General features: G+C 32.4%; 7 protein-coding genes and 1 pseudogene across 9 annotated transcripts; 4 read left to right on the top strand and 4 right to left on the bottom strand.

The window, feature by feature from the left end:
- Positions 1 to 10206: 10206 nt before the first annotated feature.
- LOC118042473 (alcohol dehydrogenase-like 3) lies at positions 10207 to 13215 on the top strand. The gene is made up of 10 exons (XM_035050158.2): positions 10207 to 10440; positions 10527 to 10663; positions 10751 to 10800; positions 10891 to 11219; positions 11434 to 11516; positions 11981 to 12056; positions 12188 to 12249; positions 12339 to 12434; positions 12720 to 12881; positions 12981 to 13215. The coding sequence occupies exons 1-10, from the start codon at positions 10269 to 10271 to the stop codon at positions 13089 to 13091; spliced, it is 1278 nt and encodes a 425-aa protein (XP_034906049.1). The 5' UTR covers positions 10207 to 10268; the 3' UTR covers positions 13092 to 13215.
- Positions 13216 to 13430: 215 nt separating this feature from the next.
- LOC118042474 (polyadenylate-binding protein-interacting protein 12) lies at positions 13431 to 20022 on the bottom strand. The gene is made up of 11 exons (XM_035050159.2): positions 19819 to 20022; positions 19126 to 19598; positions 18502 to 18609; positions 18347 to 18391; positions 18197 to 18269; positions 17973 to 18085; positions 17802 to 17861; positions 17650 to 17697; positions 17485 to 17553; positions 13986 to 14047; positions 13431 to 13886 (listed from the first exon to the last, which is right to left on the bottom strand). Exons 2-11 carry the CDS (start codon positions 19564 to 19566, stop codon positions 13829 to 13831), a joined length of 1077 nt encoding a protein of 358 aa, XP_034906050.1. The 5' UTR covers positions 19567 to 19598; positions 19819 to 20022; the 3' UTR covers positions 13431 to 13828.
- A 5032-nt stretch (positions 20023 to 25054) lies between these two features.
- Positions 25055 to 31661, top strand: LOC118042475 (uncharacterized). Its single transcript, XM_035050161.2, has 8 exons — positions 25055 to 26249; positions 26434 to 26786; positions 27880 to 28986; positions 29063 to 29221; positions 29326 to 29674; positions 29777 to 29847; positions 29965 to 30087; positions 30850 to 31661. Exons 1-8 carry the CDS (start codon positions 25307 to 25309, stop codon positions 31201 to 31203), a joined length of 3459 nt encoding a protein of 1152 aa, XP_034906052.1. The 5' UTR covers positions 25055 to 25306; the 3' UTR covers positions 31204 to 31661.
- A 2007-nt stretch (positions 31662 to 33668) lies between these two features.
- On the top strand, positions 33669 to 42765 carry LOC118042476 (ubiquitin carboxyl-terminal hydrolase 9). Of its 2 annotated transcripts, none has more exons than XM_035050162.2 (14): positions 33669 to 33905; positions 33990 to 34195; positions 35427 to 35663; positions 36450 to 36597; positions 37350 to 37409; positions 37524 to 37622; positions 38415 to 38807; positions 38919 to 39059; positions 39572 to 39742; positions 40138 to 40395; positions 40474 to 40616; positions 41002 to 41562; positions 41691 to 41961; positions 42146 to 42765. In XM_035050162.2, exons 2-14 carry the CDS (start codon positions 34020 to 34022, stop codon positions 42308 to 42310), a joined length of 2823 nt encoding a protein of 940 aa, XP_034906053.1. In that variant the 5' UTR covers positions 33669 to 33905; positions 33990 to 34019; the 3' UTR covers positions 42311 to 42765. The 2 variants fall into 2 exon arrangements, with proteins under 2 accessions (XP_034906053.1, XP_034906054.1); XM_035050163.2 differs by having other exon boundaries at positions 37527 to 37622.
- Positions 42766 to 45766: 3001 nt separating this feature from the next.
- On the bottom strand, positions 45767 to 48850 carry LOC118042477 (glucan endo-1,3-beta-glucosidase 11-like). Its single transcript, XM_035050165.2, is given in 5 exon segments — positions 45767 to 45962; positions 46344 to 46549; positions 47310 to 47867; positions 47869 to 48422; positions 48512 to 48850. Coding segments are annotated over 4 exon segments (1245 nt in total). The 5' UTR covers positions 48564 to 48850; the 3' UTR covers positions 45767 to 45962; positions 46344 to 46468.
- A 10966-nt stretch (positions 48851 to 59816) lies between these two features.
- Positions 59817 to 60611, top strand: LOC118042460 (cellulose synthase-like protein D2; annotated as a pseudogene).
- A 5500-nt stretch (positions 60612 to 66111) lies between these two features.
- Positions 66112 to 70354, bottom strand: LOC118042478 (granule-bound starch synthase 1, chloroplastic/amyloplastic). 2 transcript variants are annotated; one of them, XM_035050168.2, is made up of 14 exons: positions 70200 to 70354; positions 69463 to 69818; positions 69289 to 69369; positions 69061 to 69159; positions 68849 to 68938; positions 68317 to 68380; positions 68131 to 68231; positions 67928 to 68037; positions 67577 to 67820; positions 67316 to 67492; positions 67034 to 67225; positions 66822 to 66908; positions 66615 to 66743; positions 66112 to 66506 (listed from the first exon to the last, which is right to left on the bottom strand). In XM_035050168.2, exons 2-14 carry the CDS (start codon positions 69802 to 69804, stop codon positions 66390 to 66392), a joined length of 1833 nt encoding a protein of 610 aa, XP_034906059.1. In that variant the 5' UTR covers positions 69805 to 69818; positions 70200 to 70354; the 3' UTR covers positions 66112 to 66389. The 2 variants fall into 2 exon arrangements, with proteins under 2 accessions (XP_034906059.1, XP_073261793.1); XM_073405692.1 differs by having other exon boundaries at positions 70225 to 70330.
- A 10731-nt stretch (positions 70355 to 81085) lies between these two features.
- Positions 81086 to 81775, bottom strand: LOC118042479 (uncharacterized). The gene is made up of 2 exons (XM_035050170.2): positions 81520 to 81775; positions 81086 to 81397 (listed from the first exon to the last, which is right to left on the bottom strand). Exons 1-2 carry the CDS (start codon positions 81610 to 81612, stop codon positions 81311 to 81313), a joined length of 180 nt encoding a protein of 59 aa, XP_034906061.1. The 5' UTR covers positions 81613 to 81775; the 3' UTR covers positions 81086 to 81310.
- Between the last annotated feature and the right edge of the window lie 38361 nt (positions 81776 to 120136).

Consider the following 120136-nt stretch of genomic DNA (forward strand, 5'->3'; position numbering starts at 1 on the left):
CAAAAAACTTGCTCCTGTCACACAGTTCCAAAGCCAGCCCTTTTTCATGTTCCTTTATATAAAAAATTTACAAATTTCTTTAAATTTTTATTATCAAGGAAAAGTCTAATGGGCCTTCAACTAAAGATTGATTTATGTCATTTATCCAATATGTCATATATGGAATATTCTAAAGTTAAACTAAAGATTTATTTTATAAAATATAATTTTAGTTTATGGTTAAAAGAAAATTAAAAAGACAAGGACCAAAATTAACATCAATTAAAAACATAAATGTTTTTCATTTTAATTATTAACATGCATGAAAAACTTCAATTTACACCACCAGAAAATCAGAGAAAACCAATGGAATTACCGACGAAATATTTTCATCAATAATTTTTACAGACGAAAATAATTCCATCTCTAATTCTGTCGGTATATACCAACAGAAAATATTCATCGGCGATATGGTCGGTATATACCGACGGATTAAGTATGTCGGTATATACCGACCGTATCACCGATGGATTATTTAGTTTTTTTGGAAAATTATAACTGTGTGATGATGTGGATTTTTTTTCAGATGATTTTACCAATGGAATGACTGAGGGATTCAAACACGGGATCTCCATAAAGTGACGTGGCACAATCACTAGCGAACTCACCAGCTAGTATATCGACGAAACGTATCCGTCGATGATTTTATTGGTAAAAGTCAATATATACCCACTCTGTCGACACTCTATTTCTCCTTCTTCTTTCTCATCCCACCTCTCCCCTCCCAAACTGCAGCTAACCACTCATCCCAACTCTCCCCCTCTTCTCAACACAAGCACTCAAGTTTCTTATACTTTTGTACATGGTCACAACATATGTTCTTGTGGATTTTATCATTTTTTGTAAATAAATCTATCCTTTTTAGTTTTAACATTTAAATGTGAATTTTATTATTTTTTTAGTATATGTTTTTTATTATTTTTTTAGTATATGTTTTTTGTTAATGTATGTACTTGTTTGATTGTTATTTGTCAAAGAAACTTGTAGTATGAATGTATAATTTTGTAGTTGTTATAGTTTGTTTTAGATTTTGTCAAATTATATTTGTTTGTAAATTGTTGAAACTTTGTTTGAATTACACCAAATTAGATGTGTTGTGATGAAATAAATAATAGCTTGTTTAACGAGTCCGTTTTAATTTTTATTAATTTTATTGCCAAGTTGTGATTTCCGTAAATTTATATATGTATAAATTTGTATGGACGTTGATAGTTGATAATTGGAGGACCCGTCCAGTATAGATACATGTATCCATTCAAAATGTTAGATATTAAAGTTGTTGTGTAATTCATAATTAAACATTTTTTTTCATTTTTTTAATTGATAATTTTTTATTAATTCTATATATGCAGGTACTTGTTCAATCTTAAAAAAAAAAAAAAAAAAAAAAAAAAAAAAAAGGTAAGAACAAGGTGCATGTTAAGGCGTCAATATGTGAGGCCTATATTGTTGAGGAGATCTCAACATTTATCTCATACTATTTCTAACCTCATTTGAGAAAAATGATCAATCGTGTTCCACGGCATGATGATGGTGGTGAAGAGCCTTCAAATGAAAACTTGTTAATATTCTCCAATCCTGGATGACCCACACCTAAAAATGCCTTGAGGGGGAGATATCTGTTTGAAATAGAGTTCAGACAAGCACACAATTATGTTCTATTTCACTGTGATTAGCTGAGACATTATATTAAGTAAGTAGATGTTTGACTTAAACTTTGTCAAAAGTGTACTATTTATATATTGTGATACCATAAACTCATATAATTTGGAACAACTTTGCAGGCAACATCGACGATACTTACTGTCCAACAACTCACAGCTGACCGAATCCCAAATCTTTCAATTACAAGATGAACAATTTGCCACGTAGTTTAAAGCACATGTAAGTCCTATCACAAACTCATTATCTCTTGCAATGTAATTAACTGTACGTCAATATTACATAATATTTGTTTATTTATTATTGTTGTATTTGATATACAAGGTTTATAAAATGGGAGGTAGTGCTGCTATTTCACTGTTTTTACTAAGCCCGGGCCCTGAAATAAAAGTCAAATGTTATAACAGGTATTTTATCAATGGATATGTCTTTTATACTGAAGAATATGGGCATGGAAGAAAGATATACAACTTCTAGTGAATTTGAAGTTGACTACTACAGTAGATTGGAAAAGGTCATCGAACTACAATATCATAGCGAGCAGAATAGAGTGTTTTTATTCAAATACTATTGGTATGACACAACTAACAGAGGAATCTGAGTAAATCTTCACTATGGTCTCGCTGAAATCAACTCAAAAGCTAGACACCGCAATATAAACAATGTCTTTGTTTTCGCAAAGCAATGCCAACAAGTTTATTACATATACACCCCTTCCTTTAGAAAAGACCGATTAAGAGTTGATTGATTATCCATTTTAAAAACCAAACCCAGTGGTCGTGTCGAGGTTGTTCAGGATGAGAACAAAGACACAAGTGTTGTCATAACCTAATTTTTGACCCTTTTATTTTAATTATTTTATTTACTGAAAAAATGCTGAAAAAATGATGAAAAACAAGTAAAAATAAAATAAATGAAGAATTAATTAAAATTTGGGTTAAGAGCAACATAATTGGAAGTCTTTGGGGTTTAATTAAACTTTGTAATTAATCTAATTAATCCAATCAAGGGTTTAATTGGAGAATTGATAAGTTTGCAGACTTAATTAAGCTTGGAATTGATTTAATTCATCCAATCAAGGATTTAATTGGAGAATTAATAAGTTTTGAGACTTAATTAAGCTTGGAATTAATTCAATTAATCCAATTAAGGGTTTAATTGGAGAATTGATAAGTTTTGAGACTTAATTAAGCTTGGAATTGATTTAATTAATCCAATTAAGGGTTTAATTGGAGAATTGATAAGTTTTGAGACTTAATTGGACTTTGGATTTAATTAAATTAATGAAATCAGGGACTTAATTGAAGAATATCAAAGTTTAGAGGTTAATTGGGGGCATAATTACAACAGATTAAAGTCCAGGGATTAACTTGAAAATGGCGCAGAAATGTAAGGATCCAATTATATTTTAACCAGGGGTTTGATTGCAAAATTAGAAGTATCACAAGGACCAAATTCACAGCCAGCAAAATGGGGTCGTTTTGCAACAACTGTTCACCGTCTCTGCAACGGCTCTCTGCTATTAAAGGCAGAGGCGTTTCGTCCGTTGGCGCGGACGTTTTCTCCATTGAAAGTGTCATAACCCAATTTTTGACCATTTTTATTTTAATTATTATTATTATTTTATTTACTAAAAAATGATAAAAAAAAATAATAATGATGAAAAAAACAAGTAAAATGAAATAAATAAAGAATGAATTAAAATTCGGGTTAAGGGCAACATGATTGGAAGTTTTAGGGTTTAATTAAACTTTGAAATTAATCTAATTAATCCAATCAAGGATTTAATTGGAGAATTAATAAGTTTTGAGACTTAATTAAGCTTGGAATTAATTTAATTAATCCAATTAAGGGTTTAATTGGAGAATTAATAAGTTTTGAGACTTAATTAAGCTTGGAATTGATTTAATGAATCCAATTAAGGGTTTAGTTGGAGAATTGATAAGTTTTTTAGAATTAATTGGACTTTGGATTTAATTGAATTAATGAATTCAGGGACTTAATTGAAGAAATAGCAATGTTTGGGGTTAATTGAGGGCACGATTGCAACAAATTAAAATCCAATGACCAATGTGTAAATGGCGCTGAGATGCAGGGGTGCAATTACAATTTACCCAAGGACTGTACTACAAAAATTCAAATGTCGAGGATCAAAACGCAAATTGCCATCAACACTGTTCATCTTCTTCACCCGAAAACAAGAAGAAAACGCATGCCTTTATTGCATTAAAATCCATGCAACCGCATGGCATTCTCTGGTTATAAAAACCAGAGAAGGAGAACCGGCACAGGGGGGAGAAAAAAAGGCAGAGAGGGAGAACCGAAAAGCCACTGGTGATCACAGAACCGGGGAGATTAGAGAAAAGACTTTCGTTCCTCTATTTCTTCTCAAAGAAACAGAGGAGGCTAAAGAAGAAAGCCACGAGCAGAGAAAAAAAAAACTTGGGGGAAGACAGGGGAAACCACAGAACCGGAGAAGAAATTAGAAACCAAAGAAAAAGCTTGAGAAAAGGAGCAGAACCGAGGAGGGGAAGAAAGAACAGGGGAACTGGGAGGAGAGAGTGAACCGACGAGAGAGAGAGAGAAGCAAATGAAACAAAGAGGAAAGCAGAACAAACCAGAGAAAAACGCAGGAGACGGAACAAAAGGAGGAAAAACAGAAAGACAGGGAGGAGGAGAACCCCCATCTCTTTTGTTCAGACCTCCATCACCATCGACCATCGTCTCCATCTTCCAATAAATAGCACAAGCAACAGAACAGGAAGGGGGGACTAGAGAAGACGCAGAACAACAGAAACAGAGGGGGAAGCAGTAGCAATCGGGCAAGCCTCCGTCACCATCGACATCGTCTTCGCCTTCACCCTGCAGCTGCGCCACCCCAGCAGCTCTTCCTCACCGTGACATCCAGTAGTCTTCCATTGAAGCAGCCGTCTCCCTCAGCCTTGCCAGGTAAGTTCTTCAGCTTTCCTTCTTTTGGTAAATTAATTACCTGTTACTGTTGCATGCATGCGTGAGTGATTCACGCATGCATGTAACAGTGGCCAACCGGGTCACTGGTTTGGACCAGTGACCCAAACCCTTTTTTTTTTTGAGACCATGCAACATAAATAAATAAAAAATAAAAAAAAATAAAAAATAAAAAAATGTGTATGCATGAATAAAAATAATATAAATTTATTGGTTTATTCACTGACGCCAGAGTCAGGAATAAAAATATCGGTTTAAATTTATATTATTTTTATTCGTTGTATTTTTATTTTACTTAGCCTAAAAAATAAAAAAAATATGTGCATGCGTAAAAATAAATTTATTTTTATTTATTTATTCATTGGCGCTAGAGTAGGGAATAAAAAAATATTGATCTAATTTTTTTCGTAGCTACGAATTTTTACCAACGCCGGAGTTGGAATTATTCGAGCTCGAATATTCACTGACGCCAAAGTCAGGAATATTATAAACAAATCATCATAGCATAAACTAATAAACATTTAGCAATTAAAGACAAAACCAACAATGCAGTCTGCCTCAGGCAGAACGTTTAAGGGGTGATAATATCTTCCCTTTTACGTAACCAATCTCGAGCCATAGAATCTCAGTTGACCAGTTAGGGTTCCTAGTGACCATAATACTAGGTGGCGACTCCTCAAACGAGACATTTTCCCCTAAAAAAATTATGGAATTTTACCACACTTAGCAATGGCTATACCGACGAACTGGTACCCATCAATATTTTACCGAGAGTTGCAAAACAATTACAGCCCCTGCCACAATCATCGACGGATATACTGACGCATTCACCAATGTATGGCGTACATTTCGAAGTGCACAACTGTCAAACTGCCTAGTTGGGCGGCACAGTTACCGACGAACGTGAACATTCCAAAGTGCACGACTATCAGACTATCTGGTCGGTCAGCACTGTTACCGATGGATTTGCCGACGGACACAGCAAATCCAATGCATTTGTGCTTTGACAAACAATTATCCACAGATTTGCCGACGGACATCGAAAAATCTAGAGGGATTTTTAAAATTTTGGTGTTAAAATCAATTTAATCCAAACAAAAATTATCGACATAATTTAATGCCACCACCCAAAAAAATAGTATTCTACTTTATGTCGGTAATTATGTCGGAAAAATTATGGTATAAAACCCTCACCCCCCTCCCTGGTTCATTTTTTCTCCACTCCTCATTTCATCTTCTCTTCTCCTCCCCGTTTGTATTATGTTTTTGCAAGAGTTTTTATTGTAGTTTTCAACTTATTAAATGTATGTATTCTCCTTTCTTTATCTTTGTATTTTTTTACTTTTTTATTTTAATTATGATTATTTTTATGGTGTTCTTTGTTTTGTATATTGTTTGTAGATAAAATCTTGAAATCAACATACTATTAAGGTAAAAAAATTTCATTCCTAAATTTATTTTGAATTGATGTAGTGTTCTTTAGTTTTGTGTATTGTTTGTTTTGTGTAGTGTTCTTTAGTTTTTTCTTTTTATTTGTTAAATTTATTTTATTTTTTGTATTGCCATAATACCATGAAAATTTTGTTAAATTTGAATTATTATTGTTGAATTTACCTTTAAAATGTTAATTGAAATATAGAATTAAATTTAATTAGTTTATCTTAATTTTATGATATTATTTTTTGTTATTTTTTTATTATTTTATTTTATTTTAATTGTTATTTATGAATTTGTATTGATGTTAGTTGAAAATATATAGATATTAGGTTGTATAGAGTTGATTTTGCAATATTTGTGTAATTATCAATATTTGTAGGTATGAAAAATTTGGATAGTCTCTAATATAAGGGAGGTGCTAATGAATTTTTTTTTAATAATTAAATTTAATTATTTAATTATTCGTATAAATTTGTGTAGATGTGTTGAATGAAAATTTAATTATTTTATTGTTTGTATTGTAATAATTATTTGATAATTTAGTCTCTTTTAATTGTTATTGTTGAATTTTCCATTGAAATGGTAATTGGAAATGAAGAATTAAATTTCATTGTTTTATCTCAATTTTATTCTATTATTGATTGTTATGTTTTTTTTATTATTTCCATTAATTTTAATTGTCATTTATGCGTTTCTATAGATGTTAGTTGAAAATATATAGATGTTAGGTTGTATATAAGATATTTCAATGAAGTCACTTGGGTTGTGGTTATTGTAAAGATTTGCAAGTTTGAAAAATATGTGTAGTCTCCAGTATAGGGGAGGTGCTGCCAATTTGTTTTTGAATAATCAAAGTTAATTATGTAATTATTCATATAAATTTGTGTAGATGCGTAGAATGAAATCTATAGTACGTCATTAGCAGACAGTTGCAGCTAGTTCTTCTAGCAGCGAGGAGGATCTATCCTTAGGTACTGATCACGACGAGGCATCTGCGTCAACTTGTGATACTGCCTCTTCTAGCGCAGTTTCACAATGCGGAGGCAATGTGCCTTCACAACGCGGTCAATTCACCTGCAAGTACCAAGCACAATAGAAGGATGGCCTCTCAATGTAAGTTTGTTTAGGTTTTAGTTTTTTTATATATTTATAACATAATTTATGAACAACTAATTAATATTTTATTAATTTTATTTAATTTCAGGTTCACAAACATTGAGGCTGTCAGGACAATAACATCGAAGTTTAAATCATCGATAGAGATTCCATTGTTACAATGGAGTCAGGTTTCCAGATATCTTGAGTGAAGACCTAATATCGATGCATGGTTTTGGCCATTTTAGGTAGGTGTTAACTTTTCATTTCCAGTTTATTTTTAATAAATTATTTTTATAATTTTATATATTGTACTATTTTTATTTTAAATGAATTATTTATATACACAGAATAGATTTGAGTGGGATAGCGCAGACAACAATGTTGTGAGGAGGGTATGGGAGAATCACGTGGCAACTAGGTAACATCAAAAATAATATTTATTTTTATTTTATAATTTTATGTTCTAAATTCTAATTTGTTACTATGGAAGTAGGTTGCGTGATTTTTGGTATGACACCAAAAAAAAAAAAGCAAAAAGATATGCAAGGGATAACGGTCTTGAAGGATGGAATGAGGTGGCGGTTTGGCGGGAATTCAAACCGTCATTCATCTCGGGAGATATATGCATGGCATATATTGAGCACGTGATGTCTGAGCGATTCTCACGGCACTCACAGTCCGGCGCCAACAACCAGAACCGGTAAATTCATGGTTCGATGACCACGCACACTAGCAGCTCCGTCCCGTTCAACGCACATGTGAAGCGGATGGTAAGAATAATTTAAATGAAATATATCATTAATTAATTTGTTGTTGCATATAAATATATTTAACTTGTAACCTTTTTTTCCTTACAGGCTACGTCTCTTGAACGTGAGCCGAGTCCAGTGGAACTGTTTGTGGAGACCCACGTGCGGAGTTAAAACCGCCAAAAAGGGGTGCAGCAGTTCGTAGATAACCGTGCTCAGCACTTCATGGTATGTTTGTTCAATCATTATATTTCATAAGTTATTATTTTCTTGAATTGAATATGATGATTTAAAAAAAAAATTCAGAAAACCTATAATAGCCGGTTGAGGGAGATATATAGGGACGATTCTTCAACCCGTCCAGATTTCGATCCGGATTTATGGATGGAGGTAGGATCGTCTGGTGAACATGATAAAAATCGGGTCTACGAGCTCTCCAACACTACAACCGAAAACTTACGGTCAACCCGTAGTGTCTCAACCATTGAGAGCTCTCCATCAGTATCGAGCACCCAGTCTAAGGAGTTCATGGCCTTAAAACAACAATATGAACGACTCTCAACGGATTATGATCAACTCCGTCAAATGATCATGAAGAGTAGATCAAGGATGGGTGATGATACATGTGCAACCCCTTTTTGGCCGTACGATCCTGAGAACAACTAGCCTTCTCCTCCTCCTTTAGCTCCGCCGCTATTATAGTTTAATTTAAAAAAAAAAACACATTAAATTTGTAATGAATATTTGGATGAATATCATTAAACATTATTTTTATATTTTTAATGTTTAATACAATTTTATTTGGTTATTAAGTTTGTTTACTATTAATAAATAATTTTAAAAAATATATTTTAAATAAATACTGAAGGCTTTCCAGACAGAAACCAACCATTGGTATTTTACCGAGAGTTGCAAAAAATATTACCACCCATACCACAATTACCGAAAAATATATTATGTCGATGTTTACCATTATTATTACCGACAGAATATATCTGTCGATATTTGACAGAGAGTTCTAAAATATTTACCGCCCATGCCACAATCACCAATGGATATATTATGTCCGTGATTACCATTGAAAATACATATGGAATTATTCTGTTGGTAATACCGTCAGTGTTTGGTTTTTTTTAATTCCCAACAAAATTAGCTACGGAATGGGAAATTACCGACAATCAATATTCGACGAAGGGATTCCGTCGGTAAAAATGTTATCGACGATTTGTGTGCCTCACACTGACGGAATGAATCCATCAGTAAAATTGTTTAATGGTGTAGTGCCAGTCCCTATAGTTTAGAATTATGCATATTAGGTCCTTATTGTCCAAGTCTTTTTTTGCTTTGATCTAAAACTTTATTCTTATCATGTTTCAGTCCTTGTATATTGAGAGAGGAGAGAGAGTTGCCAGGAAAGGGAAAGGAGAGAAAAAGGTATTTGATCAATCACATTCCAGCAATTAAAAGTTCGATTTTTGTAATATATCCTTAAATTACTTTCTTTTTAAATTTTAGACAGATATGATGCATGGTGTGTTAACCTCAAAGTTAAATAATAAAAAATGTATAAAATAAAAATATTAACCGAAATAAAATAATTGCATTTATATTTATCATTAATTACTTTTTACAAGGAAGATTAGCTTTCCACTTCAGTCTTTAATTAGCATTAAAAACGTTTTTTTGATTTAGCACTTGATATGTTTTTCGATTTATTTTATTAAACAAAAAGTATCTTTCCATTCTTTAATTAAAAAAAATTATTATAATAGAAAATACATCCATAACATAAAAGTATTATTTTTTTCTTATATTATAAATTAACTTGAACTACTATTTAGAAGCTATATTGGATAGTTTTCCTTATCCAAGGTGTCTCTTCTATCTTCTTTTGTGAAGAGATGCTACATAAATAAAAGTCAGATATTAAATAGTCAACCCAAATGCTAGTATTCTGTCATTAAAAGTATTATTTTTTTCTTATATTATAAATTAACTTGAACTACTATTTAGAAGCTATATTGGATAGTTTTCCTTATCCAATGTGTCTCTTCTATCTTCTTTTGTGAAGAGATGCTACATAAATAAAAGTCAGATATTAAATAGTCAACCCAAATGCTAGTATTCTGTCATTCTCAAAATAAATATATTTTCCTGTATTCTGCAAGTTGAACTCTTGTCCTCGTCCATGGAAAGGACTTTTGACTGTATTAATCTTGATTATGCAAAAAACAGTAAAATTATAATTATATAGCACGTAAACACATCCATGTTATAGATAGTTTCGAACATTTCAAGATTCATCAAAACTTGGCAATGCTACTGCAAGCAAGAAGAGTACTGACACAAACTCTGCCTAGATATAACTCAAAATCACCTCAAACCTTTGTTGAGTTACTAGGATCGACGCATGGCTTGCACGATAATGTGACGAAAAGTAAGTTGTTCAATCCAAATGAGACGTCAGGAAAGGTCATCACTTGCAATGGTAAGTATTGCAACCTTGTGTGTGATCTCATGGTTCGAATTTGCTTCATTGATTCATTTTTGTCATCGGTTGTTATGGTGATCAAGCTGCCATTATCCGTGGCCCGAAACAACCTTTTCTTATGGAAACGATTCGAGTCGATCCCCCAAAGAAGATGGAGGTCAGAATCAAGATCCTCTACACTTCAATCTGTCAAACCGATCTAAGCGCTTGGAAAGGCGAGGTAACATGACACTAAACAACCTTAATCTTAATCCACTTTGGTTGAATTTATTTTCCTGTAGAACTAATCACAACAAAATTTCTGAAGAATGAAGCTCAGCAAGCGTTTCCACGAATTCTAGGACATGAAGCTGTTGGGTAAGACATGTCCTAGTGTTGTTTGATCATTAAATGTTGTGTTTTCTATATTTGATATCCATTTTAATGGGATGTGGATAAATCTTGCAGCCTCGTTGAGAGTGTAGGTGAAGGTGTCACAGACGTGAAAGCAGGTGACCATGTGATTCCAATCTTCAATGGAGAATGTGGCCATTGCTCCTACTGCAAAACTAAGACTAGTAATCTCTGCCAAACTTATCGCGTGAACCCATTCAAGAGTGTGATGGAACATGATGGAAAGTGTAGGTTCTCAACCAAGGATGGAGAACCCATATTCCATTTTCTCAACACATCAACTTTCACTGAGTATACTGTGCTTGATTCTGCCTGTGTTGTCAAGATTGATCCTAATGCTCCCCTCAAGAAGATGACCTTGTTAAGCTGTGGCATCTCTACTGGTAAGATACCTCAAGAAGATGACCTCCCTCCATTTCCGTTCAGTCCCGTCCAATCTTGTCCAGTCTCATCTACTCTTTGAATGCAACCTAAGTAGCATTCATTTGCATTTTAGTTTTTATTTTCTTTTTTGTAAGACATCAAAATTCTTGAGGCTCGCTTTGGATGTGTATTTTCGGATCTTGGACATCTGAAAATGATGGTGAACCTGATCAGGAATGGGAGCTGCATGGAACACTGCCAATGTACAACCTGGATCAAGTGTAGCAATTTTCGGTTTGGGGACGGTGGGACTTGCTGTAAGTTCATTTACTTTCATCTTCTTCTTTTTCTATTTTAGCCTCACATGAAATATTGCTGGGGCATGCAAGTCTGGCAAATTTTTGGCCATGTTTACTTCAGATGCTGGTGTCATTTCAAAATAATTCGCCTTTTTAATTTCTTTGAGAATTAAATTTACTTTCAAAGAGTTATATTTATTATTAAACCTTACTGAGGAAAAAATGGTCATGCATCAAGTTAATTAATCCGAGTTAATTTAATTTTTTAAAAAAATAATCAAAATAAAAAAGAAAATGGATTTCGACCAAACTATACTTGTTTTTATTTGAGTTTTTTACCATGTTATATTGAATCTATTCTTTTTTTATTTTTAATAGAATCTAAACCGATCTAGGATTCGGGTTGAGTTTAATAACTACTCTCGTTAGTTCTTTTTATTAAGTAACGAAACTTAAAACATGTTTTCATTCAATTCTCACAGGCTTCAGAAGGAGCACGAGCCAGAGGAGCATCTAAAATAATAGGTGTTGATACCAACCCAGAAAAGTTCAATAAAGGTATCCTTTCCTCTCTTTTTTAGGCTCTTCTCCAATAATTCCAACAAGAAAAAAAATGCTTCTCAAAGAGAATGTGCTGGGGAAAAGCTAACAAGCCTAGTTTATGGCAATCTCTTTTGTTCTGGTGGCAGCCAAAGCAATGGGAATGGCTGGCTTCGTAAACCCAAAAGACGGTTCAAAGCCAGTGCACCAGGTTAGCAACTAATATGCATGGAATTTTCTCCAAGTTTGATTGCTGATTTTGTGATTTTAAGAACTAACCATTCTAGCAAATGGTTCCAGAGAATCAGGGAAATGACTGGTGGCGGTGTAGATTACAGCATTGAGTGTGTAGGGGATCTTAAGCTTCTCCGAGAGGCTTTCTTGTCCACTCATGATGTAAGTCCTAAATGGCATTTCATTGCTTTATTTTCGATTCTTTTCTTCTTCTTTTTTGTGTGTGGCGGTGTCTGTGTGCTACTGTTAAAACCAAATGTATTCTCGAATCGATTTGCGCGCATCACCCGACCACCAATGCTTGTCTCTGGTGATGCATCTTAACGCTTTATCGAGAGGTTTCAGATTCAAGTCCTTGTATAGGGAAAAAAGACAGATTTCAACCCAAAAATGGAAAGCAGAATTAGGAGGCAATAATGCGGACATGTATGATTTTGCACATGGCAGGGCTGGGGAAAGACAGTGATGGTAGGAATTTATCCAACCCCAGAAATGTTGCCTCTCCATCCAATGGAGTTGTTTGATGGTCGGAGCATCATCGGTACAATCTTTGGCGACTTCAAGGGGAAGAGCCAACTGCCTGAGCTTGCCGAAGCCTGCATGAATGGGGTCAGTTCAATACATCATATTTATGTTCATTAGCAAGCAAGTAGTTTGTACGTAGAAGATACCAAAATCATGGAATTTCATCCTTGAATTTGCTTCCAGGTTGTGAATCTAGATGGGTTCATCACGCATGAGCTTCTGTTCGAGAAGATAAACGACGCATTCAAGCTGCTCAGTGATGGGAAGGCATTGAGATGTCTTCTGCACGTTTGAGGTCTCACAAGGAAGCGCTTGGGAGCAAGTTGAAGTTCTTGCTGATTTCTTCTGCTCAGACAGAACTAAATTGTAATTCATTTAGTAGTTTCGGACAATAATATCACCGTTTGCGTTGTGATTCTATGTTAGGGCAGCAAAACTACAATTTCCATAATCATCAGGTCTTGCCACCCTCTACAATGACTATTGGATTGACATGGCAATGTCTAGAGAAATCGAGGTTCGATATGAACAAATACAGCCAGTATCCTGAGGTTCCATCGACTGCTATAGAGAACTCAAGGCGGAGGATTAATTTGAAAAAAAGAACGAAAACATTAAAGCACAAATGCCACATAAACCCAATCAACTGAAAACAGTCATTTCAAAGATCAACAAGGTGAAGTTGGAACTGAGTTAACATCCCAACCTTTTACAGGAACCATTCGATTTTTCATAATAACAAGTCTTTTAAGTTTCAGAAACTGCCCAACGAAGTTCAACCTTCAAGGCGAGTCCAATCCACATTTGAGAGGAATAATACATTAAATCTTCCTAGAGCCTTAGTTCCATCCAACTCTATATATTGCTAGAATAACCAAAAGATAACTCATATGATAATAACGTTTATGGGCAAAGGAGGCAAGGATGGAGCCATGAAGGTATATAAACAAGGGTTCATCTTTACATTGGTCAGGTGTACGTTTCTAAATATAAAAAAGCTGGCTTCAAAGTCGACTGGACCACCAAGCACTTCAAACCACAGAAACACGAGGACCACGGGGCCGCACAGGTGTTTTTGATGGGCTCACCCTGAAAATAGAAACACCAGAGGTCAACCAAAGCATTTATCAGTTTTCTGTCATAGAGATTCAGAATTCTCGAGGGAAGAGGAACAGCTTGCTATCTGACCTTATTGGCAATGAACCTATAACGGCACCACTACAGTTGAGAGCAGCTATTGCACTTTCAGCCTGCAGAGGAGTAAAGAATGATTAAATTACAGATTCATTCATGCAGATAGCCAATTTACAGAAGCACAAAATGAGTCCGCATATCACTAAACTAATAATGAAACCATTCTGATACAGGATAGTATCTTAGCTAGCAAGCATAAGGAGGCAGACAAATAACAAAAATAGTGCAAAAAATAACTCTGGGGCAAAGGAGTGGCCATGTGGGAGGGACAAATTTCAGTAGGAATATCAAAAAAAAAAAATTATAAAAATAATATAAGTAATTTGGGGGAAACATTTTTTTTCAGGGTTTGGGAAGAAACAATATTTGTTTTATTTGTTTTTCAACAGTATATATTAATATAATAATTCATATTAAAATATTTAAAATACTTTGAATTGGAAATTCAGTGCATTTATTTCTATTTTTTAACAAGTCTCTAGTAATCACCACCACCCACATGTAGCGAATACACACCATCCATTTTTACTTAACTTATAAATCAAGTTAGAGGTACCACGCATGACCAATTAATAAAAGTTGAAGTCTATCACACCTAGTTTCATCCTAGTTTCATGGTAGAGGGGGGAGATTTGACCAAAAGCCCGACTAAAGGGACCACTCTTGATTTTTACCTCAAGTACAAAAAAACAAGGGCAGAAGAGAGAGAAGGCCTGAAAGAGAGATAGGAGATAGAATGGGCTGACAAAGATATTAGTACTTCGGCCACCATTAGATCTTGCTTAAATTCGGATATGTTGTGCTCCATACCCTACTTTATAAGCTCACTGAACGGATTTGGTTTATTTGGTGTCACTTGAGAGTTATAGTCGTTGCAAGTATTTTTGGGAAACTGGATTCCACACAGCCATATTCACCGGCTTGGTTCGCCTACTCTCATTGTTGGATCAGATCCATTTTTCACACAGAGGTTCGCCCAGAGGTCCTCTCAAGTCTAAAAGGTGGAGATCAGATTCCAACATTCCTATAAAGTTTTTTACTCCTCAGAGTACCTCCAGTCAATTTTCGGATCTAATCGGATATAATCATCTCTTTGTAGATTGCGTTTAATCTAGCTGTTGGATCACTCTGGTTCTTTGATATGTTATACTATACCTGCTTATCTTGAGCTAAAACCATTGGATTTTAGCTACTTGTATCTCTATTGTATGTGGTGCTGTTTAGAAGTTACTGCCCAGACATGGATACAAATCATCTAGATCGACCGGCTCACCAGAAAACAATCAACCATCAACCGGTTCACCAAACAGCCTACTGTCAACCCAGCCATAGCCACCAAAAACCCTTTAACACCTCCACAAACACTACAAACACTGTAACCACAAGAAAAACCACTCACCAACCACATCAAAACACCAAGACCAGCCTTAAACAACCCCACAAAAAGAAAAACCAAACTATCCCTACACAAAATACCACCACGGCCCACAAAAACACAACCACCCCTAACTTAGCCCAAAGTACTACTTCATGGGCGTATAAAGTAAAGGTCTCAAATACTATAACCCGTGTCAAGCTAGCCCTTTTTCCACGCCAAGAGATAGGTACCATTTTGGACTTTCCGAATAATGCCATTGATGAGAGTACATCCATATGGAATCGATGCTTGGTGGGATTCTTTCCAGGTTATAAGATGCCCTATCATGCAGCCAATTTTATTGCATTTTGAGTATGGAAGAATTATGGTCTTAAAAGTGTCATAACGACACAACAAGGTTTCTTGATATTTGGTTTTAAAAGTGAGGATGATGTTAACTCAGTTATGGAAAAGGGGTCGTGGATGTTTAGGGGGGGATCTATTATTCTCCAACTATGGCACCCACACTTTGTTCTTAACAAGAACAAAATCATGAAAGTGTCAATATAGGTTCACCTTGAGGGATTACCTTTCCCCTTTTAGCTTGTGATGAACAGTCTTAGTGGCACCCGATTTGATTATGCAAGAGTTTGAGTGGAATTGGATGTTTCACTCTATGATTCATGTTTTTCAGCTTCGGTGTAGGTTATCTATAGAGCCCATCACAATTATGGTTGATTATGAATGGAAACCAATAGCTTTTGAAATTTGTAAGTCATTCGCCACTTATGCATGGCATTGGTTAAGGTCCCAACCGTGTTGGTGGAAGACATGCTCAAGATTAAAAAAAAAATGGAGGGGATGCTCTCCATGCTTATAGCTCCCTAATTATTATGACTGAAAGGGCTACATCTTATTCGATTGCTAATGTTGTGGCATAATCAATAATCCAGACAGAATAGGTGGAACTAGTTGATCAGTTCAGCCGCCCCATGAACTAGACGACCGGTTAAGCACAACAGAGGTCTCGAGAGCTATTGTCCTTGAAAAAGGTCGACTAGTTCAAACTCCAGAGGAATTGGTTGACCAGTTAAAACTGCAAGTTACTGTAGAAACAATCGAACCTTCTAATGCTAAGCGGGCAAGGATTAATGATGATGGGGATTAGAAGCTAACTAAATCATGACATGTTGTCTCTTGAGAGGGACCCACTTCACCAACAAAGGGTATTGTAGTCTCTACATCAGTACCTCCTCAGCCAAGTGAATCGTGAAACTAGACAAAGTAAGAAAAAAAGGGAGGGTTGAATTGAAAGACAGGGGACTGAAGTGAAAAAGATAGATTGACTAGGATACGGATTTGAAATTTGTTTTAAAAGTTCTTTTTCATCCTCTATCTTTTTGAGCTATTAGGTTAATCAGTCCCTGTAATTTTTAAAAATTCAATTTTGGTACCAAACCTCATTTTTCTCATTTTTCAATCCCTTTTTGGAGGGAGAAGAGAGAGTCATCAGATTCCAGTATAGAGAGAGAAAGTTGTTGGTTACAGTTTCAGCCACCAAAACAGTCGTTCTTTGTGTCAATTGGTTCCTTGACTCGGATCTGAGCTTGGGAAGAATTTGGTTTTCAGGTTGATTTTAGGTTGAGTTGGTTTTCTATGTTTTTAAAAGCCATGGATTGATTTAGCAAGGTTCCTGGAGTGCTTTAGAGGTATTTTGGGTCAAAATGGGTTGAAAATAGGTTTATTTACCACAAACTTTGGGACCTTGTTTTTTCAGCCACCACAATGACCGGCTTCTAGGGATTCACAAACAACACATAGTCTATCGATGCAGGCGACACCTTTTTTTTTTTAATGATTGGGGTGAATGAAACATTTAGATTTTTTAGTTTTGTTTTTGTTTATTGTTAATGATTGTTTTTTTATTATTATTTCTTTACACGATGGTTATTGATTTGTTTAATTAGATCCATGCAAAAGCTTTTAAATTTACATCTAGGACTTTTTATATGTAAAAAAAGACATTGAAATATTTTGCATGTTCAATTTTTTATTATGTTTGATGTTTTAGATTTGATCTTTATTATTGAAAGAGAGTGAAAGTTCAGCATTAGAAATAAAGAATGAAGCAATTACCATCACAAACTCCACAAAAGCAATACGAGTTGGATGATGATGATCTCCTAGCAGCCTTAGGCGATAAACCTGCATCAAATAAGCCAAACCAAAAAAATCACACTAACAGTGTTGTAACATCCAAAAGAAAAGGAGCTTTCAAGTTCACCAGGTGTAATAACAAACCTCTCCACATAGTGATTCGAAAAAGAGTTTTATATCTGATTGAGTAAACTGCAGAATATTAAATCGAATTAGCCGCAGAAATTAACATCAATTACAATACTTGTCACGGGAAAAAAAGGGATTATTTTTGTGATGGTAATCCAGATACTCACATTCCTATCAATATTGGTACAGTAGATAGTTCTTGCACACATTTCACGCTCATCATCATTCTAAACTTGGAGAAACAATTGATCAGCAGGGTATATAGAATCAAACTAACACAAATGTCTATTGTCAGAAATTTGGAATGATTCAATGGCCATATAGCAAAGCATTCTCACCCTGGGCAAAAAGGTGTGATTAACTGGTGCAATGGCTGTTTTGGAGGGCAGCACTTTAACAGGGTAGTATCCAAGCATCGTCCCAGACAGGCTCAAGGCAGCCCGTGCACCTTCTGTATAGCCAACCACCAAAGCATACATAAGTACATAACCATCACACACACACACACGATGGAATCCTAAGGTAGGCATTGAGTCATTGCAGCACACATGATTAGCATTACCCTCATCAGTGAACTCAATAAAGGCAAAGTGAAGTACAGAATTGGGATCACCACAGATACGACAGTCCACAACCTGCACAAGAGAAAGGAACTTGTTCAAAAGTACAGTTCTATGAAAGCTGTCTAGATAAGCAGCTAGATTACCATTACCTGTCCACAATTAATAAATAGAGCTGCTAGTTGCTCTTCAGTAACCTAATTCCATGTAAGAAGCCAATAAATCAGTAGTTTATACAAATAGATGATGCATGCAGAAACCAACATTGAAATCAAAAGACGAGTAACAATCGCAAAGAAGCAAATACCTGTTGATCGATGTCAGAGACATACACAGTCCTGCGAACTGTATCCTCCCGTTGAGCCATACTTGTCCTGCTACTGATTCTACGTTTCACTTGACCATAATTTTTCTTCTGAAACGAGCAAAAATACCCATCAACAAATTCTAGAATTCATAGGCATTAAATTAAGCCCTTTAAAGTTCATTAACCTGAAGGGATAATAAAAGCTCTTTAAAATCAAATAAAACTTCTCACTAAAGTTCTTATTTTTAATTTGACCATTTTAGACACACTTGAACAATAACCTTCACTCAGCTAAACCAAATAGATAATAAAGCTACTTGAATAATCCAAAACCACAAAACACAAGATTCCAATTCCATATTTCATGTTCAAAATATCTAATTCAGGCAACCAGAAAAACTATCTAAACAAATAAAAACCAACATAAAACATGCGTTTGAACCACATAGTTTCATCTTTTTCAAAACTAGGTCTGTCCTAGTTCAACTAAACCTTGTCAGTTCAATTAACCCAAAAAAACACAACACCAAAAAAGCATTCAAAATTCCTTTTATTTTTTTCTTTCTTGAAATTTATGATAAAAATACTTATTTAATTAGCTAAAAAGGCAGAGTCATTTTTTACTCTTCTAGCAGCATTTCCGTTAACTTGTCCATTTCTGTCGAAGCCATTTCCATTCACAACCAAGTTGTTGTTACTGCTGCTGCTGCTGTTGCCATAAAACCCCCCATTAACTCCATTGAGCCCATTAACTGTACCGAAATTATTGTTGTTGGAAAGTGAAGGAGGCACAAACTCAGCAGCCATGGGGTTTAACTTAGAGAATAACTCCTGCAACTCTCTAATCTCCCTCTTATAACTCTCCCCACCATTTGATCTCTGTTGTTGATGATGATTATAAGGAGGAGCCTGATGATGGCCCACCTGGGAAACCTTCATGTACAGAGGCTGAATCAGAACATTGTTGTTGTGGATGTGATGATCCTGATCATTTGATGATGATGATACACTTGACTCCGCCCTAAAATTCCCCAAATCAACACTAACATTCTCTCCAACAGCCATGATGTTTTCTCTCTAACAAACCTCAAAATCAACTACAGAACACGAGAAAAACACAATAAATAAACCATTTTTAGTGCTATAAAAATACAAAGACTCAAGACTAAGCTAAAAGAAACAAAACCCACCTCAAAATCACTACGGGGAAAACTAAAAACAACCCAAAAAAAATCATAGAGACAACAACAAAGTGTAATAAAAATTAAAACTTTACAAAAAATAAAAATAAAGAACCGAACTTTATAATTTCCTTACAGTGGTGTTTGATGCTGTCGGTGTTTTCTTGTTGTGTTGTATTTGGATTTATCGGTTTCTTAGATCTGGTTTTCTTCACATTTTGATCTTGAATGGTGAGTGAAAGAGAGAATTTGATTGTTGAAGACTGGTCTTTCCTTCCTTCCTTCTTTGTTTTGTTTTGCACACCTTTAGACCGTCAGCCTATACTAGCAACACTGCATCATACAAAGTAGCCTATCTTACCCGTCCATTGGATTTTTATTTTTTTAACAAAAATAATATACACACACACATAAACAAATTCAACACGTTTTTAATATAAAAAAATTCAACTATAACCCCAAAAACTTATACATGAATCTTAAAAAAATGTTAATGATAATTAGAGATAAAATTAAAATAATTAATGTCATAATATAGATTATATAGTTGGTTGTGTTTAATAATTTTATTTGTTTAGAATCTCACGATAATAAAAACAAACACATTAAAAAAAATCAAATAAAAAAATTATATTATGTAAAGCTACATATATTATAAAAACAAATATTATAATTTTATATGAAAACCAAATAAAAATTAAACTATATTTAACAAAAAATTGAAATTAGAAAATTAATTTCAAAAAACCAGTTAAAGACTCTTATAGTTAATAACATTGTTTCTTTAAATTATTATTTTTTATTTAATGAAATAATAAAAAATACAAATACAAATGATTGAATAAAATTAAAAAAAAATATTTAAGTAAGGTTGCATTGAAAGAATGCCTCCTAGCATAAGAAAAAAAATGATAATATTTTATTATAAACTAACTAAAAATTAAATCATATTCTATTAAAAAGTAGTGTTATTAAATCTAAAACATCCTGACCTCGCCCTTTGCCAAGTTCAAGTTTTCAATTAAACTATGAGGGAGTTAACCCAGTATAAATTGATTAATTTAATGGGTCGAAAAACAATCTAGATGGTGATAAAAATGGATTAACTTTTAAAATACAAATATTGAGACGACGCTGGATTGGATCATTTGATCACTCCCACGATCTAAGTCATGAACCACACTAGATTTAATAACTTATTTTTTCTAATGTAAACTAATTTTATTTAATTACGTGATAAAAAATAGATGTTTGCAAAATTAAATATCAAATCCAAAATAGATATTTATTTGAGATTATGATAACCCTATAGAAAATAGACAAAAATAAACTATGAAGTTAATTTCTCAACCAATCCAATACTAAAATATGAAATATAAAAAATCAATAAAAAAATTAATGGACAAAAAACTAAAAAAAAATACAAAACGCATCAAGTTTGGGGCGTGAATTGACCAAACCTATAAATTAAGTAGCCTAAGTCAACACGCCCAACTTGTTAATTAGGTCACGGACTTTACTTGGATTAATAATTTTTTTAAATTATTTTTTATTTAATTATATGATGAAAAAAAAATAAACGGTCAAAAAATCAAACATCAACCCAATACCATAATATGTTTTTGAAAATGCAATAATCTTATAGAAAGAAAAATGAAAAAATAATATGAAACTTGAATTCTTGATTAATATAATACTAAATGAAGAAATAAAAAAAACAAAAATCCATAACAAAATCAAGTTGAATTAAAAAAAAAAAAAAACAAAATCTAGCTAAACTCACATGTTGCATGTAATGACTGAGTAGGATGGATGAATGGTAAATATGGTACTATTTGCATTCACTTTTTACCATAGTTTTAAGACCCGGCCCGGGTTCCAGATTTTAACCAAGTTGGCCAAATCAATTTTTTTTTTAAATCAAAATAACATCGTTTTAGTAAAAAAAAAAAAAATCAACAGGTTTGCAGCCGGATCTTGCCGTGTCAACTGGGTCGCCAGGTCACACCGAGTTTTTCCTTCCCCTGTTTTTTCTTCAACCCGGCCCAGTTTCAGCCCCAGGTCGACCCGTAGAACCGGGTTTCAAAACTATGCTTTTTACTATCTTCTTAACTTCTTACCGTAGTAGAGTAGAGTTAGTGCTTTCTATAGTGTAGCCTTGTACGTAAGGTTGTTAACACCATACTAGTTCAGTGCCTAATGCTAAAGTGACCATTGGCTATGAAATATGAACTAGCAAAAGGACATCATGTCTTTTCTTAGAAGGTGTTTGGTTTGGAGGTGGCCTTAGCTATTTTTGGTGAGATCCACACAAAAAACATGAAATTTTAACTTTTAGAAGTGTGGTTTGTGTTTTAAAAGGGTTATACCTCTAAAAAGAACTCACCACATCTCCCACCCAAACACACTTTTACATCCCTAGGATAGTTTCTTGAGTTTTTTTGCTCTTAACATTCTAAAAGAAAAAAATATAATAAAATAACATAGTTTAATAAAATATTTAGAAAAATAATATTGTTTATAAAGCCATAAATGATATCTTCTATTCATAAGTTGCAAAGTGTCATTTGCAACTTTTTCAAATTACAAAATTTAAAAGACACATTGTTTATTCAGGAGAAATGAGAGAGAGAAAAAGAAATAAATAAATAAAAAATCTCAAAGACATATCAAAACTTTAATGATGACACCAGCAGTATCATTAAAAAGATCTTAACAAATCGACTTCAGTGACAACAAGGAAGGCTATCAATGGTGACTAGAATGACCAACAAGAGTGCCTGAAAGGTAAGTGAGCTTCGACACCTTTGGACTATTTGTATGGCCCAATCCGTTCACCGTTTACGATATTCTTTGATGTAATTGGACTAGTCGAGATCTTTCCAACATCAATGGTATCGTTATCAGAACTTTGGTGTGCCTGTGAGGATATTTTCTTTTTTTTTCTTTGTTTCTTTGTCTCCCCTCCTTGTAATTTGTGAAGAGATAGGAGAGAGAGAAAAAAAAAAAAAAAAAAGAGATCCTCAAGGCAAACTGAAGTTCCGATGATGACAACACCAATACTATTGAAAAGATCTCGATGAGATGAGTCCAATGACATCAAATAAGGTCACAAATAGTGAACAAAGTTAGCCACTTGAGCTATCCAAAGATATCAAGGCTTACTTGTCTTTGGGTCGCTCATGTGACCCACTCCAGTTACCATTAGTGGCTTTTTTTGGTGTTGTTAGAGATGTTTTATTAATATTTTTCTAACACTACTAATAATGTCACTATCAAAGTTTCGGTGTACCTTCAAGGTATTTTTCTTTCTTTCTTTATTTCTCTTTCTCTTCTTATTGAATCACGTGTCTTTTAAATTTTGCAATTTGAAAAAATTGTAACTCGTAGATGTTATTTGTGATTTTCTAAACTGTTAATTTTTTAAATATTTTTTTTATACTATGTTATTTTATCAAAAAAATAATTTTGCATGCTAGAGTACAAAAGTTAATTATATATATATATATATATATATATATATATATATATATGGATTTTTTCTAGGCTGCAGAAGAATATACCGAGGAAACAAAATGCTTGGTTAATGGTGAAGATAGTAATTTTTTTGGGGAAATTCATGCAGTTGAAACATCTAGGCATGGGCTCGTGGGAAAAGCTTTCTTGATGATTTGATGTGTTTTGAATTATGGCAGTAGGTCCCAAAAATTAAGGAATGATTTAAAGTTTTGATAAAAGTGATAGTAAAAAATTAATTCATGTGGTTATTTTTTAAAATATTTTTTTATTTATAAATATATTAAAATAATATATTTTATTATTTTTTAAAATTTATTTTTGAAATTAGTGTATTAAAATAATCTAAAAACATTAAAAAATATATATTAATTTAAAGCAAAGAAAAAAATAAAAAAATTTTAAATTTTTTTAAAAACATTTTTAAAATACAAAAACAAATAGGATTGTAATTTAATTGAGAGCATGACGGGATGAAATTAAAATTGTATTTTAATTTAATAATAATTTTGAAAGTGTTTATATCTTATGTTTATAGCTTTTTATAAATCTATATTTTAAAACCACAATAATAAAAATTACAACAATATCAAATATGCACTAATTTGTTTTTATATAATTATAATATAGTTATATAAGATGGGAAAGTAGAATACATTTCCCACCTCAAACTCATACCATTAAAAATAAATTTGAAAATAATTGAAGTATTTTTATAAAAAATATTTATCTTCAAAAATTTAAGAGATTTTTAGATTTTTAAAAAGGTGGAAGACCATCATACATAAGAAACTATTTTCAATAAACATTACAAAGATCACCCTTTTAGCACACATGTAAGTAAATTATACAATGCATGGATTTATAAGAGGTATTTTTTTCCAAGAGTTTTCAATATATAATAGAAGTGAGCAAACAAATTGAAAAACTGATTAAACTGAGAAAATAAAAAAAAATCAAAAAAATTGAACTGTAAAAAAAACCCGATTAAATCGATTAGAATTTTGAAAAAACCGACCGTTTTGGTTTCGGTTTTTTAAGCCTGAAATCGAATTGAACCAAATCCAAACCGAAAAAAATAAGAAAACAACCTAGCCATATCGGAAAAAAACCGAGCAAAACAAAAAAAACTAAGTCAAACCAGTTTGAACCAGTTTTTTTAAAAAACCAGACCGAACCAAAACCAGTCGGTTTGAACCGGTTTCAGTTGGGTTTTATTTTTTTTTAATTTCAATTTGATTGCTTTTTTTTTTTTAAATAAAAACCAAATCAAACAAAAAATAATCACCTTAATATATAGTGTTTAGGCTAAGTAATATTATAGCATCACATCATTAATCAAATCCAAACAAAACTAGGTAGTTCAACTACAAAATATTACAGCCATTCAACTTATTAAATAAAATTAAATTATTAATAAAACATTAAATAGGTATACAAAACTAGTTTCTAAAGAATGTCTAAAAAACATGTAATAAATTTATATAAAAAAATCTTAAAATTCTATAAAAATCATTTAGCTTATTTATAAATTTTATATATTTCAACCATTTCATCGCCTTCAATTTATCACAATCTTTTAAAATCATAATAACATAATTTTTATATTTTTACACTAATAAAAACAGAAAAAAACTCCACATTAACTTTAATTTTTCCAAAACTCTTTTGAATTTCCAAATAAATCAATTAAAAAGATTAAAACCCTTTAGACAATAATCCATTCTTAATAGCCCAACTCGAACCCATACCATCCTCAGTCAAGCCCAAGTCTTGTCTGAAAAAAAAAAAACAAAAAAACCGGACGCCAAAAAAAAAAACAAAACACGAATCCTTAAATTCAACTTTCTTCTCTTTCACAGTTCCGCCCATAAAATAAAATCATTCATTTCTTCTTGCTCACCCAGACAGATCCCTCCTTACATAAACAAATCCTTAAATTTTCCAATTTCTTTCAAAAACATCCTAAAAAAAAAACCAGCTTCATCGGAGAAATTCAACGTCAGGCGAGCTCCCCAGGAAAGTTCTTAAACTTACCATGTGACTAGGTTTTTTAAGGGCAGGGTTAGGTTTTTGTTTTCTCTTGGGGTGGTTAGGGCATAAAAAAAATGAAGGGGAGCCGATCGCACCGGCTCCAGACCCACCACCAGAATGACCCGCATGATGACTGGGTGGATGGGTCGTGGACAGTAGATTGTGTGTGTGGTGTGAACTTTGATGATGGAGAGGAAATGGTGAATTGTGATGATTGTGGCGTGTGGGTACACACGCGATGTTCAAAGTATGTTAAGGGGGAAGAATTGTTTACTTGTGATAAATGTAAGAGGAGGAAGAAGGGGGCTAATAGTAGTAATAATGATGATAGTGATGAGACTGAGGTTGCGCAGTTATTAGTCGAATTGACGACGAAAACTGTTAGTTTAGAGAATGGTGGTGATGGTGGTGGGGGTAATGTGTGTCACCCGAGGAAAGGGTTGAGGTTGTGGACTGAGATTCCGATGGAGGAAAGAGTTCACGTGCAGGGGATTCCGGGTGGGGATCCTGCTTTGTTTAGTGGGTTTTCGAAGGTTTTCACGCCAGAGTTGTGGAAGTGTGCTGGATATGTTCCGAAGAAATTTAGTTTTCAGTACAGGGAGTTCCCGTGTTGGGATGAGAAGGAGAGGAAGGTGGAGAACAGGAGGAGTGAGGAGGAGAATGAGAATATGGTTGATAAGGGTGCAGGGGTTTTGTTTTCTTTGTCGAAGGAGAGCGTGTTTGGGATGCCGGTGGCAGAGTTAGGTGGCATGAGAGAGAGGGATGAGTGTGGTGGTTGTGAAAGGAAGGTGTATTCGAGAGAGATGAAGAAGTGGGATGGTGAGGATGGAGAAGTTGGGGGTGCTAATTTTGCAGTGAGAAGGGAGAGAAGTGCACTCAAGCCGGTTGTTGCAAATCCAGGTAAGCGGGGGAAAGAAGATCTTGGGATGTCCAAAGATTGGAGTGTGAAGAAGAAGGCTCGAACTGCAGAGAAGGAGATGGAGGAAAAGAAGAGGATTTTTCATGCTTTTAAATCAGGTGATTGGATATGACCTGCTTTGCTTTATTTCCTAATTGTATTGTCTGTCTCTCCTTTTTCGAGCTGTCCAAGTGCACTTATTTCACATTAATGGCATGAAGTTTAGGCATTAGGTCACATCTTGTAGTAGTAGACACACACTTGTTGACTCCAATTCTTTCTTGTTTTTATTCTTATTACTAGCTTTTACATCCACCAGTGATGCAAAACCGTTGGAGTTTTATGAAGACAGAGCTCTGAAGTCCTTCAAGAGTGAACTTCAAAGTAATAAGAACAAGAATTTAAAGGACTCTGATATTCAAGAACAGAAGTCAGATAGTTATATAGCAGTAGAAAATGGTGTTGAGAAGCTCAAGAATAACTTGGCAGTGGTTGAGCTGCCCTTGGAAGCACTTTCACCTGACATATCTAGACCTGATTCTTCAACTGGATCGGGATTGAAGGAAGAGAAGTCTAGCCATGAAGTTCTGGTTGCAGTTGAGAGTTCTCCCAAAGAGTTAAATGTATCTTGTGGGAGAATGCCTGTAAAACAAGAGGTATGTCTTGCTCTCTCTCCTTTTTGGTTTTGCCTGGGATAGTACTGTGCTTTGTCTCTCGATGATTGTTCTTGGGAGTAGTTTACTGATCCAGAAAACAAACAAGACTACTAGAATAAAGCCAAGAATGACATTTGTAAGTGATGGTAATAGTTTAGAATCCCTTGACAGGGAATGAGAAATGACAATTTGTGGAATCTAGCAAAAGCTGAGTTCTGACCAGAGCATACATAACTAGTGATTTGAAATACTGTTTAAATTTGTGTTGTCTTTCAAGATATGCAGCGCATCAATCATTATGCTAGAAGGAAGTAAGAATGTCTCTTTTGAATAACCTTTTGGGCTCTTTGCTTTTTTATGCTTTTGTATGAAAATTGGTTCAGAGGACAGAAACACTAAAACTAAACAAGGGGAACAGCCCTCCTTGTTTGAATCATCAAACAACAGAGGCCCTGTTCCTGTTGGCAAATCCTCAAACCAAAAAGGAATTACATCTGCCTCAACCCCAATGTTACTAAAAGAGCAGCACTCCTATTCCCCTAACCATAACATACATAAGTTTCCAAACCCTTCTCTTAACAGCATATCCATTAATTGGTCATTATGAGCCTTAATTGTGACTGAGTTGCACCATCGAGTTTGAAGACACCAAACTCTTATCATTGAATCCAAGCCCATCACAATGCAATGATAGTCTCAATAACAAGCCTCCTGCAAATCCACATGAAATGCTGACATTTCAGCTCTGATAGCTGTGCACTAGCCAAGCGTCAGTGGAAGCCCCCCCATCCCCAGTCCCATCAGCATCATGCAACTGGCCCCTACCCCAGCAAACCCGGGTTTAAACCATACATTTTGACACCTTGCCTGTTTTTTTGAGCTCTTAAATTTGGCAGGTTACTTCTTCTGTTAGATATGCACATTAGTAGTTTCTCTTGTTCTACAATATGGTGGTTCCTCCTTGTGCCTTATTGATTGACTTTTACATCTTACCTACAACAAAGCTCTTTTCTTGGGTGTAATTGTACGTTCACTTCTATGCTTTTAGATTTCACTTGCTGTGTTTGAATGACTTCGTCTGTGCTTGCTATAGGGCAATAACATTCTAAGTGGAAATTTAGATGATAAAGTGGAGGGTTCCACTGGAAGAGATGTGCCTGCAGTTGGAGACCCAGCTAGGGCTTCACCAGAAGTTAAAGGCAATCAGATTAATGGTAACAGTGATGCAATTCCAAGTTTTGCACAACCTAGTGTTCAAGTAGAAGTGGATGATGACAACTCTAAGGGGGGCTTGAATTGTCAGTCTCCTCATGGTGATGCAAAAGATGCAAGGATATCTTATGAAAACATATCTGAAAATTCAAAAATGAATGATGCAACATTAGGTGGTTCATCAAATGACCATAAGGTTCAAGAGGTTGACAGAAATATGGAAGCAGTCCCTCTTTATCACATGGATAAAGCTAATGAGTTATCTGATGATCCTTGTCAGCATAAACGAGAATTGGAAAGATCTGAAGGCTCAATGGAAATGCAACAATGTCCTCCAGAACCCAAAAATGGTACAGAGGCTGCTGAAGAACTGTCAAAATCAGGTGAAACTATCGCAAGCACTCCAGCACTACCCAATCACCGTAAAATGGTTGTCTGTGTTGGAAAGTCATCTTCTACTTCATCCACTGTGATGAACTCCAAAATGCCTGCCTCTGGCAATTTTAGATCTCCAGATTCTATGAATGTTATTTCTAACACTAAGCAAAAAGTTATACCTGACAGCAGTACTAGCATTGAGAAAGATCGAGCTACAAGTGAGATAGTGAAAGACAGAGAAAGGCTTGACTTGTCAACAAAAACAGTAAAAGAGTGTCCAAAATCCTCTATGAACTCTGCTTCAAAATTGTTGCAATCAAGCAAGATTTCACATACATCTGTTCCTAAGAGAACCAATTCAGATTCCAAAGATTCCATGCATTACTTGTCCCCCGAAGCATCTTTGACACAGAATTCTGGTGATACTGTTGGATCACTGCAAATTGAGACCGCTTCACTTGCACAAAATAAGGCAACAGCATCAGGATTTCCCCTAAGAGCTGAAAAGCTTAATCAGTCTAATGGCCAGTCATCTTCTAAGACAAGTCATGCATTGTCAACGAATCCTTCCGCACCTATCAATTCTCCTGCAGCTTTAAGTGATGAAGAGGTGAAAACAAACTGCAAGCTCTTCTAAATATGGTTGGTTTTGTTCTCATTTTCATTTTCTTTTCTTTTTGTGACAGCTTGCTTTGCTTTTACATCAAGAACTCAATAGCTCTCCTAGAGTACCTCGTGTTCCACGTGTTCGCCATGCTGGTGGTTTACCACATTCAGCTTCTCCAACTGCAACAAGTGCGCTGATGAAGCGCACATCTAGTTCTGGAGCAAAAGATCATAGCTCGGTAAGATGTATTTCCACAACAAGATGATTTTCTTTTAGTATTTCCTTATTAACATAGGTTATGCAGTGGTGCTTGAAAATGATATGTGATTCATCATTGTTCAGGCTTCTAGAAGAAAAGGTAAGGATACATCAAAAGATGGGTTTCGCCGTAATCAGGAGCCTGATGATGAGGCTAAAAAGACTGACAGACCATCTTCTTCTGATCAGAGGAGGCAAGATACAGGATATAAAGCTGACTCAGTGTCAAACAGAGGGGATAATGGATCCCTGACAGCAGTACATTCTGTCAAGAACAATATCCCTCCTGCCTCCTCCTCAATTGCTAACAGTGGCCCATCTTCCTCTACTGAGGTTAATGACCATCATTTATCATCTAGACGTAATTCACCCAGGAATATTTCTGATGAAGAGACAGGCACTGTTCGGGCTCCTGTTCATCGCACTCTACCAGGTCAGTTTAGGGCCAAAAGGATATAATAACAACAAATGAGGCTGTTTCTTTTTAATTGCTCGGTTAGTAACTTAATTTTCATTTTCCTTGCATCATCCATAGGGTTAATCAACGAGATCATGAGTAAAGGCCGGCGCATGACATATGAGGAGCTCTGTAATGCTGTTTTACCGGTATGGTTACTTTTATTTAGTTAATCACTTGTTATTTTCTGCATGTTTGTTTCATGACGCTTTGATCCTGAGTAAAACAAAGCAGATCTCCTTCATTCATTGTGATTCCATTTGCAGCACTGGCATAACTTGAGGAAGCATAATGGAGAACGCTATGCATATTCAAGTCCATCTCAGGCTGTTCTTGATTGCCTGAGGAATCGACATGAATGGGCTCGATTGGTGGATCGTGGTCCCAAGGTACACAAACTGTTGTTTTTTTTTTGTTTTTAAATCACATGAAACAGTGTTTTACTGCGCAAAGTCTCTGATGCTAGTTGCCATTAAAGTATGCCATCAACCCATACTTAAAGATGATTTTTGACCAAATTAGATAATATTCAATTGTATCACATGCTTTGATCAACTGTAAGTGGGGATATTTAGTGATGCATTCTCGTTTACAATCAATGCATGTTTTTCAGTCATTTCAATCCTTGGTGGTTTGATCTTTCTGATTGTCTATTACTGGTGCCTAAGGAGCATTGGGAAGGCTTTTATTTGACCTTGGTTTTGGCCAACTCTGGTCTTTAAGTAATCCACATGGATTTTAAAAAAGCCAGTTGGGGAAAGTAAGGTAACTGGATGGCTGTTGTGTTTGGGAGTGTGATTGTTGTTGTTTTTCAAAATGCTTTTCACTCAAAAAAGCATGCCAATAATATTTTTTTTATTTTTTAAAAATCATTTTTGAGATTAGCACATCAAAATGATTTGAAAACATAAAAAACATATTAATTCAAAGCAAAAAAAAAAAAAAATCAAAATTTTTCGGAAGTGCTTTTGAAAAGCACTCCCAAACAGGCACGTAATACTGATTCTGATACTTTCATTCGGTTGTCATTTACAAATTTCAAGTAGGATTTTATGGATGGTCATCACCTTGAATTTGCTTAATACTTAGTGCCCTTGGATCAGCTGTACTTCCTAATTATCAATCTCTGGCTTTTGATCATTCTGTACCAGACAAATTCAAGTAGAAAACGGCGCAAGTTTGATCCTGATGAATCAGAAGATAATGACTATGACGAGGTAAGAACTGCCAAAGGAGGAGAAAGCAAAAGGCTTGAGTCACAAAGAGAAGAGGTTCCCAAGGGCAAGCGAAAAGCAAGGAAACGAAGGCGACTGGCACTGCAAGGAAGAGGTATAAAGGATGTCAGGAAACGGCAGAAGGCAGACATGCTCACTGATGATGATAGTGGCCTATTTTCTAATTCAAGTAACGAGACATTGTTTAGTGAGGACGAGAGTCAAGACAACGGAGCAGGTGTGACTGGAAGTGAGGCCACCGCTAGCTCAGATGATACAGAAACCTCATAACAGTGACTCCTTACAGCAGCTGCTTCTTGGTTTCAGCCAAGTCCTGCGTCCACCACATGGGGTTAATATTGTGCAGCTACCGCATGTCATTTAGTCGCAATCCTTTTGTAATTTTGTGAATGGATATGTTTCCGCAACCTTACCGAGTTACATTTGGTCATTGATTGTCCTGGCCACCACTTTGCAGGAGCCAAACTTGTAATGCTAGTGTACATATGAATTGTTGTAGCTTTTGTAGCAATATGTTAAAAGAGGCCATCTTTTAGGCGTAGCAGCCATTGTATTAGAGTAGATTCTGCAAAATTTAGAAAAGAAGCAGCTCGTTTGTAAGCTTCTTTAGAATCAGCAGGTTTACTTAGGTGCAAAGAATCCCTTGGATTCCATGTATCAAAAACCACAAGTAACGTGGAGGTTTGCTTGATGTGCGAAGCTGCGAATCATTTTGTTCTTGATGTGAACTCTCAGGTCTCCGGATTCTTCTCTTGTCCAACATTCCTTGCCGGCCAATTTGCCTCTCTTCCCTTTCAGAGGTTTAATGAGAAAAACTACAATTTCAATGCTCAACCTTGATTTTCTGTCATTTTAATACAATTGTGATGGGATCTGTTTTATTATTTTTTGAGTTCTTTGTCTAATGTGGGATTTTAAATGTGTCAACTGGGATTTAGCCAAAATAAACAAATCCAAATATTTTTACTTGGATGAAATATATACTATGCAACATATAAAAACTAAAAATTTGGCATGAACTACTACTTTTCCCCACAAAGACCGACCATGGTGGAGGCTTTCCAAATTTGAATTTTGATAAATATTCTATGTTTACTAGGTTTATTGTTTCTTTAATTGGGTCCTAGCTGTTCACATTCAACCTCTGATTTGTATGAATATTTAAAGACAAGAAAATGACCCTTTCCATAATTTTTTAAAACCGCTTATTAAACCATTTAACATAAATAGTATTGAGTTAAATCAAATTGATTAAAGTTATTTTTAAAAGAGTTAAAATAATATTTTTAATTTAAATTTAAATTTGTTTTGAATTTTGACCCGTATGGGGGTTAATTCGGGTTTTTAAATAAGTCTTGTTGGATGATTTCTTCCTTGAATTAATTAAATCTCCAATTAACCCGTTTGGTCAATCTTAATTAAATAATAATGGAACGAAAAACAACAAAAGAATCTACTAGAAATCTCTCGGCCAAAAAGGGAGCTCAGCACTCACATGCGAGGTAGTTGAAACGTTATCAACTACCTTCAATAAATTAAAAAAAAATAAATCCATAATATAAAATTTAGAAATCAAAATCATCAATTCCATTTTATTACATCAAGCAAGGGTCATTTAGCATGTTTGAAATCTTAATAAAACTATTTAAGGAAAACACAGTCCGTGGTCAATAGTATGAATATTGATGACTAATGAATGGCCCACCCATCATTTTTAAAGGAAATCCTAAACAGAACAAATAAATAAATAAATAATACAACAAGAAATTTAGAGTTTTTTTTAATAAAAATTTAAAAATCACATGATAAACTATTCTAATCCCTGTAGACTTTGCAATATTCCACTTTGGTCTCTATAGTTTAAATTTCTTCAGTATCAACTTTAGAGTTTCCACATGGTTTCAATTTGAACTCTTGCTATTAAATAGCTAGCACCAACCAAAAGTTAACCTACCTTTAAAGGGTTTTTTTAATAAAAAAAATTAAGGTTCTTTTGATTAGATGCATCAAAACTTAATTAATATTTATAATAATTAGGGGTGATCATTTTTTGTTCGGTTCAGTTTTTATATAAAAAAAAAATCGAACCAAAACCGGTTTAAACCAACATGTTTCGGTTCGGTTTAGTTTTTTAGGACAAAAACCGATTTGGCTCGGTTTTTTTTTCTGGTTTGACTCGGTTTTTTTTTGTGTTTTTTGTTTGAGTTCGATTTGATTTTTTAATTTAAGGCTTATAAAACCGAAAATGAGTCAAATCGGTTGATTTTTTTAAAATTTTAATCAATTTTTTTTAATGATTCTATTCTTTCGGTTATTTTTTTTTTCTTCTGATTTTTCTGATTTAATTAGTTTTTCAGTTTTGTCTCACCCCTAATAATAATCGTGTATCTCATCCCAATATAGTCACGTTAGTTACTATTATTTTTTTTTGTAAAATATTATAATATAAATAATATATTTTCAAGAAAAATATGTCATAATAAAAAAAATGAAAAAAAAATATAAACTGAATTAAAAAAACTTTTAAAAACAAGCATTCATTAATAGCTTCAAGTAGCCATTCAACAAAAAATCTAGGGTTAACATTGAAGAACATTAATCTATGACAACTAGAGTGTAAAAACTATGAATCTATATAGACTAAAATATATTTTACTCGAAATTAGTTAACTAATTATTTCCCCCCCTCTATAAAACGGTTCGTGGCGGCCTCAAGTTATAAAAAGACAGCAAGATGGTTGAAAAGACACCCCCCCCTCTCTCTCTTCAATTTTATCTCTCTAAATTCTTGCTATTCATAAATTCCTCCGTAATCTCTTCATAATAACAAATCAAACCCATAAATCTAGGGTTTCCTTCTCTCTCGAATTTCAAATCCACCCCACCCCCCCAAAAAAAAAAAAAAACAAGAAGAAGAGAAAATTGCAGTCTCTCAAATCCGCTACTGGATCTCAACGAAATTGAATTTCAAAGTACGTAAATTCCAAATCCGAATCCATTTCCTTTTTCTTGAGATGTTAATGATTACTAATCACTGTTTGATTATTGGAATGTAGAGAGTGATTAAGAAGATTAAGAGAGAAATCATGACGATGATTGATTCAAGTTGTTTAATGGAGAATGGAGGAGGAGTAGGAGGAGGAGGAGGAGGAAGTTGTTTGCCGTGTACGCCTGAAGAAGAGAAACAGATCGTTGAGGAGTTGAATCGTGAAGCTGAACGTGATTTGAAAGAAGGGAATTTGTATTTTGTTGTTTCTTCTAGGTAATTTTGAACTTTCTTTTTTTGTATCTTTTGTTGATTTGTTATTAATTCTTATTGGATTTTGAGTTGCATGATTTAATCGTTGTATTTTTTAATTTTGAACTCCAATTTTGTAATCTTTTTCTAGATTTGATTGTAATTCTTAGTGGATTTTGAGCTGCATGATTTAATCTCTGTATTTTTTTAAAATCTGTGGATATCTTATTTTTGTTTGGGTTGGTAACGAATGTGTTCAAGAGATTCTTTGAATAACTGGGTTATCCAAAAAAAAAAAAAACCCTTTTGCAATGATTAATCAGTTCAAGCTACATTTTTGCTTTTTGTATCTGCATGTGTTTATTTTTTTCGAATCATCTTGGTGAGTTAATTATTTTTTTAACTTAATTTCAATGAGATTTGTGCACGTGTTGTGCTTGATAAGTTTCATGGAAATCATGCAGATAATGGTTGGTTAGGCTAATAATACATGTGTTTTTATAGATTCTTTGAATAGAGGGGTTATTCTTTATCCAATGGAGAAGAAACCTTTTTGCAATGATTGCAAAATTTTATGTAAAGATATTGCTTTTATGCTTGACTGGGCAAGCAAGGCATGTATTTTAAGTGAATTTTTGAAAGATTAGGTTAAAATAGAAGCTAAGTTTTTTAATTTTACAATGTCAATCCATTCAGTTATTTTAGGCTAGTTAGGCATGCTAGATATGGTGTGTGTGTTGTGTTGCTTCCTGAAAAGGCACGTTCAATGACTGCAAAATTTACGGAAAGGTACTGCAGTTATGCTTGATTGGGCATGTAAGGCATGTATTTTAAGGGATCTTTTGAATGATTAGGTTAAAATAGAAACTAACTTTATATTTTTACAATGTCAACCCGTTCAGCTATTATTAAGGCTAGTTAGGCATGCTAGATATGGTGTGTGTTGTCTTACTGCCTGAAAGGCATGTGCCGCTGTAATTTAAGTTGGCTGATGTTTTGTGCACGTGTTGAGGTTGATTAATTTTATTGATAATTTTCATTTTTTCATTGTTACTTTTTTACCAAACTTGACTGGTTTAGCTACAATTAGGCTGGTTAGGGAGCCTAAATATGATAAGGGTACATTGTTATTGCCTTAGGGATTTGAGGTATGCTTACCATGATAATGTGATTCTTTTTCACTTCTTAATAATTGAAGTTGTTTTTTCAATTAAGAACTTACATGGTTGTGATTGGGTTTTCTTTTTCTGTTTAGGTGGTTCTTGAAATGGGAGAGATATGTTGGTCAAGGCTTTATTGACAACTTGGATAATGGGAAATCTTTGGAGTCTCAAGATTTGGATGTTGAAAGACCTGGGCCAATTGATAACTCTGATATAATTGAGGGTGGGAGTGTTAATGAGGGTGATGAACTGGAGCTTGTTAGAGCACTGTTGGAAGGAAAGGACTATGTATTAGTTCCTAAGAAAGCTTGGGAGAAGCTTGTCCAGTGGTAAGGAATTTTTCTTATTTATTTTCCTTGTTGAATTGACTGTTTCACTTGCCAAAATAAAAACGGAAATTCATTAATTTGGATGTGATAAAATATGTAGAAAAAAGTGATACTTGGTACATTCCTGGAAGTTATAAACAGCTTGGTAGTAATTGTTGAGTGTTATACAAGTATGCTGACTTGGATTGACTGTTACTGTTGGTGGTTGAATTCCATGTTGGTAAGGTAGGGATCTTGATTCTTGTTATGATTTTATGTGTTATGGTCTTGCTGCCCAATGGCTTAGGCTTTTAGTGACTGAATCAAACATTTGTAGAGTAGGAATTTGATAAGGTCTATGTGTGTTATGATCTTACCACCTGAAGGCTTGGGGTTTGACATTTGGAAATTTGTGATGACTTTATTTTTTAATCCTTTGTTTGCAAAATGTTGTGCTATCTTAGCCTACTTTAATATTTGGTATTGATATTTTTAGCTGCAGGCTCACAGGTGATTTGGAAGTTTGTTCGAAATCATTAATTTTCTAAATCATTGTAGTGAATGTAGACATTGCTTCTTTTCTCTATCTAGTTTATATGGAAACACTCTGCATTAATCTCTTAAGTAACTTAGCGATTGAATTTTGAATGGATGCAGAATCTATGAATGAGCTTAATTGTTTAAAATTTTAACTTGAATCTCTCCCTCCCTCCCTCAATCACACACACACACATGCTCTTTTGGCTGTATTTTGAAACTACTATTTGTCTTTGTGGGCTGATCCTATTTTTTTATTCTTTCTTTTAGGTATAAAGGAGGACCAACATTGCCAAGAAAGATGATCTCTCAGGGTGTTTTTAACCGAAAGCAGTTCAATGTGGAGGTCTATCCACTTCGCCTCAAGTTAATTGACCCCAGAGATGATAGTGAATCAACTATACGGATAAGCAAAAAAGTAATGTCATTTTCTTTTTGCTTTTCCTTATGTTTTTCTTTACCCTGTCATCGCAATATTTAAGATGGTTCTGTTCAACACGTTGCTATTTGCATGAAATATCATTTTTCTCACATATAAAGTTCTTATGTGTTTAATTAATGTTCATTAGATCATGGCTTTGGCTGGGTGAGTCTTCGGCTCATTGGTTTACTAGATTGCCAAATTTCTTATTGTTTAACTTCTCAGATATTACATACTGCAACATCATTGTGATTACCTCATCAATTTTCCATGTATCTACTGTCGCTTTTTGACATCTTCCAATGACAATGAAGTTGGTGCATGTTAACTGTTTAATTGCATCAACTTTGATACAGGGCATATATAATAGGTGCACAAACATGCAGGTAGTGCAAGTTAACACTTGCATTGCATCATAGTGGGGATTCAATTTATTGTTTCTATGCATAGGAGATATTTGAGTGACTCTTGGTTATGTAAGGATCTGACAAGTCTATGGCTTTGAAGGTTATGATATGTTGTTGACTAGAAAAACTGGGTTTATCAAATTTGTATTTTATCTTCCTGAATTTCTGATTATAGATGATCTATTTGTTTGAGTTTTTGTAATATTTGCAGAAATGACTCTGAAAGTGTGGTTTTGCAGTTTTTGAATAATTGATTCAAGGTCCTCTTTATGTTGAACGAAGTCCTTTTATTCAAGTTATCTGTTGTAGACTATCCAGGTTCTAACTTGCTTTCTTTTTCAGGCTTCTCTGCAAGAGCTCTATGAGAGGGTTTGCTCAGATAGAAGAGTAGAGCGTGAAAAGGTTTGTTTTATGTTTTGGTTTTTGCTCTATTTACTTTTACTTCTTTTTGGATGCTGAAGGCCTGGTTCTTTTTTTACCTTTCCCCCTTGATTTTCTGATTCTAATGCATGTTAGCAGGCCTCTATATGGGACTACTTCAATAAGCAAAAGAGTTCACAGTTGAGCGATTCAAACCAAACCTTGGAGGAATTAAACTTGCAGATGGATCAAGAGGTGTGTAGTCTGGTATCATTGTATATATGGTGGATAACTGGTTCCAATTCTAGTGCTCGTTGTTTTTTTGGTTTTATATAACAATAATTTGCAATTTCCCACTATCTTTTTTTTCAAGAAAAAATAAACCTTTTATCATGGCCAGTACCTAATGAGTTTTTATGCTGTCTTATAATTGAAAGTTGAAACACAGACATGCACTTGAGCACACACATGCATCTTTTGAGGAATTATACATTGCACAAAATACTTTAGATCTTGGTAAATGCTTAAGACAGCATGTTAATAATGCTTCTGATTTTCATTCCATCTTTAAATTTTTGGCCACATTGGACTTTTAGTAATTTGATATGACTTTAGTTCTATTTCATAAGAGATTTTAACAGTTCTAGAACTTGACTCACATTCTAACCAGGCTCTAGAAAGTCCAACATAATTACTATGAGAGTCTTAATTCCAAGTTGCAGCTTTCTTAAAGAGACAAGCATTAACTTAAGGAGGGACTCCTTAAGTAAAATTATTTTTGTGTCTAATAACTTCAACTTCTTCTAGGCATTGCCTAAGTGATGTAAAACATCAATGAAGATTACTAATGCGCTATTGGAACAACTTTTCACTGATGATAACTCAACTTGCACAACTTTTGTTAATCTAAATAGACATTTGTAATGCCGTGCATGGATGTGTAATTATTTTGTGATTTAGTGCTTCTTTTTCCTGTGGGATTAGCTTCCCATTGGTCATGGGACTTGATTGATTACCATGGTTGATGCATCCTCTTCTTTTTCACAGATTCTTTTGGAGCTGAAAGAAGATAGTTCTCCTTCTCAATCTGGAAAGGATTCGACAGGGAATGAGTTAGCAGTGGTAACCTTGGAACCTCCAAGGTCCCCCGTGTCGATTGCAGGGGGCCCGGTCATGTCAAATGGTCACTCGAGTAGTTATAGCTTGAACTTACAGCCAGGAAGTGCCTTAAACTCATCATTCGCAGATGTGGACGATGGATTTGGTGCTAGCTCTGTTAGGAGAGTAGAGAAGGGAGGTTTGGCAGGACTGCAGAATATGGGAAATACTTGCTTTATGAATAGTTCTTTGCAATGCTTAGTCCACACACCTCAACTTGTTGAGTATTTCTTGCAAGATTACTCTGAGGAAATCAACACGCAGAATCCATTAGGAATGCATGTAGGTGGCATCGCTTATTTATTGTCATCCGCTGGCTATTCCATTTTGATTTTTTTGAAGGACACCAGATTTAGTCTTACACTATTGCTAACTTATGTTTTAGCTGTGTAGGGTGAACTTGCACTTGCATTTGGTGACTTGTTGAGGAAACTGTGGTCCTCAGGCCGGACTGCCGTTGCACCGCGTGTATTCAAGGGAAAACTAGCACTATTTGCTCCTCAATTCAGTGGTTATAATCAACATGATTCTCAAGTTAGTACTCTGATTTCTACTATCTTTTGTTACTGCAATAATATTAATAGCATAATTCAAATTTCAAATGCTCTGTTTGTTACCGATGAGCTTGTAGGCATAGCTCAGTAGTACTCTTGCAAAAGCAAGAGGAATGAGGTCTCGAGTCTTAATCCCACCTTTCACAAAACTCCAACAAAAGTTGGATCTCTCTCATAAAAAAAGTGCTTTAGTAGCTCCAAATATTTCTGGCCCAAGTGTTTGCATGTCCTTGTGTTTATCAAAACTACGAATGAGAAAAGATTGCATCCTCAATTTTTCTCTCATGCATTCAGAACTCTGGGTTCTTAATTATATGATGTGTTAGCGACCTGTACAATAATTTAGACACATGGACAGGTGATGACTTGACATGTGATGGGCTGTGCCTTGGCACTTGATTTTTTTGTTTTTTAATTGTTAATTCTCATTGTCTTGAATGATAGGTGATATTTCACAATTTCCATTGTCGATGGAATCCTTTCTTTTTTTAGGAACTTCTTGCTTTTTTGCTGGATGGGCTGCATGAAGATTTGAATCGTGTCAAGCAGAAGCCTTACATTGAAATGAAGGATTGGAGTGGTGAACCAGACGAGGAAATTGCAGACGAGTGCTGGAGAAATCACAAGGCTCGGAATGACTCAGTTATTGTGGATGTTTGCCAAGTAAGGAAGTGTTATATTTTCGTCTGTTTCTATGGTTGCATAATAAGTGTCAATAGAATTTTCATAAATGAACTCATTTTGTAATATCCCCAACTAGTTTGGGACTGAGTCTTGGTTGTTGTTGAGCTCTTTTTATAACATCTAATTATGAGGTCCTCATCACACAATGATCTTAGTTACTTAAACCTGTTTAAGAATGCAATTCATTTCTTATGAATATTTAATATCATTTAGTTTTCTACTTGTTTCCTTGAATTAGTGATGAGAAATTGGCCCATAATATTGTTTTTTAAATGTAACTCAGTTTTACATCTCAAAGTTTAGCTCTCAAAATCTAGTATGGATTATTGTTTTCAGTCGCTGACCTTTTGGCTATGTTGGAAAATAATTCTCAGGGTCAATATAAGTCAACGCTGGTTTGCCCAATTTGCAGCAAAATTTCAATTACTTTTGACCCCTTCATGTATTTGTCGTTGCCACTGCCTTCAACTGTCACTCGGTCAATGACTGTAACAGTGTTTTATGGTGATGGAAGTGGCCTTCCAATGCCGTACACCATTTCAGTGCTAAAACATGGTAATTGTAGAGATCTTAGCCAGGCACTGGGAACTGCATGCTGTTTGAAAGGTGGAGAAAGCCTTCTGCTGGCAGAAGTAAGAAGTTTTCTCTTTAACTTCATTCTTTCTAGTTACACTGTTAAGTGGCTAAAGTGTCAGACCTTTTCGTATCAGGTATTTGATCACAAGATTTATCGTCTGCTGGAAAATCCTTTTGAACCATTGGTCTCTATAAAGGATGAAGATCGAATTGTGGCCTATCGATTTTCTGGAAAGGGAACAGGAAGAAGGAAATTGGAAATTATTCATCGGGATAAGTGAGTTACATCCTCAGAGGCTGTTTGGTTTTTTTAATGGAGAACTGATAAATAATTGTTGTTACTTGTTAGTAGTTGTGCCACAGGATTAGTCATGAATATTTTTTGTTGCAATGATCGTGATCATTCATATTCCAAGTGGCTGTCCATAATGTGTTGCACATCATCACCGATAAATAATTGCAGGCAAATAATGTCTTAAATTATGGTTTTGGACTAGTAAGGATGTGTTCTTCCCAGTGGGGAATGGGTCCAACAGTGGGTAGACAGGGGTAGAAGCTGGATGCTTTTCTTGGCCGTTGTTTATTTATGTTTCTCTCTATTTCTTCTCATTATTCATTTCTTTCACTTCTTTGAAATGAAGTTTTATGCACTGGTTTCACAGGTCCACTCTGGAATTACTGAAGGGAAATGTTGGGAAATCTTTTGGCACACCGCTGATAACTTACATGGATGATGACTCACTAACTGGAGCTGATATCTATTTAGCTGCTTGTAAACTTCTCTCACCTTTGAAAAGAGCATGTTCCCCTACTATGGCTCATACTGGCAAGGAGAATGGTTCGCTTTCAGAGGCTAATGCTGAAACATCAAGTAGCTGCAATGGTCAATGTGAACCTAGAGACCAATCCATGGGTGACACAGAACTAGAGGACACATCTAGCCGGGAATTATCATTCCAGCTCTTTTTGACTGATGATCGGTATTCAAGCTGCAAGCCAATCTTTAAGGATTCTGTCATAAACTCTGGAAATCAAATAAAGGTTGTCTTTGAGTGGACTGAGAAAGAACAGAAATTATACGATTCCAGCTATCTGAAGGATCTCCCTGAGGTTTATCACAAGACTGGGTATACAGCAAAGAAAACCCGACAGGAAGCTGTCTCTTTATTTTCATGCCTGGAGGCATTCTTGACAGAAGAGCCTCTTGGGCCTGATGACATGTGGTATGATGGTTCTTTAAAAAAAAAAACGACTCTGTTCTTACATTTCCTGTGAGAATATTCTTTGGATACCCGGCGAATGCACTTCACATTTAACTATATTTGTGACAATGCACTTTATTTTGGTGCAGGTATTGTCCTAGCTGTAAAGAACACAGACAAGCTACCAAGAAACTTGACTTGTGGATGTTGCCAGATATTCTTGTTTTTCACTTGAAACGGTTCTCATACAGCAGATACCTGAAGAACAAACTGGATACTTTTGTGGATTTCCCTATTCACAATCTTGATTTGAGTAAATATGTTAAAAAGAAGGATGGGCATTCTTTCACGTACGAGCTATTTGCCATCAGCAACCATTATGGTGGTCTAGGTGGAGGGCACTATACTGCATTTGCCAAGGTAAATGAAGACTCGGGGTGCAGCAGTTGCCCCCTAGTCCAGTCATCTTAGACCCTATCAAACTACTCTAGGATTTTATATAATACCCAGACGGCCCATCATCATAATCATATCATGTCTGTGATGAATTTTCAGACACTGATTTTCTCCGAGTTCTTAAGTTTTTTGTTCACCTACTGTGCAGTTGATTGATGAGAATAGATGGTACAGTTTCGACGATAGCCGAGTTTCTCCAGTTAACGAAGATGACATCAAGACATCAGCGGCTTATGTCTTGTTCTACCAAAGAGTCAGGACTGAATCAAAGGCCGAATCGGGAGAGACATCACAAGTTCAAGCAGGTTCGTAAAATGCTCTGTGGTCTCTCTGGGGTGTGGATCATATTGTTCCATACCACATTGGCCAGCTTCATGGGACATAATGCCGCCTAGCAATCCTGCAAGCTACCATTAGAGGAAGCTCTACTCATGGATTGCCTTGAAGGAAAAGAATTTGCAAAACGTAGCAGGCAGTTAGTTTACCATATTTTTTTAATTCTTGGGGAGAGATTTTGGCTCTCTTTTAGGCAGCTTATTGATCCTCTTATCAATATTAGTCGGTCGTAGCCGTTTTTTCTTGCCTCTTTGCATTACACCCAGACTTCCCCTAGTTATTGGATTACAAAACGAGAAGACTCACCGTGCCTTTTGGTTTCTATCGACGTGGCATAAAACAATCACCGGTGTAGATTCACAGTGCTGTAAAATGAGATCAAGGGCATTGAATCTGAAATAAGAATTCCCTCGTTGATTTTTCGTTCTTAAACAGTACGAGTTGGATGCGTGTTACGCAGCAGCGGGTTTATTTTTTATTTTTATAAAAATTTATAATATAAAAAATAATATATTTTTTAATATCAATAATAATTGTTCTTTCAAATTTATTCATTATTTTATTAATAATATTAATTATAATAAAAATAATAATATTTATAACACAAATAATATTATTTTTTTATCTAAATATTTATAATATAAATAATTATACTAAGAATTTCAAGGATGATTACAACACTAATATTTTTTATATTAATACTTTGAGTTGTAATAAAAATAATAATATCTATAATACATAAATTAATTTTTACTTGAATACTTTGAATTATAAGAGAAAAAAAATAATATTTATAATTTACATTATTATATTAACATGTGGGTGGCCACGGACGCGTTCAGACCCAACTTGAAGGTGAACATAGACGCGGCCAGCCCAACTTGGGGTTGGGCGTGGACATGTTCAGATCTAACTTGGGTGTGGGCATGGCTGTGTGCCCCAACTTGGACGTGGATGTGTTTACGCCTAACTTCGGGTTGCGCGTGCATGCGTCCAACCCCAACTTGAGTTTGGGAGTAGACACGTCTAGGCTCAATTTCGGGTTGGGTGTATACGTACCTAGACTTCTTAATTATAATAAAAATAAAAATAATTATAACACAAATACTACTATTTTTAATAATAATAATTATAATAATTTTAATATTAATACTTCTAATCATAATAAAAATAAAGATCATTATAACACAAATAATACTCTTTGTAATATTATTACTCTTAATCATAAGAAAAATAAAAATAATATTTTTAATATTAATACTTTTAATCATAATAAAAATAAAAATAATTATAACACAAATATTTTTTTAATATTAATAATAATATTTTTTTAAAAATTTAATAATAATAATAATAATAATAATAATAATAATAGAAAATGATATTATTTTTAATATTCATACTATTAATTATAATAAAAATAATTATATTTATAACATAAATAATTATATTAAGAATTTCAAGGATGATAACAACACAAATAATAATATTTTTTATATCAATACTTCAAGTTATAATAAAAATAATAATATTTATAACACAAATAATATATTTTTAATATGAACACTTTGAATAATAATTTCAAGGACCCAACTTGGGGTTGGGAACGAACGCATCCAGACCCAACTTGAGGTTGTCATAGGCAATCAAGCCTTTTGCCAAGACTCAAGCGCCAGGTGGCGCTTGGGTTTGCCCCTCGCATTGGAGCCGCCCAAGTATCAGGTGTCGCTCAAGTGTCCCCAAGCATCATGTGGCGCATGAGTTATGGCAAAGGGCTTGATTATCTTTGGTCTGAGGCAAGACCTGATTGTTTTGGGTTCGGTGTCATATATACTCAGCTCAACGGGTCTGGCGTAAACACCATTCTATTAGGTCTTGATGAAATATTTTAATTTTTATTATAATTAAAATAATTAAAATATAAAATAGTTTTATTTGTATAATGAATAGTATTTGTGTTAAAAAATATTATTATTGTTATTAAAATTTAAAATATTCATAAATATTATTTGTGCTGTAAATATTATTATTTTATTTATAATTAATAGTATCAATACTAAAATATTATTAGTTGTGGTATAAATAATACTATTTTTATTATAAATAATATTATTATAATAATAATGGGAAGCGCCATGTGGCATTTGGTCTGCCCTTGCACCATGTGGTGGTTGGGCTGCCATAGCCAATTGGGCCTTTTTTCGAAGATCCCTGCACTAGGTGGTGTTGGGGTCTGCCCCTTGCAATGGAGTCGCCCAAGCGTTAAGTGGCACTCGGGTTTTTCCCAGCGCAACGAGGCACTAGGGTTGTCATAGCCAATCAGGCCTTTGTCAAGACCCAAGAACCAGGTGGCGCTGGGATTTGCCCTGTGTACTTGAGCTGCCCAAGCACTAGGTGACGCTTAGGTTTGCCTTGCGCAATGGTAGGGTCGCCCATGCGCCATATGGTCCTCAGTTTGCCCCGTGCAAGGCCGGTCAGCCGCAGTGCCAGCTAGCGCGCCAAGTGTCCACTTCCCATGGCATGCAACTCCATCTAAATTTATGCTAATAATTTTCTCTCCAACCATCCCTTTAATGCCAAATTCACCCCAGCAAAAAAAACAACTCAATCCCTCCTCCACTACCATTGCAACTCTTTGTGTTTGTTGAGCTGTCATTACACTGCTCCAATCCACATTGTTTAATATTTATGTAAACAGTAACAAGGGCACTAAGCCTTTATCAAGATCCAAGAACCAGATGGCGTCGAGATCTACCATGTGTACTTGAGCCGCTCAAGCGCCAGGTGGTGCTCAGGTTTGCCTTGCGCAAGGGCAAGGTCGCCCATGCACCATGTGGTCCTTGGTTTGCCCCGCGTAAGGGCCGGTCAGCAGCAGCGCCAGCTGTCCTTGCATGGGCAACGCTAGCGCCAAGTGTCCGCTTCCCATGGCCTGCAACCCCATCTAAATTTATACTGATAATTTTCTCCCCAACCGTCCTTTTAATACAAAATTCACCCCAACAAAAAAGACAATCTCATCCCTCCCCCTCTACCATTGTAACTCTTTGTGTCAAGTGTTGGGTTGTTATTACACTGCTTCAATCTACAATACTTAATATTTATGTAAACAGTAACAAGGATACTAAGCCCTTTTAGTATATTACAAAATTATCATATAATTTTTTTTTTAACCTTCAAAAGACCTTAAATATCTGCCTTATGGGATCCAAATCTGATTGATTATGCTGTCATTATCGTGCGTTGTGGGTGTCATCAGCTAGTAACAGGAACATGAAGAAGAGCATTGCTGACCATTTCTCTTCACTATTATAGCACAGATTGATCTAGGAAACCTAGGATCCGATCGAATAAGAGATTGATCCACTTGGTTTTTTTTGTTAGGTTTTTAATGATCTTACGACATCAAGAATATTTTAGGAATAAAAAGATGATCTTCTAGGCATAAAAAATTTAATAAATACTCATTTCACACACTAAATAAAGGAGATGGAATACAACTACAGCAAATTAATCATCAGTAGTCTATCTGAAGCAACAAATGCAGTCCACTCTTTCTCTCTCCCTGATCTACCAAACTCCATCAGCAAACCTAGCAAACTAAAATTAATGAGGCATGGAAACATCATCCCCTGTAAAAGAGAAAAGCAAAAAGTTAAAAATGAAAAATTCGTTGCCTACTAAAAAGAGTAGAAAGTAACCCTAATTATCAGCAACACCTATGAGCTAGCTCACCCTCCAACAAATGCAACGACGATCAATAAAAAAAAAAGTTGGTGAAGGACCCATGCAATGGCCCATGGGAAATTTCTACCAGCAATTGTGGCAGTAATAGCTAAAGAAAATATCAATAAAAGTGGGTAGCGAGGGCCCAGCTGAGGAGCTATTAGGGCTCATTGGGAATGGAATTTATCCCAACAAGATTAGCACTCTGTGCGCTCGTGGTAGTCAACTAATGATAAAGAATGATGCTTTGCATTTTGCAGTGTACAAGCAAAGGAACAGAACTTCACCTTTCCCTAGCTACGAAGTTGCCTCTTATTCTCTCCAAATCCCTGCTTTCCATCCATTTTTGCTTTAACGGCTGATTCTTTTTTTTTTTTTTTTTTTACCAAGGGCTTGGAAAGCAAAGCACGATTCAAAATGCTAGTCTAAAGGCCAAGCAGCTCCACAACAGCAATGGAAACAGTAGCTGGCCTATGCAACTGCTCCATCTTCCCTGCAAGAAAAGACAACAGCAAGATGCTAATCAATGAGTTGACACTCTTTATGGAAAACACTAAAACAATCTTATAGTGGATATATCAATAGTCTCTTAGTTTCTGGAATTACGTTTGTTGGCCATCACAGCTAGTTCACAACATGATTGTTTAACTTATAGTAGATCCAGACATGAACAAATCGAAAGTAATTGGATTGAATGGCTTGCTAACATTTCATATCAAGATGTCAGAACCAGTTTGTGCATCTGTACTGTGCGTGTTCTTATTCATGTGCCTAGCATGCAAGAAGGGCGCCCAATCCGAATGCTTCAATTGCAACTAACGCCAAAAAACCTGCTCTAAGCATGTGAAAGTTGCTGAAGCTATCTACAGCATATTTCTCATCTAATCTACACCATGTGAGCCGACACGGTTTTCAACCGTTGTCACCATCGGTGCTTAATTCACGCTGGCTTCAGATTAGACTCCGGTCCTAATCAATGACAACCTAATAGATAACAAAACTTAACTACTAGGGCTACTTGTATAATAAAGGACTTTGCTAGCCAAATTAATTCTAATAAACTACCTTATCATTGATTAAATGAAAACAGCAGTAACCAATCATATTGAACCACACTTCATCATTCTATCTTCACGCGTTAATCATACCATGCCACAAACGACAACACTTTCCCAAGTTAGGTACACAAAACAACAACAACAACAACAACAACAACAACAAAAGAACCGAAAGTAAAAGCACCAGAACATTACCTTTACAGCAGCAGAAATTGACAAATACCCAGTTGAAGTACTCTCCGGCGACCGTGGTGCAGGAGTGGTGGTGGTGGTGGCGGCAGTGGTGGGGGTGGAGTTAGTGCTAATAGCATCAGTTCCATTAATTCCAAGCAAATAAGCTGGCGATCCATCAGGCTTAAACAACCCATAATTCCTCTCAGAAGTTGGTCCAGGCTTCATGTTTTCATTAAACAAAGCAAAAACATAAATGTTCAAATCTGTATTAGGCCTCATTGGAGTTCCCTTCCTTTGACAAATTGTCTTAAACAAGTTCCCGTTATATTTCTTAGCATTTTCGAGGGTTGCTCCTACTTCATCTTCATCACCTTTTGATGGCCAGCCAGTTTCTGATATGTGAACTGGCACCTTACTGTATCCTAAACTTGCTAATGCAGAATACACAGCATCAATTTGAGCAAACAGCATATTATCATAATGGAAGTTGCTTTTCGGATCAACAACCCCTTGATTTGGCTGAAACAACACAAAATCTAAAGAAACTTGTTTGGGGTTAGACTTGAATGCGAAAAAAGGGATACGCATTGATTAAAAATGGTGAATTAGTCTTGGCATGGAAATTCAATATGGGGGTGATGCTCCCCACTAGATCTTTTCGAAAAGATCCAGCTGAAGGTGGAAATGACACTTCTAGAACTGCCAAAGAATGAGCAGTAGTAACCGAGACTTGCTTATCAAGTCCCAAATTCACTAAAGCTGTCTGAATGCCTTGCATTGCAGGAAGGAGATTGTCTGTTAGACTTGTGTCATTAAAGGTTAGGATTTCATTACCAATTGTGATGCAAGTGATTTTTGTAGCTGGTAAATAAGCTTGAACATTCGCTTTTACCCAAGCTTGTGCTTTATCTGGATCTCTCATCTTTGACAAATACTCATTTCCAAGACCAACTATGAATTCCACCCCTGTATTAGCAAATGCTTTAAGCACTCTTGGATCTGCATCGTAAAGTTTCACTTTTGTTGCCCCAATTGATTTCACTAAAGGGATTACATTGTCTGGTGTTGGAAGGTTGTTTGCAATCTGACCATAATTTATCCCAATAGAACCCACCATGACAGGAAACACAAAACCTGCATATAAAAAAGCAAGCTTTAGTTCTCATTTCAAAAACAAGAAGGCATTGAAACCTTTAAGAAACATGGGATCTAAGAGAAAGTACCTGAAATGGAAAGGATGAGTGAAACATGGTAGTAGAATCTACTGTGCTCCATACTTCGCCAGAGTGGTCGAGTGAGCTCAAAAGGGCTTGAAATCCTGATGCAAGAAGCTAGTTCAAAACTGTTTTTTGAGGGCAAACCACAAAAATATCTAGAGATTTTAGTCCTAATCAGCGAGTGAAAGAGACAGAGGTTAGGGTGGCACGCAACCGTGAAAGCAATGGGCTTGGTGAGTCAGGGATGGCCGAAAGATTGGACCTTTAGCTCTTGGTTTTTTGTGTGGAGAGTGAGTGTGCAACCCTGGCTTACGATTGCGAGACAGTGGTGGTCCTGGTGGAGTTAACGTCCAAGTAGCTTGTTATATAGTGGGCAATTTAGGGGCGACGATAAATGTTAAGGATTTTGTCCTTGAAGGGCAAAAAATCAAAGAGGAAGCCACAAATTAGTTATATAGTTTTCTATTCTTAAAAATGTATTTATTTTAATAAAATTTTAAACTAATATTTTTTTGTATTTTTTAAATAATTTTAATATACTAATATAGAAAATCTAAAAAAAAATATTTTTAATACATTTTCAAGTATAAAAAATATTATATATCACAATATCAAACAATCACATGATATAATTCCCAACCTTTAAAAGATTCTTTAATCAGATTCTTGTTTTATTGTAATAAATATGTGTATTAGACCCTTGAAGTCTTAGTGTGAATGATAAATGAGTAATTAGATTCTTGTTTTATTGTATAAATATGTGCATTGCAACCTTGAAGTCTTGGTTTGAATGATAAATGAGTAAGGTTTAGCCTAGATGATAAATGGATATATTCTTCGTATTATCATATAAGTTTGAATTTAGATTTTGTTTGGTTTTGTTTATCAACCAATTTTTTTTTTATAAAAAAAAGTTGAAAAAACATTATTTTTTAATATTTTCAACATGTTCTTTTATTTTTATCTACAAAGACAAGTTGATAAACAAAATACCAAACTAATTCTTAAAAAAAATCATTAAAAAATTTTTTTTATATAAAATTCATATCTCCATTAACAATACTCTAAAAGGTGGGGAAAGCCATCTCTCAGCTGCACCGCAAAGCATAGCTTTCTGGTCGGTTTGAGATAGCACTCATCGCAAAACTGTTTATCCGCTATATGAAAGAAGATTCATTTGTCTATAGCTTTCCCCACACCTTTTATTTTTATTATACTAATATTTTTTTTTGACATGTTTGTTTTTTTTTTCTTTTTCATGATTGACTTTTTTTTTTAAAAATATATATATATATATATTTTATATATATATATATTAAAATTATTTTTTGCTGATTTTTTTCTTAAAAAAAAATTTAAAAAAACAAGGTTGATAAGCAAAATACCTAACTAATTCTTAAAAAAAAATCATAAAAATTATTTTTTTATAAATTAATATCTTCATAAAAACTAAAGGTTGAACATGTTAGGTTTTACTACAATCACTCAAATTTTGTTTAAAGCACACTTGCAACATGTCTAATTTCATAAAAAGCCATTTTTTAGCCTTGCTATACTAGTTTAAATGTTAATAATTTGCTTAGGACTCAACAGGGGAATAATTTTCTCAATGTGCGAAAATTGATTTGAGGATATTTTTACAGTTAATATCCAAAATATATACTTTTCTTTTAGAAATAAAAATATGTACTTTGGATGAACAACTCCAGCATAGATTGATAAGGCCGATTCACGCAAATGGTTGTTCAACTCAACATTTTAAAATAATATGTATTTTAAATTACCAAATAATAAAACTTTGATTCAATTAAAAAATATCCAATTTTAAATTGTAACACAAACAAAGATGAAAGTTTTGTTTAGTATAATTATTGGGTTTAAGAAAAGTCGCACTCACTTTTGTATGAGGAGCCCTATTGAAATCATTAAAGTTCTGGAGATGCAATTGAGAGAGTTGTAGTACCTAATTGATGATAGGAAGATATTCCGGGGACTAGTTTGATGTTTGTCCAAAACCAAATAGAGATGAGCAAAAAAGCTGAAACACCTATTAAATAGAGAAAACTAAAAAAAAAATTCAAAAAACTGATTTGAGAAAAAAAAAAAATAAAATTAAACCGATAAAAATATTTTAAAAAAACTGACCAGTTCAATTTTGATTGTTATAAACCTGCAAACTGAAAAAACAAAACCGAACCCAAATTAATAAAAAAAAACCAAAAAAACCGAGTCAAACCAAAAACCTTGAGCCAAACAAAAACAAACCCATTAAAAATTACAAAAAATAAACCCAAAATAATAATATAGTTTTTAGTTTTTAATATAAAATAACCGAACTAAACCAAAACTAAACCGAACAGAATCAAAACAAGTTGGTTGAGTTTTGATTTTTATTCTAAAATAACTGAACTGAACTGAAATTGATCGATTTAAACTGATTTATATTTTTTAAAAAAATTATTTTAGTTATTTTTTAAATAAAAATCAAACCAAACTAAAAATTTTCACCTAAAACCAAGGGAATAATACACTGTGTATGACAAAATGATTTGATAGATACTGTGAAGGAAGGAAGGAAGGGAGGGTGTGGGTCCAAAGAGTGCTTGACCGACAGGCCTCACATGCATAACATTCTGAAATGGCGAGTCTTTTTCAGCTAAAACAAATAGCTTTTTCTCCATTTTCCTTGGCTTGTTTTTGTTCTTCCCAAAGAGCAAAGAACACAGAAAGGAGAGGAAGGATGGAAGAAGATAACATGGCTGGCAAAGCAAAGCAAATGGAAAGTATTCTTTAGTGCCTTTCGGTTACTGACTGGATCTTTCCTATTCTTCTATTCCTCGGTAACATGTTGCCTACCCATACCCATGTCCATTGTTGTTGGATATTGCTCGGGAATTGTAAGGTTTGTGGGGATTATCACGTGGATCGGGGCTTTTTATTTTATCTCAAATGAAGTTGTTTCGGTTCTTATTTTTATGATCTTTTAAAATTGATTCAGTCGAGTCTTTTCTAGATTTCATCGAGTTAATTAAATCATAAATTAGCTTGTTAAATAATTAAAATTTAATAGAGTGAGTATTCAAAATGATTCGAATTGAAATATGATTAAGATCATACTCTAAGCTAACAAACATAGTTAAATTGGGTTTAATAACTGTACTTATATCATGCTATTATTGATTGTTTCAAGAGATGTTATTTTATATTTAAATTCTTGATTTTATGATAGGTTTTATTGGAAAAGTGACTCTAAGTAAAATCTAAAGTCTATAAAATACTTATGTTTTTATCTAAATATATAAAGTCTATTCACAGCTAGATTAACCTATGTTAGTCTATCAAATCTGCAAATCGAGTAATGAAATTCACTGGGTTTAATTAATTTTTATTTTATTTCATTATAAGATTAAAAACCAATTCAAAATAAATCAAAAATCAAAAGATAAGATTGAAAAAGAATAAGTAAGAACCCCACATTAAAAAAAAAAAAAAGAAATAAAAACACCCAAAAAAGAAAGAAACAATTTGGGATTTGTACTATAATTTAAAGCCTAATTTAATGTAATTAGGCTAGAAAAAAACTTGGGAAAAAGAAGAAGAAGAAGGAACCCTATATGTTTTAGATGTACACCGTCATTGTGTTTTTCATAATTTATTCATGGACCCATATCATTGAAATCGAAGAATTTGTATGATTGGAGTGAAGGCAAAAGCGTAGCCATCAAGTTATGATGCCATTACGATAAAAATATGTTAATGATTCGAGCAATCATGTAAATTAACCTAACCCTTATGTCATTAATTTGATGCCTTCATTGACAAGAATCTCCAATGGGCTGCTCTTGTATTTGTATGATTGGAGAAAAGTTATATTTAATGACACTGTCACATAAAGTTTTTGGTTTAAATTAATATTTTTTTTATACATATAAAATATTTTGAAAAAAAGTCAAGACATATTCAAGTGTATTTAGGAGTTTGGTTATGATTACTTTTCAAAATACTTTTTATTTAAAAATATATTAAAATAATATTTTTTTTATTTTTTTTAAATTATTTTTAATAATAGAACATTAAAATAATCTGAAAACACCAAAAAAATATATTATTTTAAAGTAAAGAAATAAATTTAAAAAATTTAAAATTTTGAAAAATATTTTTAAAACATAACACCAAACATTCAGGAGCTAAAGGATTTGAAATTGCTGCTTCATTAAGAATCCAAGCCCGTTAGAATATATTTTTTTTCAAAAAAAAAAAAAAAAAGGAACTTGAGGATTTACCTCTTTATTTAGCACTTTTTTTCTTGCTTTAATTGAAAAATTATTGTCTTTTGTTGTCCATCCATGCTGTTCACATGGCCTGACCGTCTCGGCTGTCTTTTTATCCTTTTTACACAATGCTTGTAGTTCAAACAAAGCAAGGTGACGCATTGTCCAATAAAACAATCAAAGTGGACAGTCGTTTTTATAGCTAGAATTCAATGATTTCTCGTCAATGTTAGTCACCATTCCATGATTACAGTTCACTTTTTTTTTTTTTTTTTTTTAATGACCGTTGATGTAGTTTGTAATTATGCTCGTATTTCACTGTGAAAACAGATTACTTTTATGGAAAAAAATGATGTTTAAGTTTTGAAATGGGATAAAAAAAATGAAAAACTAGCCGTAACAAATGTATAATCATGTTAATTAGAGCCAAGTTAACTTAAGATATCTTATTAAATTCGTTGTCAAAATCATGTGATTAAAGTAACCTAACAAAAAAATAAAAAGAAATAATTTTTTTTTTAAATCATGTTAACTTTTTCAAATCCGTGACTTGAATCATTAAACTTGAAACAACCAATCTGAAAAAATTATAAAGTATAATTCTTATTCAATCATATATTGAAGGATTGAATTGAGTAAAAAAGTTCAATTATATAGAAGGATTTGAAAAAATAGAAATTAAAAGAAAGAGAATCAAAACTAAAATAAAAATAAATTTTATATTTAAATAAATGGTGAAATTGAAAAAAAAAATTAGTAAAAGAAAAAAGAACTAAAAAGAATGAGGATTAAAATTAACATAAAAAATTAAAATAATTTTGTAATTAAAAGGGTGAAATTGAAAAATATAATAACTTTTACAAAAAAACTAGTAAGAAAAATTAGAAATCAAAGCAATGACAAACAAATTGAAAAATATAATATCATCAATTTGAATTGCATGATAAAATTGAAAAACCAATAAAACTTTTATAAAATAGTTAAGGAAAAAAAAATTAAAAATCCAAAGAATGAGAACCTAATTGGAGAATATAATATTTGGTAAATTGAGATTCAAGAATAAAATTAAAAAAAATATTCTACACAAGTACCCGAATAAAAAATAAAAAATTAAAATAATAGAGGCTAGAGTTGAAATACCAGTAACCAAAAGAATTAAAGTACAATTTTTGATAGAGAAAAGAAATAACAAAAAAAAAAAGTCTACTGATAACAAATCAGACCACTATCGATAAAATACGTTGCATAAATTGAAAGAAAAGATATAGATGTTTTGAATTTTAAAATATATTTTTACATATTTAAATTAAATTATTTTTAAAATGATCATATAAATAGATTATCAAGATTTTGATTAATATATTAAATGTTTTTCCTTACAACATTCTTCGTAATTAAGAAAATATGAGAAGAAAAGCTTTACCAAGTGAGACAACACGTGAGAGGTACATGATCAGTGATATAAAAAGAGAAAAGAAAAAAAAAAGAGTTTTTCGAAGCTCTTATTACAAAAATAATTTTATAATACATGAAGTAGCGAAAGTACTAGGAAGTATCACGATGCCTGGGCTTGGGCTGGAAGGGCTTGGGCTACCAAACTTGCCCAGTCCAGACTTGACCATACTTGGGCTAACCAGTTTTTCTTCTTCTTTAGTTTGGGCTAACCAGCTTTGGAATAGTCCAGCCCGCAAACCCTTTCACCCATTATTAACACTAACAAATAAACTAAAATAGATAGGCATTGTTCACGTCATTGTTTATAGCAAATTGTTTTTATGCTTGGCCTCTAATTTTTTTTCCTTTCAAATTGGTAATCACATTTAATTATACCTTTCAAATTATGTTCCATGGTTTTGGGAATATAATGTGATGTTATGGAGTATTTTTAATATTAAATTAAAATGTATTTTATAAAATACAATGTAAATTTATTATCAAGATAAATTTGAAAGAATAAGGATGAGACTTAACACAAAAAAAAAAAATAAAGTTCATAAAAAATCAATTTCATCCCTAAAGTTTTGAATTATACAAATTTAGTTATTGTTATTTTAGATTTTTTTAGTTTTAATCCATAACTTTATTTTTTTATGGTTTGATTTCTAATGTTAAGGTACTCAAAAAGATAAAAAGATAAAAAATGTTTGATCGACCACATTCAAACCATTAATATAGTTAAATTTAATGTTAATAGATTAAAGAGAATTTAAATGAAGGTGGTTTCTTTCCAATAACATATAACAAACGTAGATTAGGACCTAATAATTAATTTTTTTTTTTTTTTTTTTTTACTGGCCTTGATTTTAGGTTTTTAAAAGTGAGTAAAGGGTGTTTTAAGCTTCGATATCTATTTATTAAAGTTTTTATAATATTTTGAGGTGTTTTTAAACAAAAACAAGTTTTAAAACAGATTTTTGGTATCAAAATATTTGCAACCTAATTTTTCTCACTAGAAGTGACAAATTATTTGTCAAATTTGATTAATTGAACCCAACATGCAGAGAGTTTGACAAGAATTTTTAACATAATTATTCTCCTCATACTCTCTGCATATTGGGTTCAATTAATCACTCTAAATTTATCTACTAATACGTGGGGCTTTTTTTTTTTCCTTGGAAAATATATTTCCTATATTTTTCTCATCAATAATAAATATTTTTCTCATCAATAAATATCAGAGGAATTCTATTTAAAGTCACTTAAAATAATGCCAAATAATTTTACTAATTATGTTAGCCATAACCACTATCAGTGTTCATAAGTCAAAGTCAATAGGATTCAACAATGGCTCCATTCAAGAAACTCTCTTTAAATAACCATCTGCTAGGCGACCAGTGATAAAAGTGTAGAATCTCTTACTTTCTCCAGAAGGCTGTGAGTTAAGGGCTAGGAACCATCTTCAATCTTAAAAAGGAAGGCACCTCCATTTTATTTATTTATTTATTTATTTTGGTAGACAGTAAACAACACCTCAGCTTCCACATCCATGGAAGGGCTTTCAGGTTAATTAAATAATTTATTCAACACATATTTATTATTAAAAAAAATCTTAATCTTAATATACTAACATTTTTAGATTTTAGATTCCTTATAAATGAGCACTATAATAAATAAATCTTTAAATAATAACAACAACTCCCTACGTGTTCTTAAATAATAATAACAAGATAACATGTCCGCGCGCTGCCGCGGGCTTATAAAATAAATGCACCTGATAGTATTATAATTGTGAACCAGCGTTAGATAAGTAATAGAAACTAAAGGTATGGTTGAACAAATATTTCATGACGGAAAAAAAAGTTATGTTGGTGATCAAAAACTTAGAAACTGAATAAAATGATTTGTAACAATCTACAGTATTTTGTGAGGAATGATAAGGTGCTTTTGTCACATGATTTAGTTTTTTTGTTAATAAAATGCAAAAAAAAATTACAAAGCTAAATTCTCTACCAACTTAATATTAAAAAAAAAACCAACAAAGATAATTTTGGAAGGAAAAAAACCCATGAGAAAAAACATTGTAGCAATTGACAATGTTTTGTGAAGAAAACTATATTGCTTTCCCCAATAAAATAAAATAAAAAACCATTTAGATAAATATTGTAGCAATCCACAATGTTTTGTGAGAAAAACTACAATATTTTCTTTATATGATTTAGTTTTATTGTAATTATAATTTTTTAACCAACTGAATATTAAAAAAAAAAATCGACAAAGATAATTTTGGAAAAAACTTATATGGAAAAACACTATAACAATTCACAGTGTTTAAAAAAAAAATTACAAAGCTAAATTCTTAATCATCTCAATATTAAAAAACAAATCGACAGAGACAATTTTAGAAAAAAAAAATAACAAAATAAACACCAAAAAAAAGAGAAAAAAAAATCATGTTGGAAACACTATAGCAATTCACAGTATTTTGTGATGAAAGGTACAGTGCTTCCCCACATGATTTAGCATTATTTGTAATGACTTGTAATTGTAATTCTCAAACAATTCAATTTTAAAAAAATAAAATTGACAAAGATAAATTGAAAAAAATTATATATATAAAAAAAAAAAACCATGTGGAGAGACATTGTAGCAATCCACAATGTTTTGTTAGGAAAACTATAGTGTTTTTCCCTACATGATTAAGCTTTATTACAAAGTTAAATTCTAACCAACTTAATATTAAAAAAAATAAAATCAACGAAGATAATTTTGGAAAAATATTTACAAAAAAAAAGAAAACACAAAAGAAACTGGAAAAAAACCATGTGAGGAAAAACTGTATCAATCCATAGTGTTTTGTGCGAAAAAACTTGTATTTACTTGTAATTGCAATTCTTAATCAACTTAAAATTTAAAAATAAAATTGACAAAGACAATTTAAAAAAAAAAAACATAACAAAAACAAAAAAAAAAAATCTTGTGAAAAAAAACACTATAGCAATCTACTGTAATTTTCGAGGAAAGTTAGAGTGCTTTTCTCACATATTGTAACTGTAATTTTTAACCAGTTCAATATTAAAATATAAAATAAAAAAAGATAATTTTGAAGAAAGTCATAAAAAAAAACCATGCAAAGAAATACTATAGCAATTAACAATGTTTTAAAGAAAAAAAATTACAAAACTAAATTATCAATCAGCTAAATATTAAAAAAAATCAACAAATATAATTTTAAAAATAAAAAAAATAAAATAGAAAAACTATGTGTAAACCGCGTTCCCAAAAAATTAAATTACTAAAATTTAATACGATTTTATATGTTTTGGATCGTTTTGATGTGCTAATGTCAAAAATAATTTTTAAAAAATAAAAAAAATATCATTGACATGTATTTGAACACGAAAAGTTATTTGAAAAAGTAACCACTACCACATTGTCAAAATACACTGTTATTTTTGATAGACAGTAAACAACACCTCAGCTTCCACATTCATGGAAGGGCTTTCAGGTTAAATAATTTGTTCAACATATATTTATTATTAAAAATTTTTTTAATCTTAATATACTAACATTTTTAGATTTTAGATTTCTATTCATGAGCACTATAATAAATAAATCTTTAAATAATAATAACAACTCCCTATGTGTTCTTAAATAATAATAAATAACAACAACAACAACAACAACAACAACAACAATAATAAAAAAATTCATGTGGGTAACATGAGGGACACATTTATTTCTATTCATGCTTGTACAAGTACTTAAACTTATTGCAACATTTATAACTTTACCAACTTTAAAAAGGAAGAGAAAACTAGGGGACTTTTTAATTTAAGGAAAGATAAGGTTATTTTTGTTTATTAGCACTTGTTTTTTTTTTTAAATAAAATGATTTGCATATATCGTGATTAGGAAACACAATATTTATAACTTGTAATTATTTATAATAATGACATGAAAAAAATATTATATGGGTAGGAGAAAAAAAAAGTTATTTTGAAAATATACTGAAGTTCTGATAATGACATCATCAATAATATCAAAAAGATGTTGATAAGATGAATCAAACGACACCAAAAAAGATCATCAATGATGACTCGAGTGGGTCATACTTGTCGCTTAAATGTGGCAAGTGGATCACTTGTCTTTGGCAACAAGTAGGTGATTTTTCTTTATGTCATTAGATTTGTTTCGTCAATATTTTTAAGATGGTACAAGTGGTGTCATAATCGGAGTTTTGGTGTGTTTTCAAGATTTTGTTTCTCCCCTCTGTTGTTCATTTAATATATTTTGAATAACAATAAGTTATAAATTTGATATTTCTCAATCATGATATTTATAAATTATGCCTTTTTACTAATTATTTTTTCAATTATGCTATTTCACTAAATTTTTAATTTATCATGATAATTTAAAAAAATCAAAAAAATAGTTTTGGGATCATTCTTTTAACCCTTTATTAAAGAGGTTTTTTCCACATTAATATAATGACAAATATTTTTCAAACTAGTACAAATTAAGTGAAACTGCACATGTTGGATTGAGAAATATTTTCTAATTGTATGAATTTTTTTTTACTCTGATAATATGAGAAAAAACTCTTTATTTGCAGTAGAACAGAAGTACTCTTTACAAATATTTTTCAAACTAGTACAAATAGTATTTTTTTAAATTTCTAATTATACTTTTTTTTTTTTTAACATTCGAAAGACAAATTTATGCTTGCCGGACAATGTTGCAAGTGTAGTCCTACATTCGCCTTCCTTTTTTATGACACCATTTGGCTTTTTCTACGAATTTTTATTTTTGTATGCGTGTGTGTTTACTCACTTGGGCACATATTTCACATGCTAAATGCATGGAATAATGATGATCTAAAAAATATTTTGCTCCTTTTCAAGTTTAACATGCTCTTAGACACAACATGTTTGAGGAAAGAGTTTGGGCAGAGGGTTGTCCAGATGATTTTTATGATCTAGTGTCCTCTCATGTTCGAATTTTGATTTCTTAATGAAGTTTGATTTTGATAAGATCCACTTGTCTGTATATGTGCAAATCGTGAACAGAATCTTGACATGGAAAACTGGGATTTCATTGGGGCTAGCCTCAACATGGCTAGATAATCATGAAGATATTGCAATACAGACTATGGTTAGATGTTTTGGGAAAGCTAAACATGTTTAATGTGTACCAAATAGCAAGTCAATCTAAGCAGTAGCTTTCACTGCTCTTATCACCAAGCATGATGATGCTTTACTCGTAAGAAAAGAATTTAAGGCCTGCTTGGCAGTACAAAGGTGGGGCACAAGAAAGCTTGGCAAGTTTTAATGCAAAATTTACAGATACTGAGATTTCTGGAATACAATATCTAATGTTTCTGAAACATTGGCTATGTTGCTAAATTCTGATGCAATATATTGAAATCTTTTAAAGGAAACTATCGAATAGCATCTACTTCTTTATTTAAGAAAAGAGATTAAATTTGTTATATTATTAACAAAAATACCACAAATAAAAAAGCAATGAAACTTTCATCCTAGTTATAACCATAGTTTTTAAAGCACTCAACTCGATGGTCAACTCGGGACCAGTTGTAGATCATGAGAAAGTTTTCTACAGCACCAATTAATCTCACTGATAGGCTACACCAAGTTCTGAGGTGGGCTACTGGTTCTGTTGAGATATTCTTCTCACCCAACAATGCTCTGCTAGCTGGCCCCAAGATGAATTTTTTGCAGAGAGTTGCTTACATCAATGTTGGACTATACCCTTTTACTTCCATTTTCCTTGTAGCTTACTATTTCCTTCCTGCATTTTCCCTTTTATCTGGTCACTTCATTGTTAAGACTATCAACATATAATCCCTACTGTACCTCCTAGTCATTTCCATTACACACAACATGCTTGCCTGTCTTGAAATCAAGTGGGCAGGCATCAAACTCCAAGACTGGTGGCGAAATGAGCAGTTTTGGTTGATCAGTGGTACAAGCTCCCACATAGTTGCTGTGCTTCAAGGACTGCAAAAGGTCATTGTAGGAATTGAGATCTCTTTTACTTTGACATCGAAATCAGCCAGTAGTGAAGATGATGATTTCTCCGATCTCTACACTATCAAATGGTCATTTCTGATGATACCACCAATCACAGTTATCATCCTTAACTTGATTGACATGGCTGTTGGGGTTTGTAGGACTATATATGGTGCCAATCCACAATGGGGCCAATTGTTAGGAGGGGTGTTCTTCAGTTTTTGGGTCTTAGCCCACCTCAATCCTTCTGCTAAAGGACTTATGGGAAGACACGAGAGGACATCAACAGTTGTATATGTTTGGTCAGGACTTACTGCAATATCCATCAGCCTCCTTTGGGTGCTAACCAACCGTACTAACTGTTAGAATTATGAGATTATGCCTTGAGTAGCATAGAGTTAAGTATAGTAATGTTATTTGAATTTTATATTACTGTTTTGATTCTTTAAGATTTGCAGTAATAACATTCTGTTGCAGTTTGTTATTTTCAATTTCAATAATCTCTCAAGTTTGTTAAGAGTTTTAATTTATTCCAAGTTCTATGTAAGCCTATATATAGGCATTCGAAATTAATGAAATATATTGATCTTTCTACTTAACTCTGCTATCTTGAATTTGATTCTCCTATACTTAAACTTTAGTTTCCAGAACTAAATATTTCTAATAGTGATATCAGAGCATATAAATCCTACGGGCTGTGAGGCAAGCATTTTCTTTCTTTTAAGTGATAAAAACAGAGAGGGTGATGAGGCAAGTATTCTAAGTGCTAAACACTGAGAGGGTGAGCATAAATACTAGTGAGTTATTTCCCTTTTGTTTTTTTATCAATGTCTTCTTCAAGCAATATTGCATATGCAATTCCAATGCTTAGTGATGAACTCTATCATATTTGGGATGTCAAAATGAGATTTTATCTAAGATCTCAAGGCTTATGGAATGTTATGATGATTGATTTTGATCTACCGCCATTGAATGCAAATCCTACAATTGCTCAAATGAAAGCACATGAAGAAGAAAAACTCAAGAAGGACAAAGCCATTACCTACCTACATTCTGGACTTGTAGATCATATTTTCATAAAGATAATGAATCTAGAAACACCAAAACAGGTATGAGATAAGCTCCAAATTGAATTTGAAGGCAGCAACAAAGTCAAAGCAGTTAAACTTCTTGCATTTAAAAGGGAATTTGAGTTGATGAAGATGAAAGACAATGAATCTGTCAAAGATTACTCTAGCAGATTAATGGATGTTGTAAATCAAATGAGACTTATTGGAAATACATTTGAAGATCATAAGGTAGTAGAAAAACTTATAATGTCAGTCCCACAAAAGTTTGAAGCTAAGATCTCTACAATAGAAGAATCTTGCGATTTGCAAAATCTTATTATTGCAGAGTTAATTAGAAAACTTTATGTTTAGGAGCAAAGGGTTCATATGAGAGATGATGAGACTATTGAAGGGGCTTTCCAAGCAAACAACAAAGGAAAAAGTGATGGTAACCTGTCAAGAAACAAACTTGTCAAGTTTTCTAAAAGGAAAACAAGTACACCTTCAAGAAGACAGATTTTCTTACCATACCCTTATTGCAGAAGAACTAACCATACTGAGAAAGATTACTGGTTTAAGGGTAAACCTTCTCTCCAGTGTATGTTCTGTAATAATCTGGGTCATAGTAAGAAATTTTGCAGAATCAAGAAGAAACAATCACAACAACAAATAAAACAATAAGCAAATGTATCTAAAGAAGGCAAAGACGATGAAGATCATTTGTTTATGGCATCACAAGCTAGCAATACTTCTGAACTAAATACATGGCTTATAGACAGTGGCTGCACAAGTCACATGTCTAAGTTTCTATCAATCTTGTCTTCTATTGATAGATCAGTTTAACCGAAGATCAAGTTGGGAAATGGATATATTATGCAAGCTAAGGGGAAAGGCACTGTTGTGGTTAGCACAAATAAAGGTATTAAAACCATCACAAATGTTCTTTACATTCCAAAACTAGATCAAAATCTCCTTAGTGTTGCACAGATGCTCAGGAATGGTTATGAAGTCTCTTTTAAAGAGAAATTTTTCTTTATCATTGATACACATAATTAAGAGATAGCAAAAATCAAAATGGATGGTAATAGCTTCTATTTGAAGCTTGATGTTGTTAAAGGACATGTGTTTAGTGCTAAGATTGATGAAAGCATTCTTTGGCACAAAAGATTTGTTCATTACAATCTCAATTTATTAAAGTTGTTGTATGACACTGGAATGGTAGAAAACATGTATGAAATTCATGTTACTGCTTATATATATGGAAGTTGTGAACTAGGAAAGCAACACCGACAATCATTCCCAAAGGTATATCTAAAAGAGCAACTCATAAGCTGGAGTTAGTCCACTCAGACATGTGTGGACCAATGAGCACAACCTCCTTGAGCAATAATATGTACTTTATATTGTTCATTGATGACTTTAGTAGAATGACTTAGGTTTATTTTCTGAAAAACCATGTCACAAACACTTTTTATGTTCAAAAACTTCAAAAGCATGGCTGAAACTCAAAGTGGTCAGAAGATCAAGGTGTTGAGAACTGATAATGGAGGAGAGTATATTTCGAAGGAGTTCAATGCATGTTGTTTAGAAGCTGGGATTGTACACCAGCTGACGATTCCATACTCTCCATAGCAGAATGGAGTTTCTGAAAGGAAGAACAAAACAGTGATGGAGATGTCTAGATGTATCTTGTTTGAAAAGAAGTTGCCAAGGTTTCTATGGGTTAAAGCAGTAAATACTTCACTATATTTGCTTAATAGACTTCCAACTAAGTCTATTCAAAACAAAATACCATTGGAAGCATGGTCTAGAGTTCGGCCTACAGCCAAACATCTAAAAGTGTTTGAATCATTGTGATATTTTCTTATACCATCTACCAAAAAAAGGAAACTGGATGAATGAACAGAAAAAAGGATTTTTATGGGATATGCAACAGAATCAAAAGGTTACAGAATTTTCAATCTGAATGCAGCTAAAATTCATGTCAACAAAGATGTGCATTTTGATGAGAATTCCTGCTGGAATTGGAACTTAAAAATAGTTGATCAGAATATCATAACTGCACTTGAACCAGTAGTAAGAAGTATTGGTGTTGAAGTTCAACAAGACATTGAAGTAACTTCAGATACAGTAGTACTTAAGCTTAGGCCATTGTCTAATGTGTACGAAAGATGTAATCTTGTACATGTTGAGCCTACAAACTACACTGAAGCTACATGAGTTCTAGCTTGGATTGAAGCAATGAAATCAGAAATTGATTCCATTGAAAGAAATAGGACTTGGAGATTGACTGAACTTCTTGAAGATAAAAAGGAAATTGGAGTGAAGTGGGTCTTCAAAACAAAATTCAATCCAGATGGTTCAATCTTCAAACACAAGGCTATATTGGTTGTTAAAGGCCTTGCTCAAGTTGTTGGAGTGGATTATGGAGATACTTTTGCACCAGTAGCTAGGCATGACACTATAAGACTCCTACTTACTCTTGCAGGACAAAAAGGATGGAGAGTATATCATTTAGATGTTAAGTCTGCTTTTCTAAATGGAATACTTCTTGAAGAAATTTATGTTCAGCAACCAGAAGGCTTTGTAGTTGGTAATGAACACAAAGTATACAAGCTACACAGGGCTCTTTATGGCTTGAAACAAGCACCAAGAGCCTGGTACAACAGAATTGACACTTATTTGATTCAACTAGGATTCAAGAGAAGTGAAAATGAAGCTACTTTGTATCTGAAACAAGATGAAGATGGTCTGCAACTAGTGATATTACTCTATGTAAACGACATGCTAGTTACTGGAAGCAATGCAAAGTTGCTAGAAGAGTTCAAAATAGAAATGAAAGATGTTTTTGAAATGTTTGATCTTGGCATTATGAACTACTTTCTTGGAATGGAAATACATCAATGTAGTTCGGGTATTTTTGTTTCATAAAAGGAAATATGTTGTTGATATACTCAAGAAGTTCAAACTTGAGTCATGCAAAGAAGTAGCAACTCCTTTGGCATAAAATGAGAACATTTCAAAGAATGATGGTGAGAAACTTGAAGATCCCTTTGGATTTAGAAGCTTAGTGGGCGGTTTACTATACTTGACGACAACTAGACCTAACTTGATGTTTCCAGCTGGTTTGCTGTCAAGGTTCATGAGCTCACTTAGTAATATTCACATGGGAATTGCTAAAAGGGTGTTGAAGTACATTAGAGGAACAACAGATCTTGGCATCTGGTACTTGAAGACATGAGGAGTAAAACTAATTGGTTATGCAGATAGTGACTGGGCAGGGAATGTTAATGACATGAAAAACACCTCTAGGTATGTTTTTAACATTGGTTCAGGTGCAATCTGTTGGAATGCAAAGAAGCAAGAGGTGGAGGCACAATCAACTGCAGAAGCAGAGTATATCTCCATGTCAGCTGCTGCAAATCAAGCAATTTGGTTGAACAAGTTGCTTGGTGATTTGGGTCAAGAACAAAGCTCACCAACTGAGCTTTATTGTGACAACAAATCTGCTATTGCTATTGCTCTAAATCTGGTTCAACACGGCAGAACCAAGCACATCAATGTGAAATTTTATTATATAAGAGAAGTTGACAAGAATCTGCTTATAAAGCTACACTATTATCCAACAGATGTTCAACTTGTTGATATAATGACTAAAGCTCTTCCTAGATCAAGACTGGAATTTCTAAGGATGAAACTTGGTTTGTCCAAGGCAAGTCTCAAGGAGGAGTGTTAGAATTATGAGATTATGTCTTGAGTAAGATAGAGTTAAGTGCAGTTATGTTATTTGAATTTTATATTATTGTTTTGATTCTTTAGGATTTGCAATAGTAACATTCTGCTGCAGTTTGTTATTTTCAATTCCAATAATCTTTCAAGTTTGTTGAGAGTTTCAATCCATTCCAAGTTCTATGTAAGCCTATATATCGACATTTGAAATTAATGAAATATATTAATCTTTCTACTCAACTCTACCATCTTGAATATGTTTCTCCTATATTTAAACTTTAGTTTCCAGAACTAAATATTTCTAACACTAACAATATATAGGAATTGCAATTCCAATGATATATTGAAACAACTGTACTAGCTCTAAACCTCTCAATCACAGGCTTGCATAGTTGCCTTCTCCATCTGTAATATAAGTTTGGTGGGTTCCTAATGAATTTTGCGTGCATTAGTAATTTATCACTGGAAATAAAACAGGATCTGTGACAGTGGTTTGTTGCATCTAATTCAATGCATAGTTCCATTATAAAGTTTTGGTGGCACAAAATTTCTTCGACCGGAATTATGACTCTCTGCTAATCTTTTTGCTCTGATATTCGAATTTTTCCTACTTAGTTTTATGGCCAAATAACATCTTTGGACTAGTTTTTGCATGCTAAGACACAGCTCCAATTTAGATTGGAAGTATCGTTGTGTCCATTTTCTTCTGTGTAAGCCTAAATGTGAATATGTTTACGCCTGTAAACTATTTATCCAATCAACCATGGCTGACAAAATCCCATTTACCTCTCAGATGATATGGCATTATATTAGCTTCAGATGATAAGACCCAAAGTTTCCAGGCCTAGTGTGTGGCTTGTTGCTGGATACCATGTTCTTGTGTTGTATTATTGGCTGATTTATCTGTAAGGTTCGTTGCGTTTACATGCCATGTCCAGGAATTTTCGCCAGCCAGCTCATCTAGATTTCTGCAATGCATTCAGAAAGAAGATTTATGTCCACAAGCACTTAATCCCCAGACTTGTAAGGATCTACAAGCTTACATTAGTTAGTGGCCATTATCAATTTATCCCCGAAGCAAAAGCACCTTTATCAGAAGATAAATATTTATTTACCCCAATAAAGCATGGCAACCTGAGAAACCTTTTCTGGTTTCTTAAACTGGCATTACAGATGTTAGTTACAAATTCTATTTATACAGACTCGAACACCATCTGGCCTTTCCAAAAATACATCCATTGCCAAACTGCCTAGAATCCCCGCAAGTTCTCAATTGGCATGGCTGTTACTGTCTTGTACATTGTAGGAATTTATCAATATGCATTTACGTAGCCAAACAGACACCATTTAGTATTATCCACGTTGATCAAGGAGTGGCGACATTCTCCTTGGCAAGTGGAGCAATCTCCTCTCCTTCGATTCCAGCTTTGCTGCCGATAACATTTAGGTTTAACAGAATATTCTCCCAGAGTCTGGCTGGTCCCTGCATATATCAAACCGAAATTTATTTTTTCATTATTTTGATCCCAGGAACTAAAAACGATTACTGTTGCAGGTGAGTGAGGCTCTTGTATTCTCATTAGTCACTAACCTTCCATGAAAGATCTTGGGACATGCAATTCTTGATCATTTCTTTGAAGGCAGCAGTGCCGTAGACTGCGAGAGCTCTTCCGGCAGTCTCAACAATTGCAGCCACATCTGCTTGATCAACTACATCGCACTGCAAAATATCTTGCTTTAGAATCAAGGATAGAGGAAACGAATAAATCAAACAGAGTAATTGCCACTGTGCTTTTACCTCAACATTGAAAGCTCCCATATGGAATCCTGTGTAACCTTCTTTGACAGTGTCAACAAGTCCACCAGTGGAGGAAACAATGCATACCTGCAGCAAAGTTATCAGTTATTTGCTGTCATATTTCACGAATACAAGTAGCTAGAAGTTTCTAGGTCATGCTAAAATTGTGGAGTGAATCAAGACAGTAGCTCCATAACGAGAAAGGGAATTACTGTTCCGTATCGCATAGCATGCAACTGAATGAGACCACAAGGTTCAAATCTACTGGGGATCATCATAAAGTCAGCACCAGCAATGATCATATGGGCCAGGGGGACATTGAACTTTGCCACTCCTCTGACCTTATCAGGATACTTTTTCTCAAGCTCGGCAATCTGTTTTTCCATGTATTTTTTGCCAGTACCCTGAAGGAAACAACAGATCTCATCATTAAACATTGTATACAATCACAGCATCATAAATTAGGAGAAAAGGATGATGAAGTTTACACTTACAAGGACTATTATCTGCACATTGTTTTTAACCAGCATTGGAATGGCAGCAGCAAGAATATCGGAACCTTTTTGCTCTTCCAGTCTACCAATAAAGCCTATTACAGGAATATCTCTGTCAACAGGCAATCCAACTTCTGCTTGAAGTTCTTCCTTCAATAATGGCTTTGCAGATAAGACCTGAACAAGAAGATCCCGAAAATCACCCACTTTACCTTTCAGATTTGCATTCTTTGGTACTAAAACATATTATAAAGCACTTACAGTTGTGATCTCATATTTGGTGCTTAGGTATTTATCTGTTGCAGGATTCCATTCTTGAATATCCATACCATTTACTATCCCAGTAATGCCAGTTGTACGGAGGTAGTTATCCAACTCCACACCCTTTTCAACTCCAGAAACAAGTTCCTGGGCATAGTAAGGGCTTACAGTTAAAACTCTGTGTGCTTCCAATATACCAGCCTTCAACCAATTGATTTTCCTTCCCTTCACAGGCTTGTTATACCTGCCAACATAAAATCCTTCAGTATTTGGAAAGGGGAGAGACACACAAAACCTGTATAAAACTACATTTCAATTCATCTAAAAGCATCAACTGCTAAAAATCCTCACCCATCCATGAAGTCAAAAGAGCTCTTGTACTCATCTGGCAAATTTAGGAGTGGGAAATCTGAGAAGGAAAATCTGCCCTGATAAGCAATGTTATGGATGCAAAAGGCAACCTGTCATGATTGAATTGACAACAATGTCAGCTACTGTGCAGTCAGACATCCAAGCCAAGCAGAACTCTAAATGTCTCAATTCAGTGGACATACCTTTGCAGTCATGTAAATTCCCCTGGATTGGTACATTGATTTCAAGTAACATGGGAGGAGACCAGTGTGCCAATCATTGGCAACAAAGACAACATCCTCTCCTGCATTATGTGAGAAAAGAACATGCATTGGAGAAATTTCTTCATAGGAAAATGAATTCTCACAACTTCGTAAAGAGGTACAAACCATATGGTCCAGAGAAATGTTTGCTGCTGTTCAAGCTCAGAACCCTTGGTGCTTCAAGAGCAGCCTGAAAAACAATCAAACGAATTCATTTGCGATATACTTACCTATCCACTAAAACAAAAATTATCACAATAATGATGCTGATCAACTACCATTACTGGATGGAAACTACCATGAATTTTGTTCAGCAATTCATTTTAACTCGTTGTTAATAACTTTATAGCATGGGGAAACTTGCAGAGTCAGGTCTACTTGGGTGAAAGTTTGTACTAGAAGACACATGCTTTGATTATGTCTACACATTATCCAGCTTCTACACAGCTTAACAAGATGAATTGTGAAAGATATGGTACTAGTTTATATTTATAATGCAAGTTATGAAACATTTTAACCATGCGGCATATGAAGTAGAGGATTTAGACGAAAAACAAACTCTGTTTTCACCATTTTCTAAATTTCTGATACTTTCTCAAGATGCAACGATTTCAAGTTACAGTAAGGCACATGAAATGAAAAAGGAACGGAAAATTACCAGGCAGAACAAGCTGAACCGCAGTTGATTATCCTGGAAATCCTCTCCAGCTGCAGGACCATAGATTTTGGATCCAGTTTTGCCCCAAACCTTAAACATCCAGTTAATTTAGAATCAGAAACAGCAAACAAGAGAAAAGACAACCAAATATCTGAATTTGCAAGAACTACAGCCTTTAGACACAAGAATCAGCAATCATCAGAAATTTAAACCTTCGCTAGGAACATGGGATGATCCACAAACACGCGATCAACTCCACGCTTGTAGCAGTGGAAGTACCGAACAGTTTCAACTCTGTCTCCAACTGGAATCTGCCCATAAGAAGCTCATCATTTTAGTAAACAACCTAAAAAATTACCATCTTCACAGGCAAGGAAACAAAGCACAGACATAAAGTAAAGATAAGCCCTCTTAAACACAGTAAAACTATGACAAATTACCTGCGCCACTACACAAGTGTCCCAAGCATCTTTGTACTGGTCAAATCGTGGAGAGATTGTCATAACCCGATGGCCTCTTGCCTGCACAACAATACCACAGTAAAATCGATTAAACACAAGCCGTGCCTGACATTTTTCAAAGATGAAACTAAGTATCAGAAACCCTCTACTCACAGCCATTGCTGGGGGAAGTCCACCAAGAACATCACCAAGACCACCAGTTTTGCTCCAAGGAGCTACCTCAGTGGCAACAAAGACCACAGTCATTCCTCCTTGTAGACAAACAATTTTTCCAGAAGTGTCATTCCCAGTAGCATAGGCCTTTTTGACAGACTTCCTTGCAAATGCTTGAGTCTTAAATTGCAGCTTGTCCACCATGTTCAGTGACCTTAAACCACTGTGAGTCATGCTTTGGCTCCTTAACCCAATTTGACCAAAATTTTCCGTTGTTTCTGATCCATGGCTGCTCACATATGAGTTCCTTGGCGCAAAGTGTGAAGCAGTCAGGCTTGCCATGGTTCTCTCTTGCTCTGCAAATCCAAACCGAAAAACAAAAACCAAATTCCTTTCAAATTCTTTAAACACTCCAAGTTGATCATCCCAAAAGGGAAAACAATTCTGGGGTGCTCGAAAAAAAAGCTACAAATTGATCAAACTAAGAAATTTAAACCTGAAAGACTTACAAACAAGTAAAAAATGGTGACACTAAGGCCAAAGAATGATCAAGATATATAGTACTAGCCATCATACAAGTTACAACCTTTGTGAATCAAACAATAACAAACTAGCAATAAAATCTCTAGACTTTGATTTTGTTTTGAAACCATAAGAAAACCAATTCATTAAAAGTCTCAAAAAGTTGTTAACAAAATCAGAAACATATGCAAACGCTAAGCAAATCAACAACTTACAAGATCAACAAGAGAAGTTTGTTACTAGAATGATAGAGTGGTCTAAGGTCAGCTAAGTCCAGAAGTGAATGAGTGATTCACAGTATATTCCGTGACCAAAGGCAAGGGCTTTTGTAGCATTTGCATAGTAACTCGTGCCATGACACATGGCATCATTGTACTGGTTACGGTCACTTCCAAATCACCAGGAACCTTGAGATTGATTTCACGGTCAATAATTCACATGAAAACTTGGACCCACCATGGAAGCATGATTATTTTGATTCAAGAAGAATATGCTACAAATTTGAGGTCCGTAGGGGCTAGATTTAGTTTTTTTTTGAAGGGTTGGAATCAAGTGGCAGAAACGACATTGAAGTGAGTCATGTCTTGGCTAGTGGGTCCTACAGTTTCTGCCAGCAAGTGTCAACATTTTCCAAACCTGGTGTCCATCAATGTTGCTTTCAGTCAGATTTTATTGTATTAAAAAATTACGAAATGGACGGTAGAGAAATCGAGGGGAAAATTAAATCTTAAATCAAATTAAAAAATATGAGGGTAAGAGAAAAACTGTATGGCTCTTAGCTGTGAAATCTTCTAATAAGGAGAGAAAAATACAAAAACAGGGAAAAAAAAAAAAAACTGTGGTTCACGTTGGGATTGTAATCAATTCCTTGGCGTTTTTTGGTTACAGCTCTTTTTTTATGCCTTAGCTTACAATTATTTTCTTCATTTTTTTAATGTCAAGATCCACTCAATCTTCTAACGAATCCAAGGGAATTGAAAACAAATAATTGAAAGGGGAAAAAAAAACTAGATTTTGACATTTGGAATTGAAAACATATAATTGAAAGGGGAAAAAAAACTAGATTTTGACATTTTGTATCTCTCATTCTCTATATATGGTACCTAATACCTAACGACAACAGAGAATATTATAACAAATTAACAACATTATATATACACACACTAGCTATTTTATCCATGAGCCGCCGCAGGTGATAAATTTTTCTTTTAAACAATCCCGGGTATGCAGGCTGGTTTTTATTTAAAAAAAATTCAAAGTATAAATAAAAAAACTTATATAAGTATCTAGTCAAATATATCGGATAATTATATATAATCATTTATGTGGCTGAAAAAATATGGTTTTATATTCAAAAACCCTTTTTGAACCTTTTATTTTTATCCAAAACATTTATAAAACACTGTAGAAACCTTATTAAATCAATCCATAGCCTCTAAAAATATCAAAAAATACCCCAAAAATTCAAAATCAACCCAAAACTAAAAAAACTTTTCAAGAAGTTTAGATATTTTTTTTAAAGGTGTTTTCAAGGTTAAAAAAAAAAAAAACATCTAATCTTAACCCTCCTTACTATTTGGAATATACATAAAAATAAATGTTTTGATAGCCTAAATCTTCTCTCAACAACAACTTTCTCTCTCTAAGCCAGAATTTAATTATCTGTTCTCTCTTTTCCACCCAAAAAAGAACTAAAAAAGTAAAATTTGATACCAAAATGTATGTTTTTAAAATTATAGGGACCATTCACATAATAACTAAAAAAAATGAGGGATGAAAATAAAATTTTAAAATAAATTTCAAAAGTCATTATCTATATTACACGTGTTTTTCACTTCAATTTTATGTCCTTCAACTCAACCTACACCCCCCAAAACATATGTAATTGGACTTCAATTTGAGCTTAAAAGAGCTTAATTATGCAAATTAAAAATTAAAAAATCAAATTAAATTTTTTTTAAAAAAAATCTCACTATTACAATTTACAGTTAAATGTAAGAGAAGAAAAGGTAGCAATAGAGCTATGCCTTTTAAATTATAGGCAATATGAGTTTTTTTTTTTTGTTTCATGTAGTTTTTAATTTTTAAATTTTGATTAGAAAATTTTATTTCTACCATGTTTTAGTTCCTGAAAATTGATAAATAAGAGGAAAAGTTACTGGGGAGAGAGAGAAGAGAGAGAGGTCTTTTTTGGGCCACATTCTGGAAGTTGAATTTTTTTAGCATTTGATGGGCAGTAAGTTTCGATTAAGATTATTAAGATTCAATTGGGTAAGTTTTAAAGAACAAAAACGAAAATGGGTATCTGCAATGAAAGGGCTTGCGTTGGCCAAGGGTTTGCTGTAGCTGTGCTGTTTAGGCGCTTCAATTCCTTCAACTTTCCTGTTTAGGGCATCGAATGTGGTTTGAGATTTATAGTTTGTGGAAGTTGACTTGTGGTTTGAGTGGTTTGATGTATGCATGAGGATTCTTTTCTAATAAATGTGAAGAACAACAAGAAGTTTTTTAGAATTGTGGTTGTTGAGTTTGTTGTTCCATTTAGTTTATGGCAATTAATGGAGGGAGTGTGACATGAAACAAGTTTGTTTTTGTTTTTAAAAAATATTTTTTAAAAAATTAATTTTTTTTATAATTTTAAATTATTTTAATACGTTGATGTTAAAGATATTTTTAAAAAATTAAATAAAAATTATATTTAATATTATTTTTAAACAAAAAATATTTTTTTTAAAAAAAAATCATTATCATAATTATAAATACTACACTAAAGTAAAGTAGGCAACTTAACAACCCAATTTGTGATTTCATGCTTGCTGCAAAACTTCATCAAAATTATATGTTTTCACCAAAATGGTAAAAGGCTCTCTATATAGTGGGAGGAAATAGGGCAGATCTAAGATAATTTTCTATGAATACCAAAATTAGGATAATTTTTTAGGGGTGTTAAAATTAAAAAAATTTTTGTATCTCGTAGGGGCCACATATATAAGATATTTATATAACCCTAGAATTTTTTTTTCCCCTAATTGTCCCCTTATCCCCACCCTACAAAGAAAGGATTTGCATGATGAAAGTTTGGCTTGGATGTTGGCTTGTTTGACAGTATGGTTGCGGTTGCTTTTTAAATAAATTTTCATGCTAAAATAAATGCTAATGATATCTTTTTATTTTTTTAAAAATTATTTTTGATATCAGCACATTAAAATAATTTAAAACACTAAAAACATATATTAATTTAAATTTAATAAAAAATTTAAATTTTTTTTTAAAGTGTTTTTAAACGCAGAAACAAACAGTTCCTCACTGCAGATAAAACTGTGTTTCCAAACCTTTGAAGGAATGTGTATACAAGAATACTTTGTTTGTTTTAGTTTTTCAAAAAAAATTATGCAAACAATAGAATTTTTAATTTTTTTTAATTTAAATTAAATATTTTATACTAACGTTATAATCTTTTAAAATAAAAAAATTTTATGATTTTAATATATTTTTAAATAAAAAAATCACTGTTATTAAACTTGCATACATTCACGAAGAAGAAGATACCAAGCTGAGATCAAAAAAGCTGGTGATGGATCATGGTAATGTTTAGCCCATTACTGTTAATATTTCTTTCTTCTTACACAAACCTTAACAAAAATGGTTAAAGTGTTGCCACGAATGGTAGATATTGAAAAAATCTATAATTGTCTGGTAAACTTGGTTAGAGAGTAATAGAGGGTTAGGTGAAACATTCTTGCTTGTCTACTTAGGAGTACAAAAATAATATGTCATTTCATTCATGTAATAAAGGGAATTGAATAACAGTATCTTTGGAGAAAGTCTATCCATTAACTTATTGTAAGGACCTAAATTTCATTTCATCTGCAAAAAAATGGTATTTAAATTCCATGCTTCAATAGAATTCTTGAACCATTGTATGGTGGGACTAATTATGAATCGACTAATTTAATGGTTCATGATATATATATATATATATATATATATTATGATTTATTTTTTTCTTTTACAAAATAACATATCTCTAATGATTTGTAATTAAATAAGCACTCAATTAAATCTTTGGTCTTTGGATTATACTAGATGTCATGCCAGCGCGATGCTGCGAGCTTGTGGCATGCTTGTGCGTTGTTGTGGGTTTATGGAAAAAACAAAAAAAAATTATATGGAGAAAAACTATTGCAATCCACAATTTTTTTAAAGAAAAAAACTATAAAGCTAAATTCTTAACCAGCTTAGTATTTAAAAAATAAAATGAACAAAGAAAATTTTGGAAAAAATCATAACAAAAAAAAAATCATGTGGGGAACACTGTAGCAATCTACAATGTTTTTTTTTTAAAAAAAAACTACGAAGCTAAATTATCAACCAGCTCAATATTAAAAAAAAATTCGACAAAAACGAAAGAAAAATAAAAAACCATACATGGAAACACTGTAGTAATCTATAGTGTTTCATGAGAAAATCTACAATTGTAATTCTCAACTAGCTTAATATTAAAAGTAATAAAATCGATAAAGATAACTTTGAAAAAAAATCATAACAAAAAAAATCATGCAAGGGAACACTGTAGCTATCTACGATGTTTTAAAGAAATAAAACTACGAAGCTAAATTTTCAACCAACTCAATATGAAAAAAAAATTCGAAAAAAGACAATTATGAAAAAAAAACAAAAAAAATATCATAAAAAATAAAATAAAAACCATGTGGGGAAACACTGTAGCAATCTACTAAATTCTCAACCAACTTTATATTAAAAAAATAAAATCAACAAAAAAATTATGAAAAAAAACACAAAAATATGAAAAAAGAAAAAGGAAAAGAAGAAGACAATTTTGAAAAAAAAAAAAAAAAACAAAATGGAAAAAAAAATTGAAAAAAAAAACATGTGGGGAAAGTTAAAGCTAAATTCTCAATTAGCTCAATATTAAAAAAAAAAATTTGACAAAGATAATTTTGAAAAAAAAACATGTGGGAAAACACTATAATAAAACAAAAACTATGTGAGAAAACAATGTAACAATCCATAATGTTTTTTTTTTTAAAACTATGAAGCAAAATTCTCAACTAGCTCAATATGAAAAAAAATAAAATCGACAAAGACTATTTAAAAAAAAAAAGTTTATAAAAAAAAAAAAACAATGTAGGGAAACATTGTAGTAATCCATAATGTTTTAAAGAAAAAAACTACAGAACTAAATTTTCAACAACTTCAATATTAAAAAAAATTAACAAAGATAATTTTGAAAAAAAATACAAAAAAAAGAAGGAAAAAAAAGAAGAAGAAGACAATCTTGGAAAAAAAAAACATGTAAAACCTAAAAAAAGAGGGAAAACAAAAAAAAATGTGGGGAAAAAAGAAACAAAAAAAAAAAAAGCATGCGTCGTGAGGAAAGTTACAATACTTTTTCCATGCCTTTTAGTATATTAGTAAATGATAACAAATTATGAAATCTAGCATTACATTAAGTTTCTCATCTAATACGTATTACATTACCGCAATAATTATTTAACCTGATTTGATTGGATATATTTATCTAATAACCTGCTAACTCTTGACTTAACTTGAGTTAGGTCTATTTTTTAAATGTTTGAGAGTGATTTTATTAAATTTAAGTAATTTAATGTATTAGCTCGTGTGATAGTTTGAGTTTTTTTTTAAAAAAAAAAAACTTGTTTAAAATAATATTATTTTTATTTTTTTATCTAAAAAAATATATTTTTATTAAAAACTCAAAAGACCTGAGTCAATGTAATATATCCACCCAATTTTCAACCTAAATCTTGAACTATGCATACGACAGCATCATGTTCTCTGAGCTACATCATCAAGAAAAAGAATTTCACTAAAGCTATCGGAAAAAAGAAAATCATGCACTTCATAAAAAAAAAATCTCTGATACAATTGGTGAAGTAGCTAATGATGCATTGTCAAGGATTATAACTATCTTCTTTATCCGAATAATCTAGCTTTAATAATTTCCTTGCAAAAAAAAAAAAAAAATATTCAAAAGTTCATCATTAACATCAAGTTTTAAAGAATCAGACCATTCTCCATCAATCTCTTTCCTAATTCTTACATTCGAAGTGTGATCCGAATCATCTTGTGCGTCTTCATAATTCTTAAAAGTGAGGAATCACCATGCACATATTCAAAGGGGTTTAAGACTAAAAATCTAAGATAGTTTTCCTCAGTTGTTTTTTTTTAGTATTTTTTTAGAAATATATTAAAATAATAATTTTTTTTATTTTTAAAAAAATTATTTTTATTAACACATCAAAATAATTCAAAAAATTTTAAAATTATTTTTTTAAAAAAATATAATATAACCGCGAATATGAATACCTAACTAAAGCATGTATGGGATAAACCAATGGAGGAGAGAGTTCACTATATATATATATTGTCAAAAAGATCAATTAATAATCAATGTGTTTGTTTGAAAGAACAACCTGCAACGCAAGAATAGGTAGTTTTCATCAATAGTCGAAGGAAGATGGAAGATTAATTAACAATAAAACATAATAAAATAAACGTGGATGATTTATTGAAGATGATCATTTAATAAAATTATTTTTTTTTAGATTAATATGAATTTTCAGACTAACTTGTTTGCATATTAGTTAATTATATATACCTTAAAATTAGTAACAATATAAGTTTTTAGCGATCTTTAAGTTTTTGAAAATCAAACTAATAATTTTTATAGAATAAATATATGATGTAACTTAATTAAACTATATCCATCAAAATTATTTAATAAGATTATTGTTATATACTGATATGGAAAGGTCAAAATTTCCAGCTGGGATTTTCTTAAAAACCACCCTTGCATTTGTGCCTCAAGCATATGGCTTGATTTGAAGTCGCACATCGAGCTCCATGGCCCATGAAAGGTATAGGCCATAGCTGATGTCCTCTAGCGAGCTTGTGGTCTCTGTTAAAATGCCCTTACATGAACTGATGTCTGCCTGTGAGTCTTTGTGACCCTCATTATCATTATTCATGGTATTTTTTAAAAAGACAACTATTGGCCTCAATTTTATTTTATTTTTTGAAATAATCCTGCCCATTGGGTTTCAGACTTGAATACTTCATTATCTTATAGTTGTAACTTGAATGGCTAAGAATCTGAGGGTAAGAGAAGTTGTTTTGCTCTTAGCTGTGATAATTATTATAAATTATAAATTATATATATAAAAAAACAACTAAGTCCCCTCAGTCATCATTCACTGTAGACTTTGAGGGGATGCACTGCTCATTCGGACATCTTTTTTTCTTTTTCTTTTTTTTTTCTTTATCCCTAGGATTTTTTATACTTTCGTCCCTTAATATCTTTGTCTTTTTCTTTGGTCCTTTCAAATTGGTTTGATTTCTAAGTGATTTGTTTTCCATGCGTGCATGTGAAGATCTCGAGGTGCCAAGCAACTGTTTCATCTCTCAATTAATTATTAGTTTGGTGAAATAAAATTTAATTTTATTAATTTAATATAATTAAAGTTATAGAGACCGAATTTGAAGCTTTAAGAAATGTCTAGTCTCCTTGCACGGTCAGGAAAAAGTTCATGTTCCTTTTTATTATTTCAATCTCTTAGTTTTTTTTTTTCAATTTAATCCCTTCTCATTTGCTTAATTTGAGATTTCACTTGGTAGCTTTTTTTGTTGCCTTGATATATGAAGGTTTTTTTTATTGTTTTTTTTTTAAATTGATTTTCTTTTAATTTTATTCTAATATAATGACGAAGTTATAGATTTGACATACTAACTTAGATATGTTTGAATTGAGTTTTCTTACGTTTTAAAAATTACAGTTTTTATTTTTATTTTATCTTTTAACATTTGATTTGATAAGAATTGATCTAATTGAGTTTTTAATGACATGATTAATTTAATTAAACTCAATCTAAACGTTGCTCAAGTTGACATAAAAAAAAACATTGTTATTTTAATAAAAATAATTAACTTAGTAACCCCATGACTCATATCCTTTTCTAAATTAATTTTTTAAATTGGGTCTAACAATTATGATTAACATGACTACAATGATGTATAAGTTAACAACAATCAATTTAGAAAATTTAGATTTTGAGAATATTATAACAAATTAACAACCAAAGAAATATATAGAATTTTATTGTTGGGATATTGAACTTAACTTGAAAGAGTTCTTAAAACCAATTAAGAAAAAATAGACCAAGAAAAGTATAAATTCCATAGTCAGAAGTAAATCAAATACTTATTAAAATAACATTCACTAATTTGTTTTAGGAAATCAATGTTGTCGGTCACAGGAGTGGCAAGTGTCTCAACTACAAGCTCCGAAACTCTAAACTTCCAAACTATTCACATGAATCTTGCAAGTTGCCCAGGAAAACAGTGGAATTTTGCTTAGAACTAGAAAAAAAAAAAAAACAAATATTGCAGCATCCATGATTCATGAATGGCAATGGCAATTTGGGTTTTATGCATGGCTAAGCTGCGTGACAGAACAATTTTTTTAATATAAAAAACATTTAATTATTGCTAATATATTTTTTAGTAGATTAAAAATTTAAAATTGTGTGGGGATGAATTTGATATGAATGGGTCAAATTAACAAATTAAAAAACAACTTGAATAATTAATAAAAAATATAATTTTACTAAAACTAAATATTTAAGATGATATATTTTTTTATAAATATTAAGACGATAATATATTAGATTGATTCGAATCAACTTAGGTTACCCCCGTTAATTTGCATGTTGCATAATGAAACTATATAACCTTGTATAAATCAAATTAAAATAAATTATAAAATTCAATTTCCAATAAACTCAATGTTAAATGATAAAATTAAAAAAAAAATCAATTAAAAAAATGATAAAAAATGACCTGCATTAACTTGTTAAACTTGCAACTTGAATTATAAGACTAGGACAAACCAATAAAAATCAAATTGAAAGCAAATTATGAAGTTTAATCTTCAATAAACCTAATATTAAACAATACATTTAAAATTAAAAATTGATTAATAAAAAATAAAAAAAAAGACTCGAGTCAATTAATATTAACATATTAAACTCGTGATTTATATCATGAGATGAAGATAATTTAATAAAAAACAAACCGAAACAAATCGTAAAGTTTAATTTTTAATTAACCCATTATGAAACGATAAAATTGATTATTTTATTTTTAAAATTTTTTTTATATATTGATTAACAGGTTAATTAAATCATTAAAAATTAAATAAAATCAAGTTGAGTGAGTCTATGTTTTATTCAATTTAACTAAAAAATAATACAAATTATACTCTAAATCCAAATATTCTCTGATCAATCTGCCGAACTGGCAGGTTCAACAACTATGTACGCACTATTTTAATAGAGACCACGAACTTGCAAGGGGACATCAGCAATGGCCTGAACCTTGCATGGGCCATGGGTCTAGACGTGAGGCTTCAAATACCATGCCATGTGCTTGAGGTCAATTTTAAGAAAAATCTCAGCTCGGAAATCTTCACCTGTCTATTTCCTGATGTAGTTATAGCATGACCACAGTGTCACCTGTCTGCAAGAATGAAAATATAATTGATAAATTTTTAACATGTATTTTTTTTAATTAAAAATATATATTAACACATCAAAACAGTATAAAAATACTATATTTTTTTAATTTTTTAAGTATTTTTAAAATACAATAAATAGACTTGCAACATAGCAGAGATTATGTTTATTAATTCAAATTACAAGCATTTTTTTTTTAAAAAATTAAAACAATATTATTTTAATTTTTTTAAATGTCAATTAACTCATTTAACTGTAAGTTGATATTTTTTTCACTCGGGCCTACGAAGAAAGAGTTGACAAGGTGTTAGGTTTAAAAATTAAAAAAAAACGATTAATGTATGGAACTCCTTGACAAGGCAGACAAGACAGCATGTTGTACCTAACCATCTATTACTTTCTAACCAAGTTTACCAAACAATTAAAGATTCTTTCATCGTCTACCATTCGTGGCAACACTTTAACCATTTTTGTTAAGGTTTGTGTAAGAAGAAAGAAACATCAACAGCGATGTGCTAAACATGGCCATGAATCCATCACAGCAGCTGCTGTTTGTGTTCTTCTTCTTGTCTACATGCAAATCCTTCTATCACACTCTTGATTTCCTTTGCAAGAAAGAAAACACACTAAAGCAGCAACTGCCCAACACCAGCTTGAACCCACAAGACAAAGACATGCCTCATTTGATGAAGCTTTCCAGCAAGCTTTAAATCACAAATTTGGTTGTTAGATTGCCTATTTTGGGTCATTCTCAATCCAATATTTGCATAAACTAATTGCATGGGAGATGCTTTTTTGATTTTTATTCTTCTCGGTGAAAAATTGGATTAAAAAAAATTATAACCTTTTCCGTTAATACCACAAAATTAAAATAAAAACTTGGATTAAAAGAAAATAAAAAAAATTTATAAATCAGTCATAAAAGTTAATATAATATTAATAACAATTACTTTCTAAAACATTAAAATAATATTTTTTTTGATAGTAATACATCAAAACAATATAAAAATATATAAAAAAATAATTTTAAAAAAATATATATTTTTAATTTTTTCAAAAAGAACCTTTTAAAACACAAAACCCACAAGCTTACCATAACTTATGCTTTTGGTAATTTTAAAATTATTTTAAAAGTCAACACAACGCAAAACACCCCTTTAAAAAAGTTTCCAAGATCAAAAGCATCACTGCAAACGATCTCTTAATCTAAACTTAACCATCCAATGTAAAACATGTCAAATCTTTTATAATCTAATCACTGCCTTCTCCTTTAAAGCATATCATTTCACATGCAGCTGATCTCCATCTTTTTTTCTTTACAAAAACCTAATTTGACAGCTCATAAACAAAACAAAAAATCTAACCAGCCCTCTTTAAGACACACAGCACATCCCAACCCACAGTTAGCTGTTTCCCATGCACGACAAATCAATGCCAGGAAACATAAAGGTAACCCATAATAATAATAATAATAATAATAATAATAATAATAATAATAATAATTAAAAAAATACACACCAGACCCCCTAATTATTTCTTTTTATACCCAATTAGCAACAAAAACAATAATAATTACAAGTCAGATTACAAAAAATATATATAAAAATAAAAAATAACAAGAGCACAATGACATTAAAGAGAAAAACACAAAGTCACCGAGTAAACACCATTCCACAAAAATAAAAATAAAAAAAAATAAAAATCCCTCTCTTTAATCACATCTTAATCCCTCAAAATAACAAAATTAACAGAGATTATAATGGTTAACTCAGTAATTATCGGTGAGCCGTGACAAGGGTCTCGATAAACCTTAATCCGTCAAATCTGGGCGCAAATTTCTCCTTATTAGACCCACCACTTTTCTCCATTGATGATGATCTTGATGAACCCTTCAAAACAACAAACATATCAACGGTCAGGATTTACATTGAGTTAACCATCAAATGCTATAATATCTTCTACCCAGAATAAAAAAAAAAAGAACCTCAACCACAGGAGAAGAAGGTGGGGCTGATGATGATAAAGCTACAGTGGAGACAGTAAGAACAGAAGCAACAAGAGTGCACGAACCCTTCATGTTTTCTTGATGGGTTTTTCTTTTTAATGTGGGATTGAGTAAAGAAAAGATTTTAAGGCTTAAAACGGGCGAAATCCGACGAGTCGTTCTCGCCGGATCTCTACCACAACCGGACGTCGAGAGAAATTGTGTTTCTTGAGTTTTGTGACCATCGTTTACAATGTTTCTGACCTTTTTATACAGCGGTGGAGGGTTTCCCAGGTTAATGGAATTTAATTTTGCTTTAAAATCCGTCTCACGTGGATTTTTAATGTAAATTTATTAGCACTCAGTTAATATTAATTTCTTATTTTCATCGGTCTTATCTCCTGCTCCTACTACCTACCATAATCCATGAGATTGTCAACGTGGCATCATAAAAAATGCGATGAGGTTTGATCCATGCTAATTTTCTAGTGAATAAGATCAAAATATTCACCGATGATAATGAGGAGTATGACTCAATTAAAAATTAATTATTTTTTGGTTTGGGTTGAATTTTTTAAAAAATAAATAATTAAATTGATTTTTTTTTTAATTTAAAACCAGTTCAAATCAATCAGTTTTCATTTCGATTCTGTTTTTTAGAATAAAAACTGGTTCAAACCGGTTTGACTCGGTTTTTCTAGGTTTGACTCGGTTTTTTCCCTGTTTGGCTCGGTTTTTTTCGGTTTGGGTTCGGTTCAGTTTTTTTAGTTTTAAACTTATAAAACTAAAACCAAACCGATTGTTTTTTTTAAAATTTTAATCAGTTTAAACAGTTTTTTTTTTCATGATTCGGTTTTTTCGGTTTAATCAGTTTTTCAGTTTTTTTTACTTGCCCCAAGCTCAACTGATCAGGTCATGACTTTGTTCTCTAGAAGTCACCAATTTAAGTCTTACAAATATTAGGGTCACTAGAAGTTTACATGATTGTTAACTTTAGGACCCGTAAAATTAGTTGAGATACGCGCAAACTGACCCGAATACCCATATTAATCTAGAAAAAGATTAAATATTGAGAGTTAATTAATCTAATCCAAATTCAATCAGGACAATATTAAATAGAATTTTAAAAACAATCATATTAATAAAAATAATTCAAACCTACCAAATAACCTATTTGTTAACTCAATAATTTATTGTATATTTGATATTGTGATGAAGATTAATTTTTATTTTAAAAAAATTAAAATATATTTTTATGTTTTTAACACGTTAAAATTATTAAAAAATTATTATTTTAATATTTTTCTAAACTAAATATACTTTTAAGATCCAGTCAAAAAAACAGGTAAAAATGCAATAACGATCGGGCAATGTTCCAGACCCTTTCTTGGGTCAGTCTTCGACTAAAGGTCTGAGAAGTGATTAGAGAGTTAGGTGGTGTAGGGAATTAGGTGGGTAAGTAAGGAGGTTAGTGATTTTATTGGCTTTGTTTGTTTGTTTGTTTGTTTGTTTGTTTTTTTTTTTTTTTTTTAAGGAGGAGGGTGGCTTTGATCGGAAAGAAAGGTGCGGTTGCTGACATGCTGGCAGTTGGAAAGGGTGATGGTTTTGCCTAGGCTCGATGCCGTTCAATTTAGATTCTCTAATTTTTTTTTTCCCCTATTAATTGGAAGGAGAGCTGCGACTACGATGACGCATTGCGGTAAAAAGGTATGTTATTTGTGTATTTTATTATACAAACATGCTTGGTGTGTGCCTCTTTCTCTTTCATGTTTGTACTTTATAAGTATTTTGATTCTCCCAGCGGGATGAAGGAAATTTTTTCAGCACAAAAAAATGATTAAACTTTTTTTAATTATTATTATCAACAAAAAATCTTAACTGCAAATTAAAAAATTAATATGAATTTAATAAATCTTTATTAATTTAAGTCAAAGATAAAATAATAAAAAAAGATAAGATAAAAATGTATATTTAGCTATCATACGGCTTTAATTCTTTTTTAGTTATAAAGTAATAAATTTTTTATTATAAATAAATAATAATTTAAACTCTATCAAAAAGATATCCTAGTATAGTTTTCCTTCATTTCTTATTCATATATTGTTTTTTCAAAAAGAAAAAAAACTATTTTTTTTTTGTCATAGGGTTCTTCATTTTATAAAAAAAAAAAAACAAAAAGAATTAGTATAAATATATATCATCAACACCAATATCATTTGTTTTGGTTGCTGGGGAGTAACTAACCAACAACTTTTCTCTTCTTCATTATTTTTTAATAAGATTCTCTCTCCTCTCTCAATTTAGAAATAAATAAATAAATAAAATAAGTTTTTGAATTGAAATGACATTTTGTTTAATTTTTAGATTGAACATGTGGGTTCCTAGCTTTTTCTATTTCGGTCCAAATTTTTTGGATTTTGTTTTTCTAAAACAAATTCCACCAATAACTCATTAAATTTTTCCATAAAAGGATTTAATTAGAAAAAAATCAACAAAATTGAACTTGATTTTGCAAAATCAAGCAGTAATCGAGTATCATATTTGTTTCCTGACACTGCAAAAACCCTATACAAAGTCAACTAAAACAAATCATCAAGCCTAATGCTATATCAATATAATTAAAAAAGGATTAGATTGAAAAAGAAGAAGAAGAAGAAGTCAAGTGACCAAAAAGAATAACTTGAAAGGATTTAATCAGAAAAAAAAAATTCAACAAAATCTAATTTGATTTTTCTAAATACAGCATCAACCAACCATTATTTTTTTTTATTGACAACATGAGGACCCCATACCAAGCCCAACCTTAAATAATTCTAATGTAATGGGATCAAATAAAAAAGAAGTTAAGTTAAAAAAAAAATCAAATGCCAAAAAATACACTTGGAAGGATTTAGTAAGAAAAAAAATCAACAAAATTGATTTTGATTTTGTCAAATCAAGCATCAACCGAGTGTTAGCTTTGTTTACCAATACCACGACGACTCTTGGTAAGCCTATTGAAAATAAATTATCAAGTCTAATCATAAATTAACGTAATGCAAAAGAATTAATTTGTTTTTAAAATCAGGTGACCAAAAAAGCCAAATGATAAAAAAAAAGAGAGAAAAACTAGCCTAGCTAGTTCATTGTTCATTTTAGTATTTTCAATCCCAAATATCTCAATATTTTTAGTAATATGCACAAACTAAATTTACTAGAATTCCAACAAATTATCCAAAAATTTGATGGATATATTATCCAAACCGTAAAATTATTTTAGATTAGCTTGTGTATTAATAAAAATATATATTTTTTTTAAAAAATAAATTTAAGAATGGATCCACTAGATCAATCTAGTATATTTAGAGAATTTTTTTTTAGATGATCACCTAAAGATTTGAATCTAAAAAAAAAACCTAATTTAATAACATTAGTTTTCATGAGAAATACCAATTTAATCTCAAATCTATATGCTCACTCATGATTGAGCCAAAAACTTATAAATTTTATCAATTAGATACCAATCATCTAAAATTATAGAAATCGTTTGACAGCTAATTAATAAAATATAGAAATCGTGTGTATAACTAAATTGATATTTATCATAGTTTTTGTCTATAGCTAAATTGTTAAATTTGTAAATCAAGATTTCAAGGGAGCTTTTAATTTTGTAAAATGTTTTTAAAAGCTTGCTTCCATCAAAGTGGCCCCATCGATATATCATAAACGAAGCTAACAATTTTGACATCCTTTACTCTTATAGAATTCAAAGTTCTGATATTAAAAATTGAAAAGCATGATTCCAAAAAAGAAGAAGAAAAAGACATCATGATATCCATGGAATAACATGATCCACACGTTCTAGCCATTTTCAAGGCTAAAATCAATTAATTTGGACACAAAATTAACCTTTGTCTTCATCAGATTAATTATTCTTCTCACGTTTGATCTCTATTATTCTTCAAGTACGAGCAAAATCACATTCTAAAAAAATGAATTGACTTAAATTAAATAGATCGAGAAATTTTGTAGTTTCTTGCTAGTTAAGTCTTGCTTGATTATACCCAAGTGGGAAATTTTTTAAACCCTAAACGAATAAAAGTAAATTTAGGTTGTTCTCATTAGCTACGGGATCGAGTTGGCAAACATGTGCATGCCAGGAAGTTAATTCAAGGAAATTTCCTAAGTAATTCAGGAATATTCTAAGAAAGAGTGTTTGACAAGTACATGACCGACCTTAATTTTAAGTCCCTTGCAGCAAATCTTATTTCTTTTCGGACAAGGTACCTTCTATTTAAGGTCACATAATTCCAATCTCTTGTCACACGCGCCTAGTTTTGTTTCAAGATCTTGGAAATTATAGCCTTTTGTGACAAAATGTCGTCTGTTTTTGGTTCAGCAAGTGCAATTTGTGCTGATTACTTTGGTGATGAATATGGGGTGCCTCTGCCCTCTTCCACGATCAAGAAGACAGGTGGTCACATAGCAGAGGAGTCGGAGAATTCAGAAAGGATAGGTCACCGTGCAAGCAAGAGCAAGAATGGTGACAGCAAGCCATCAATGATGCCATGGGCTAATAATAAAGAGGAGCATGTGTCACCACCACCTGTTACCTTCTTGGATGGATTACACATGTTCTTCGAGATTAATTTCTAATTATGATTTCTAGTCTCGCACTAGAGAGACAGTTCATCATTGTTCTAAGACCATCATTCAAATGAAATAACAATGTTTTGAATAAATCTTTTTAAATATCAAAGGATGCTGTTTTAGATAAGAAATTTTTAAAACAATCTTGAAGTTCTTCTAAATACCAATGTTTTTTTTTTTTTTGATCCATCGGATCATTCAAATATGTTTGGGCTAATATTCAACCCGATTTTAAAAAAACTCGATCAAGCCTTGAATTAATTTGATAAATTAAATCCAATTTAATAATCATTGTTTTTAATTCAAAATTCTCTTGGAATGTGAAATTTGCATCTCTTCTAGAAAATTAATATTAATCAAGCTATGTAGATTAATTCACAGTTTTTAATTTTCTTGTTGTTCGATTGATATTATTCTGTCTCTTTACCCATAAGAGTGTTTGAGATGCAAATCAATAAAAGAGATTATATATAGCTTGATTATATATCAAACTTGAAAAAGACTCGCAAAGAGTGTTTGAGGTGGATGAATCAGCATCAGTCCTGATGATGAGTGTAGAGTGGAAATAAAAGAAACAAAAACTAATCTCCTCTAGTATGTTTGGTATTGTGATTGTAGTTTGAAAAAAGTTGTTTTATAAAAAATATTTTTAGTTGAGGTTGGTTTGAAAAAATATATGTTTGGTTAAAACTGTGGTTGAAATTGAGGTTGAACAAAAAGTTTTAATGTGTTTGATTAATAATGCTTTTGAAATTGATGTTATAAAATAATTTTAAAAAATAGATATTAATATTGATGGTTTTTAATTTAAATATTGTAGATTTAACTATTGTTATTACATCATGAAATAAATAATATTTTATATAAAATATTTTTTATTGTTCCATTAAATTATCTACAATTCCATCATATATGAAATACATCCGACAAAGGACTATAGTTTTTTTTTAGTTTCTTAAGTGCGCAATAACATCATGTAAAATATAATCAGGAATAAAATTGGGATTACGATTAAATTCTGCAAATGCTACATCATCAAGCGATGCTAAACACTAGTTTATGTAGTGTCATTGAATAATGTTAAACACTAGTTTTTTTGAATAAAATAAATTAAAAAAATAATTTTTTATTTTATATTTTATTGGACATTGTTCGGTTAACAGTGTAGCAATGCTATACTTTGATCATTTAGCATACAGTTTAGCAATACACTGTTCATGTTAATTAATTAATATGAACAATGTATGCTATAAGAATACACTATTCATGCCAATTAATTAGCATGAACAACGTGCAGTTGGCCATTGTTTATTGTTGAATGAAAAGCAGCGGAAAGGTGCTTCGTGAGAATTGTGTTTGAAAGCAGTAAAATGTGGGACCCATGAACTGTAAAACCTTTTTTTTGGTTACCAAACATTTAAGAGCTGTGTAAACAAACGCACTCGATATCTAGTGATTGTCGCGACGCGCATGATAGTGAGAATGATGATATGTTTGTCTATTGAGATGTGTTCAAGAGTTACTGTCTAATATTATAATTACTAGAAAATTTATACTTTGTAAGAATTTAGATAAAAAATTAATTGAGCAAGAGGAAAACACATCACCCCTAATACACTTTATTGAAGATAAGTTGCATTATTATTGGATTGTTTTTCTAAGTCATGTTTTTGTTTATTGGTTTTGTATAAAGTTTAAGCTAGATCTCCCTTTATTTACTTTATTGGTTTAAAGCATAACAGTTTTAAAGTCTAAATATTGAGTATTACATTTATTTTCTAAAAATAACTAATTCCTAACATTTCCAAACATAATAATTGTTATGGGTTTTTGTATTTTGGCCAAACCATAATGGATAATCATAAACACGGTATCCATTTTTGTATTTTTAAAATATGAAAAAAATTGATATTATCTCCTTTTTAGAAAATATGCACAAAAAATCAAATGTTTTTTGTTTTTTTAGATGAAAATTTATTTTTTGAAATTTTGATGTTTTCTTTTTGATTTTTTTTTTGAAGTTTAAGAGGAAACCAAATATTTTTAATACCAAATCTGTATCTTATAGTGTAAGTTTACTGTCCGATATTATAAAAGAGGGATCCTTAAATATTTTTAAAATGCCATTTGAAAATTTTGATTTTTTTTTTTGAAAAAATAGTTTTTTTAAAATTTTAATATTATTATTTATTATTATATATTATATAGGCTGGGCTCGACTTAGTTGGGTCGGGTTAGGCTAACAAGTAGCCCAACAAACATGGCCTCCCTTTCTATCTTTCTATCTCTCTCTCTCTCTCTGTTTTTTTTTTTTTTTTAAGTGGGATAAACCTGACCTTTGGCTATATGGGCTGGGTCCAAGCTAGACCTGCATGGTCACTAGCCCAACCAGTGCCCATGTGGTTAATTATTAAGAATTTATTCTGCATTTAGTGATCATTGAAATGAAAAAGAAGATACAGAAAAAGATACCTAGGTTAGGGGGGTTTGCTAGTTGTGCACGATGGTTGAGGTTGGCACTTGTTGGAGGAGGAGTTGCGGTCACGGTGGCACAAAAGTTATGGTGGCTAGAGAAAACAACAAAGAGAGAGGAGATGTTGGTTGGTGAGAATAACTGAGGATGAGGGCTAATTTTTTTTACCAGCTTTAGACTCCGATTTCTTCTTTCTTTGTTTGGAATCCACTTCTATTTATAAGGGATAAAGAGGGGCATTTTGTTTTTTTTAGGATAAATCTTGGTCCTTAATTCAACTGGAAATGATCCCAACTATTAGCTCAAAGGTGTCATCGTAGTCTGTCAAAAGTTGGCAATTAAAGGTTGCCTGAGGTGGCCACCTTGGGCCAACACCACGATCATTGTGGTGTCAATCAACTAAAAAGAACCATAGTGGGGTATGGTCAAATATGACCATATGGTGGTGTATGTTTTGTTAAATTTATTGAAGAGATGAAGTATTAAATGTTCTGAAAAGATGGCCACCCAAGAAGCTTTCGAGTGAAAAAAAGGAGATAATGAATAGCAACCAATTTGTTCTTTTTTTTTTTTTTTACTATTCAAAACGACATTGTTTTGCACTTTTAAGGGCTTTAAGTTAGGGTTTGGCTAAAGTTCAATTTGATCACCTGTTTTAATTTCTTTTAATTACACCCCTAATTGACTATAAACTTCCAATTTTACCTCTACCGAACTCTCATGTCTACCCTGGATTTCATCACCCTTTTCATTTTGATTATTGGTTTGGATTTATACAAATTGACCCTCAATTGACCATTAAACTTTTTAATTTATTCAATTTCACCCTTGATTTTAATCAATTAAGTCCCTAGAGTTCAATGCCTCTTTTGAAAAAGTCATTGACTGCAAATTTCTTAAATGTAACCCCTAATTGACCATAAACTTTCAATTTTATTGAAATTTTACCCCTGATTTAACTTTGTAAATATTAACTTTGGCTCTTTAAAATCTCAATCTTCTCAATTACACTCAAATTGGACTCTCAAATTTAATTTTCATCAATTAAGTCTCTAATAAAATTAATTTGATCCATTAAAAGTATAATTAAGTCCTTGCACTTAATTAAATCCTGTAATTTGACCCAAATTAATTCTTAAACATAATTAAACTCTTAATTTGGTCCCTGATTAAATCAAGTTGGCCTATTCAAAATTATAATTATGTCCCTAAACTTAATTTTTATTCAGATTCATCTAATAATCATTTAATTTGACATTAAATCTGTATTGTCTCTCCAGTCTTGGGTAGAATAGGGTATAATTATGCTTCAAATTTGTCCAAAATTTTAGTATGATTTTTCTATATGTTCTTGAGATTTTCTTTAGCTAGCTTTTGACGTATTGCCCAGTCCTCTTGCTATTATTTTTTATTTTAAAAGTAAAAAAAGTTACATTTTTGGGAATAACTCAAAAAATAAATTATGAAAGTGCCCATTGAATCTGTAAGAAGAAGAGCACTTAAACCTTGAGTTGGATTTTCCCAAACACAAATCTCAGCGAGATTTTGAGCACCATGCTTTGCCATGAAGTCAACACACAATCTGGCTTCTCTCGGTGCATGAAGAAGATGAACCTCCCACATTTTTTGAAAGAAGCTCCTTGATATCCAAGCTAGAACTAACCCATGTTTAATAGCTAGAAGCTCTGTGTTGTATATATTGAAGAGAAAACAAAAACTTTATATTGTAGTTGCAGCATAACACTTATATTTATTGATTTTCAGTACGATTATTTATACAATAAGGAAAAAAAAACAGAATTGCAAGATATTCTCCTAGGATATTGATTTTCTGTTACATGGAATAAAAATAGCCATTAGACTAGCAACAAAAAACAAACTCTAATACTGTAAACAAACTTAGATTATGCTGAGATTTTATTTTGCTTCTAGAGTCATTCTTGGTCAACAATTCTCCTCCTTGACTCTGAAGCTGCAAACTCCGAACTTCTGTCTCAAATACTCAAACTTGAGCTTAGGAAGTGCTTTTGTTAAGATGTCTGCATGTTGTTGCTCTGTTTTGTAGTAAAACAGTTTTACTTCTCCTTCTTGTTGAACTTCTCTCAGAAATAAAAATTTAATCTTGAAATGTTTTGTCCTACCATGAAATACTTGATTATTTGAGATCGATATTGCAGCTTGGTTGTCCACGAACAATTGTGTGCTTTCATTTTGCTTCAGATTAAAATCTGCCAATAGTTTCCTGATCCAAACTGCTTGGTTTGCAGAGGTAGTGGCAGCAACGTATTTAGCTTCTACTGTAGATTAGGCAACAATTTCTTGTTTCTTTGAGCTCCATAAAAAAACACCTGAACCAAAGCTAAAGCAATAACCAGAGGTGCTTTTTATGTCATCAATGTTTCCTGTCTAGTCACTGTCAGAGTAACCATGAAGATTGAATTTTCCAACTTGACTGAATTTGATCCCATAATCAGCTGTGCCTTTTATGTATCTGAGAATTCTCTTTGCTGCTTTAAAATGAATTTCACTTGCACAATGCATATATCTAGATAATAGACTTACACCATGCAGGATGTCTGGTCTGGTTGCTGTCTAATACATTAGACAACCTATTAGGCTTCTGTATAGCTTTTCATCCACTTTTCCAACTCAATCTTCCTTGCAAAACCTGTCTTTTTGATTCATTGGTGTTGTTGTTGGCTTGCATTGTTCCATGTTGAACTTCTTGAGAATTTCCTTTGCATATTTGTGCTAACACAGAAATATTTCATTTTGTGTTTGAAATATTTGCATGCCAAGAAAGAATGTCATCCCTCCAAGGTCTGTCATTTTAAAAACAGACTTCATCTCTTCTTTGAACTTGTCAATTTTCTCTCTACAGCTTCATGTTATCAGCAAATCGTCAACATAAAGAGATACAACAAGTATCTATCCTTCAGCTCCTTTTACGTAAAAAGTAGATTCACTTAGACTTCTTATAAAGCCTAAGTTCTGTAAGTAAGCATCAATCCTGTTGTACCAGCTTCTTGGAGAACTTGCTTTTAAGTCCGTATAAGGCTTTTTTTAGTTGATATACTTGATTCTCTTGTCCTGCAACAAAAAAACCTTCAGGTTGTTCAACAAAGATTTCTTCCTCCAAGTAACCATTCAAAAAAAAGCTAACTTTATATCCATTTGATGTAAAGTCCAGCCTTTTTGTGTAGCAAGTGCCAAAAACATCCTTATTGTATCCATCCTTTCAACTGGAGTGAATGTTTCAGAGAAATCCACCCCAAACATTTAAGTATATCCCTTGACAACCAGCCTTGCCTTGTATTTATTCACAAAACCATCAGAATTTAGTTTGGTCCTAAAAATCCATTTGACTCCTATGACTTTTTTGTGTTGAGGTCTGTCCACCAATTCCCACGTTTGATTCTTTTCAATCATCTTTAGCTCCTCCTTCATTGCATCTAACCATTTCTGATCAATTGCAACTACTTCATAATTTGCAGGTTCTATTGCAGCAACATTGCATCTTTGAAAGATGTCAGCAAGAGTTCTGGCTCCTCTCACAGGTACATCATCTATTTCATTTTTCTGATTTTGATCTTCAATCTGCTTCTCATCTTTCCAATCCTAGTTGTCAGATTCAAAAAACTGAACATCCCTGTTGATGATTACTTTGTTTCTTTGAGGTATATAAATTATGTAGGCTTTTACAACAGCACTGTAGCCTAAAAAAATCCTAGCTTCAGCCTTCTTATCCAGTTTGTCTATCTTATTTTGAGGAATATAAGAGAAACATAAACAACCAAATATCTTCAGATTAGTTAGCTTTGGTTTGTAGCCAAACAAGGCTTCAAACAGAGTTCTTGTCTGCAAGGCTTTTGTTGGCAATCTATTCAACAAGAACACTAATGTATTAGCTGCCTTAGCCCAGAATTTCTTAGGCAGTCTTTTATCATGTAGCAAGCATCTCGTCATCTCCATCATTGTTCTGTTTTTTTTTTCCATAACACCATTTTGTTGTGGAGAATATGGTGTTGTTAGTTGGTGTTCAATGCCTGCATCTTCACAAAATTTGTTAAATTTTTCAGAAGCGTATTCAGTTCCACTATCAGATTTGAGTACTTGAATTTTTCAGTTGCTTTGAGTTTCAATCTATGCTTTGAACTTTCCAAATATGTTGGCAACTTTAGCTTTGAATTTCATAAAGTAAATCCAACACATTCTGGAATAATCATTAATAAAGGCAACATAGTACTTACTGCCTTTAGAGATGATGTGTTCATTGGTCCTCCAACATTTGTGTGAATTAGTTGCAACTTATGTGTAGCTCTCCAGGCTTTGCTTTGTTGAAATGGAAGTCTTGACAGCTTTCCATATTGACAGGCAGCTCATATTGGAAGATTTTTTTTCTAGTTTGGGCTAGCCTTTCACCATGTTGTTCTTTTCCATGAAAAATAATGCTTCATAGCGATAATGCCCCATTCTCTTGTGCCAAAGCAATGAATTATTGAATTTCTTGTGTACAGCAGCCTGCTCTTCTTTAAAATATAGCACAAAACTTTTGCCTTTCATCTGAATATTGAAGACTTCTATGCCCTCAGCATCTTCGATCACACAACTTTTATCTTCAAACAACACTTTATAACCTTTGTCCAGCAACTGAGAAACACTTAACAAGTTTTGATTAATTTCATGAACATATAATACATCTGAAATTAATTTAAAACCTAAGTGTGTTTCAATGGCTACTGTTCCTTTGCCTTCTACTTTCAAGTGAGTTCCATTTCCAATCTTGACTTTGGAAATAATATTTCTGTCAAGCTCTGTGAAGAGCTTTCCATCATGAGTCATGTGATTTGTACAACCACTATTAATGAGCCAATTTTCTGTGAATTTATTTGTGGCTAAACATGAAACCACAAACAAATGCTCCTCCTGATGTTGATCATCGACAACTTTGGCTTCAGTTTGTTGTTGTTGAGTCTTGCATATCTTTTCCATATGCCCTAACTAACCACACTTAAAACAACATGCATTAGGACTCCACTAGCATTTATTATGAGGATGATTTTTTTTTTTTTTTTTTTTTTGCAGTGAGGGCAGGGAGGAAAGCTTTGAATGTTGCTGGTTTTATTGTTTTTGGTGTTGAATGCAGAGCCTCCAAACTTGTTGTTTTTTTTTTTTTTTTTTTTTTTTTTTTTTTTTTTTTCTATTCTTACCATCATGGTTGTTTTAAGATTTGATAAAGAATGCACCCTCTACAATTCTTTATTGCCTCATCAGCCTCCTTTGCTCTTGTGCTTGTAGTGCATTTAACAACTTTGCTAAGGTAATGCTTGACAGATCTTTAGAATTTTTTAAAGATGAGATTGTTGTCTCAAACTTCTCTGGAATTGTTACTAGAATTTTTTGAACAATTCTAGAATCAGAAAAATCAGTGCCAAGAAGTCTTACATTGTTAACAATGCTGAGAAGTTTGTTATAATATTCCTTGATTGTTTCTGATTCTTTCATCTTTTGTAACTCAAACTCTCGGATTAAGTTTAGCACCTACATCCCTTTGATTCTCTCATTTCCTTTGTATTCTCCTTTCAAAAAATCCCAGATTTCCTTTGCTGTTTTGAGAGTTGTTATTCTGTAGAAAATGGTGGGTGACACTGCTGCAAACAAAGTTGCTTTTGCTTTCGATGTTCTCTGCTTTTTCTCTTTGTGATTTTTTATTTGTGCAACTGTTGGATTGTCTGATAGAGTTGGCATTTCATATACTTGTTCAACTGCTTCCCATAGATCATTAGCATCAAGATAGACTTCCATTCTAACAGCCCATACTTGATAATTGATCCCATCAAATACTAGAGGTGCAACTGTAGTAAATGGCATTCTATGTTCATACTGGATGTATTGTGTTTAGATGAAAAGTATTTGAAGGCTATGTTTAGGCTCTCTCAATCTCACAAGTGTTTGAATGTTGTGTTTAGGATCTCTCAATCTCACAAGTCTCTCAAGAAAATCTGCTTTGATACCAATTTGTTGTATATATTGAAGAGAAAACAAAAACTTTATATTGTAGTTGTAGCAGAACACTTATATTTATTAAATTTCAATATGATTATTTATACAATAATAAAAAAAAAAACAGAATTGCAAGATATTCTCCTAGAAGAATATCTGATTTTCTGTTACATGGAATAAAAATATCCATTAAACTAGCAACAAAAAACAAACTCTAATACTGTAAACAAACTTAGATTATGCTGAGATTTTATTTTGCTTTTATAGTAATTCTTGGTCAACACTTGAAAGCAGGTTAATGCTAATTCCTTCAAAGCCTGATAGCTTGCTTCTACCAAGCATTGCAAAGACCCTCATTAAAATTAAAAAGATGGATTGCCTCATGAGCCAATTGTTACCTGTAAAATTCTCCTCATAAGCAATGATGTTTCTACTCCAAATACCCGAAAGAAAAAGGAACGAATGATTAGAAGAAACGATATGTCTACACCATTCCATAACATTTATGCTCCGAAACCCGTGAGCATTTACTATTCCCATATTTGTCCATATGATTACAGCAAAGTGATAGTCCTACAGGCTATGCAAAACACTTTCCTCTTCCTGGTTGCCGCAACCATAGATGGGAGTATTTGTCCATATGATTCTAACAATGTGTTGTTCGTAGCATAGAAGATTTGTAGGAAGACGATCATGAATAATCTGTCGAACCATCATCCGAACTTTCTCATAAGCTTTTATCTTGCAAACCTAGATCCAAATTGGATTTCCTTGCATCTTTGTAGATCTGTCCAGTAGCCAATGAAAGCCAGACTTAGAATTGTAAACACCAACATCATTAGCCTCCCAAATAATCCTGTCATCTGGACGAGGAGTAGCTGGAATAACGACAACCATAATAAGGTGTTTGACACATTCTATAAGCACTGTCATCAGGTTTCTAAATTTCCAGTAGCCATTTTGCCACAGATCTTGTTCTTCAACTCGGAGTCACTGATGTGAACAACATCAACCTGTGAACCAACCGAATCCACATCCAGCCACTTACCAAACCAAAAGAAAAGCTCCCCCTTCTCATCCTTGTACGAGAAGCCATCACGTAGGTGAATGAAGGCTTTAAATACAGCATTCCCACGTATCTGAGGCATTAGTGTAGGGAGTTGATCTTTGGAGCAGGTTTGAGACCCTCAAGTGTTTATGCCTCAGGCTCAGGATGCTGATCCATGGTTTCTCTCTACCACTACAAAGTTGCCACACTTGCTTACCTAGCAAAGCCATATTGGCCAGCCTTACACCTCTTATTCCCATCCCACCATACTTTTTTAGGCGTTAAATAGTATCCCAATTCACAAGATTGAAACCACGACCTGTGTCAGAGCTGCACTAAATGAATTTTATCAATACCATTGCATATAGCTCGAGGAAGCCACAAAATCTGCATATGGGGATTTCATTAATCATCGATTTAACAAGTGTGACCATCTTTGCCCTATTCAACATTCTCTATTTCCAAGTTGCCAGCTTAGCATGAACCCTATCAATGATGAAATTGAGAAGTAGGATGGACTATCAAAGCAGAGGCAACCACAAGCACAAGTTCCGTTAGAAATATCTTGTCTAACGCTACAAAGGATATCAATGAAAACAACCCTCCTCAAACGTTCCCCAAAGACGTTTTTTTTTTTTGCCTTCTTTCCACTTCCTAAAAATTGAAGAATGACAATGGAATATTTCATTGGTATTAGAATTTCCCGACAGAATTGCCAACAGAATATTGTTGACAAAAAGTTAATCATTGGTGATTTTATCTCGTCGATGATTTCTAATTCCGACAGAATCATTGGCAGAATATTTTGTTGTCAAAATAAGCTTTTACAATCCATTTTTTGTCAAACAATCCGATAGCATTAGAAAGTGCTGACGGAACAAACATTGATGAAATCGCAAATAAAAAAGAATATTTCATCGGTGTTTTTTGTAGCATCTCACAACCAGCATAAGAAAAAAATTCTTCATCTTTCTCATAGATTATAACATCTAACAATCAACAAAAAAGAGAATCAACATAAAAGAATAATACTGAGATTTTATACTGAGATGGAAAACAATCTCTAATCTATCCCAATCCCATATATTAGTAAGTCCCAACTAGTCTTTAAAATTATATATAAACAAAAACACTGAGATTTTATACTTCTAGAATTTCTTTATGTTCAATATTTGGTACAATTAAATGATAATAGAAATTAGAAACTCGGTCTAGATCAACAATAATGTTTCTGTTCATTTGTTCCTATTGACATACTTGTAAGAAAAAAACAATATTGCAAAAGAAGCAAAACAAATCCTACTGCAGTATTGAAATTTCAAGAAGATGATCATCAGGATGCATGATGCTTGAAAATTAGTTCTAACAATCAAAACAATCACAATATTAATAATTAGCCATTGATGAACAAAATGAGAACACTGAGCATGTTTGTTGCTTGAAAATGCTAAGCTTACTGCTTTCAAAGCACGACGACATGACACAATTCACCATATATAGCTTGAAAAATACAAAAATAAATTAATAACTTCCATACCACAAAACCAATCAACACAAGCACACAAGATTCAATCAAGAAAACACAAAGTTAAAACTTATGCTTATATTTCTTCTTGAACTCGCCAGTCAGATGCCTTTTCACAAATAAGTTTCTTCATTGGGTTTCCTCCATTGGATTCCTCTATTGAGTTCCTCCGATGAAATTAGTTCTCTCCATTAAGTCCCTTTAATGGAATAAGTTCTTCAATTGTGTTTTCTCCATTGAGTTCCTCAATCGGTTTCCTCCATTGAGTTCCTCCAATGAAATGAGTTCCTCATGTACGTTCCTCCTAGCCACTAGAAACATTTTCTAAGTAATCCTTCGTAGTTTCACCTTACTCTTTTGAAATTTTTTTAAAGTATGAGTTCCTTTGTGAATTTTTTTTTTCAATCATGTTGCATACTCCTACACACGACTTTTCATTATATTACTCAGGATTTCCACCTCTCTTCTCATAAGAAGTAAATTCAACGAATTCATTATGATAATTGATTATTTTTACAAGTCTTTGCATATTAAAATAACAAAAACTTAGGGGTTATTGATGAACCCAAATTTAATGGGCTCAAAACCCCCGATAGCCTAAAAAGAATGGATCCAAGCACTGTCTATAACTAATGACCATGGGCCTAGGGCAACGTGCCTAGGCTTGTTTTCTACCTTTAGCAGGTTTAGGCAACTCGCCTGAGCCCAACATTTCCTTGATAATTTTTTGGGACTTTCATGTTGGTCTCTCAATATTTTATATTAACCTAATAAGTATTATTTTGAGTATCTACCACTCATTGTAGAAGATCAAGTAATGGTTACTGAATTCAAGGGTAAAGATACTGATCCGCCTATGAATGCAATACCAAGAATTGCAGAAGATCATGATAAACAATCCTATGAAGATCAGGACATTAATCCACCAGTGATTCAAGCCAGTGATTAAAGCAGCAGCAACTTATTCTCCGTGAATGCAACAGCAGATAAATGGCTGGAAGATATGATCTCATGAATTCAAGATTTACAGCTGTTGCCAGCCACATCAATGTATACATTAGAAGTTGTCTCTGTAATACTATATATACATCAAGATGTGTACAAAATAATATAAGTTAGAAAAGCGTGTAATTCTTATATATACAATCAATTTTATTCTCCTTCATAGTATCAGAGCTCTAAAAGACTAATGTCTAAATGCCTTCCTTAAATTCTCCTACCACTCCTCTGTCATTTCCATGCCTTCTGTTGCTACTGTCAAACTCAACCATGACAACTTCCTTCTCTGGAAAGCACAGCTTATACCATATTTCAGAGGTCAAGATCTCTTTGGTTATAGTCTTTGTCATCAAGGGTATAACTGTCTAGATCTCTCTACGAGTAAAATTTATGTCTCTCGCAATGTTATATTTGATGAAACTCTTTTCCCTTACTCACACACCACTGTCTCCGTGAGTGATAAATTTTCTCCTTCCATGTTTGTATCTCTCCCGCATCAGATCACTGTGCCACAATTCCTATGGCTCAATGAGTTGCAACCTAACCATATTCCTACATGCACACCACCTTCACCTCTCATATTGATTCCTACAGGAACAGATGATCAGGCTCCACCTCCAGCACACTCTACAGAAACAAAACCAGCTCTACCTCCCACTGTTTCTCTAACTACTACTCTAGTTTCATATACTAATCCTCTGCCAATTCCTACCAACAATCACTCTATGGTCACAAGGTCCAAAAATAATATTCATCCCCCAAGACAATCAAGTGATGATTTCATTCGCTATCCATTACCAAAAGCCTTAACAATAACACTTGGTCCCACAATAATAGAACCCACATTATACAGTCAGGCCTCCAAATCTGTACATTGGCAAGAGGCCATGAATCAAGAGTTCTTTGCATTAATTCACAATGGCACCTGGTTCTTGGTCTCACCTCCAACACATGCAAATATTGTTGGATGTCGATGGATTTACAAAATCAAAAGAAAGGCGGATGGAATTATTGAGCGTTATAAGGCTCGCTTAGTAGCTAAAGGATTTCATCAGCAAGAAGGGGTTGATTTCTTTGAGACATTCAGCCCAGTCATCAAACATGCCACCATTCGGTTAGTTATATCTATTGCAGTAACATATCAGTGGCCTATCAAACAGTTGGATGTGCAAAATGCTTTCTTGCACGGTGACTTGCATGAACATGTGTTTATGATTTAACCACAAGGCTATGTTCATCCTCAGTATCCCAACCATGTGTGTAAACTGCACAAATCCCTTTATGGTTTATGCCAAGCACCCCGCTCTTGGTTCTTCAAACTTTCAACCGAACTCCTGTTCCTGGGGTTTCGTGAAAGTAAGGTAGATACATCTCTATTTGTGCTTCAGAAATTTAATTATGTGATATACATTCTAATCTATGTAGATGATATATTAATTACCGGCTCCAGTACATCTGTCATCAATAACATTATTCATTCTCTCCAAACCACCTTAGCTGTCAAAGATTTAGGTAGTCTCGCTTATTTTCTTGGTGTCAAAGCACTTTGGTGCACATATGGTATCTACTTAACTCAACGCAAATATATTGTTGACTTGCTTAAAAGAAGCAAGATGGAGGATGCTAAGCCTTGTAGCAGTCCAATGGCCTCTAATTGTCGACTTACTTCTACTGATGGTACTCTATTTGAAGACATCAATCTTTACCGCAATATAGTAGGTAACATGCAGTATTTGGCTTTCACGAGACCTGATTTAACGTTTCCTATTCATAAAGTTAGCAAATTTATGCACAATCCTCTGGACACTCATTGGCTGGCTGTCAAGTGTATACTTCGCTACCTCAAGCACTCTATCTCAACTGGTTTGTTCATCACCAAAACTGTTAATTTCACCTTGCAGGCATTCTTCGATTCTGACTAGGCCGCCGACAGAGATGATCGCATATCAGTTGGTGCTTACTGTATTTATATGGGTTCCAACTTAATTTCTTAGAGTTGCAAACAACAACCTATCATAGCACGCAACAGCACAGAAGCTGAGTACAAAGCAATTGCCAATGCTGCTGCATAACTCATTTGGTTTAAATCCATTCTCCATCAACTTGGTTTGCCTCTGCAGCATAGTCCAACTTTGTGGTGTGATAATGTTGGTGCAACTTACCTGACATCCAATCCTAAATTTCATGCACGAACCAAACACATCGAGATTGATGTTCATTTCGTTCGCGACCAAGTTTACAACAAAGAACTTGTGGTTAAATTTATCTCCAGCAAAGATGAGTTAGCTGATGCACTTACCAAGCCTTTGCCACCAGTTAAATTCAGCCAGGTTCAATGCAATCTGAATGTTCGTGACCTACCCTCCAAATTGAGGGGGCGTGTAGAAGATCAAGTAATGGTTACTGAATTCAAGGGTAAAGATACTGATCCGCCTATGAATGCAATACCAAGAATTGCAGAAGATCATGACAAACAATCCTATGAAGATTAGGACTCTGATCCACCAGTGATTCAAGCCAGTGATTGAAGCAGCAACAACTTATCCTCCGTGAATGCAGCAGCAGATAAATGGCTGGAAGATATGATCACATGAATTCAAAATCTATAGCTATTGCCAGCCACATCAATGTATATGTTAGAAGTTGTCACTATAATACTATATATACATCAGGATGTGTACAAAATAATATAAGTGAGAAAAGCGTATAATTCTTATATATACAATCAGTTTTTATTCTCCTTCATTCATCAACACAAAAGGACAAGACTCATGAGTTATATATAAATACAATATGAATCCTTCAAGTTTCAAGTTCACAATCTTTTCATTCTCAATATTTTTAGCACATATATTTTTAGAGTCTATCTCTCTAAAATATAATTGTACTTTCTCTTTTAAAAAAGATATTTATTCAAGCATGAAGACCTTTTATAGGTATTAGCCACCTTGACTAAAAAAAATGAATCAAATTACTAGAACAATAGATTAATCTATTATCCAACACATAAATTTTACTTTTAAGTTATTTGGAATTTTTAGAAACTCATCAATTCCAATTCTGTAGGATGAAATCACTTACATTTTCTTCATATATGATACTTTTTTTTTTTTTTCATTGGAAGTTAATTTGATCTTATTCTTAATCCTCTAAATTCTTGCAACCCTCCAACCGAGCTGATTTATGCCATCATTTGTCCTAGATGATTTAACATTTCCATAAATCAAGCAAAGGATCGATATCTTGGACCGACAATCGAGCAACAAACATGATTTGCTAAGGATTTAGGGAAAAAAATAATTTCAATAAAGAAAAGTTGTCTCACTAATACTAAAAGCTGTTAATAGAAAAAATGATAATGTTTAAAGATGTCGATTCTAAAACACTACAGTTTTGACAGAGATATTTCAAGACGTCAATGAGTGCAAATTTGTTAATATGATAATATAAAATCTATATATTAATTATCATATCAATAAATATGTGAAAACAATTATTGATAAGTATCACGTGCATACGAATAAAATATAAATTTACCGAACTCTACCCAGCATCATTATTGGTGAATTAATATGTATTGTAGGTCTAGGACAGGCTGGTTTTGGAAAAAATAAAGAGAAAATTATCTTTCTTTTTTACTGGAAAAAAACTTGGTTAACTACAGATCTGGTCAATCCAAGAAAAATAATATAAATAAACGATTAAAATTCATTAATTTCTCTCTTGTTTTAAAAGGTATTTTTCAAAATGATATTAATATATATTTTTTTATTAAATAAAAAAATAAATTGACTGAAGTTAACTTATTTAAACACATCTACCTTGTTATCTTAGATTTACCCCGCGTCAATCATGTTAGGATTTAAAAACTAATATGAACAAACTAATCCTCGACCAATAAAAGTGGCAAGAGCATATTTTCATCTTTTATATTTTCCAAGTCAAAAAGATAATTTGAGAATTGAGATTTGAGCTTAGCATCTCCACTTCCCAAGCAAGTAAACATGCTTTGACAAGACAAAACAAAACATGCTTTGACAAGACACGCGCCTTTGATCGTTGAACATGGTCAGTTGGTCTCCCCTAGCAGGCTAGCAGCGACCCCACAAGAAGCGGTCCTCACCTCTCTATTACACGCCTTTGAGCCCCATCCCATTCCTACAGCGAAAAGGAAACAACTTGGAAGTTAAAAGGTTTCCCACCTCCAAAGGATATCAAGGTTCCTTCCTTATATATAGTTTTTCTTGAAATTGCTCCTCGTCAAATACCTAAACACAGCAAGCAAAGCAAACTAGAATCTTGCTCTCTAGCTTTCAAAGGGTCTTCTACTACTTGAGATTTGGGGCGGTCAAGATTTTCTTGAAGAGACCATGAATTCTATGTTCAGTTCTTTTGATGCTTTCTGTGCTGAGTTATTGGGTCAAAAAGTGAGGTCTTCACTCGCTCGTACAACCATGGATTGCAATACCAAGAGGGTTTTGACTGCTGGTGATGATAGTAAGGTGGCAGAAGATCAGTTGATCAAGAATCGAGAGGGAAGCTCCTCGAGATCGGTGGCTAGGAAACAAGAGAAGAAGGTGCCAAGGTTTGCACCGGAGCTTGATGGACTCAACTGCTTCGAGACCATTGTTAACTATTGAGATTCGATGATATGACGCAATGAAGCTGTGTTTTTAGTTATAGGGATATGTAGACAAAGAAAGAGGTAGGAATTGTTCTTTGATTGATCCATCTGAAGTGGTGATGGTAATGTTAAAATGTAATTCTAATATACTATTATATGACTAGAATATTCTTTTTGTTCATCTTCTCGAAATAGTTTTGATTTTTTATTAATTGATGGATTAAATTCTCAAAACCATACTCCAAGCTATGGTGTTGCGGGGGTGCTAGGGAATCATGTTATTCGGCAACTTCTATCAGAGCCAAGATCCCCTGTCTATAGCAGCTCTAATCTCCCTGTCTCTGTAGTTTAAACCCTCATTAACAGAACAATTATAAGCAGTACACTTAGCATGCTGGTCAATCTAAATTCAGATTAAGGATCTCCTCTGGTCAACAACTTCCAAACCACCCAGGCTCTAACTTACTAGCTATTCTCCATGATATCAGTCTGGTGAATACATGGCGATGCACAGCTGGTGCCCAAACCATAGAGAGATCATCCCAATTTTGGCCAAGTGGATCGTTAGGGATTTTTTGATCCTTGTATCATATTTTTCCATTAATATTGTGTGGGTAAAGGGCAATTTAGTATTTGCATTAATAAAATTATAAAGAAAAAAAAAGTTGTTGGCGTTTGGGCTCTTTAAGCGGTGCTTGCAATACTTCCTAGTAACCGAACATAACATTATGGAAAAACTTTCGATGCATCTCGCCGCCCCATCATGGTGGACCGACGCATGTCTCTGCCCAATGCATGGTGGTGCTCAAATAACGTCCCCCCCCCCCCTCCCCCCAATCCTTCCCCTCCCTTGAAAAATATGCAGCCATTGTAAAAATTTAGAAAGGGTGTGTGATTTGTTAAGTTAATCACATTTCGTCGTTTGTTTGTATTAAGTTTTATTTATTTTATTTTCAATTTGATTCTTTTTTCTTTGATTTTTCTATCGAATTTGTCATATTATTTTATGATGTTTTAAGTTTGAATCTTGATGTTTTGATTTTTAATTTCAATTCTAGGATCTTTCATCAAATTTTATTTTTTTTTCAATTTCATCATTGGATCTATGATTTTTTTAATTTTTTTTTTTTATGTCTGGTCCTCATTCTTATTTTTATTCTTTTGATTTTGATTTTTGTTTTGGATTATATTGTCAATTTGATTTTTCTTTTCAATTTTTCCCTTCAATTCAATATTTGATGATATTTATGGTTCGACCCTTAATGGTTTGATTTCTAATTTTAATTCTTAGCTTTTTTATCAAATTTTAATTTGTTTTCAATTTCATCCTTAATCTGTAATCTTGATTTTTATTTTTTTATTTTGGATTAATTTGTTACTTTGATTTTTTTTTTCAAATTTCCCTTCAATTCAAAATTCATGTTTATCTTCTCAGTTTTCCTTTTCAAATGAGGTCTTTATTCTCATGATTGTTTCTATGCCCTACCCAGGAGTCAATTTCAAGTCACGGGTTGAGTGGGTTTAGTTGAGTTAACTTAAATCAACGAAATATTTTTGTTTTTAAGAAAGTCAAAATGATACTATTATGAGGAAAAAAAAAAGATAGTTAATTTGTTTTGATTGGATTTTTCCTGGGTTAATCGAAGCATAGGTCAACTTGGTCTTATATTACATCAATTCTCCTTCAATTTCTTTTGAAACTCGGGTCGGTCTAAGTCAAGGGTCACCCGGGTTGTCATAACCCATTTATGGGTTATTTTCCAAAATTATCTTCTTTTTTTCCAAAATAAAAAATCGAAAAATAAAATTAAGACTATTATTTTAGAAAAAGAAAACTAGGAGGACTTCAAATATAGAAAAAAATCAAGTTGTAATTTTAGATGGAATTGAGACTCTAATTGTATCTCATTTTACCCAAAACATGAGTGATAATACAGATTCAAAGTCAAATTAAATTATTATTGGATAAATCTGAATAAAAATTAAGTATAATAAGTACATAATTAGATTTTTAATAGGATTATTTAATTTAATCATGAGCCAAATTAAAGTTTAATTATATTTAAGAATTAATTTGGGCCAATTGAAGAATTTAATTAGATGTAAGAATTTAATTATACTTTAAATGAATCAAATTAATTTTATTACGGGCTTCATTGGTAAAACATTAAGTTTAGGAGCCCAATTTAGGCTTAATATAAAATATTAAAATTTTAAAAAATTTAATTTAATTTTTAACAAGTTAACTGCTTCAAATCAAGGGTTAAATTGCAGTTACACTTTCTTCATGTATGATCCTATATATATTTTTTATTTGAAGTTAATTTGATCTTATTCTGAATTCTCTAAATTCTTGCAACCCACCAACCAAGCTGATTTATGCCATCATTTGTCCTAGATCATTTAACCTTTCCATAAACCACGCAAAGGATATCTTGGACCGACAAGCGACCAACAAACATGATTTGCTAAGGATTTAGGAAAACAAATAATTTCAATAAAGAAAAGTTGTCTCACGAATACTAAAAGCTGTTAATAGAAAAAAATGATAATGTTTAAAGATGTCGATTCTAAAACACTACAGTTTTGACAGAGATATTTCAAGACGTCAATGAGTGCAAATTTGTTAATATGATAATATAAAATCAATATATTAATTATCATATCAATAAATATGTGAACATAATTATTGATAAGTATCCTGTAACAAAAAAAATTATTGATAGGTATCACGTGCATACGAATAAAATATAAATTTACCGAACTCTAACCAGCATCATTAGGACTGTTTTAAAATATGATTGGTGAATTAATTTGATTAAATATGTGATCAAAAAAATTGATTAATTTGATTAAATATGTGATCAAAATTATTAAAATGACATCAATATAAAATAAAAAAAATAAATTGATTGAAGTTAAGTTATTTAAACCCATCTATTTTAGCCAGTTTGAGAATATGTTTGAGGTTACTTTTTAAAATGTTTTTTATGGTAAAATATATTAATAATATTTTTTTAAAATTATTTTTAACATCAACATATCAAAATAATTCAAAATATAAAAATAAAATTAATTTTTAACAAAAAAATTTAATTTTTTAAAAATACAGATATAACTATATTTTCAAAATTTCTTACATTTACCCCGCTTCAATCATGGTAGGATTTAAAAACTATGCTAACTTGTCAGAAATGATGTCCAAGGAACAACAATAATATAATGAACAAACTAATCCTCGACCAATAAAAGTTGCAAGAGCATATTTTCATCTTTTATATTTTCCAAGTCAAAAGATAATTTGAGAATTGAGATTTGAGCTTAGCTCCTCCACTTCCCAAGCAAGTAACATGCTTTGACAAGACACGCGCCTTTGATCGTTGAACATGGTCAGTTAGTCTCCCCTAGCAGGCTAGCAGCTACCCCACAAGAAGCGGTCCTTACCGCCTTTGAGCCCCAACCCTTTCCTACAGCGAAAAGGAAACAACTTGGAAGTTAGAAGGCTTCCCACCTCCAAAGGATATCAAGGTTCCTTCCTTAAATATAGTTGTTCTTGAAATTACTCCTCGTCAAATACCTAAACACAGCAAGAAAAGCAAACTAGAATCTTGCTCTCTAGCTTTCAAAGGGTCTTCTACTACTTGAGATTTGGGGCGGTCAAGATTTTCTTGAAGAGACCATGAATTCTATGTTCAGTTCTTTCGATGCATTGTGTGCTGAGTTATTGGGTCAAAAAGTGAGGTCTTCACTTGCTCCTACAACCATGGATTGCAATACCAAGAGGGTTTTGACTGCTGGTGGTGATAGTAAGGTGGCTGAAGATAAGTTGATCAAGAATCGAGAGGGAAGCTCCTCGAGATCGGTGGCTAGGAAACAAGAGAAGAAGGTGCCGAGGTTTGCACCGGAGCTTGATGGACTCAACTGCTTCGAGACCATTGTTAACTATTGAGATTCGATGACATGACGCAATGAAGTTGTGTTTTTAGTTATAGGGATATCTAGAGAAAGAAAAAGGTAGGAATTATTCTTGATTGATCCATCTGAAGTGGTGATTGTAATGTTAAAATCTAATTCTAATATACTTTTATATGACTAGAATATTCTTTTTCTTCATCTTCTTGAAATAATTTTGAGTTTTTATTAATTGATGGACTAAATTCTCAAAACCATAATCAAAGCTATGGTCTTGCGGGGGTGCTAGGGAATCATGTTATTCGGCTACTTCTATCAGAGCCAAGATCCCCTGTATATTGCAGCTCTAATCTCCCTGTCTCTGTAGTTTAATTAAACCCTCATTAACAGAACAATTATAAGCAGTACACTTAGCATGGTGGTCAATCTAAATTCAGATTAACAACTTAATCCTAGGCTTAAGGATCTTCTCTGGTCAACAACTTGCAAACCACCCAGGCTCTAACTTGCAAGCTCTTCACCATGATATCAGATTTGGCAAATTTGCATCATTTCCTAATTATTTATGATGCTATAAACAAGTATCAGGATTACATTGTTAGCCTCCAGTGCTTTTATGTCTGGTGAATACATGGTGATGCACAGCTGGTGCCAAAACCATAGAGAGATCATCCCAATTTAGGCCATGTGGATGGTTAGCCCATGTATATCTTCATGTATTCACCAACAAGGTTATCAAAAATGTTTTTTTAACACAACTCGGATCGTAAACTCGAATCGTGAAATCATAAAATTACAAGAAAAATATTTTAACTAATTATATATTGATAATTTTAGTCAAGTAGTAAATAATAATATAACATAATTAAAATAAAAGTGAAATAAACAATACAAATATTCAAATACCTTGAAATATATAATTCAAATTAAATTTCATATATGGTTTAAACAACTTAAAAATACAAAAAGAAAAAAAAATAAGATTGAACAACTATGTTTTTATTGATAAAGTTTCAGAACATTTTTCTAGATGACTGATCTTGAAACACACTAAAGGCAACTAATGAGGTGATACAATATTATAAGGTATATCACCAACTTCAAAAAAAATTAATAAAGACCAATACAGTGAACCCGTGACAACGAGAACGAAAACATATAAAATGACATCAATTTAATCTCATGCCACCTCACATTCCACTTTTTTTTTTATGTTAGTACTAAGTCCTAGAAATAATGTCCAAATATCCCACCAAGCAAGACATATATTTCAAGTTCTCTATGAGTCTTTGTCGTTTCTCTTTGAAGTTAACAAATGGTTAGTCTAAAACACAGTATTTCTCTCTATATAAGTATTCATATCTCTTATTTTACTCCTTTGATTCATCACCATCTACCTCTATCTTCCTATGGTTTCGATCCTCCAATCATGCTTTCCCAACCTAAAATATAGTATAAGGCTTTTCTATACCCAAGATCTTCTAATGCTGGTGTTAGTCTGCTAAGATTGAAAATTTTATATTTGGGCAATGGGGAAAGGGAATACTAGGGAGTGAGGACTATGTAGTGGAGTGTCAGGGGACTCGGACAGGAAGGTAGTAAATTTTTTAACTTTTGCTGTTTAAAACTCAAAATCGGTCAAACTTGTAAAATCGGTCTGATTTTACTGATTTTGACCGAGTTTGATCGATTTCGAGTTTTAACTCGATTTGACACGTTATATATATGTTGACTCGTAAAATCATAAGATTTTAAGAGTCAACTCGTGATTTTAACGACTTTGTTCACCAGACATAATATCTACCTTAGAAGGGTAAATCAACATAACTCAACAAGAATATTTAGGATATACTCTTCTTTTTTTCTTAAAAAATTTAGTGCATGCATGCTAATAGGAGTTAGGGCAGATACTTTTCCCTGTGGAGTTTCATTCTATGAAATTTCCGAAGGAGTGCAGGAGAAGACAAGTTTTGTCTTCTCCTGAATGTCTAATGTCTAATCCCATTCTTTTGTCACTCACTGAGTTTTTGTTACAAATACAAGGACTTTAACCCCCCCCCCCCTCTTCTTCTTTTTTTCCAAGCAAGTGACCCAGCCGGATTTACTTACTTTTTTTTTTTGAAAAAATAAAAAGAAAGAGAAAGAGATTTATTTTCTAGAATATTTATTTTAAAGTCTGAATTTTTTTTATGTTGTAAAAAATTATATACCAATCTTGTATTTAGAATACCTAGTTTTCGATACAACTGCGGCAAATATACATATATATCAAATTTTGTTTTTTTGTGTGTTGTATACGGCCAATACCCTAACATGTTTTGAATGCTTTTTTTTATATACAAAAAAATATTGAAAGTTTTGAAAACGTGTTTTAGCATGAATTTCTTAAACACCAAAAAAAAAAAAAAAATTGTATTCTTGGATTTCTTGATTTTACAACATGTTTGTAAAACTCCAAAGAGTATTGGCCGATATTCCAAAAAATATAAAAATCTTATTTTAGGGGGAATTCATCTATTATTTACTGTTAATGTTTGGATAAAAAAATCCTTAAAGGTAAAAATATCCAAAATATTATTGGGAATAATTTATTATTTTTCACTGTTAATCTTTGGATAAAGAAACTTTGATTATAATCGAAAATAATTTTCTGAAAATAATAAATCCGTACACATCTTTGAAAGAAGCCTTGATTATAATCGAGGACATTTCAATTTTTTTACTCCATGGTTTACGAGCCGTAAGAGTATAAAACACTAAGGCAAAAATAGACTTTTAAAGCACCTTAGATTTCTAAATTTTTGTCCCTTCTCCTTGCGATTTACGAGTCGCAAACTCTTGAAATACTCCTTGGGTTTCTATCTTAATAAATTTAGTTTGAATCAAACCTAGAAAAACTGATGAGATTAGAAAACACCAACACCATAGCAATTATAAGACAAACCAAATACCAAACAGCTTACCTTAGGTAGGATGTACTAGGGGTGCTAATACATTCCCTTTACGCAACCAATCCCTTGCTTTAGAATCTCTGAAAGATTAGTTAGGGTTCCTAGTGACCAAAATACTAGGTGGCGACTCCTATATCCACAAAACAAAAAAAAAAAAACCTGAAATCTATCGAAGGTCACCACGCTCCGCCCCGAGGGTGTTACAGATGTAATGGCGGTGTATGTTGAGGCTAGCAGTGCATGAAGGATCAATTTGTCTCACTTAATCCAATGAGAATTCGCAGCTTTGGAAGTGGCATAATTTTCGGCATCAATGGCAAGGCATTGAATGTCACCGGCAACACAATTCATGAGATCATAGCCAATAAACAAGGCTTCAAATTGTGCTATGGAAAGGTAGAAGCCGTAAGCTTTTCCATTAATGGTGATGATTGGGTCAAAGGATGAGGAAGGAAACATGGTCGAGGATGAGGAAAGGTACGTACTAGTTAGAGATTGACTCTGCTCTGATACCATAAGATCGTGTGTTTGGGAGTGTAGTTGTTGTTGTTTTTCAAAGTGTTTTTTACTTAGAAAAGCATACCAATAATATTTTTTTTATTTTTTAAAAATTATTTTTGAGATCAGCACATCAAAATGATTTGAAAACATCAAAAACATATTAATTCAAAGCAAAAAAAAAAAAAAAATTTCAAATTTTTTCGAAAACGCTTTTGAAAAGCACTCCCAAATAAAAGATAACAAGCTTACAATTTTATTCAATTGTCAAAAACTGATTTATATATAAAAACAGAGTCACTAAGTATGGAAAGTCTGTAAATAAAATAAATACAAAACCAATCCTGGATTCTAGCTTGCAGTAATCTTGACATATCAGCTGTCATTAGTTGGAATCTTCCATTATATGAGTTGGCATATGTTGACAGTTCATTCTTCCTTTACACAACTCTACCTAAATTGGTTTGCTAGCTCAGTTAGCCAATTGGCTCGTCTCATGAGGGGTAATTTGCTAGGTTGTTTTTAAAATTTCTGTCTGTACTCCATTAAAAAATTCAAGCAGGCCCAGAGGGTATACATGTGAAAAAAATTCCAAGTCCTGCCAAAAATAAATAAATAAATATGGGATAAGATGAGAATTTGAACACAGCAAGGTGCTAAGGTCATTAAGCACGTTGCAAGAGAGAAATAATCAATTTTAATGGCTGAAAATTAAATTTAAACAATTGAAATCCAGTGAAGTTGCGTCATTCACTTATCGATCCTATATAAAAATCCTTAAACTAAGCAAAGAATACACACCGGAAATACTTACGTGATTCATGGTATTTTATTAAAAGTATTTTTTAATTAAAAATATCTTAAAATATTATTGGAATTCGAGTTGATGTTTCTATTCTCTAATCCTCGACAGATAAAAGGACTTTCCGCCAAAAGGGAGATGAAATGCTTTCTTTGACGTTGCATTTGTTTCTATAAAGTGATTTCTGAAAATTACTTTTCAAGTTTTTTTTATATTTATTTATTATTAATAAATTTTTTAAATTTTTATATTTTAAGTGGAAAATACTTTTTAGAAATTATAAAAAGTTTAAAAAATATCATATTATTTGCTAATTATATCAAATTTGGTCCTCAAACTTCTGATTTCTATATATTTTATTTGAAATTTTTTTTAATTTCATCTCTTAAAATTTGATTTAATTTGATTTTTATATCAACTTTGATCCTTATTTTTATGATTATTATTTACTTTTTTCTTATTATTTTTTTAATGAAATTTTTTTATCTATCAAATTTGGTCCATATTCTTTTGATAGTTACTTATTTTATTTAAAATAATTTATGGAATTGTAATTATTATTATTATTTTAATTTCATTATTTTTCAATTTTTTTTATATGTTAGACTTGATCTCTATTATTTTGATAATTATTTATTTTATTTGAGATAATTTATGAAATTATATTTTTTTTTTCATTTCCATTCTCATTTATCTTTTTAATTTATAAGATTTGTTCTTTATTATTTTAATAAACTTTAAAATAAAATAAAATATTAATAAACTATTTTTCAGTTTCTTTTCCATAACATAACCAAACACTGGAAAGTGCTTTCCAACTTATTTTCTATGACACTACCAAACATCAAAAAATAATTTATTTTTCTAAAATTTACTTTTCAAGAAAACCATTTGTTAAAAGAAAATTACTTTTCTGCAAACAAAAAGGGCTAAATACATACCATTTTTTTTTAAAAAAAAAACTATTTTTATGTAAACAAAAAGGGCTAAATGCCAAATGCAGTTCCAAATCCAATTGTATATCCACCAACAGAATTAGTGGCATAATTACGGGCACATTTTCATCTTTTATATGTTCCAAGTCAAAAGAAGATTTGAGAGTTGAGATCGAGACCATGTCTTAGCTAAGCATATCCAATTCCCAAGCAGGTAAACATACTTTGACAAGGCACATGCCTTTGATCTCTGAACATGATCACATGGTCAGTTGTTGTCCTCTAGCATCCCCCTACATGAACTTACCTGGATAGGTTTGGTTTTTTTTCTTTATGAATATTTTATTTGATTGGTAATGAAAAGAGTACCAAAATTTTCAAATTCGACTTGCAACATGATATATATATATATATATTTTAATTCTATATATATAATGAGACTCAAAATATATAGGGCGTGAGATATTCATTGTACCATAAGAGAGAATTTATTATGAATTGTAATAATAAAATAATATTTTTATCCTTCCTCAAAATTAGATCAGAAAACTAAGTTCAGGGGTAAAATAATCCTTTTTTAATCTATTTATCAGGCGTGAAAATGTATTTTCATCTTTTTTTTTAATAGTGAAATATTTTGTTGCTAGGAGCTTTTTTGAGATTTCATGTTTTCTCGTACAATTTAATTACTACTTATCCTTTATGTCAAAATTACTTAAACTTAAGCCTTGCTTTGTGGGCATTTGCGCATTTCCTTATTCATAGCACAGTAAATCATGAAATTAACCTTCACCTCATAATTTATTTAGGCTTGATTTAGGGGCAAATGTGGGTATTTTTAGTTATAAGCAAGTTATTTGAGGAGTACATTTGTCTTTTAAAGTGGTTAAAATTTTTCTAAATAAATAGAAGTTGTCGAGCGCATGGGATAGCCGTCATGCTTCAGTGGTGTGGACACTTGTTTTTAATTTTATTTTTCAATCAAGATTTTTAATTTATTGAATTTTTTAGATTTGCTTTTTTTTTTTTTTTTGTCGTTTTTATTTTTTAATTATTTTGTGGAATTTTTTTTCAATTCATCATTTAATGCAAAATTATTCACCATCTCAATGTTTTTCTTTCAAATTTTATCTTATTTCTTTTAATTTTTATTTTTTTCATTTGATTTTTTTTGTGATTTTTTTTTTCAAATTTACTCCTTAACAATTGATTTAATTTTTTTTTTTAAGGAATTGTGGTTTTCTAGATTTGATGCCTCCAATCAAATTGCACAGGTTACAGTTTTATAAGCTGACATGAGTTCCCATATTTTTTAAGACTTTTTTTCTTTTTAAATTTTTTTATGTTATTGATTATTTAATTTATTGAAAATTGATCTTTATGGTTTGTTTTATATTTAATGCTTCTGATCAAATTAATATAATAATTGATCGAGAGAGAAGCTCCTCAAATCAATTACTCGTATTTTAAATTTTCTGATCAAATTTTTAAAATTTTTTATTATTGTTATTGAATTTTTTTTATAATCATATTATTATATTAATTGAGTTTATTCAAGTTATTCAAATCAATTACTCATATTCTAAATTTTTTTTACTCTTTTAAAAATGTTATCATCATATAAAAACCTTTTTATATTAAAAAAAAATTGACCTACCATGCACTATAACGCAAGCCGCTTATTTAATATATTAATATATCATGTCGGTATACATGTTATTGCATTAGTATTAAATAAAATATAAATTCACTAACCTCTGCCCAGCATCACTAGCAAAACAATAACAATAATAAAATAAACAAAATAATTCACAACCGCTTATTTAATATATTTTATTTTTTAATTTATTAAGAATTTATCTTTATGGTTTTTTTATTTATTTTTTTTTCCTATATCACAATTAAACATCGGTTTTTTAAAACTTTAGGTTTCTTATTTTTTTTTATTTTTTTTATAAGGTTATTATCATTTTATGATTTGATTTGTAAGTTTAACAAGTTGACTTAACTAAGCTCAATATTATTATGATATTCAACTTATTTAAATCAATGATACAGATTCTAATTTAATTTAAGCTTATTAAAATTATTCAAATTAATGACCAAATTCTAAATTTCTCTTGCTCTTTAAAAATATTATCATCATCTGAAAACTTTTTGTATACTAAAATCTTTTTACCCCGGCGTGCACCGCAGCACAGGTCACTTATATAATATATTAATATATCATGGCGGTATACATGTTATTGCATTAGTATTAAATAAAATATAAATTCACTAACCTCTACCCCACAGCCGTTTAAAGTGGCAAGGTCAAAAGAAATTTTGAGAATTGAGATTGGGGCCAAGTCGTAGCCAAGCATCTTCGACGAGACAATGCCTTCGATCGTTGAACATGGTCACATGGTTAGTTGGTCTCCCCTAGCCGCCCCCACAAGCTGGCGTCCACACGCTTTTGAAACCCAGCCCATTCCTACAGCGAAAAGGAAACAACTTGGAAGTTAAAAGGCTTCCCACTCTCCAAAGGATGTCAAGGTTCCTTCCTTGTATATAGTTTTTCTTGAAATTGCTCCTCGTCAAATACCTAAACACAGCAAGAAAAGCAAACTAGAATCTTGCTCTCTAGCTTTCAAAGGGTCTTCTACTACTTGAGATTTGGGGGGGTCAAGATTTTCTTGAAGAGACCATGAATTCTATGTTCAGTTCTTTCGATGCTTTCTGTGCTGAGTTATTGGGTCAAAAAGTGAGGTCTTCACTCGCTCTTACAACCATGGATTGCAATACCAAGAGGGTTTTGACTGCTGGTGATGATAGTAAGGTGGCTGAAGATAAGTTGATCAAGAATCGAGAGGGAAGCTCCTCGAGATCGGTGGCTAGGAAACAAGAGAAGAAGGTGCCAAGGTTTGCACCGGAGCTTGATGGACTCAACTGCTTCGAGACCATTGTTAACTATTGAGATTCGATGACATGACGCAATGAAGTTGTGTTTTTATTTATAGGGATATGTAGAGAAAGAAAAAGGTAGGAATTATTCTTTGATTGATCTATCTGAAGTGGTGATGTAATGTTAAAATCTGATTCTAATATACTATTGTATGCCTAGAATATTCTTTTTGTTCATCTTCTTGAAATAATTTTGAGTTTTTATTAATTGATGGACTAAATTCTCAAAACCATACTCGCAGCTCTAATCTCCTGACTAGAAAAACTGAGAAAAATTAACTTTTATAGTTGAGTTTTGGTGTATAATTGAGTTATATCTAACCTCAACCTTAACTACTAAAATAAACACACTTGAAATTAACACAGGCTCTAAATTCATAGCAATTCTCTTTGGTATCAAATTTGCAGAATTTCCTAGTTAGTTATGATGCTATAAACAAGAATCAAGATCATCATGGCTAGCCTTTAGTGTTTTTATATCTGGTGAATACATGGAGACGCACAGCTCACTGCGTCTTAAATCCAAGTGGATAGTTAGCCCATATGTATCCGTGCTTTTGCTTAACTTCACCTTTGGCATAAAAAAATCAAGATAATGCATAATTATAATACCCTTTTTGGAGCATAAATTGGTAATCAGATTAATCAATGATATTATCTTGATTAAAAAATCGAGTTTTTTGACTAATTTACTCAGATTATTGAATCTTGATACAATAAAATTCTCCTTATCAATTGGATTTATGCACTTAAACCCGTCTTGCATAGATCTTCTCCTCCAACAGTGCCCTTCGATCACTCCATTGATTAAGATTTAAGATTTTCTGGTCCTTATGGTCCCTATGGGCTTTGGGATTGGCCCTCATGGAAGGTACAACATTTGGGGATCCAAAACTAGGGAATGAACTGGATGCTCTTTCTACACAAGGTTCCTTGCTCATCCCAGGTTTTCCTTGAAAACGATGTAGGTTTTGGCTAAACTCATATTTGTCCTCTGAGTTTTCATCAACTCATCAAAAGAGCTTTTTAAATTATTGATTCTATCAAACGAAATTTTTTTTTTCCAATCAATTAAATATAATTTTCCAAAATTGAAAATTTATTTCAACCAATTTAGTCTTTTTCACTACTTGAGTCGTTATTGTTAACTTTCCTTTCTTCTTTTTCAATATCATTACTCACCTTCATCATCCTCCCTCTCCTTATTGAATATCACCTTTTTTCTAAACAAATTTACTCAATTAATTGAGAAAAGAAATAAAAATATTTAACAAATAAATAGAAAAAACAATAAAGCCTAATCTCTCGCGCGCTAGAAAGACCCATAGCTCCTTGTCTGACCCTTAATGATTTGGAAAAAATAGAGGCAACACATCGCCTCTACTGTCCAGATTCTGATAACCTATGGTAGCTAGGAAATTCAGGCTGATCTGTTTTTTACCAAGAAAAAATTCATTTTTAACCATGTTTCATCTCGAAAAAACCATAAAACACTTGTAAAACATATATATATATGTATATATATATATATAACCCACAACAAATATATCAAAAAATAAAGTTTGAGATTAAAATTGAATTTCTTAAATTGTTAGGGACTGAAAGATTAAAATATGAAAAGTTGTAGAATTATAGTGTATCTTTAGCCTCAATGTTAGGAAAACCATTTCTTTTCGTGGTATTTTTTATTTTAATTTCCTATCTTTGAATCTTGCTCTTTCTTAATAAATATGCTTAAATTGGTCATTAATTTAAACATATAAGAGTGTAATAAAAAAATAAAAAAAGAAGAAGAGGGACGAAAAAAATAAATCAATGTGACAATTCATTCTTGATGAACAGTGACATGGGAAACAATGCCTTTTAGTACTACTTAATTTGTCTAAAGCTAGCAATGCTGCAGAATTTTGACAGCAGTTTCTTCCCATGTCTGATTTAAAGAAACTGTTGTCCGTTTCATGTCATCAACCTTTGTTGTTTGTTGTTGTTGTTTGCTTAACTAGGTAGGAAAGCATTTGATTAATCTTCGGATGGACTGACCATTGCTTGTCTGCAAGCATTGACTATTGGCATTTCACACATAAGTTACAACTAGAACTGCTCTCGGTGCTCTCGATGTTATTGGGAAACAATGCCTTTTTTTTTTTTCTTTTTTTTCTTCTTCTTTTTTAACATGAATATTTACATCAACTTGTTTCTATCTCAATTAATTCTACATGTTTTAAAATTCATGACCATATAAATTTTTAATAATTCTAAAAGAATTTAAACTTGTAATTATTCAAAAACAAACTCAAAACTGATTAATCTCTAAACCATTTATTGCAGGAGGTGCTCGCATTTATGCTGACAAGCTGTATTTCAGAGACCAGAGGACATGTTGACAGGTAGAAACTGGAGGCATGTAGACTCCTTGAACCTGCCAGTTAGTCTCGTGTCCTTCATAAAAAGTTAAAGCATTATGTCATCGTTCGAATTTTATATCTCCTGGTAGATTTCTGTTCCTCAGTGGCATTCAACAACTAGATTGGGCCTGAGGACTCTGCAATTTAAGAACTTGGCTACTTGGCCAGATTCTTGAGGTGTGAACTCATTCAGAGACATTATTGGCTTTTGTATACCAGACCATCTCCTTATTACCCTATAACTTTGGTTCTTCTCCTTTCAAATATTTCCATGCATATTGGTTTACAGCAGTTAAAGCTTTGATTAACGAATTTGAGATTTGATAAATATTGAGCCTCTTTAATTTTATATTTTTAGGGCCGGGGTTGCACGGTCAGGGCAAATAATTTTTTCCCTTTTTTTTGGGTACTTGTTCTATTTTTTTTTTTTTTTAATTTGATCCTCTCAAGTTTTTATGATAGAACAATTAGGGATTCAAAGACCAAATTAGATTCTCATTCAATTTAAAAATTATAGGCTGTCCCTCTTACTTTTTTTTAACAAAAAAATTGATCTTTATTTGTTTGAATGCTATTTTCTTTATCCTTTTGTGAAATTGAATTTTTTTTTTAATTTCAGCCTTCAATAATCCAAAGATATAAAATGCCCTCTCATTTACTTTAATTTCTAATTTGATCCTGATTATTTTTATTGTTATTTTTTTTTTATGTTCTTTTATAAAATTATTATTTTTTTCAATGTTATCTTTTGACATGAGGTTTGTTAGAAATTGAGTTTCATGTTTTTTCTTGATAGGGTTTTTTAATTTCATGACCGGAGTTGCAGACTCAAACATTTAGCCCAAGTTAATAGTCTTCCTTTCTTTTTAGGGTTTACTTTTTTACACTAATTTTCCTTTTCAATTTAATCCTTTCACTTTATGTTTTCTTTTAAAAAAAAAAAATAGGCGTCATGATCATCTTTGATTTTCTTTCTATTTGATAATCTCGATCTCATTGCTTGTGCTGCAGGTTTGGTGAGTTAGCTTGGGTGACTGAAGTCTTTTTTTAGGTCAGTTTTTTCTTACTTTATATTTTTTCGATTTCATCTTTCAATATATTCTAAGTAATAACTATTTGTTCTATCATATCGAGTCCAATCTAGTATATTCTCACTTCTCCAACCCTAATGACCAGGGGTGTCAGAAAAAACATACTTGAAGAAATCAACTAGCATATTAGCCCATGCTCTACAACGGGCCAATAACAATTTTATTTTAAATGTAAAAACAAATATGATGTGTGATTTTAAGTACCTTGAGTCTGGCTAAAGAGCCATGCTCAATATCTCTCTTTGTAGTATGAAAAACAAAAAATCAATAAGAGAAAAGAAAAAAAATTAAAGAGAAATAAATTAGTTGCAGTGTATTCAAAACTGTTTTGCTATGCATTATATATGGTGCTATAATAGAAAATATTTTATTTGAAGATGGTGATGGTGCAAATACACTCCATGCTTTTAACCCAACTCAAGCATTTTTTACAATTGAAAAAAAAATTGTTTATTTACTCTCCGCGGAGCGTAGACCACTATGCTAATTATTATATTATTATGAAATGATTATTTTTTAAAATATGTTTTTTTTTTAAAAAAAAAAATTGAGATCATATATTTTTATTTTTTAAAAATTTCTTTTTTTATGTCATCACATCAAAATAATAAAAACCATAAAAAATATATTAATTTGAATGAAAGAAAAAAATTGAAAAATTAAAAAAATTGAAAACATTTTTGAAACGCAAAAACAAACATGCTTTGATAAGAAATTTAACCTTACCTCAAATGAAAATTTTTTATCATCATCCAACTTTTGTATAATTCAAAAAAGTATTATCAATTTATTTTCTATTTACCGTATGAACAAAAAATTAAATAAGAGAAAAGAAAAAATATAAAGAGAAAAAAAAAAATTGGAAATATCTTAAAAGGAAAAAGGCTGCAGAGCCATAATATTTTAAAAAATAATACAAAACAATATTAATTTGAAGTAAATAGAAAAATAAAAAATTTTTAAATTTGTTTTAAAATCAATTTTGAAATGCAAAAAACAAACATGATTTAAAAAGAAAATTCAACCCAATCTCAAATAAAAAAAACAATTATCATAACCCAACTTATGTACAGTATAAAAAGTCACATCAATTTATTTCTTGTTTACAATATGAAAAAAAAAATTCAATAAGAGAAAAGAACAAAAATTAAAGAGGAAAAAAATAAAATTAGAAATATCTTTAAATGAAAAAAAAATTAAAGGGAAATAAATTAGTTACCGGTGTATTGGGCGCTACTCTGTTATGCAAGTCTAGCTCCTTAGGTCTGTCATCACATCAAAATAATACAAAACATAAAAAAATAATTAATTTGAAGCAAATAAAAAAATAAAAAAAAATTAAATTTTCTTAAAAGCATTTTTTAAAACGTAAAAACATGCTTTAATAAAGAAATTCAACTTCAACCTCAAATGAAAACAAATTATCATCACTTAATTTGTGTTACAATATAAAAAAAAAGTCACATCAATTTATTTTCTCTTTAGAGTATGAAAAAAAAAATTGAATAAGATAAAAGATAAAAAATCTAAAGAGATAAAAAAATAAAATTAAAAATATCTAGTGGCCCATCCAGACCCAATAACATTGGTTTGACTGTCAAGCCAGCCCAACAACTTTTGGCACAGAAAGCAGAAAAAACAATACTCTTAGTAGCACTTTTTGACTAAAAACAGCAAAGATAATGCCTATATAGCGCTATAGTGTTGTCTAAATGTGATCCACATTGCATTGAATCTATGTCAACAGTACATGCATAGTGTTTTCCCCCACCTTTTAAA

Source organism: Populus alba, chromosome 1 (genome assembly GCF_005239225.2).
Source record: "Populus alba chromosome 1, ASM523922v2, whole genome shotgun sequence".
Taxonomy (NCBI): Eukaryota; Viridiplantae; Streptophyta; class Magnoliopsida; order Malpighiales; family Salicaceae; genus Populus; species Populus alba.

What these genes read in the sequence shown, in the direction of transcription:
- LOC118042478 (XM_035050168.2), bottom strand. Translation starts at nt 69,804, where the DNA reads ATGGCAAGCCTGACTGCTTCACACTTTGCGCCAAGGAACTCATATGTG. An exon ending in ATCCCATGTTCCTAGCGAAG is followed by an intron (nt 68,939 to 69,060) that starts GTTTAAATTTCT and finishes TGGATGTTTAAG; the next exon opens with GTTTGGGGCAAAACTGGATC. An exon ending in GAATTTACATGACTGCAAAG is followed by an intron (nt 68,038 to 68,130) that starts GTATGTCCACTG and finishes CAATCATGACAG; the next exon opens with GTTGCCTTTTGCATCCATAA.
- LOC118042476 (XM_035050162.2), top strand. Translation starts at nt 34,020, where the DNA reads ATGACGATGATTGATTCAAGTTGTTTAATGGAGAATGGAGGAGGAGTA. An exon ending in AGAATCCATTAGGAATGCAT is followed by an intron (nt 38,808 to 38,918) that starts GTAGGTGGCATC and finishes TTAGCTGTGTAG; the next exon opens with GGTGAACTTGCACTTGCATT. An exon ending in AAAGCCTTCTGCTGGCAGAA is followed by an intron (nt 40,396 to 40,473) that starts GTAAGAAGTTTT and finishes TTTTCGTATCAG; the next exon opens with GTATTTGATCACAAGATTTA.
- LOC118042475 (XM_035050161.2), top strand. Translation starts at nt 25,307, where the DNA reads ATGAAGGGGAGCCGATCGCACCGGCTCCAGACCCACCACCAGAATGAC. An exon ending in GAGCAAAAGATCATAGCTCG is followed by an intron (nt 29,222 to 29,325) that starts GTAAGATGTATT and finishes ATCATTGTTCAG; the next exon opens with GCTTCTAGAAGAAAAGGTAA. An exon ending in TCTGTAATGCTGTTTTACCG is followed by an intron (nt 29,848 to 29,964) that starts GTATGGTTACTT and finishes TTCCATTTGCAG; the next exon opens with CACTGGCATAACTTGAGGAA.
- LOC118042474 (XM_035050159.2), bottom strand. Translation starts at nt 19,566, where the DNA reads ATGGCTGTTGGAGAGAATGTTAGTGTTGATTTGGGGAATTTTAGGGCG. An exon ending in TCGAATCACTATGTGGAGAG is followed by an intron (nt 17,554 to 17,649) that starts GTTTGTTATTAC and finishes TATTTGATGCAG; the next exon opens with GTTTATCGCCTAAGGCTGCT. An exon ending in CTTTTGTGGAGTTTGTGATG is followed by an intron (nt 14,048 to 17,484) that starts GTAATTGCTTCA and finishes ACTCCTCTGCAG; the next exon opens with GCTGAAAGTGCAATAGCTGC.
- LOC118042479 (XM_035050170.2), bottom strand. Translation starts at nt 81,612, where the DNA reads ATGAAGGGTTCGTGCACTCTTGTTGCTTCTGTTCTTACTGTCTCCACT. An exon ending in CTTCTTCTCCTGTGGTTGAG is followed by an intron (nt 81,398 to 81,519) that starts GTTCTTTTTTTT and finishes TCATCAATGGAG; the next exon opens with AAAAGTGGTGGGTCTAATAA.
- LOC118042473 (XM_035050158.2), top strand. Translation starts at nt 10,269, where the DNA reads ATGCTACTGCAAGCAAGAAGAGTACTGACACAAACTCTGCCTAGATAT. An exon ending in AAAGGTCATCACTTGCAATG is followed by an intron (nt 10,441 to 10,526) that starts GTAAGTATTGCA and finishes ATGGTGATCAAG; the next exon opens with CTGCCATTATCCGTGGCCCG. An exon ending in CTAGGACATGAAGCTGTTGG is followed by an intron (nt 10,801 to 10,890) that starts GTAAGACATGTC and finishes TAAATCTTGCAG; the next exon opens with CCTCGTTGAGAGTGTAGGTG.